Genomic DNA, 144,179 nt, shown 5'->3' on the forward strand with positions numbered 1-144,179 from the left:
GAGTGCAGAGAAGGGGGACAAGGCTGGAGGTGTTGGTCTTCTCCTGGGTAGCAAGTGATAGGATGAGAGGTAATGGCCTGAGCTTGTGCCAGAGAAGGTTCAGAATTGATATTAGGAAACATTTCTTCATGGAAAAGGTTGTGAAGCAGCGGAACAGGCTGCCCAGGGAGGTGGTTGAGTCACCATTCTTTGTTCCTTAGCATGGCTTCTAGGACGATCTGTTCCATGATCTTCCCAGGCACAGGTAAGAGGTTGACAGGTCGGTAGATTTCAGGGTCATTCTTTCTACAGCAGAGGAGAAGAACGCTGCCACACATCTCAGATTGGAAAGGAGAGACTGGACATGAGGAGGGAGAAATGTAATTTAAATGGTAGTGCTGTGGTACAAAAGCCATTCAGAAGGAGCATGAGATCACTCCATCTCCTTGTGTTTCGAGGAACAGAGCACGAGAGTGGAGACACATCAGTCAATGTATGGAAATACCAGGGTGAGAGCAAGGGGAGGAAGCGAGATGGGTGTCCACAGCCTGCAGGGAAACAGAAGCAGCTGTGGGACAGTGTAGGACAAGCTGTGGTGGAGATGGCAAAGGGCACTGGCAAGGTTGGATGTCACCAAGAGGACCCAAGTCTTTGTCCCCTTGGCTATGGCCATCGCCTCTGCCACCAAGGCCTGTGAGGAGACATGTTGTCCTGCGGCACTGGGGCACCTCATGGCCTCCTTGCACACCCCCAGGAAGGCTGGGAGCTGTCACACCATTGTCCTTCACTCAGCACCACACAGCCCACATCCCCCTGGCCCAGGAAGAGCCCTGAGCACTGTGTGAGGGACAGGATCTGCCTTCCCAGGGGCTGGGGGTCAGGCCTTGGCCTCTCTGCTTCACCCAACAAAACCAGGGTTTTCTCAGCACCTCAGCTGCCTGCACATTTCCCTTTGTTTATCTGCCACCATGGCCTCCAATTCTCTGCTCTAACGAGTCCCTGGGGAGGCTCTGCTGGTTCTTGCCCTCAGTGGAACTCATTAATACTTCAAGGTACTTAGTACTTTTTTCTTCTGGCTTTGACTTCTGGAAAGGTTTGTGCAATGTCCTCTCAGCACCTGAGTAATGTTCAAGGACTCAGCACCAAATGCACCATGGGGCTCATTACACAGTAGAGAGCTCTAACAAACCATGTCTCTTCTTGGAATCACCTTCTAGTATTGTACAGTGAATTCGAGAGTTTTCTTGGTGTAATTATGGAGAAAGATTTCAAAAAACCTTTCAATAAAAATGTCTTTGTATTGTAAAGGGTGTATTTTATTACTTTTCAGTGTGGAAAGGAGGTGATTGCAGCATTATCTGATGTTGATCCAGGGTCTCTCCTAAGGAGGTCTGGACTGGCTGGAGAAGCTGTCCCTTGAGCTCTCACACCGTGTGCACAACCTTGCTCCTCACCTCCCCAACCCCATTGTTTCTCTCATGGTCCCCTGGGCCTTGCATCCCTTTTCCTTACACCAGATTTCTCCACTGCAGACTGCAGCTGGATGTGCCAGCTCCTTTGCACCAGCTCCCACCTGCTCTCCTTGGAGACCTGGCTGCACACAGCAAAGAGGGACTTTGCTTTACCTTTGAACAAACAAAATACAACTGATGAGAGTCATGATTTAAAGAAAACACTCCTCAACTGTACGCCAAGGACAAACTGCCACCACTGAGGTTCACCTTTCACAAGGCATAACTACGCAAGAAATGGTTTAGAGAGAAAGGAGATTTAACAGTAAACATAAGTTGGCTAAAGACAGAATTAGACAGACTACTGAATGACAAGGAAGATTTAACTCCCTGAAGCTGAAAGCAGCAACTGGATTGTTGACAAGTGTCTGAGTGATCAAACCGTAAGAGGAAGGGAAACCCAGAGAGCAATTGCAAGTGCTTGTGTGCAGATCAGCTGCTGGAAATGGGACTTCAGACATGGTCAGTTTAGTTAGGACAGGAGGAAATACCTGGAGGATGAGGGAGATCAGATGCACAGATAACAGAGAGAGTGCTGAGAAGGCAAATGTTGTGGAAGATTAGAAGTTCTCCTCTTGCTCTTAATGCACATCCTGATATCTCTTATTTTGATGTCATGGGAAAACACTAGTATTGAAAGTATTCAAAACAAAGAAAGGGGAGTTACAACACTAAGAGCGTTTGATGCTACAAATTGCAATGAGACATTTCCTTCACTCTACATCTTTCATTTGGTTTCTTTTTCCTCCATTTATAAAAATTGTTCTCCAGATTTCTCTCCTACCAAAGCCTCCAGCATTAAGAAAGATAATCCTTGTGTCTTGCACAGAATCTAAGGCACCAAACAATCCACTGCCATGGACCGCCAGTGCCACTTTTACCCTTGGCACATAGTGAGTCCTGCTGGAAGCTGTTGGCCACTCTTGCCTGATGGAGGAAAGAAGGATAAAAAGGTTAATTGAACTGTTCTCTGTTTAGATGGCCATGTTGACAGTGATCTCAACAGATCCGTGTTATCTGTCTTTCTATGTGATCGTAAGGGAAAAGAAATATATATATATGTGTTGGCAAATATATAGGAAAATACATAATCGTGTCCATTTACTCAGCAAAATACATTTCCTAGCAGCACTCTCATAGGAAGAATCTTTCTTCTGAAAAATTTCTGCCTCCCAAGCCTCTGTGACTTGAGCCAGGAATGTGGAGAACAACCAGCAGTGGATGGGGATCAAGTCAGGGGTCACTGGAACTAACACAACCCTCTCCAGTCTATGGGACAGCAGGGGCAGCATCCCAGGAGCTGAGACAGCAGGATGATGTCACAGGGAGGCCACTCTGCACCATCTTGGAAAGCTCATGGAGACTGGGGGGACTCCCTGACCACTGGCAGCTCTCACACAGTGTGTGCACTTTTCAAAATGGCCAATGGGTGAGCAGGGGAACAAAGGGCTGTGCGCCAGAACATGTCCACTGGGACCCCATTTCTGGGTGTCTGGAAGAGAAGGTGACGGGGTTTACCCAGGGCAGGCTGTGCCTGTCCATCCTCTTTGTTTTCTGTGAGGAAAGGACAGGGTTTGGATGTGGGCAGAGCAGTGGTGGTCTGATACTTGGAAGTCAGCAAGGCATTCGGTGTCATCCCCCACAACATTACTGTGTTCAAGGTAGGATATTATGGTCTGTGTCAGTGTGTAAGTAGATGGTTAAAAAGCAATCTGGATGTTTGAGCTTAGAAAGGTGCTATAGAAAGTGAGAAACTTTCCAGTCCTGAGGACAGTCAAGCACTGGAAGCTGTTTCCCAGGAGTGCGCACTCACTCTGTCCCAGAAAGTGACCAAGATGTGTTCGGATCAAGCCCTGAGTAATCTGGTCTGACCCTGCTTTGAGCGGGAGGTTGGTCAAGACATTTCCTGTCATCACATTCAGCCTGAATGACGCTGTCCTTTCATCCCCTTCATGTTTTCAGTTTAGACAAAGCTCTCAGGTGCTTCCTGACCACAGGAATAATTCACATGAGGTGCAGGGCTGCTTTACAAGTGCCCTAAACAGCCCTGACCACAACTTCTGCATCGCTTTCCCTTTGCCCCAACCCAGGGTCTTTTTTGCTGTCCTAATTCCCTTGCAGAAAGAACTGCCCATATTGCTAACCCTTTCAGGGCAGGTTGTTCAAGAGGTGTCAACATCCACGTACAGAGTGTGCACATCAGCCAGGCAGCAAAGCCACAATTACAGAAATGGACACGAGGCTCTTGACCAGCTCCTTGAACCCAGATATCAGCGTGACGTGTCTGCCGAGATTCCCAGGAACACCTGAACTTTAAGTGCAGAGCATGTGAGTGCTGGTTGGGATCCTGGATTGTGTCCTGAGCCATGTGGTGCTTCAGGCTGTGAAGAGAATCAAAACCAACATTTCACTGGGTTAATTAATTTTACAGACTGTCACACAGGGAGTTGAAGAGAGCTCAGAACTCCAGTCTCTGTTGTACTATAATGCTTGATACCCCATCCACAGGTACATTTCTAAATGGTTCAGATAGAGGGTGATCTTGCAAAAGTCACCCTTTGTGTCCCCAGGTGCATGGACACTGCTCATGTGCCTCTGCAGAGAGTGGCAGAGGTTGGATCCCTTTCTCAGGAGAAACTCCTTGCTGAGCTACAGGGCTGGTTCAACAAGGTTTTATTGCATTTCACTCGGCATCAGATTTGACATATTTGGTGCTTTTCTGTGATCACTTCTTCTGCACAGATGATCACAGAAGGACAACCATTTCATAAGAGTTGGTTACAAAGGCCCTGTCATGAACAAGAAATCTCACCATGAGATCTGGAGGGAGTGAGGAAGATTATAACAAGCACTAGGAAGAGCCAAGAAGCTCAAGGTCTCTTCTGTAGAGCGCGAGGCCCTGAGCAGCAGTGACCGGCCATGTGTAGTGTGGGAGAGGGTCAGGGGATGTGGGGTAGAAAAGGGTGATGGCTGATGACTTCAGCAAATCCTTACAACCATGTCTGAGCCACAAGTGGAGTGTGGCTGAATATCTGGGGGTCAAAGAGGAATAGTAGAAAGATTGTTGTTGATTTTGGAAAGAAGGCAGGCTTTTTCGGTCTAATGCTATATGGCAGTGCCATTTGCATGCTGTGGGCTTGGCTATGCCTGGGAGATGGGGAATGGCTGCTGCTGGGGTGGCTGTGCTCAGTCACGGCCCATGAGCTGACCCTGCTCTGCTCCTCTCTTACACTGCCCACACTTGGATGGACCTCAGGAATCATCCAGGAACCTGGTGGATGCATGGACCTCCTGGAGTGATGGGTATGGATCCAAACAGAGGATTCAAGCAAGTTTGGGACTGGGACAGCTCAGGTGATTGGTGACCATTGCCAGGTGTATGAAAGAAGTTGAATGGGTTTGGGGGACCTCACAGGTTGCCAAGTCCTCAGAAAACCAGAGCCTTGTGGTTAAAGCAACAGCACTTGGCACCAAACCCACCCCCAAAACACAAAACACTCACAGTGACCACAGACAGAGCCTGAGAAACCTTTGACTGAAAGGGTCTCCTTTGTCAGGTCCTGGGGTCAGGGCTTGGCCATTCTGATGATGAACAAACGTCAAGGGCTGACATGGCACCAGAGCCACCTCCACATCGCCTTTACCACCTATGACCATTGTCTCCAGGTTTTTCCTTGAGCAGCCTCCAGGGACAGGGACTGCTTGTGTCAGCACTGGCCCTTCGTGGGGTCCCAAACACCCTCAGAAACTTGGGGTTTGTTTCTGCCCTTCAGTTCATGACAGGTTTGTTCATTCTTTCAGTACCTGCAGTTCAGGATCGTGGCAGCAGAGGGCTCAGTAACATCCAAAACGCCCTTAGAAGACAATGCTCTCTGCAGCACTTTCCTAAAGGCTTCAAGTCTGGTGTGGATGATTTCAGAGATTTCAGAATTGTAGCCAAACAGTGAGCATTTCCATAATAAAGAGTAATAAAACCAAATCTCTAATATTTCCGTCACCCTCCCAAAACCCTTATTTCCACAACAGCTGGTATCAACAATCTCCAATGAATATTGATCTAGAGAATCTCCTGAGAACGACTGAATGTGTCAGAGAAGTGGGTGCCTAAAGGATCACTTGACCGAGGAGACAGGCCAGGACACCTCAAGAGGAGTCACACTCCTCTGTACCAAGAGGTGGGTGTTCCTGGGAATCTCAGATGCCACAGCACAGCGATACTTGTGTTCAGGGAGCTGGTCAAGTGACCCATCTCCTGTTCTGTAATGGTGTCTGAGTTTGCTCAGGTCACCCCTGACTTGAGCCCCATCCACTGCTGGGTATTCTCCAGACTCCTGCCATCAGGAACAAAGTCCCAGGAGACCTTGCTGATGAAGATAGAGGCAAAGAAGCCATGAAGAACCTCAGTCCTGTCTGATTCTGCCCCTATAAAGTTCAGCAGCAAGCCCATGTTCTCCCTGTCTATTCCTGTTTTTTTTTTGTAAGGAAGCTGTATCAGCTCATCTTGCTGCCCTCAGGTATCAAGTCCAGGGCAACTTTGGAATCATCTCTGCATCCGTGGACAAGGTTTCTAAATTCCTCCTTTGCAGCTTCCCCTGCTTCCACCTCCTGTGTGCTGCCTTTGTGCTCTGCAGCTCCATCAGTTCAGAGGAGCAGCCTCACAAGATAAATGCTTCTTTTTATGGGTACTCGGAGGGATCGTTCTTGTGCTTGGAGCAGGCTGTCCTGTAAGGCTGATCAGATTTCCTGAGCTCCTTCACCCACAATGACTTAACCACATCACCACCTCTACCTGCCATCCCCTAGTATGTCAAAGTCTTCTCCTCTGGAGCCCACCAGCCTGTGCTCTGCTGCTGTCCTTCCTCCCTCCCCTCTGGTGCCTGGGACCCCACTGTGTCCTGGTCACAACAGCCAAGGTGGACACTCATGTTCACATCCCTCACCATCTCTTCCTTCTTCGTTGGTACCAGATCCAGGTGAGCATCACCCTTGATGGCCCATCAGGCAGCTCTCTTAAGCGTTTGGTCCAAGATTCTTTGGACTGTTGGCACCTGCAGATTTGCCTGGCCAGTGACTGTCACGGCAATTACAGTGCCCCACAGGAACCTGATCATTGACTGGAGACTTTCATGCGTTGCTGAAAGAAGATCTTTACAATTTCTTCTTCACAATCAATTATTTTGTAACATCCAACGCACTGTCACCCTGTGCTGGGTTTATGGCAAAGTCTTGGAACGGGGGGTGGGTGTGGTTGTGCTACAGTTGTCACCTCTCTGAGAAGACAACAGGAGTTTGACCAACGTCAGACAGAGCTGATTTCAGCTGCTCCAAAATGGACCCACTCCTTGCCAAATCTGAGCCACTCAGTGATGCTGGCAGCACCCCTGTGATATTGTATTTGAGAAAGGGTAAAAAACGCTGCACAACAGCAGGTGGGAGAGAGGAGGGAGGAAAAGTGAGAGAAAAGCACTGCAGACACCAAGGTCATATCCCATAGGAGCCAAGCAGGTCCCTCAGCAGGTCAAAGCTTGCTCTCCTGAAATCCTGCTCTTGGCCTTGTGATCATCTCCCAGGAGCCTCAGCTCCACTTTCCCATCCCTGACTGTTCCATCCTGACCAACTCTTTGTGGTTTGTAAGCGTGAAGTCCCACAGGGCACCTCACCTCACTGACTCCTCAGTCCCCCATGTCAGGAAGATGTTGTCAATGAGCTCCAACCCCTCCTGCATGGTTGGTATCTTGCAGATACTGGGATGTCTTAAGGTCTGTCATGAGGACAGGGCCCTGGAAACATGAGGCTTCTTTCATTTGTCTGAAGGAGGCCTCATCTCATTGCTCTTCCTCATCAGAGATCCTCCAGGTGATGTCCAGTCACCACAACACTGCCCATGTTGTTCTGCCCTCTCATGCTGACTCCTCAAGCTTCAGCTGACATTGTCTGTCCCCAGGCAGACCTCCACACATCTGGTATGTACCCATCAGATAACTCAATATTGAGAAGATGAAGTGACCAGTGCTGTATCAGGGTGGGACAATAACCCCATCCATCAGGACAGAGCAGGACCTGACACGCTGAGCAGTGACCCTGAGGAGAAGGGCCTGGGCACTACAGGGTGCCCACACAAGCCCGTGGTGTGTGCTCACCATGAACAAGGCAGCTGCACACGGGGCTGCATGAGGAGGAGTGTGGGGACCCAGACACCTGGAGTTCTCATCCCATTCGGTTCAGCACTGGTGTGACCCCACACACACGGGGGTGTGCCAGTGTGCGGCTTCCCAGTTTGGAGAAGCAGGGAGGAACTGGAGAGTGCAGGGCTCTGCCAAGGCAGGTTCAGCACCTTGTGCACATGGTGTGGGATGCTGAGGGACCTGGGCTGCTTTGGCCCAGCAGCGCTGGGGAGGCTGCAGCAGTGCAGGAGTAGCCTGAGAGTGCCTGAAGGGTGGTTTCAGAGGTGGTGGAGGTTTTCTGCATAGTGGGAAAGAGTTTGAGAAAGAAATAATGGCCCAAAGTGCAGCTGGGAAGGTCCAGGCTGGACATGAGCAGAAAGGAATGTGACTGGAAGGGCAGTGCTGTGGTGGAGCAGGTCAGCAGAGGGAGTCTGCATCAGCCCAAGGCTTTGTGCTTCAAGGAACAGCTGGGGAGGATGCAGAGATCTCAGCAAAGGAAGGAAGATGCTCAGACAAGAGCAAGGTGGGGCAGCAGGGGGGATGTCTGCAGCCTGCAGGGAAAGAGGTGCAGGGGATGCCACAGCACAGGAGAGGCTGTCATGGAGATGATCAAGGGATGTAAAGAGGCTGAAAGCCTCAACAGACATGAGCTCCTTCTCCCCTTGGCTATGGCTGTTGTCTGCACCTCTGATCCCTGTGAGGAGACACCTTGTCCTTCCAGCACAGGGGCCTTATGGCCTCCTTGTCCCCAGCCAGGAACCTGGGAGCTGTGGGACCGTAGTCCTGTCCTTGGCCTTGCACAGCCCCACATCACACTGTCCAGGAAGGGCCCGGGGCAATGTGGGAGGGACAGGATCTGACTTCCCATGGTACGAAGTCAGGGCTTGGCCCTTTGATTAATGAAACACATCCAGGTTTACTCAGCATCAGAGCCATCTTTACTTTGCTCTTCCTGATCTGTTATCACTGCCTCCAGTTTTCTTCTGTAACTGACCATGGGGATGCTTTCTCAGTTGTGTCCCTCAGTGGGACCCATTAATATTACAAGAAACTTTGAAGCTTAGATCTGAGTTTGACTTCTTGAGAGGTTTCATCATCTTCTTCCAGGGCCTGAGGTCCATGGACTCTGCACCAAAGCCACCAGAGGGGTCATTAAAGTGCCTTGGGCTGCTCCTGTGCTGCTGAGCTGGGCTGGGCTCCTGGGACAGAGGGAGCTCCTGGCAAGCGGCAGCGCTGCAGAGAGACAGCTCTGCCCAGGAGCAGCTCCTCTGCACAGTGCAGCAGGGCTGAGGGCTCTGCCTGGGGATCTCAGGGAGACGAGCAAGGCAGAGAGAGATTAAAGGTGGTCAGGACTGGGAGGATGACTGAGAGCTCACTGGAGGAGAAACCTTTGCAGCCCTTGCCATGGTAAGTCTCTGGGTGCAGGGCAATGCAGCTGTAGCTCCTGGAGGCATCTCCTAAAACTGGCACAGGCACAGCTGGTGGGATCTGTAAGGAGGGGGATCTTGTCAGGCAATGTTGAACAGCTGTGAAGCTGGGTGAGCACCCAGGGGTGCCCAGGGCTGTCCTGCAGAGCAGGGTCCCTGCACCCCAGGGCTGTGCCGGGACAGGGACTCTGCCGCCTGCCAGGGTCAGCGCTCTGCCTGCCCGGGGTGATCCCCTTGCTCTGCAGGGAGAAGCTCTGCATGAAAGAAACAACTCCAGCAATGCCGGGTCCTTCTGCTGTACAGAGGATGCTGCCTGGGTCAGAGCGTCTCACAGCTCCAGATCACTGCTGGATTTTCCCAGGGGACTTTTAAACAAGAACAGCAAGGCACTGGCTACCTGAAAGGGAATGACCCTGGTATTTTAGTCACTTACTATGGATTGACAGGGTGGGCACTGAGACATAGAAACTAATCTTCTGGTTCAGGATGAGGCACTGAAATTCCAGATCAATTTTCTTAAATTTGAATAAACCTGTGAGTATAAGAACTAAGCACATCCTGCCTTGCAGACAGCATCAGGATGACTTTTCCAGCCTCATCAAGGCTGGTCTGCTCTTCCCATCAGAGCCGCCCACACAGAGCTGCCCCTGGGCAGTGCCGGCTGCTGGGAGGGGTCTGCAGGGCAGAGCTGAGCACACAGCGGGTGGGATGGGGTCTGTGACACTGACAGGAGGAGACCTGGGGACACAGACACAGCTGCAGGCAGGGACAGCTCCAGGCAGCAGAGCAGGGGGTGCTCAGCAGCTGTTTTGGTCCTTCTCTGCAGATGGTGCTGGGTGTTGTCTGCTGGGCAATGATCTGACTGTCCCTTGAGCACATCCGATCTTCAGCAGCCCTGGCTCTGCTCTGCCTGTCCTGCTGGGCTCACAAGCTGCCCCCAGAAAGGCCGAGCTCTGCTGTAGGATCCCAGGAGTGCTGAGCCTTTCCTTGGGGTCCGCACTCTCCTCTCAGAGTCCTTTGCTTCTCTCGGTGAGGGGTCGTGTCCTGCTCTCCCCATCACATCTCCACCTCTGGGCTGGGGCAGAGAAGAGTTTGCAGATCTGCCCTTTCAAACAGGGCTCCCCTGCTCCAGTATGAGTCCGGTTTTGTTTATGAAATTTGTTTTCAAGGCAGCACAAGTGAAAGCACAGGGCAAATGGGTAAAAGCTGCTCTCCTAACTCTGCAGTGAGCCACAGAGAGATGAGCACTTTTGCCTCCCCTGTCTCAAGACTCTTCACATTTTCAGTCCTATCTTTGAGGAATTCAACCCCTACCAAAATCCACTCATGAGATGTGATGATGGAAATTTAAAAACAGACAAAATCATAATAATGACATGCTAAGCCTCTGCTCTGCAGCCCACGCTCTTATGTGTCATGAATACTGATACTGAACTTTTCCATTAATGGTGCATAAAATCTGACACTGCTTGTGAACACCAGAGCTGTCACAAACCAGCTCCCATGTCCCCACTGCAGAAGAGCAAAGTTGGATGCTTGGCCCCAGACGGGCAGAGGTCCTGCTGCTCACAGAACACTCAGCCAGCACAGACCAGAATATGGAAATGCATTTCAGTTGGGGTTATTTATCTGAAAACTGAAGTAGCTTTCTCAGAGGAGTGTGTGCTGACTTTAGGTTGTCATTTCCTTTTTAGAAAAGAGACCCCATGGCAAGAAACAATAAATGTCCAACAGCAGCTCCATCACCCAGTTCCTGCTCCTGGCATTCACAGACACACGGGAGCTGCAGCTCTTGCACTTCTGGCTCTTCCTGGGCATCTACCTGGCTGCCCTCCTGGGCAACGGCCTCATCATCACCACCGTAGCCTGGGACCAGCACCTCCACACCCCCTTATACTTCTTCCTGCTCAACCTCTCTCTCCTGGACCTGGGCTGCATCTCCACCATTGTCCCCAAACCCATGGCAAATTCCCTCTGGGACAACAGGGCCATTTCCTATGCAGGATGTGCTGCCCAGGTCTTCTTTGTCTTTTTTTTGTTTGGTGCAGAGTATTATCTTCTCACCATCATGTCCTACGACCGCTACGTTGCCATCTGCAAACCCCTGCACTACGGGACCCTCCTGGGCAGCAGAGCTTGTGTCCACATGGCAGCAGCTGCCTGGGCCACTGGGTTTCTCAGTGCTCTGCTGCACACAGCCGATACATTTTCACTGCCACTGTGCAAGGGCAATGCTGTGGACCAGTTCTTCTGTGAAATCCCCCAGATCCTCAAGCTCTCCTGCTCAGACACCTACTTCAGGGAAGCTGGGCTTGTTGTGGTTAGTGTCTGTTTAGGATTTGGGTGTGTTGTGTTTGTCATCGTGTCCTATGTGCAGATCTTCAGGGCCGTGCTGAGGATCCCCTCTGAGCAGGGACGGCACAAAGCCTTTTCCACCTGCCTCCCTCACCTGGCTGTGCTCTCCCTGTTTGTCAGCACTGCCATGTTTGCCTACCTGAAGCCCCCCTCCATCTCTTCCCCATCCCTGGATCTGGTGGTTTCTGTTTTGTACTCACTGGTGGCTCCAACTGTGAACCCCCTCATCTACAGCATGAGGATCAAGGAACTCAGGGAGTCTATAAGGAAACTGTTGATTTTTTGCTTTTCAAAAGCACTAATGAACTGACCTCCTTCTTCTGTATGTCACTTGCAATAATGTATTACTTGTTCAACCTGAGTTCTGTAGGTGGTTGGTTGGTTGTTTGGTTTTGTTTGTTTCTTTGTTTGTTTGTTATCTTTGGTGTTTGCTTTTCTTGGCTGTATTAATGCTATCCACAAGAAAAATTATTTGTCATCTTATGGCTGTGTCCATGTCTACCTGTCTAGTGTGTCCCGTCGTCTTTAGGAAATATGGACCCGTACTCTCTATGTGTATAAAATGAAATAAAGGACCCCACACTGACTTGTTTGCCCAGAATCCTCTCTCTGAGATCTCTGGAGGGGCAGAAGCCATGTCTGTGTGCTGAGGGGGAGTGAGTAGGAGCCACCCTGAGCTGGGTCTTCCTCCCATCCTGACCAACATGAATCTGCGGACTCACCCCATGGCCCTGGGCACCACAGCCCACTTGCTCTGCAGAGCAGCACTGTCAGGTTGGGGCTGTATGGAGCATGGAAAGAGGGTGCAGGAACAACCAGAAAAGTCAGCATAGCTCAGCTCTCTTGGGAAAGGGCTCTGTGGGGAGATGGGATGTTCCAGGAGAAGCGTGTGGCACGGAATGCGTGCAGAAAAGACGTGGAAAGAGAAACCCTTTGCTGCAGGTGGCAGCTTGGGGCAGGTGGCCCTGGTACTGTGGCAGCAGGACCTTCCTGAAGATCTCCGAGGCCAAATGTCTCATGCTGTCCTGGGTAGCAAGTCTGGACCTGGGTCTGCAAGCTGCCTGGGCTGGAGATCTGCTCAGCATGCCGACTGGATGAACATTCTCGGTGTCCTTCATTCTCACTGGACCCCACTGCTGTGGGACCAGTTCCAGCGTGGCTGCTCTGCTGGGCTCAACTGGCAAGAGGGCAGGGGGGGGCACAATTCAGGAGGGGGTGGGAGGGCTGAACTGGCAAATGCCCCAGAGAAGAAAATACCAGTGAACAACTGAAGTGTGTGAGTGTGCAGGGCTGGCACACAGCAGTGTCCTCTCCCAGCCAGGCTCCTGGGAGAGCCCTGAAGGACCAGCAGAGCAGGGTCTGGTGTGTGCCCATGTTCATGGGACAAACTGGGGAAGTTGCCCCAGGACAGTCATCACAGACCAGCCCCTCAAAACCACCATTTCCTTCACTGGCTCTTCTCCCCATCTGAGAGAGGTTGTTCACCTCTCAACACAAGGACACTGAATGAGTAGGTCAGAAGCCAATGTTTCCATTGTACGGATGAGATATGAGTGGCTGGGAAGTGGCTGGAGGAAAGGGATCTGCGGGTGTTGACTGACAGTTGCTGAACATAAGCCAGAATGTTCCCAGGTGGCCAAAAAGGCCACCAGCATCCTGGCTTGTAAAAGGAATAGGGTGGCCAGCAGGACTAGAGAAGTGATTGTGCCTCAGTGATTGTGTTCTGAGTGCTGGTGAGGCTGCAGCTTGAATCCTGTGTTCAGTTTTGGGCCCCTCATCATAAGAAGGACATCGAGGCACTAGAGAGAGTGCAGAGGAGGTGACGAAGCTGCTGAGGGGCTGGAGCACAAGTGTGATGAGGAGCAGTTGAGGGAGCTGGGGCTGTTCAGCCTGGAGAACAGGAGGCTGAGGGGAGACCTCCTCACTCTCTGCAACTTCCTGAAAGGAGGTTGGAGCATGGAGGGTGTTGGTCTCTTCTCCCAAGTAGCAAGTGATGGGACAAGAGGAAATGGCTGCAATTTGCACCAGGGGAGGTTTAGATTGGATACTAGGAAAAAAATCTTCCCGGACAGGGTTGTCTGGTGGTAGAACAGACTGCCCAGGGCAGTGGTGGAGTCACCCACCCTAGAGGGGTGTAAAAGACATTTAAACGAGGTTCTTAGGGACGTGGTTTAGTGTGACAGCTGGGTTATCGTTGGACTCAATGATCCCAAGGGTCTCTTCCAATCAAATTATTCTATTATTCCATGATTCTACCTCACGTGAGAGTCCACAAAGCCAACTCAGTTGTGCACGCTGACAGAACCCTGACATTTCTGTGTGTGATTCTGGGAACAAACCCCACTGACCCAGTGAGATTCATCTCAATTGCCCTGGACAGGCTCATTGCAAGTGCTCCTATCTATTACGTCACCCTTGCCTGTGATTCTGGATTGCGCTTTCAAAATGACAGTGCAACTGAGGAGGACCTGGCATCTGTCAAACCCATCTTCAAGAAAGGCAGGAAGGAGAATGGGAAGAATCACAGGCTGGTCAGCCTGCCTCTGTCCCTGGGAAGGTGATGGGACAAATCCTCCTGCAGCCATCTGCAGGCACTTGAAGGACAAGAAAGGGACTTGTGTACCAAAATGGGCAGGGGAAAGAAAGACATGTTATGTGTATGAAATCGTGCCAGGCCTTGGACATGGTCCCCCCTGGTGTCCTTAGAGCTGGATTGATGCTGTCTGGGCTGAAGAACTGGATGCTTGGTGGGAAGTTCACTGAAATATCAAGCCCAAATATAATCTGTGATGCAGTGTCCTCTGCGCAGTTACTTGTGTCATCCCTCAGTGACCAGCATTTGGGCCGAAACTGCTGAAAGTCTTTATTCTCCTTTCTGTGATGTGATGGAGATGACACAAAACTGAGTGGAGACCTTGAACAACATCACTTGGTCACCATGCTTTGAGAAAGAGAGTGAAACAAGAAGATGTTCAGGGATCTCTTCAAATCTGACCTACTCTATGATTCAATGAATCTTTCCCCTAGAAAAATTTTTGAAGATGAATGTTTCTCCACTCAAATAGTTAGAAGGAAATATATTTGTTTAATCCGGTCAGGTCCTGTGTTATGCCTGGGTTATGAGGAGGGTGATGGGTGGGTATGGTATGATGAGGTCACTTGTGTCTCAGGAACTCATAACTGAGTTGGAAGGGTACGGCTGTGAAGGGGACAGTAGGGTCAGTTCTGTGTCCGGAGGGGACAGGCCAGCAGCAGGGACATGGCTGGGAAAGAACCTCTGTCAACATGCCCACAGGTCCTACCCAGGAAGAGGGCTTGGAGCTGGGTTCTCAAGGCTGACAAGGCTGGAAGGCACTCAAAGAACCCAGGTGTCTGTCCACTTGGCCATGGCAGTTGTCTCTGTCACGGAGGCCTAGGAGAAGACATGTTGTCCTCATGGCACTGGGGCCTCTCTGCCTCCTTGCAGTCCCATGGGGAAGCTGGAAGATGTTGTACCAGTGTTGTCCTTCCCTCAGCCTTGCACTCCCAGGGTCCCAGGAAGAGCCCTGAGCCATGTGTGCTTATATCTCATCTGTACAATGAAAACACGGACTTTTGACCTAGTATTTCATAGAATCATAGAATGTCTTCAGTAGAAAGGGACCCCAGGATCATAGAGTCCAACTCCTGTCCCTGCACAGGACAACGACGACAGTTCACACCGTGTGTGTGAAGAGATTGTCCAGTCTCTTCTTCGCCGTGGCACCCCATCGACTCCTTGCACCCCCATGGAGTGTCACACCATTGCCCTGCACTGGGCATCGCACTCCCCACATCCCCAGGAAGAACCCTGAGACACATGTGAGGGACAGGATCTCCCTTCCTAGGGGCAGGGGCTCAAGGCTTGGCCATTGTCCTTCATCAAACAAACCAAGGGTTTTCTCAGCATCAGAGCTGCTGCACTTTGCCTTTACCTGATGCAATCACAGCCTCCAATTATCTGGTCTAACGAGTCCTTGGGGAGGCTTTGTCAGTAACAGCCCTCAGTGGGGCCCATTAATGCTTCAAGGTACTTTGGAGTTTGCTTCTGACTTGGACTTCTTGAGCAGATTCTTCACTCTGTGCTTGGTATCTGAGGTTCACATGGACTCAGCACTAAATATGCCATGGGGCTCATTAAAACTCAGAAAGCCCTAACGAGCGATGTTTCTTTTGGTAATTTCATTAAAATCCAAAAGACTTGTAGAACTAACTGGAGAGGTTTCAATGGGACACTTAGTGATGAAGATTTCAATAATTTCTTAAAGGAGGGTTTTTTCTTTCAAGGGTGTTTTCTGTCATTTTTCATTGTATAGAAGAAGTGACAGCAGCATTCTGCACTGGACATTGATCCCAAGGCTCTCCTGAAGACATCTGGACAGGCAGGAGAACAGTCCCTTGAGGCTGGACACTCTATGGACAACCTCGCTCCTCACCCCCCACCCCCAGTCTGCCGGTTCCCTCATTGGCCACCAGAGACTGCATCACTTTTCCTCACATCAGACTTCTCCACTGAGCTCTGCAGGAGATGCTGCAGTTCCTGTGCACCAGCTCCACCTGCTCTCCTGTGCAAACACTGCACAGTTTAATAAACAGTAAAACACTTTCCTCAGCTGTGTGTGTAAGCTGGATCTGATGAGGTCCACCATCCACAAGGGTCATCAACACAAGAAATGTTTCAGACAGAAAGATAGGAAAGGATAGATATAAATACAATTAATGTCTTGACTACCATGTTAATTAGACCACTGAGTTAAGTTTATAACTCCCTGAAGCTCAAAGCAGAAACCAGAAAGTTGAGAGGCCACTGAATGACCAAAGAGCAAGTGGAGGAGAAACCTGAGAGCACTGGGAAGGGCAAATGTCCTGACCGTCTGCTGGAATGTTGTCCTTTGACATGGACGTTGAATCAGGAGAGGGGGGAATTCCTGAATGACAAGGGAGATGAAATAATAGAATGTTGGTAATAGAAGTACAGGGGAAGACCAATATTTCTTCCCCTACCCTTAGTACACTTCTAGACAAACATCAGTCACCAGCTGTCTCACCATAAACAGCCAGTGCCATTTTAGGGGCCCCAGTGTACCTGAAGTGCTGGCCTGGGATCTCCATCTATCACACAGGACCTGGGGAGACCAGAGCACCTTTCAATGCAGGTGGAACCTGGGCAGGGGTTCCCAGGGCACCTACACTGGCACCAGGTGTTTGTGTCCCTGGAGGTCAAGACATTTGTGTCCTAAATCCATGCCCAGTTCTGGAAAACTCTTTCAAAGAAAAGTAACCCTCCTAGAAAGGCTCTTAAATGAATGAATGAATGAATGAATGAATGAATGAATGAATGAATGAATAAATAAATAAGAAGTATGTTGACACCTTCCTTTACTTTGGATCTTTGTCTTCAGTTCTTCTTATTTTAATTTTCATTGACATTAGCTGACATACAATGAGCTTACAAGCAAGAAGCCAAGATCATTTTGTGTCTTGCATAGCGCTCGATGCTCTCTGAACCTTCCCTGCCCAGGACTCCTCACACTTTGCCCAGAGTGAGTCACACTGAGGTGTTGGCTGGTTCACTGGCTGAGATGATGGTTTGATGGTCACCTACAGCACAGGTGGATCCTGCCCCATGATTGTGTCCTCTGCTCCAGTTAGAAACAAAGCCCAACATCACCATGGGATCATAAGAGAACTGAGGTTGAAGGGACCTCAGGAGTCTGCAGTCCAACCTGTCAGAAACTGGGTCACACCAAGGTGTTCAAGCCTTGATTCAATCTGAGCTTTAGCAGGACTAAAGAAGTGATCATCCCTTTGTGGGGTCAGTTTTAGGCCCCTCATGGCAAGGAAGACATTGAGGTGTTGGAGAGAGTTCAGAGGAGGGTGACAAGGCTGGTGAAGGGTCTGGAGCACCAGTCTTATGAGGAGCGGTTGAGGGAGCTGGGGCTGTTCAGCCTTGACAAAAGGAGGCTGAGGGGAGACCTTGTCACTCTCCACAACTACCTGAAAGGAGGTTTTATCATGGTGGGTGTTGGTCTCTTCTCCCAAGTAGCAAGTGATAGGACAAGAGGAAATGGCCTCAAGTTGCACATGGGGAGGTTTAGACTGGATATTAGGAAAAAAATTCTGGGGAGAAAGGGTTTAGAAGCAACGGAACAGACTGCTCAGTGAGGTTGCGAAGTCATCATCACTGAAGGTGTTTAAAAGACAGATAGATGATGCTCTTAGGGACATGTTTTAGTGCCAGATTTACGTTATGGTTGGAATGATGATCTTAAGGGTCTCTTCCAACCACAATTATTCTATGATTCTATGATAAGTCATTTTGGATATTTTCTTTCTCAGAGGACCATGCAACCTCCCTGAGAGCCAGGACTTTTCTGAGGTGTTGGAGAGATGTCTCACGGTCACACCAGCCAGTTCCACCAGCACCTGTCTGTCCCTTCCCAGACCAAACCTTTTCTCCATAACCCAAACTTCCAGGCGAGTTTCTGGGACACAGCAATTCTGTCCTGGTCTTCTGGACTTGTTCAGAAGAGAACAGCTGGGCAACATGTTGATGGGCTCTCTGTGCACCTCAAAGCTTTCCTGACCATTTTTGTCAATGCTCCACTTACACCCAACCTTTCTGGTCCTTAAGCCGTGGATGAGGGGATTGAGCAGGGATGTGGGGATGGTGTTGAAAAAAGGCTTTGTCAAACTGTCTTGGGAGGGCTGTTCTGGACATCCCACAGTCAAGGATGAAGGTGCTGTAGAAAACAGTGGCATGCTGAGAGGTTCAGGTGGAGAAGGCCTTGTGCTTGTCCACACTGGGGTAGAGAGCAGTGATGCATTCATGGGATGCCCATATGAACAGGAAGGGAACAAATGGCTCCAGGGGGACAAAATGCCTTCCAGCCAGTTCTTTACCTATCGCAGATGCACCATCCAGGCCATGAGTTGCAGCTTCTCCAGGAGATGCTGTGGGATACGGTGTCAAAGGCTTTACTGCAGTCTAAGGACACAACACCCACAGCCTGTGTGGCGGATTCACTCCCCACCACAGACTTTCCCTCATCTGCTCAGCCGGTCACCTTGTCATAGAAGGAGATCAGGCTGGTCAAGCAGGACCTGCCTTTCACAAAGCCATGCTGATTGGGCCCGATTGCTCGTCTCGTATGTGTGACCTCACAGTCCTTTCCCAGCCATGTTCCTGCTGTTGGTCTATCCCCTGCAGAGGCAGAAGTGACCTCACAGTGCCCTCCACAGCCATTGGCTTCTACTGGGCTATGAGCTCCTGAGACACAAGTGACCACATGGCATCGTACCCAGCCATCACCCTCCTTGTGGTCCAGTGTGTGAGCAGGTAAAACTGAGCTGCTTTCATCAAATGTATCCAATAGATTTCCTATCAAGGGTTTGAGTGGAGAAACGTTCCTCAGAGGAGCTACTGTATTTACTCTGGGGCATTTTATATCTCTGCTTCTGACTCTGTTTTTTTGTTCTTCTTCCTCTGTCTATTCTGCATTGTGAAAGAGCTCTCCAAGGAAAAGATTCATGGAATCCTAGAATAACGCAGGTTGGAAGAGACCCCTGAGCACCATCTCTGTCCCACTGACCTTTATGGCACCCCAAGGAATAGCTGATAGCATTTGTGCTCACTTGGGCTCATCTCACGACATGCACACAATGGACATCCACATGATGTGTATGGTTACAACTCATCTGCACAATGAAGCATGGACTTTTGACCTTGTATTTCATAGAATCATAGAATCTCTTGGGTTGGAAGGGGCGCACAAGGATCATCGACTCCAACTCCTGTCCCTGCACAGGACACCCCACAGGTCACACCGTGTGTCTGAGGACCTTGTCCAGTCTCTGCTTGATCACTGTCAGGTTGGGGCCGTGACTCCTCCCTGGGAGACTGTTCAGTGTCCAGCACCTCTGCAAACATGGAAGCATGGACTTCTGACCTATTCATTCAGTGTAATTACATGGAGGGACAAAGAACTCTGAGCTGGGGTGAGAGGCCAGTGCTGGAAATGGTGGTTGTGAGGGTCCAGCCCATGACGATTGCCCTGGGTGTCCAGTGCACAGGGGCACAGCCCAGCCCCTGCTCTGCTGGTCCTGCAGGTCTCTGGCAGGAGGCCTGGCTGTGAGAGGACACTGCTGTGTGCCCCAAACCTGCACACACACACTGTTCAGCTGTGCCCTGGGGTTTGCATCTGTGGCCACTTTTGTGGACATGTTTTTGAGAGAAGGTTTATAAGAAGACCTAAACCTTCAGGCCCTGCCACGAGGAGATCACCTTTCTATCTGGAAAGGCTGTTGTGAGCCCAGCTCTGTCAGAGCAGTGCCCATTGCCTGTACCTGCCTGCGCTCACAGCACTGACACACAGCAGGACGGGGACCAAGCTGCCAGAGCACTCAGGCCTTGCACCAACACAAGGGATGAGAAGGAGAGTGTGGGAGTGGAACCAGAACAGCTCTGGAAGAACAAGCACTGGTGCTCTGTGGCAGTGCTGGCATGCTGAACTCTTTTCCCTTCTACCCATGCACACAGGAACTGTCCCTGCAGCTCCAAAATAGCTTTGCAGGAGGGATACAGTGAAAAACAAGTCACTATAAGAACCTTTATTTTGTTTAAACAGAAGGCGAGCACGGCTCCTCATTTATACAGCCAGTGGTTATAAAAGAAAAGCAGACAGAGAATTGGAAAGGGGATGAAAACATTATAACCATACAAAACCAACACACCAAAACAGAAAATGCAGATGACAGGCTAAGCCTGTAATAAGTCACTTTAAAATGCCTATGCAGAAGCAGAGGGGCAGTTTATTGCTCCAGAAAACACTTATATATGAGTTTGCACAGGGCATCCTTGAGCTCCTGGTTCCTCATGCTGTAGATGAGGGGGTTGACTGCTGGAGGTAACACTGAGTACAGAACAGACACCACCAGATCCAGGGATGAGGAGGAGACAGAGGGGGGCTTCAGGTGAGCAAATATGCCAGTGCTGACAAACAAGGAGACCACGGCCAGGTGAGGGAGGCATGTGGAAAAGGCTTTGTGCCGTCCCTGCTCAGAGGGGATCCTCAGCACGGCCCTGAAGATCTGCACGTAGGACACCATGATGAAAATGAAACACATAAAAGCTAAGCAGCAACTGACCACAAGAATCCCAAGTTCCCTGAGGTAGGTGTCTGAGCAGGAGAGCTTGAGGATCTGGGGGATTTCACAGAAGAACTGGTCCAGGGCATTGCCCTTGCACAGGGGCAGTGAAAATGTATTGGCCGTGTGCAGCAGAGCATAGAGAAACCCAGTGGCCCAGGCAGCTGCTGCCATGTGGACACAAGCTCTGCTGCCCAGGAGGGTCCCGTAGTGCAGGGGTTTGCAGATGGCAACGTAGCGGTCGTAGGACATGATGGTGAGAAGAGAATACTCTGCTGTAGCACAGAAAAAGAAAAAAAAGATCTGGGCAGCACATCCTGTGTATGAGATGGCCCTGGTGTCCCACAGAGAGTTGGCCATGGACTTGGGGCCAATGGTGGAGATGAAGCCCAGGTCGAGGAGGGCGAGGTTGAGCAGGAAGAAGAACATGGGGGTGTGGAGGTGCTGATCCCAGGCTATGGTGGTGATGATGAGGCTGTTGCCCAGGAGGGCAGCCAGGTAGATGCCCAGGAAGAGCCAGAAGTGCAAGAGCTGCAGCTCCCGTGTGTCTGTGAACACCAGGAGCAGGAACTGGGTGATGGAGCTGCTGTTGGACATCTGCAGCCTCTGGGCATAGGACACTGACAAGTTAGGGGAGATTTCTCTGAGCAAAGTCAAAGCCATTTCTCACCCACCCTCCCCTGCTCCACACCCCCTTGTCCTTTTCCAGACCTTCCTTCAGCTCCGTGGCTGAGCCCTGGCTGGTGCTGGCTGGAGGTGCCGTGAGGAGCAGGGCCTGTGCCCACTGGCTGCCGAGGAGTCAGCCCTGCTCTGCATCAGGGGGTCATGGGAACGGGGGGCAGGAGACAGTCCTGGAGTTCAGCTTTGTCAGATGGAACCAAAACAGGTCTCATCCTTTCCTAAAAAGCATTTTCTCAGTTGCAGCCTCTCTGCACTTCTCCGAGGGGCTTTCAGATAACACACAGAGGCTATAGGACAGGTTTCCATCCTGGAGGGAAGCTCGCAGCTTGGAAGAAAACCTCAATGAGACAGACAAGGGTCCTGGGGGACACTCAGCTCACTCCCCAGCCCCACAGACTGCATTGCCCACACCCCACAGGTCAGAGCAAAGCTGGGACACGTGTTCCCATGGACACACCTCAGACAGCGTCACCCTTCCCCAGCTGTGTAGCCACCTCCCAGACACCAAAATTGCCGGGCAGCTGCTCTCAGCCCCTGTGCTCTGCAGAGGAACTGGAGCTCTGGCTGGGGTGGTGAAGGGATGTCATAAGTCTTCTGGCAGATGTACTGATCACTCAGAGTTGCAGTTCAGGAGTCTCAGTGACTTGTTTAAGCATGAGAGCTCATTTTCATTTTATCCTTTTTTGCACCCCCCACCCCTTGAGAGAGGAAACTCAAAAGACAGGCTCTGGAAATCTGTGTCGTAATCCTTGTGTGGACCTTCTCTTAAGACATCCTGCTCTGCAGGACAGCCCTGGGCACTCCTGGGTGCTCACCTGGCTTCACAGCTGTTCAATATTGCCTGACAAGATCCCCTCCTTACAGATCCCACCAGCTGTGCCTGTGCCAGTTTTAGGAGATGCCTCCAGGAGATACAGCTGCATTGCCCTGCACCCAGAGACTTACCATGGCAAGGGCTGCAAAGGTTTCTCCTCCAGTGAGCTCTCAGTCATCCTCCCAGTCCTGACCACCTTTAATCTCTCTCTGCCTTGCTCGTCTCCCTGAGATCCCCAGGTAGAGCCCTCAGCCCTGCTGCACTGTGCAGAGGAGCTGCTCCTGGGCAGAGCTGTCTCTCTGCAGCGCTGCCGCTTGCCATGAGCTCCCTCTGTCCCAGGAGCCCAGCCCAGCTCAGCAGCACAGGAGCAGCCCAAGGCACTTTAATGACTCCTGTGGTAGGTTTGGTGCTGTGTCCATGGTCCTCAGACCCTGAGGAAAAGGTGATGAAACCTTTCAAGAAGTCAGAGTCAGATTCAAACTTCCAAGGTTCTTGTAATGTTAATGGGTCTGACTGAGAGACACAACTGAGAAATTGTCCCCAGGTTTGTTCAGAGCAGAAAACTGAAGGCAGTGATGACTGGTCAGAAAAATCAAAGTAAATGTCTCTCTGATGCTGAGTAAACCTGGATGTGTTTCATTAATCAAAGGGCCAAGCCCTGAGCCCCAGCCCTGGGAAGTCAGATCCTGTCCCTCCCACGTTGCCCAGGGCCCTTCCTGGACAGTGTGATGTGGGGCTGTGCAAGGCCAAGGGCAGGACTATGTTCCCACACCTCCCAGGTTCCTGGCTGGGGACAAGGAGGTCATGAGGCCCCTGTGCTGGAAGGACAAGGTGTCTCCTCACAGGCATCAGAGGTGCAGACAACAGCCATAGCCAAGGGGAGAAGGAGCTCATGTCTGGTGGGGGCTTTCAGCCTCTTTACATCCCTTGATCATCTCTACCACAGCCTGTCCTGTGCTGTGTCATCCTCTGCACCTCTTTCCCTGCAGGCTGCAGACATCCCCCGTGCTGCCCCACCTTGCTCTTGTCTGAGCATCTTCCTTCCTTTGCTGAGATCTCTGCATCCTCCCCAGCTGTTCCTTGAAGCACAAAGCCTTGGGCTGATGCAGACTCCCTCTGCTGACCTGCTCCACCACAGCACTGCCCTTCCAGTCACATTCCTTGCTGCTCATGTCCAGCCTGGACCCCCCCAGCTGCACTTTGGTCCATTATTTCTTTCTCAAGCTCTTTCCCACTAGGAAGAAAACCTCCACCATCTCTGAAACCACCCTTCAAGCACTCTCAGGCGACTCCTGCACTGCTGCAACCTCCCCAGTGCTGCTGGGCCAAAGCAGCTCAGGTCCCTCAGCATCCCACACCATGTGCACAAGGTCCTGAACCTGCCTTGGCAGAGCTCTGTACTCTCCAGTTCGTCCCTGCTTCTCCAAATTTGGAAACCGCACACTGGCACACCCCCGTGTGTGTGGGGTCACACCAGTGCTGAACCGAATGGGATGAGAACTCCAGGAGTCTGGGTCCCCATGCTCCTCCTCATGCAGCCCTGTGTGCAGCTGCCTTGTTCATGGTGAGCATGCACCACGGGCTGGTGTGGGGACCTTGGAGTGCCCAGGCCCTTCTCCTCAGGGTCACTGATCAGCGTGTCAGGTCCTGCTCTGTCCTTATGGATGGGTTTGTTCTCCTGCCCCTGGATAGAACTGGTCACTTCCACTTATCAAACCCGAACCTGAGTGAACACCAGATTTTCTCAAAGTTGCTGCTCTCCCTGGACTGAAGCTCCATTTGCTCAGCTATTGATGTTTTCATGCAGATGGTTTAACCTGATTAGGGTGTCTCTCCCAAGACAACAGGATAAGGAGCTGCAGGGCACTACAAACACCATCTCCTAGAGAAAGTGTGGGCTATTGGGGGTCTGGTACTTATAATACCAGAGGTCTGGATTCAAAGGGGTAGTTTTTCTTCATGTGGAAAAGCAGCACGAATGTGTGGAGCTCTGCCTGGGGACAGACAATGTCAGCTGAAAGTTGAGGAGTCAGCAAGAGAGGGCAGAACAACATGGGCAATGTTGTGGTGACTGGACATCAGCTACAGACTCACTGATCAGGCAGAGCAATGAGATGAGGCCTCCTTCAGACAAATGAAAGAAGCCCCATGTTTCCAGGGCGGTGTCCTCGTGGCAGACCTGAGATATCCCAATATCTGCAAGGAACCAGCCATCCAGGAGGGGCTGGAGCTCATTGACAACATCTTCCTGACACGGGTGACTGAGAAGTCAGTGGGGTGAGCTGCCCTGTGGGACTTCACACTTACAAACCAGGAAGAGTTGGTCAGGATGGAACAGCCAGGGATGGGAAAGTGGAGCTGAGGCTCCTGGGAGGTGATCACAAGGCCAAGAGCAGGATTTCAGGAGAGCAAGCTTTGGGCTCCAGACTTTCACATACCGGGGGACAGCGGCCGATAGAGGTGGGGACATAGAAGTAGGTCTGAAGTGTGAAGGAGCTCAGGAAATCTGATCAGCTTTACAGTACAGCCTGCTCCAAGCACAAAAATGATCCCATGAAAAGAAGCATTTATCTCGTGAGGCTGCCCATTTGAACTGTTGGAGCTCCAGAGCAAAAAGGCAGCACACAGGAGGTGGAAGCAGGGGAAGCTGCAAAGGAGGAATTTAGAAACCTTGTCCATGGATGTGGGGATGATGCCAAAGCTGCCCTGGATTTGATACCTGCGGGGAGGCTGAGGGCAGCAAGATGACCTGATATAGCTTCATTTGCAGTTAAATAGAGAGGGCAATTGTGGGCCTGCTGCTGCACTTCTTAAGAGCAGAATCAGACAGGACTGAGGTTCTTCATGGCTTCTTTGCCTCCATCTTCACCAGCAAGGTCTCCTGGGACTTTGTTCCTGAAGGCAGGAGTCTGGAGAACACCCAGCAGTGGATGGGGCTCAAGTCAGGGGTGACCTGAGCAAACTCAGACACCATTACAGGAGATGGGTCACTTGACCAGCTCCATGAACACAAGTATCGCTCTGCTGTGGCACCTGAGGTTCCCAAGAACTTCCATGTATTGGTCCAGAGTTGTGTAATTCCTCACTCACATGTTGATTAAGGCACCCACGTTTCCAATACATTCAGTCTTATCCTGAGACGTTCCACATCAATATGAACAGGAGGCTGTCGATGCCACCTGTTCTGGAAAGGGAGGGAAGGGAGAGCAGGGAAGGAAATAGAAGAAATTTGGCGTTATTGCTGTTTCTTGTGGAAATGGTCTCTGCTTGCCTGTTCCTGAAATCTCCCTAATCATCCACACAAGACTTGAAGCCTATAGGAAAATGATGCACAGAGCCTTGCCTTGTAAGAGTATTTTCAATGTTAATGAGCCCTCTGCTGCCATGATCCTGAACTGCAGATACTGAGAGAATGAACGAACCTCTGATGAAGTGAAAGGCAGAAGCAAACCCCAGGTTTCTGAGGGTGTTTAGGACCCCATGAAGGGCCATCACTGACACAGCTGTGAAGGAAACAACCAGTGCAGGTCCCTGTCCCTGGAGGCTGGTGAAGGAAAGACTTGGAGACACTGGTTACAGGTGGTGAAGGAAATGTGGAGGTGGCTCTGATGCCATGTCAGCCCTTGATGCTTGTTTGTCACCAGAATGGTTGAGCCCTTCCCTAGTAATTTTTTCTCAAATGTTTTTCAAGGCTTTTCCTGTGGTCAGTGTGAGTGTTTTGTGTTTTCGGGTGAGTTTTATGTCAAGTGCTGTTGCTTTAACTGCAAGGCTCTGGTTTTCTGTGGAGTTGGAAATGCCTGTGAGTTCCTCACAACTCATCCACCTTCTTTCATACAGCTGGCAATGGTCACCAATCACCTCAAGGTCCCAGTCCCAAACTTGCTTGAATCCTCTATTTGGACCCATACCCATCACTCCAAGAGGTCCATGCATCCACCAGGCTCATGGATGATTCCTGAGGACCATCCAAGTGTGGGCAGTGTAAGAGAGGAGCAGAGCAGGGTCAGCTCATGGGCCATGACTGAGCACAAACACCCCAGCAGCAGCCATTCCCCATCTCCCAGGCACAGCCATGCCCACAGCATGCAAATGGCACTGCCATACATGAGTAGCCCAAGAGAGGCCTTTCTTCCTTCCATATTCCCAGGAAAATCTTCCTCCCATTCCTCCTCCACCTGCAGACATCAACTACTTTCCATTTCTGGGCTCAGACATGGCTGGAAGGGTTCACTGAAGCCATCAGCCATCTCACTGCTTCTCCCTGACAGGCCCTGACCCTCTCCCACACCAACACATGGCCAATCACGGCTGCTCAGGGCCTCCCGCTCTTCAGAAGAGGCCTTGAGCTTCTTGGTTCTTCCTGGTGCTTATTATAAACTTCCTCGCTGTCTCCAGAGTTCATGGTGAGCTTTCTTGTCCATAACAGCCCCTTATGGCCATGTCTTACTAAATGGTTGTCTCTTTATGATCATTTGTGCAGAAAGGGCAGTCACAGGACAGCACCCAATGTGTCAAAACTGATGCCAAGTGAAATGCCGTAAAGACCTGATGAGTTACCCCTGTGTCTGTGTCTCTCCTGGAAGGAGTCTGTCCCGAGAAGGGGATCCAGCTCCTGCCACTCTCTGCAGAGGCACATGAGCAGTGTCCGTGCACCTGGGGACACAAAGGGTGACGTTTGCCAGACCACCCTTCATCTGATCCACTTAGATGTGTGCTTGTGAATGGTTTATGAAGCCTTATAGTGCAAATAATTATTTAATTGTCATTGCCAGAGGGGTTACCACAGTACTATTTTACAGATATTTAAATATAGCTACGGATTCTGAGACAAATTTCACAAACACTTGAAGGATTATTCATGTTTTTTAACATGATTATCCACACAAGGCCCACCAGCTTTGCATCTCAGGAAATGGGATGCCAGAGTTCAAGGGCGGGATGGTTTGGGCTCTGTGCTGGGCTCTGGAAACTGAAACGTGCTCCCATCTCCCAACCCCCTGCCCTCCTCAGTGAGGGTGTGAGACATTCTGCCAGCGAGGGCTGAACTCACAGTCATGACCAGTATCTTATGTCCAACTGCAGCCAGTGGTGTCCTGCCAGCTCAGTGTTTGGGGTTCTATCCCTGGAGGTATTTAAAAGATGTGGAGATTTGGCACGTAGGGATCTGGTATAGTGATGGAGTTGACAGTGTTTGATTTACAGTTGGACTCCATGTTCTCAAGGGTCTCTTCCAACCTAAATGATTCCATGATGCTATGATTCTATGATTTGGGTTGAACCATTTCAATTCCATCACCTCCAGCTTCCCTCAGAGGCTGCTGTTGTGTGGCACAGCTGTCCTGGCTCTCCAGGCAGGTTGGGCACTGGTTTGGTATCTGCATTGGGAGTTTTCCCCTTCCTGGGATAAAAGGCTGTTGAGGAGAGACAGTTGTAGAGATTTGGGTCACAGGGGTTTGGAGCAATCCTTTCAAAATCTGAGCAGGCTGGGCTTTGATACAAAGGCACAAAGGACACCAGAATGTTTATGTGGTGTGCACTGACACACACTGTCACCTGCATTTCCAGTCTCTGCAGTCCCAGCGGTGCAGCAGAGTCTGGAGTTCTGAGCTCCCTTCATCTGCCCTGTGTGACACATGGAAAATGGAACTACCCCAGTCAAATGCCTGGTTTTGATTCTTCTCACAGTCTGAAGCACCACACGGGTCAGCAGACAAGCCAGGATACCCAAAAAATCCTCAAATACCCTTCTCTTACAGTTTGGGTGTTTGCTGCTTTCTCAGCAGACATGGCATTCAGATTCCTGTGTGCAAGGAGCTGGTCAAGTGCCTTTTCAACATTTCTGTAATGGTGGCTTTGCTGCCTGGCTGATGTGCAGACTCTGTACCTGGATGCTGACACCTCTTGAACAACCTGCTCTGAAAGGATGAACAAGGTGGGCATGAGGACAGCAAAAAAGAAGAACGTGGTTGGGCGTAAAGGAAAAGGGATGCACAAGCTGTGGTCAGGGCTGTTTGGGGGCACTTGTAAAGCAGCCCTGGACCTTCTCTGAATTATTCCTGTGGTCAGAGAGAACCTGAAAGCTGTCTCTAAATTGAAAACATGAAGGGGATGAAAGGACATTGACACTCAGGCTGGATGGGACCTCAGTAGGTTTCTCGACCAACCTCCTGCTCAAAGCAGGGTCAGACCAGATTACTCAGGGCTTTACCCAAACACATCTTGGTCATTTTCTGGGGTAGAGTGGATGCACACACCTGGGACACAGCTTCCAGTGCTTGACTGTCCTCAGGAATGGAAAGTTTCTCACTGTCTATATCAACTTTTCAAGCCCAAACTTCCAGATTGCTTTTTCCTGTCTTGGTACACACTAACACAGACCATAATATACTGCCTTGGGCACAAGAATATTGTGGGGGATGATGCTGAATGCCTTACTGACTTCCAGGTAACAGACCATCAATGTTCTGCCCACGTCCACAACCCTGTCCTTTCCTCACAGAAAGCAAAGAGGATGGACAGACACAACCTGCCCTGGGTAAACCCCATCACCTTCTCTTCCAGACACCCAGAAATGGGGTCCCAGTGGACATGCTCTGGGGCACAGCCCTTAGTTCCCCTGCTCACCCATTGGCCATTTTGAAAAGTGCACACACTGTGTGAGAGCTGCCAGTGGTCAGGGAGTCCCCCCAGTCTCCATGAGCTTTCCAAGATGGTGGAGAGTGGCCTCCCTGTGACATCATCCTGCTGTCTCAGCTCCTGGGATGCTGCCCCTGCTGTCCCATAGACTGGAAAGGATTGTGTTAGTTCCAGTGACCCCTGACTTGATCCCCATCCACTGCTGGTTGTTCTGTCTCCAGTCACAGAGACATGGGACACATTGCTGGTGAAGATGGAGGACAAGAGGACACAGGGATTCTCACCTCTTTCCCTTATTAAATTCATCAGTAGCCACACAGTGTCCCTGTTTCTTGTTATTTGTTCCTGCAGTAGTAACAGTTCATTATGGGGCCCTTGATTGCCTTAGAGTTCTGGACTGAGTTCTGGTCTGGACTGTTTCTGTGCTTGGAGGCTGCTGTCCTTGCAGACCAGATGAACTCACTTCTGCCACCCTGCCTGACAGTTCATTCCATCCGTGTCACAGTTCTGTCTGCAGCACTGACAGCTCCAGCTCCCCCAGTCAGGTTCCCATCTGAGGCCATTGCCTCACATCTGGGCTGAACCACCCCAGCTGTGGCACCAGCCCAGCTCTGACCTGCCACAAGAAACCTGGTACCAAGTGTCCAAGAGCCCATGTGTGCAAAGGCTTTGCCTTAGAGCACAGACATGACATGGCCAAAGATTGATGAATGTCCCTTTGCACCTAAGAGTATAAAAGCAGAACAAAATGCCTAAGTTCATTCAACTGAAGATATTTCTCCCCCAGTTTGCAGAAATTAGATAATTTGCTGTAACATTCCTGGTGTCCTGCCTAATGATGGGACAAGAAAACATGATTCTCATACTGATATATTTTTTAATACAGAGAAGAGAATGCTGGCAAGAAGTGTCTGTTTAGAAGAGAGGGAATCAACATCACTGATTACTTGAGGCTGTTTGAAAGGATGTGCCCTTGGAGCCCCAGGGACATGTGGAGGGAGCCCAGAGGGGACAGAGAAAGGGACATGAGGGGCTGCTCCTGTGCTGCTGAGCTGGGCTGGGCTCCTGGGACAGAGGGAGCTCCTGGCAAGCGGCAGCGCTGCAGAGAGACAGCTCTGCCCAGGAGCAGCTCCTCTGCACAGCGCAGCAGGGCTGAGGGCTCTGCCTGGAGATGCTGACAGCAGAGCAACCAGGCAGAGAGAGATTAAAGGCAATGTGGGGTGGTAGGTTGCTGAGGATTCAATGAGACAAATCTTCACAGTTCTAACATGGTAAGTCTCTGGCTGTAGGACAATGCAGCTCCATTTCCTGGAGGGAGACCCTAAGCTGGTACATCCCACAATTTACAGGATCTGTCAGGTGTCTCTCACAGTATCTCTGTTGTAGAGGAGAAGAACACACTCCAGAGCAGGGTTTCCCTGCTGCACTGTCAGAGAGAAAGGGAATGACGACAACTTCTTCTGAGAGTGAGTGCAGGGGGAGCACCCAGGGGTGCCCAGGGCTGTCCTGCAGAGCAGGGTCGCTGCACCCCAGGGCTGTGCCGGGGCAGGGACTCTGCCGCCTGCCAGGGTCAGTGCTCAGCCTGCCCGGGGAGATCCCCATGGTGCTCTGAGTAGAAGTGAGAGTGGAAGGAGTGACCCCCAAAATGCCAGGGTCCTTCTGCTGTGGAGAGGGTGCTGTGTGGGTCAGTGCTGCTCACAGCTCCTGATCACTCCCAGAATATTTACAACAAGAGGTTTCAAGAAGAAAATCAAGACAAGGAACTTTACTGAGTCTTTGTTTTCAGTCTCCCGCTCTTGGGGAATGGGTGGGAATAGATGCAGAACGAGTTCTACATTTTAAAAAAATATTTGCATACTGCAACTGTATAATCAGTAGGTCTTCAAGAGAATCCCGATACGCCTTCAGCCACAACTCTGCCTATGCAGCAACAGCATCACTTTTGCTGGACACATTACACTTAATCTAACCCGTCGTGTTTTCCAACCTGCAAACAGGAAGATGCCCCCAGGCAGTGCCCTGTGAACAGGCAGGATCTGTAGGGCCAGGGGGAGGGCACAGAGGCTGGGATGGGGTCTGTGAGCACTGACAGGGAAGAGACATGGACAGGGAAACACCTCCCAGGGGGAGAATCTCCGAGCAGCAGGGAAATGATCAGAAATGAGAGGAAACTAAACCCAGAATTGTTATGGGAGGGAGAACAGAGAAAAGTTCCTGTGATCCCCTGCAGTGCAGATCCCTCCTGTGAGCAGCCCCCTGGCCTCCTGTCTCACCCAGCAAAGCCTCTGCCCTCAGGGCCGGGGGCTCCAAGGCATGAAGCAGCTCCTGTGCAGCCAGAGCTCCAGTTCCTCTGCAGAGCACAGGGGCTGAGAGCAGCTGCCCGGCAATGTTGGTGTCTGGGAGGTGGCTGCACAGCTGGGGAAGGGTGACGCTGTCTGAGTGCCCGGCTGCCTCTGCCCTGGCCTCTCTCACACCCACCCTCACCGCATTGTCCTTCTTGCTCCCCTGCTCTGGGTCACTGCTGTTGGGATCTTGTTCTTGCTGTCAGGCTCTATGGGGATGGCAGTTTCAGCTGCAGAGTCACAGCCTGATCTTGTGGGTCCTTTCCTGCAGGTGTGTCCATGGGAACAGGTGTCCCAGCTTTGCTCTGACCTGTGGGGTGTGGGCAATGCAGTCTGTGGGGCAGGGTTTGAGCTGAGGCTCCCTGAATCAAATGCCTTCATTAGGACTATTGGCTGTCTGTTTGCGGTTTCGTTCCAAGCTGTGAGCTTCGCTCCAGGATGCAAACCTGTCCTACAGCATCTGTGTGTTCTCTGAAAGCATCATAATGAAGGCAGAGGTGCTGATCTCAGCAGTGTCTGCGGGCTTTTCAGGGTAACATGGGAGTGTGATCAGTCTCCATCTCAGAAAGGTGCCAGCCCAGGGCAGGTGGAGCAAGAGAGGGGGACAGACCAGCTGCCCGCACTCTGCACTGACCCACAGGCATCCTCTGGTCTCGCAGGACGAGCTCTGTTCTCCCTGAGTGCAGCAGAAATGCTGAGGGTTTCTGACACCCAAGAACACTCTCCAGGGTGGGAGGGCAGAAGGAGCTGTAGAAACCCCCAACCTCTCCAACTCAGTTTCTCAGGCCTGGGGATACAGATGCTGACAGTCCCTTCTGCACCAGGAGCAGTTCCAGCTGACAAAGATGAACCCCAGGACTAGCCGCTGCCCACCCAATCACACAGGGTTAGCCTGACTGCTCAAGAGCCCCTGGGCAGAGACCCTGTTCTTCATTGCACACTCATCAAGCACTGACGAGGGCTCCAGCCAGGACGTTCTCCTGGAAAAAGAAAAATGCCTCTTTGTGGGGGATGTCTGTGGGGAATGGCTTTGGTTTCCTCCAGAGAAGTCTCATCTAAACCATCAGTGTCCTTTCCTCCTTGCACAGGTCCTCATGCCCACAGGCAGCAAATGTCCAACAGCAGCTCCATCACCCAGTTCCTCCTCCTGCCGTTCACAGACACACGGGAGCTGCAACTCTTGCACTTCTGGCTCTTCCTGGGCATCTACCTGGCTGCCCTCCTGGGCAACGGCCTCATCATCACCACCATAGCCTGGGATCAGCACCTCCACACCCCCATGTACTTCTTCCTGCTCAACCTCGCCCTTCTCGATCTGGGCTCCATCTCCACCATTGTGCCCAAGTCCTTGGCCAGTTCTCTTTGGGAGACCAGGGCCATCTCATTTTTGGGATGTGCTGCACAAATCTTTATGTTTCTCTTCTTTTTGACATCAGAATATACACTTCTCACAGTCATGTCGTACGACCGCTACGTTGCCATCTGCATACCGCTGCACTACGGGACCCTCCTGGGCAGCAGAGCTTGTGTCCACATGGCAGCAGCTGCCTGGGCCACTGGGTTTCTCAGTGCTCTGCTGCACACGGCCAATACATTTTCACTGCCCCTGTGCAAGGGCAATGCCCTGGGCCAGTTCTTTTGTGAAATCCCCCAGATCCTCAAGCTCTCCTGCTCACACTCCTACCTCAGGGAAACTGGGCTTCTTGTGGTTGGTGTCTGTTTGGCATTTGGGTGTTTTGTGTTCATCGTGGTGTCCTATGTGCAGATCTTCAGGGCCATGCTGAGGATCCCCTCTGAGCAGGGACGGCACAAAGCCTTTTCCACGTGTCTCCCTCACCTGGCCGTGGTCTCCCTGTTTATCAGCACTGGCATGTTTGCCTACCTGAAGCCCCCCTCCATCTCCTCCCCATCCCTGGACCTGGTGGTGTCTGTTATGTACTCGGTGGTGCCTCCAGCACTGAACCCTCTCATCTACTGCATGAGGAACCAGGAGCTCAAGGATGCCCTGTGGAAACTCATATCTTATAGTTTCCTGAAGCAATAAATTGCCCATTTGCTTCTACATAGGAGTTTAAATGTAGCTAATTACAAGTCCAGCCTGTCAGCTGGATTTTCTGTTCTTATTTTTGGGTTTTTTTATTTCGTTAATGTCATCAGCCCCTTTTTAATTCACTGTCTGCTTTTGTTTTACAACCGCTGGCTGTGTGAGGAGCCGTGTTCTCCTTGTCTCTAAACAAAATAAATGGTCCTATAGTGACTTGTTTTTCACTTTATCCTTCCTGCAAGGCCTTTTTAGTGCTGCAGGGACAGTTCCTGTGCATGAGTGGAGGGGAAAAGAGTCCAGCCTGGCAGCCCTGCCAGGGAGCACCAGAGCTTGTTCTTCCAGAGCTGTTCTGGTTCCACTCCCACACTCTCCTTCTCATCCCTTGTGTTGGTGCAAGGCCTGAGTGCTCTGGCAGTTTGGTCCCCGTCCTGCTGTGTGTCAGTGCTGTGAGCACAGGCAGGGACAGGCAAAGGGCACTGCTGTCAAAGAGGTGGCCTCACAAGAGTCTTTCCAGGTAGAATGGTGATCTCCTATGGGTAGAGCATGATGGTTTAGGTCTTCTTCCAAAGATTCTCTAAAGAATATGCATATGAAAGTGGCCATGGATGCAAACCCCAGTGTACAGCTGAACAGTGTGTGTGTGCAGGGCTGGCACACAGCAGTGTCCTCTCACAGCCAGGCCTCCTGCCAGAGACCTGCAGGACCAGCAGAGCAGGGGCTGCGCTGTGCCCCTGTGCACTGGACACCCCTCAGAAGGAGCCACAGGGCATCATCATGGACTGGCCCCTCACAACCACCATTTCCAGCCCTGCGCTCTCACCGAAAGAGGCTATTCTTCCCTCCATGGATGGACACTCAATGAGTGTTTCAGCAGTCCATGTTTGCTTTGGACAGATGAGATGTGAGTATGCACATCATGTACGTGAGGTGACATGAACGTGGGTGAGCACAAACACCATCAACTACTCCTTTCCATTCTGTGAAGGCCTGTGGAACACATGAGGTCTTGAGCTCACTTCATATTGGGAGGAACAACCTATGGGAAATCACCTGAATGCAGCACTGGGTTGTGCTTCCTTTGACTGAGGTCCCCGTGTCCATTCCTCATGATGCGGGACATCTCAGATGAGTCCAGAGCAGGTGACACAGCACAGGGGTGAGGTGTCTCCTATCCTTTGGGAGTGGCAACAGGAAGCCAGAAGGACACTGTGACTCCTGCCTCTGTGTGTAAAAGGGACAGACTCTGTCTCTGAGCATCCCTGGGTGCATAAGGAGCCCCTGAAACCAGTGGACACCTGACAGACCCTGATATTTATGTCAAAAGTGCCATAGAAACCAGAATGGTTCTTGGGTCCTTAGAAAACACAGACCTCAAACCCATCTTCAAGAACAGCAGGAGTAGGAACTGGGAGAATAACAGGCTGGCCACCCTATCTCCCTCCCTGGGAAGGGGATGGGACACGTCCTTCTGCAGCCATTGCCAGGAATGTGAAGGACAAGGAAGGGACTGCTGAACCCAAATGGACAGGGGAAAGAAAGGCATGTTGTGTACAGGGCGTTTGCAAGGCTCAGCCATGGTCTCCTTCTGGCCAGAGTGGTGCTGATGGGGCTCAAGAAGTGGATACTGGGTGGGAAGTTGGGTGAACCGTCAAGCCCAAATATCATCAGTGGTGCAAAGTCCTCCATGCAGCCAGTTACTGGTGTCATCTCTCAGTGACCAGCACTTGGGGAACACTGTTGAACATCTTTATTCTCCCCTCCTATGATATAACGGAGTGAACTTTCAGTGCCTTTGAGGATGATGGAGTCCTTGAGCAACCTCACCTGGTTCACCCTGCCCTGAGCAGGACAGTGAGACAAAATGAGTGAGACAAGGGCTCTCTGCAAACCTGAGTTATTCTGTGATTTGACAGAATTTTTGCCTTGGAGAGGTTGCTGGAGAGGGAATAGGTAGAATAATAATAATAAAAATAAATAAATAAATGAAAAATAAGGCTGTAGAGGAGATATAGAAGGTGTTAACATAAAAACAGCAGTTCCAGTGAGGAGTGCTTTTCACTCACAGTGTTAGTGGGAAATATATTTGACAAATTTGAACAAGGTGAGGAAGCGAGATGGGTGTCTGCAGCCTGTGGGAAGGAGGGGCAGGTATAGGACTGAGTAGAACATGCTTCAGTGTTGGGAGGTCCTGGGTGCTAAGGAGGAGGATGGATGAGTGTGGTATTATGAGGTCAGTTGTGTCTCAGACACTCATAATCCAATCAGAATCCTGTGGCTGTGAAGGGGCAGTGAGGTCAGTTCTGTCTCTGGAGGTGACAGCCCAGCAGCAGGGACATGGCTGGGAAAGAACCTCTGCCTAGGTGCCCACTACCCTACCCAGGAGATGGGTAGGAGATGCCTTAGAGATGTGTCATCATGTCCATCCCACCTGAGAACATGACGGGACAGCAGCAGGAACATGGTCGTGTCTGTCAGAGAAGCTGAGCGGCCCGTAGCAGTCATGCGATTTAGAAAATCATGGTGAGGTCAGGTAAAAGACCACAAGAAGCCTAATGGGTTGGGTTCCCTGCATGAAGGGCAGTTTCTGAAGCGGCCGAGCTTTCCATGGTAGTTGGAAAAAGCAGAAGAGAGAAAAAAAAAATGCAAAGTGCAATTTGGAAGGTGAGGATTGGATATGAGGAGGAAGAAATGTCAGTGGAAGGGCAGTGCTGTGGTGCAAGAGGTCACCCAGAGGGAGCTGGGTCAGCCCATGGTTTGTGTTCCAAGAGCAGCCAGTGAGGGTGCAGACACAGCAGTGAAGGTGCAGAAATGCTGGGGTGAGAGCAAGTGGGGAAGCGAGATGGGTGTCTGCAGCCTGCAGGGAAAGAGGGGCAGGGGTAGGACCGTGTAGAACAGCCTGTGGTGGAGATGGCAAAGGGCGCTGGTGAGGCTGGAAGGGACCCACAGAACCCAGGTCTCTGTCCCCTTGGCCATGGCAGTTGTCTCTGCCACTGAGGCCCAGGAGAAGCCATGTTGTCCTCATGGCACTGGGGCCTCGGTGCCTCCTTGCAGCCCCATGGGGAAGCTGGAAGTTGTTGTCGCAGTGTTGTCCTTCCCTGGTCCTTGCACACCCACATCCCACGGTTCCAGGAAGAGCCCTGAGCTGTGTGTGAGGGACAGGATCCCCCTTCCCATTGCCTGCAGGTCATGGCTTCTCCTTTCTGCTTCAGAAAGCAAACCAAGGGGTTTCTCAACATCAGAGCTGAAGAAAAGACTAAAAGGAGACCTCATGGTGGCTACAGCTTCCTCACAAGGGGAGAAGGAAGGGAAGGTACTGATCTCTTCTCTGTGATGACCAAAGATAGAACCCAAGGGAATGGCAGAAGATGTGCCATGGGAGTTTTAGGTTGGACATGAGGAAAAGGTTCTTCACCCAGAGGTGCTGGACACTGAACAGGCTCCCAGGGAGGTGTCACAGCCCCAACCTGACAGTGTTCAAGAAGAGACTGGATAACGTCCTCAGACACACGGTGTGACCTTTGGGATGTCCTGTGCAGGGACAGGAGTTGGATTGAATGATCCTTGTGGGTCCCTTCCAACTCAGGACATTCTACAATTCTATGAAATACTAGGTCAAAAGTCCATATATTCATTGTACAGATGAGTTGTAACCATACACATCATGTGCATGTCCAATGTGTGCACATGGTGAGATGAACCCAAGGGAGCACAAACGAACCTTGGGGTGCCATAAAGGTCAGTGGGACAGAGATGGTGTTCAGGGGTCTCTTCCAACCTGCCTTATTGTAGGATTCCATTAATCTTTTCCTTGGAGAAATCTATCAAGAGAGATATATAATGCCCCAGAGTAAATACAGCAGGTCCTCTGAGGAACGTTTCTGCACTCAAATCCTTGATAGGAAATCTATTGGATACATTTGATGAAAGCAGCTCAGTTTGATCTGCTCACACACTGGACCACAAGCAGGGTGATGGCTGGGTACGGTGCCATGTGGTCACTTGTGTCTCAGGAGCTCATAGTCCAGCAGGAAGCCAATGGCTGTGGAGGGCACTGTGAGGTCACTTCTGCCTCTGCAGGGGACAGGCCAACAGCAGGAACATGGCTGGGAAAGGACTGTGAGGTCACACATACGAGACGAGCAATCGGGCCCAATCAGCATGGCTTTGTGAAAGGCAGGTCCTGCTTGTCCAGCCTGATCTCCTTCTATGACAAGGTGACCGGCTGAGCAGATGAGGGAAAGTCTGAATCCACCACACAGGCTGTGGGTGTTGTGTCCTTAGACTGCAGTAAAGCCTTTGACACCGTATCCCACAGCATCTCCTGGAGAAGCTGCAGCTCATGGCCTGGATGGTGTATCTGTAATGGGTAAAGAACTGGCTGGAAGGCCTTTTGTCCCCTGGAGCCATTTGTTCCCTTCCTGTTCACATGGGCATCCCATGAATGCATCACTGTTCTCCTCCAGTGTAGACAGGCACAAGGCCTTCTCCACCTGGGCCTCAAACCAATGCCACTGGTTTCTCCAGCACCCTCATCCTTAACTGCGGGATGTGCAGAACAGTCCTCCTGAGAGAGTTTGACAAAGCCTTTTTTCTGCACCATCCCCACATCCCTGCTCAATCCCCTCATCCACAGCTTAAGGACCAGAAAGTTTGGGTGTAAGTGGAGCATTGACAAAAATGGTCAGGAAAGCTTTGAAGTGCACAGGGAGCCCATCAACATGTTGGCCTGCTGCTCTCTTCTGAACAGGCCCAGAAGACCTGGACAGCATTTGCTGTGTCCCAGAAATTCGCCTGGAAGGTTGGGATATGGAGAAAAGGTTTGGTCTGTGAAGGGACAGACAGGTGCTGGTGGAGCTGGCTGGTGTGACCATGAGACATCTCTCAAACACCTCAGAAAAGTCCTGGCTCTCAGGGAGGTTGCATGGTCCTCTGAGAAAGAAAATATCCAAAATGACTTATCATAGAATCAGAGAATAATTGTGGTTGGAAGGGGCCCTTAAGATCATCAAGTCCAACCATAACCTAAATCTGGCACTAAAACATATCCCTAAGTGCATCATCTGTATGTCTTAAACACCTTCAGTGATGGTGACTCCACAACCTTGCTGGGCAGTCTGTTCTGTTGCTTCTAAACCCTTTCCCGAAAGAATTTTTTCCTAATATCTAATCTAAATCTCCCCATGTGCAGCTTGAGGCCATTTCCTCTTGTCCTATCACTTGCTACTTGGGAGAAGAGACCAACACCCACCATGACAGAACCTCCTTTCAGGCAGTTGTGGACAGTGACAAGGTCTCCCCTCAGCCTCCTTTTCTCAAGGCTGAACAGCCCCAGCTCCCTCAACCGCTCCTCATAAGACTGGTGCTCCAGACCCTTCACCAGCCTTGTCACCCTCCTCTGAACTCTCTCCAGCACCTCTATGTCTTCCTTGCCATGAGGGGCCTAAAACTGACCCCAGGATTCAAGGTGCAGCCTCACCAGTGCCCAGTACAAAAGGACGATCGCTTCTCTAGTCCTGCTAAAGCTCGGATTGGATCAAGGCTTGAACACCTTGGTGTGACCCAGTTGGTGACAGGTTGGACTGCAGACTCCTGAGGTCCCTTCAACCTCAGTTCTCTTATGATCCCATGGTGATGTTGGGTTCTGTTTCTAACTGGAGCAGAGCAGACGATGATGGGGCAGGATCCACCTGTGCTGTAGGTGACCATCTAAACCAACATCTCAGCCAGTGAACCAGCCAACACCTCACTGTGACTCGCTCTGGGCAAAGTGTGAGGAGTCCAGGGCAGGGAAGGTTTAGAGAGCATGGGGTGCTATGGAAGACACAAAATGATCTTGGTTTCTTGCCTGTAAGCTCATTGTATGTCAGCTAATGTCAATGAAAATTAAAATAAGAAGAACTGAAGACAAAGATCCAAAGCAAAGGAAGGTGTCAACATACTTCTTATTTGTTTATTTATTTATTTATTTATTTATTTATTTATTTATTTGCTATTTATTTATTTTTTTATTTGTTTGTTTGTTTGTTTGTCTTTCTAGGAGGGTTACTTTTCTTTGAAAGAGTTTTCCAGAACTGGGCATGGATTTAGGACACAGATTTCTTCACCTCCAGGGACACAAACACCTGGTGCCAGTGTAGATGCCCCAGGAACCCCTGCCCAGGTTCCACCTGCATTGCAAGGTGCTCTGGTCTCCCCAGGTCCTGTGTGATAGATGCCAATCCCAGGCAGGCACCTCAGGTACATTGGGGCCCCTAAAACAGCACTGGTTGTTTATGGTGGGACAACTGATGACTGATGTCTGCCTTGAAAGGTGCACGTCTTTGTTGTTCTTTTTTGGTTTTTGGTGGTTTTTTGGGGGTTTTGTTTGTTTGTGTGGGTTTGGTTTTTGTTTCTGTTGGTTTGTTTTTTTTTTTTTTTATGTTTTTTGTGTTGGCTTTTTGTGTGTGGTTTTTTGGTGTGATTTTTGGTTTTGGTTTTGGATTTTTTTACATATTAAAACAAACAAAGAAAAAAAAAGCCAAAAACTGAATTAATGGGAAGTGTACTAAGAGCAGAAGAGATATCGGTCTTCCCCTGTACTTCTATTACCAACACTCTATTATTTCACCTCCCTCGTCATTCAGGAGTTCCCACCTCTCCTGATTCGATGTCCCTGTCAAAGGACAACTTTCCAGCAGACGGTCTGGACATTTGCCCTTCCCAGTGCTCTCAGGTTTCTCCTCCACTTGCTCTTTGGTCATTCAGTTCCTCTCAACTTTCTGGTTTCTGCTTTGAGCTTCAGGGAGTTACAAACTTGCCCCATTCTTCAGAGCTCTAATTAACATGGCAGTCAACATGTTCATTGTGTTTATTTCTATCCTCTCCTCTCTGTCTAAACCAGTTCTTGTGTGGATGTCCCTTGTGGATGGCGGACCTCATCAGATCCAGCTTACACACACAGCTGAGGAAAGTGTTTTACTGTTTGTTAAACTGTGCAGTGTTTGCACAGGAGAGCAGGTGGAGCTGGTGCACAGGAGCTGCAGCATCTCCTGCAGAGCTCAGTGGAGAAGTCTGATGCGAGGAAAAGTGGTGCAAGTCTCTGGTGGCCAATGAGGGAACCGGCAGACTGGGGGTGGGGGTGAGGAGCGAGGTTGTCCATACAGTGTCCAGCCTCAAGGGACTGTTCTCCTGCCTGTGCAGATATCTTCAGGAGGCCCTCGGGATCAATGTCCATTGTAGAATGCTGCTGTCACTTCTTCTATACAATGAAAAATGACAGAAAACACCCTTGAAAGAAAAAACCCTCCTTCATGAAATCTTCTTTGAAATCTTCATCAGCAAGTGTCCCATTGAAACCTCTCCAGGTAATTCTACAAGTCTTAAAGATTTGAATGAGATTACAGAAAGAAACATTGCTCCTTAGGGTTTTCTGTGTTTTAATGAGCCCCATGGTGTATTTGGTGCTGAGTCCATGAACCTCAGATACCAAGCACAGACTGAAGAATCTGCTCAAGAAGTCCAAGTCAGAGAAAACTCCAAAGTACCTTGAAGCATTAATGGGTCCCACTGAGGGCTGTTACTGACAAAGCCTCCCCAGGGACTCGTTAGAGCAGATAATTGGAGGCAGTGATTTCATCAAGCAAAGGCAAAGTGCAGCAGCTCTGATGCTGAGAAAACCCTTGGTTTGTTTGATGAAGGACAATGGCCAAGCCTTGAGCCCATGTCCCTAGGAAGGGAGATCCTGTCCCTCACGTGTGGCTCAGGGCTCTTCCTGGGGATGTGGGGAGTGTGATGCCCAGTGCAGGACAATGGTGTGACACTCCCTGGGGGTGCAAGGAGGCAATGGGTGCCATGGCCATGACAACCATGTGTCTCCTCTTAGGCCTCGCTGTCAGGGACATCAGCCATAGCCAAGGGGACAAAGACCTTGGCTCTTTCAGGGACCTTCAGCCTTGCCAGTGTCCTTGGCCATGTCCACCACAGTTCATCCTACACTGTCCCAGGCCTGTGGCTGTTTCCCTACAGGCTGTAGACACCCCATGCGCTTCCCCACCTTGTTGTCACCCCAGTGTGTCCCCACCTGTGCTGCTATCTCTCCATCCTCACCAGCTGTTCCTGGAATCACAAAGTCATTGCTGATCCAGAGTCCTTCTGAATGACCACAGCACTGTACTCAGAATGACATTTCTTCATCCTGCTGTCCACTCTGGACATCCAGAGCTGCAGTTTCTGACGCTTTTCCTTTCTCATGCTGTTCCCTCTACCAACAAAAAAAAAAAAAAAAGAAATTGCCATCATCTTAGAAAGTGATTTTCAAGTTTTCTGAAGCTACTACTGCCCTTTCTTTTCATGATTTTACCACAACCACCAACTAAGACCATGACAGCTGCTCACATCCTGCTCGCAGTCCCCAGGTGGGACAAGGGAGAGAAGTGAAAGGGAAGGGAGAAACTTGTGGGTTTATAAAATAAAAAGAATAAGACAATAAAAATAATGCACTACTACTACTAATATACCAAAATATACATACTAAGCTATACATAAAGTAAAATATATGATATTCAGTACAATCCCCTACATAACTCCAGTTGTGCTGAACAGACAGCCCAAAAGAGAGCACCCTGGTCCTGAAGAGCTGATCCCAGCAACAGAAATTAGAAGTGCAAAAGGCAGGGAGGCCCAAGGCCAACTGAAAAACAGCAAAACATCAAAAAAATGAAATAACACTGGACTCCCAATAGAATGGAACTTCTGAACAGAGCCAACCAAAGTAGCCAGAAAACCAAAACTAACTGGCTGGAAAAGGCATCTCCAGCTTTATACCGAGAATGACGCTAATGGTAGAGAATAGCTTGTTGATTGACCTGGATGTCAGTCAGGGTGCTGTCCTATCTGTGCCCCCTCCTACCAATTTGATCCTGCAGCTGGACAGCAGAGAACCCCTTGGTTTCACTGACAATAGTCAAGGAAAATTAAATAGAAATAGATAAATTAAATTAAGAAAATATACTCAGTGCTATCCCCCGTGTAACTCCAGTCACACGGAACAGCCAGTCCTGCAGAAAGGAGCACCTTGGTCCTGAGCAGCCCATCCCAGCAAGAGAGAGCAAAAGGGCAACAGACAGAAAGGCCCAAAGGCCAACTGCAGAATGGCAGAACCGCAAAAGGCCGAACTGACATCGAACTCCTGACAGAATGAAACTTGTGAATGGAACAACCAAACCAGCTGGAAAACCCAGAGTAACGGATGTAACAAGACCTAAAAGCCAGCTTCAGCTTTAGACTGAGCATGACGCTAATCATAGATGATATTTAATCGTTAAGCCTGCATGTCAATCCAGGTGCTGTCCTGTCTGTGTCCCCTCCTGCCAATCTGCATCTGCAGCTGGATGGCCAAAGAAGTCCTTGGTTTCCCTGACAACAGCCAAGATCTCAGTGAGTTCTGACATTCCTTTCATAGCAAATGGCAAACACTGTGAAGCTACTAAAATGAAAAATGAACTCTATCCCAGGGAAGAAACAGCATTATCTCACTATTCTCATAGTAAATCTAAACAAAAGACTGTACTGGATGTGAAGGAAAATGCATGAATAATATTAACTCAGTTTCAGTAAAAACAGCACATTTCCTCAGCCTCCTCTTCACCAGGCTGAAGAAGTTTGGGTCTCTCAACATCTCCACACATGACCCAGACTTTCTCTGGCCACATGGCAGCTCCTCCCCGTTCCTCCAGAATGGGGAACCTCACACTGGGACACACCACTCCAGATGTGACCACACCAGTGCTGAGTCAAGATGGGCAATAACTGCCCTTGTCTGGGTGGCCACGCTCCTCCCAGTGCAGCCCAATGTGCTCATGGGCATATTCATATTTAGCACCACTGAGAACTGGCTGAACATCCAGGCTCAGAGGGTGGTGACCAGTGGCACGAAGCCCAGCAGGAGGTACCATGAGGAGCACTGAAGGACACCATATCCCTACCCAACATCTCCTCCTACAGGTGTGTCTTGAGTCCCTGGAACCACCTCAGTGCCAAGGGGGAGAGCACTGCCTGTATGGGTTGGAAGAGATGGGGTCTGGAATGAGGGTCCTGGGGCAGTTTCTCCTCGTTGTTCATGCAGCAACAAGTTGGACTAGATATTTGGAGAGAGGAACACTTCCTAAGGGCCTCCAATGGGCATGGGGATGTTCTACAGTTTCCTTCATGCTGCCTTTTCTGGTGGAGATCACAGAGGCTGCCAGCCCTTTGGAGGACCCAGGACAGGCCTTGTCCTTCCTCTGGTCACAGCTGAACCACAGTTCTCCAGCTCGGCCCCAGCTCAGGAGCCGTGTCTAGGGGTGGCTTTTGGGGTAATGTTGACAAGAGGGGTGCATAAGTTTGTCTTAAGGACATGTTATGAGCACCAGGACTGAAGTAACAGATGTGGGTTCTGGGTGAATACTTTCTGCAGTGCAAGTCCTGACACAGGGTCCCAGACTTGCTTTCCATGCCACCCTTCACGAGGAATGATGCACTAAGAGCTGGCAAGTGGGGGACACCAGTCCTTCTCCAGCTACTTCCCAGGCCTGGTGAAGCAGCAGGACAGCAAGGACTTCTGGCCCTGTACCCTCAACTCTGGGTGTTATCTTGGGGCAGCTGAACACCAGAATTTTTCTCTCCAGGGCAATTTCCAGCCCAGGTCAGCTCCTGTCTGACCTCCCCCATCCCTCCTCTGATCTGCTCTGGTGCTCCTGGCCCCTTCCCTGTGCCCCCCACAGGACCCCAACCTGGCACTGGTGCTCTGCAGAGCAGGTTGGCTGCAGAACCATGGGGTGACTGCACGCTGGTTGTGCTGCTCAGTGAGGGACACAGATGCAACTGGATGGGCTGCAATGTCACTGAGCTCATTCCCCGGGGTCTAAAGCTCTAGACTGGGCTCAGAGCATTTCTTGTGACTCCCTGGGGTTTCCACTCATTTTGGTTCAGCAATCCCTTCCTTGTCCTTCAGGTGCCTGGAGATCGGTACAGGAAGATGCAGACTATCCGCTTCCCAGGGATGGAGGTAGGCTGACCAGCCCGTAATTCTTCAGATTCTCCTTCCTGCCCTTCTTGAAGGTGAGTTTGACATCGTCCTTTCCCAAGGTCATCAGAACTTCTCTGATTCTGCAGTCATTTTTGAAAGCACAATCCAGAATCATGGACAAGGGTGATGTAGCAGACAGGAGCACTTGCAATGAGCCTGTCCCAGCAGCTGAGATGAATCTCACTGGGCCACTGGGGATTGTTCCTGGAGTCACACAGAGAAATGCCAGGGTTACATCAGAGCCAGTCTCAGGAATTCTTATGCACCCAGGGATGCTCAGAGACAGAGTATGTCCCTTTTACACACACAGGCAGGAGTCACAGTGTCCCTCTGGCCTCCTGTTGCCACTCCAAAGGGACGGGAGACACCTCAGCCCTGTGGTGTGTCACCCTGCTCTGCACTGAGCTGAGATGTCCCACGTCATGAGGAATGGACACGGGGACCTCAGTTCAAGGAAGAAGAGCCCAGTGGGCGGTTTCCCATGGGATGTTACTCCCAACATGAAGTGACCTCGACACACTGTCTGTCCCACAGGCCTTGATGGAACCCCCAGGAATAGCTGATGCTGTTTGTGCTCACTTAGGTTCATGTCACCTCTCGTACATGATGTGCATGCTCACGTCTCATCTGTACAATGCAACATGGATTTCTGACCTACTCATCTAATGTCTCTCCATGGAGGGACAAAGAACTTCTATGAACTGTTGTTTGAGGCCAGTGCTGAATATGGTGGTTGTGAGGGGTCAGTCCATGACGATGCCCTGGGGCAGCTTCTGTGGGGTGTCCAGTGCATAGGGGCACAGCCCAGCCCCTGCTCTGCTGGTCCTGCAGGTCTCTGGCAGGAGGCCTGGCTGTGAGAGGACACTGCTGTGTGCCAGCCCTGCACACACACACTGTTCAGCTGTACAACGGTGTTTTCATCTGTGGCCACTTTTGTAGGAATATGCTTGAGAAAAAAATTTGCAAGAAGATATAAAAGATTGTGCACTGCCCTGAGGAGAGCACCTTTCTATCTGGAAAGGCTGTTGTGAGTCAGCTCTGTCACAGCAGTGCCCATTGCCTATCCCTGCCTGCGCTCACAGCACTGACACACAGCAGGACAGGGACCAAGCTGCCAGAGCACTCAGGTCTTGCACCAAGACAATGGATGAGGAGACTGTGGGAGTGGAACCAGAACAGCTCTGGAAGACCAAGTGCTGGAGCTCCCCGGCAGTGCTGCCATATTGGACGCTTTTCCCCTCCTTCCATGAACACAGGAACCGTCCCTGCAGTTCTAAAAAGGGCTTGCAGGAAGGACATAGTGAAAAACAAGTCACTAAAGAGCACTTTATTTTGTTTAGAGATAAGGAGAGCATGACTCCTCATTTACACAGTCAACAGTTATAAAAGAAAAGCCAACAGTTATAAAAGAAAAGCCAACAGTGAATTAGAAAGGGGATGACAAGATTATCACAATAAGAAAACAACTAATAACAACAAAAAATCCAGATGACTGGCTGGACCTGTAGTTAGCTACATTAAAATGCCTATGTAGAACCAGATGGCCAGTTTCTTGCTTGAGAACACATTAGGATATGAGTTTGCACAGGGCATCCTTGAGCTCCTGGTTCCTCATGCTTTAGATGAGGGGGTTGACTGCTGGAGGCACCACTGAGTACAGAACAGACATCACCAGGTCCAGGGATGGGGAGGAGATGGAGGGGGTTTTCAGGTGGGCAAACACGCCAGTGCTGACAAACAGGGAGACCACGGCCAGGTGAGGGAGGCAGGTGGAAAAGGGTTTGTGCCGTCCCTGCTCAGAGGGGATCCTCAGCACGGTCCTGAAGATCTGCACATAGGACACCACAATGAACACAAAACACACAAAAACTAAGCAGACACTGACCACAAGAAGCCCAAGTTCCCTGAGGTAAGTGCCCGAGCAGGAGAACTTCAGGATCTGGGGGATTTCACAGAAGAACTGGCCCAGGGCATTGCCCTTGCACAGTGGCAGTGAAAATGTATTGGCCGTGTGCAGCAGAGCATGGAGAAACCCAGTGGCCCAGGCAGCTGCTGCCATGTGGACACAAGCTCTGCTGCCCAGGAGGGTCCCGTAGTGCAGGGGTTTGCAGATGGCAACGTAGCGGTCGTAGGACATGATGGTGAGAAGAAAATACTCTGCAGCAAACAAGAAACAAAAAAAGAAGACCTGTGCAGCACATCCTGCATAGGAAATGACCTTGGTATCCCGCAGAGAGTTGGCCATGGACTTGGGGACAGTGACGGAGATGGCGCCCAGGTCGAGGAGGGCGAGGTTGAGCAGGAAGAAGAACATGGGGGTGTGGAGGTGCTGGTCCCAGGCTATGGTGGTGATGATGAGGCCGTTGCCCAGGAGGGCAGCCAGGTAGATGCCCAGGAAGAGCCAGAAGTGCAAGAGCTGCAGCTCCCGTGTGTCTGTGAACACCAGGAGCAGGAACTGGGTGATGGAGCTGCTGTTGGACATTTGCTGCCTGTGGGCATGAGGACCTGTGCAAGGAGGAAAAGACAGTGACGAGTTAGAGGAGACTTCTCTGTGGAAAATGAACATGCTATTTCTCACGGTAAACCCCCTCCCTGATGGAGGGATGTTTTAGCTCATTCTCTCTTTCCACCAGCTGAGAAAAACAGTTCATCAAAGTTTAAAATGCAGCTTGGGAATGCAGTTTCCATGAACACAGCTCTGGGACAATATCCACTGAATAGGTGTCAGGACAAAAACTGACCCACACTCCCACCCCAACCTCAGAGAGCAAGAGCTCCAGGAACAGGTGGAGAAACAGGGAAGAACACTGCAGTGCTTCTGAGAAATAAAGCACGGACAGAAAGGCAGACGGGCATGCTGTGGAACCTTCTCCTTACCCGGCTGTGCTGCTGCCACTCACTTAATGACACTGTAGAGCAAGTACTTTTAGCACCTTTTTTGTGCACCATGTTCCAGGAACCCTTCCCCTGGAGGTCCAGCTGCTGAGGTGGAGACTCGTGACCTGGACCCCATGGCTTTGGGGCAGAGGCTCTGCTGGGGAGCAGAGGAGACCAGGGGTTGCACTGGGAAATGTGTCTGCACTGCAGGGGATGTGAGAGAAGTTCCTAAATTCCATCCCCAGCATTTCTGGTAGCAGTTAACTCTTCCTGCCCATGTCTGTGCTGCCTGCAGCTGTGTCTCTGTCCCTGGGTCTGCTCCCTATCAGTGTCACAGACCCCGTCCCACCCGCTGTGTGCTCAGCTCTGTCCTGCTCACACCTCCTGGCACTGCCCAGGGGCAGCTCTGTGTGTGCAGGGACTCAGGAGCAGCTCAGACAAGTCCTAACAACAACTGGGGTCTCAGTGTCTTCTCCAAAGAGAGAAATAAATCCCCATCTCCCACTGCACACCAGACAACCAAGAGTGGAAAACTGAAAGCACAGACTCCTTCCCTTGCAGCTGTTCCTGTCTTGATGTTGTTCAGAAGGACCCTCTGCGATGTCTGTGGGGTGCTCTGGAGCTCTGGCAGCCCTGACCCACACAGCACCCTTCAACCCCAAAAGCTCCCTGCCTGCCCTGCCGGGGGTCGCTCCTTCCACCCACAGCTGCTGCCATGGGATCTCCCTGGGCAGGCTGAGCGCTGACCCTGGCAGGCGGCAGAGTCCCTGCCCTGGCACAGCCCTGGGGAGCAGGGAACTTGCTCTGCAGGACAGCCCTGGGCACCCCTGGGGGCTCACCCGGCTTCACAGCTGTTCAAAATTGAGGTGCAAGATCCCCCACCTTACAGATCCCACAAGCTGTGCCTGTGCCAGTTTTAGAAGATGCCGTCAGGAGCTACAGCTGCATTACCCTGCACCCAGAGACTTACCATGGCAAGGGCTGCAAAGGTTTCTCCTCCAGTGAGCTCTCAGTCATCCTCCCAATCCTGACCACCTTTAATCTCTCTCTGCCTTGCTCGTCTCCCTGAGATCCCCAGGCAGAGCCCTCAGCCCTGCTGCGCTGTGCAGAGGAGCTGCTCCTGGGCAGAGCTGTCTCTCTGCAGCGCTGCCGCTTGCCAGGAGCTCCCTCTGTCCCAGGAGCCCAGCCCAGCTCAGCAGCACAGGAGCAGCCCAAGGTGCTTTAATGACCCCTCTGGTGGCTTTGGTGCTGAGTGCATGAACCTCCGACTCTGAGGGCAAGTTGAAGAAGTCAAACTCAGATCTAAACTTCAAAGTTTCTTGTAATATTAATGAATCCCACTGAAGGACACAACTGAGAAACCATCCCCAGGGGCAGTTGGGACAGAAAACTTGAAGCAGAACAAAGGGTAAGCAAGTGAAAGGTGGCTCTGATGCTGAGTAAACCTGAATGTGTTTCATTAACCAAAAGGCCAAGCCCTGACTCCCAGCCCTGGGAAGTCAGATCCTGTCCCTCCCACGTTGCCCAGGGCCCTTCCTGGACAGTGTGATGTGGGGCTGTGCAAGGCCAAGGACAGGACTACGGTCCCACAGCTCCCAGGGTCCTGGCTGGGGACAAGGAGGCCATGAGGCCCCTGTGCTGGAAGGACAAGGTGTCTCCTCAAAGACATCAGAGGTGCAGACAACAGCCATAGCCAAGGGGAGAAGGAGCTCATGTCTGGTGGGGGCTTCCAGCCTCTTTACATCCCTTGATCATCTCCACCACAGCCCGTCCTGTGCTATGGCATCCCCTGCACCTCTTTCCCTGCAGGCTGCAGACATCCCCCCTGCTGCCCCACCTTGCTCTTGTCTGAGCATCTTCCTTCCTTTGCTGAGATCTCTGCATCCTCCCCAGCTGTTCCTTGGAGCACAAAGCCTTGGGCTGATGCAGACTCCCTCTGCTGACCTGCTCCACCACAGCACTGCCCTTCCAGTCACATTCCTTGCTGCTCATGTCCAGCCTGGACCCCCCCAGCTGCTCTTTGTGCCATTATTTCTTTCTCATGCTCTTTCCCACTATGAAGAAACCTCCACCACCTCTGAAACCACCCTTCAAGCACTCTCAGGCTACTCCTGCACTGCTGCAGCCTCCCCAGCGCTGCTGGCCCAAAGCAGCCCAGGTCCCTCAGCATCCCACACCATGTGCACAAGGTCCTGAACCTGCCTTGGCAGAGCCCTGCACTCTGCAGTTCCTCCCTGCTTCTCCAAACTGGGAAGCCGCACACTGGCACACCCCCGTGTGTGTGGGGTCACACCAGTGCTGAACCGAATGGGATGAGAACTGCAGGTGTCTGGGTCCCCACGCTCCTCCTCATGCAGCCCCGTGTGCAGCTGCCTTGTACATGGTGAGCGTGCACCACGGGCTGGTGTGGGGACCTTGGAGTGCCCAGGCCCTTCTCCTCAGGGTCACTGCTCAGCGAGTCAGGTCCTCTGTCCTGATGGATGGGGTTATTGTCCCACCCTCATACATCACTGGTCACTTCTCTTTGTACAGCTTCAGAGCTTTCTGCTGGCCGAATACCAGATATTCACAAGGTCTGGACTCAACCTGGACTGAAGCTCCATTTGCTCAGCTGTTAATGTTTTCATGCAGATGGTTTATCCTGGTAAGGGTTTCTCTCCCAAGATAACAGGATAAGGAGTTACAGGACACTACGAATTCCATCTCCTGGAGAAACTGTGGGGTCTTGGGGGTCTGCTACTCATAATGTCAGAGGTTTGGACTCACAGGGGTAGATTCCCTTCTTGTGAGAGAACAGCAGGAATGCATGAAATTCAGCCTGGGGACAGACAATGTCAGCTGATCGTTGAGGAGTCAGCATGAGAGGGCAGAACAACATGGGCAATGTTGTGGTGACCGGACATCAGCTACAGACTCACTGATCAGGCAGAGGAATTAGATGAGGCCTCCTTCAGAGAAATGAAAGAAGCCTCATGTTTCCAGGGCAGTGTCCTCGTGGCTGACCTGAGATATCCCAATATCTGCAAGGTACCAGCCATCCAGGAGGGGCTGGAGCTCATTGACAACATCTTCCTGACACGGGTGACTGAGGAGTCAGTGAGGTGAGGTGCCCTGTGGGACTTCACACTTACAAACCAGGAAGAGTTGGTCAGGATGGAAGAGTCAGGGATGGGAAAGTGGAGCTGAGGCTCCTGGGAGATGATAACAAGGCCAAGAGCAGGATTTCAGGAGAGCAAGCTTTGGCCTGCTGAGGGACCTGCTTGGGTCCTATGGGATATGACCTTGGTGTCTGCAGTGCTTTTCTCTCACATTTCCTCCCTCCTCTCTCCCACCTGCTGTTGTGCAGCATTTTTCACCCTTTCTCAAATACATTATCCCAGAGGTGCTGCCAGCATCACTGAGTGGCTCAGATTTGGCAAGGAGTGGGTCCATCTTGGAGCCAGCTGAAATCAGCTCAGTCTGATGTCAGTCGAACACCTGTTGTCTTCTCAGAGAGGTGACAACTGTAGGAGAGCCACACTCACCCCCAGTTCCAAGACTTTACCATGTAAACCCAGTACAGGGTGACAGCGCGTTGAGTTTTGCAAACTGCTGGATCATGGAAAAGATCTTCCGTCAGCAACCTTTTGAAGTCTTCAGTCAATGAGCAGGTTCCTGTGGGGAACTGTAATTGACCTGACATTCACTGGCCAGGCATACCAGCATGTGCCAATAGTCCAAAGGATCCTGGGCCAACTGCTTAACATGTCTGCTGGTGGGCCAACAAGGGTGATGCTCACCTGGATCTGGTAAGAAAGAAAAGCTGGTGAGGGATGTGAACATCAGTGTCCAAATTGGCTGTTGTGACCAGGAAACAGTGGGGTCCCAGGCACCAGAGGGGAGGGAGGAAGGCCAGCAGCAGAGTTCAGGCTGGTGGGCTCCAGACTTTCACATACCGGGGGACAGCGGCTGATAGAGGTGGGGACATAGAAGTAGGTCTGAAGTGTGAAGGAGCTCAGGAAATCTGATCAGCCTTACAGGACAGCCTGCTCCAAGCACAAGAATGATCTCTCTGAGTTCCCATGAAAAGAAGCATTTATCTCGTGAGGCTGCCCATTTGAACTGTTGGAGCTCCAGAGCAAAAAGGCAGCACACAGGAGGTGGAAGCAGGGGAAGCTGCAAAGGAGGAATTTAGAAACCTTGTCCATGGATGTGGGGATGATGCCAAAGCTGCCCTGGACTTGATACCTGCGGGGAGGCTGAGGGCAGGAAGATGACCTGATATAGCTTCATTTGCAGTTAAATAGAGAGGGCGATTGTGGGCCTGCTGTTGCACTTCTTAAGAGTAGAATCAGACAGGACTGAGGTTCTTCATGGCTTCTTTGCCTCCATCTTCACCACCAAGGTCTCCTGGGACTTTGTTCCTGAAGGCAGGAGTCTGGAGAACACCCAGCAGTGGATGGGGCTCAAGTCAGGGGTGACCTGAGCAAACTCAGACAGCATTACAGAACAGGAGATGGGTCACTTGGCCAGCTCCATGAACACAAGTATCGCTCTGCTGTGGCACCTGAGATTCCCAATAACTTCCACGTATTGGTCCAGAGTTGTGTGATTCCCCTTGAGGTTTCCTGGCCTATCTCCTCACTCACATGGTGATTTAGACACCCACTTTTGCAATACATTCAGTCTTATCCTGAGACGCTCCACATCAATATGAACAGGAAGCTGTCGATGCCACCTGTTCTGGAAAGGGAGGGAAGGGAGAGCAGGGAAGGAAACAGAAGAAATTTGGCTTTATTGCTGTTTCTTGTGGAAATGCTCTCTGCTTGGCTGTTCCTGAAATCCCCCTAATCATCCACACCACACCCGAAGCCTTCAGGAAAATGCTGCGCAGAGCCTTGGCTTGTAAGAGGATTTTCAATGTTAATGAGCCCTCTGCTGCCATGACCCTGAACTGCAGCTACTGAAACAATGAACAAACCTCTGATGAAGTGAAAGGCAGAAGCAAACCCCAAGTTTCTGAGGGTGTTTAGGACCCCATGGAAGCCATCGCTGACACAGCTGTGAAGGAAACAACCAGTGCAGGTCCCTGTCCCTGGAGGCTGGTGAAGGAAAGACTTGGAGACACTGATTACAGGTGGTGAGGGCCATGTGGAGGTGGCTCTGATGCCATGTCAGCCCTTGATGATTTTATTACCGGAATGGCTGAGCTGGGGCCTGGTAAATTATTCTCAAATAGTTTTCAAGGCTTTTCCTGTGGTCAGTGTGAGTGTTTTGTGTTTTGAGGATGGGTTTTATGTAAAGTGCTCTTGCTTTAACGGCAAGGCTCTGGTTTTCTGTAGAGTTGGAAATGTCTGTGAGTTCTTCACAACTCATCCAGTTTCTTTCACGCACCTGGCAATGGTCACCAATCACCTCAATGTCCCAGTCCCAAACTTGCTTGAATCCTCTGTTTGGATCCGTATCCCATCACTCCAGGAGGTTCATGCATCCACCAGGCTCATGGATGATTCCTGAGGACCATCCAAGTGTGGGCAGTGTAAGAGAGGAGCAGAGCAGGGTCAGCTCATGGGCCATGACTGAGCACAAACACCCCAGCAGCAGCCATTCCCCATCTCCCAGGCACAGCCATGCCCACAGCATGCAAATGGCACTGCCATACATGAGTAGCCCAAGAGAGGCCTTTCTTCCTTTCATATTCCCAGGAAATTCTTCCTCCTGTTCCTCCTCCACCTGCAGACATCAACTGCTTTCCATTTCTGTGCTCAGACATAGCTGGAAGGGTTCACTGAAGCCAACAGCCATCTCATTGCTTCTCCCTGACATGCCCTGACCCTCTCCCACACCTACACATGGCCAATCATGGCTGCTCAGGGCCTCCTGCTCTTCAGAAGAGACCTTGAACTTCTTGGTTCTTCATGGTGCTTATTATAAACTTCCTCGCTCTCTTCTGAGTTCATGGTGAGCTTTCTTGTCCATAACAGCCCCTTTATTACCATGTCTTACTAAATGGTTGTCTCTTTATGATCATTTGTGCAGAAAGGGCAGTCACAGGACAGCACCCAATGTGTCAAAACTGATGCTGAGTGAAATGCCGTCAAGCTCTGATGAGTTCCCCCTGTGTCTGTGTCTCTCCTGGAAGGAGTCTGTCCCGAGAAGGGGATCCAGTGTCTGCCACTCTCTGCAGAGGCACATGGGCAGTGTCCATGCACCTGGGGACACAAAGGGTGACGTTTGCCAGACCACCCTTCATCTGAACCACTTAGATGTGTTCTTGTGGATTGCTTATGAAGCCTTATAGTGCAAATACTTATTTAATTGTCATTGCCAGAGGGGTTACCACAGATGCAGGGTACTATTTTACAGATATTTAAATATAACTACAGATTCCAAGACAAATTACACAAATACTTGAAGGATTACTCGTGCCTTTTGACATGATTATCCACATAAGGCCATCAGCTTTGCGTCTCAGGAAATGGGATGCCAGAGTTCAAGGGCAGGATGGTTTGGGCTCTGTGCTGGGATCTGGAAACTGAAACGTGCTCCCATTTCCCAACCCCCTGCCCTCCTCAGTGACGATGTGAGACATTCTGCCAGCGAGGGCTGAACTCACAGTCATGACCAGTATCTTATGTCCAACTGCAGCCAATGGTGTTCTGCCAGCTCAGGACTGGAGCTTCCATTGCTGGAGGTATTTAGAAGATGTGGAGATGTGGCGATTAGGGATTTGATTTACATTTGTACTCTATATTTTTAAGGGTCTTTTCCAAAATAAATGATTCTATGATGCCATGATTCTATGATTTGGGTTGGAACCATTTCAATTCCATCACCTCCAGCTTCCCTCAGAGGCTGCTGTTGTGTGGCACAACTGCCCTGGCTCTCCAGGCAGGTTGGGCATTGGTTTGGTGCCTGCATTGGCAGTTTCCCCTTCCTGGGGTAAAAGGCTGTTGAGGAGAGACAGTTGTAGAGATTTGGGTCACCAGGCTTTGGAGCAATCCTTTCAAAATCTGAGCAGGCTGGGCTTTGGTACAAAGGCACAAAGGACGCCAGAATCTTTATGTGGTGTGCACTGACACACACTGTCACCTGCATTTCCAGTCTCTGCAGTCCCAGCTGTGCAGCAGAGTCTGGAGTTCTGAGCTCCCTTCATCTGCCCTGTGTGGAAATCTCGGTAGACACGTCACGCTGATATCTGGGTTCAAGGAGCTGGTCAAGAGCCTTGTGTCCATTTCTGTAATGGTGGCTTTGCTGTCTGGCTGATGTGCAGACTCTGTACATGGATGCTGACACCTCTTGAACAACCTGCCCTGAAAGGGTTAGCAATATGGGCAGTTCTTTCTGCAAGGGAATTAGGACAGCAAAAAAGACCCTGGGTTGGGGCAAAGGAAAAGCGATGCAAATGTTGTGGTCAGGGCTCTATAGGGCACTTGTAAAGCAGCCCTGCACCTCATGTGAATTATTCCTGTGGTCAGGGAGCACCTGAGAGCTTTGTCTAAACTGAAAACATGAAGGGGATGAAAGGACAGCGTCATTCAGGCTCAATGTGATGACAGGAAATGTCTTGACCAACCTCCCGCTCAAAGCAGGGTCAGACCAGATTACTCAGGGCTTGATCCAAACACATCTTGGTCACTTTCTGGGACAGAGTGAGTGCGCACTCCTGGGAAACAGTTTCCAGTGCTTGACTGTCCTCAGGACTGGAAAGTTTCTCCCTTTCTACAGCACCTTTCCAAGCCCAACCATTCAGATTGCTTTTTACCCATCTACTTACACACTGACACAGACCGTAATATCCTACCTTGAACACAGTAATGTTGTGGGGGATGACACCGAATGCCGTGCTGACTTCCAAGTATCAGACCACCACTGCTCTGCCCACGTCCAAACCCTGTCCTTTCCTCACAGAAAGCAAAGAGGATGGACAGACACAACCTGCCCTGGGTAAACCCCGTCACCTTCTCTTCCAGACACCCAGAAATGGGGTCCCAGTTGACATGTTCTGGGGCACAGCCCTTAGTTCCCCTGCTCACCCTTTGGCCATTTTGAAAAGTGCACACACTGTGTGAGAGCTGCCAGTGGCCAGGGACTCCCCCCAGTGTCCATGAGCTTTCCAAGGTGGAGGAGAGTGGCCTCACTGTGACACCGTCCTGCTGTCTCAGCTCCTGGGATGCTGCCCCTGCTGTCCCATAGACTGGAAAGGATTGTGTTAGTTCCAGTGACCCCTGACTTGATCCCCATCCTCAGCTGATTGTTCTGCAGATTCCTGTCTCCAGTCACACAGTCCTGCGACACATTGCAGGTGAAGATGGAGGACAAGAGGACACAGGGATTCTCACCTCTTTCCCTTATTAAATTCATCAATGGCCACGCAGTGTCTTTGTTTCTCCTTTAACTGTTCCTGCACTAGTAACAGCTCATTATGGGCCCTTGAATTGCTTTACAGGTCTGGACTGAGTTCTGATCTGGGCTGTTCTGTGCTTGGAGGCTGCTGTCCTTGCAGAACAGATGAACTCACTTCTGCCACCCTGCCTGGCAGTTCATTCTATCCATGTCACAGCTCTGTCTGCAGCACTGACAGCTCCAGCTCCCCAGTCAGGTCCCTGGCTGAGGCCATTGCCTCACATCTGGGCTGGACCACCCCAGCTGTGGCACCAGCCCAGCTCTGACCTGCCACAAGAAATCTGGTACCAAGTGCCCAGGAGTCCATGTGTGCAAAGGCTTTGCTTCAGAGCACAGACATGAGATGGTCAAAGACTGATGAATGTCTCTCTAGACCTGGGAGTATAAAACCAGAACAAAATGCATACATTCCTTCAACTGAAGATATTCCTCCCTCAGCTTGGAGAAATCAAATCATTTGCTGTAACCTTCCTGGTGCCCTGTCTAATGATGGGAAAATAAAAGATGATTCTCATACCAATTTATTGTTTAATACAAAGAACACAATGCTGGAAAGAAATGTTGCTGCAGAGGAGACAGAATCAACATCACTTATTACTTGAGGTTGTTTCAAAGGATGTGTCCCTGGAGACCCAGGGGCACCTGGATGGAGCCCAGAGGGGACAGAGAAAGGGACATCATGGGCTGCTCCTGTGCTGCTGAGCTGGGCTGGGCTCCTGGGACAGAGGGAGCTCCTGGCAAGCGGCAGCGCTGCAGAGAGACAGCTCTGCCCAGGAGCAGCTCCTCTGCACAGCGCAGCAGGTCTGAGGGCTCTGCCTGCAGCACCGAGGGCACAGGAGCCAGGCAGAGAGAGGGAAACGCAGTCTGGGGTGGGAGGATGCTGAGAGATCACTGGAAATGAAATCTACTCAGACATGAAGCCTGTGGCTGCAGGACACTGTATCTGCAAATCTTGGTAGGATCTCAGAAAGCTGTCACATTGCAGACCCTGCAAGACACGTAAGTACAACTCTCAGAGATTCTCTGATGCGGAGGAGAGGATGAGCTGCAGAGCAGGGATTGCCTTCTGCACTGTCAGAGTGACAAGATGTGAATGCTGTGTTCTCCCAAGGGTGGCTGTGGGGTGTAAATGTAAATGTGCAGGCAGGGGTGCCCAGGGCTGTCCTGCAGAGCAGGGTCCCTGCAGCCCAGGGCTGTGCTGGGGCAGGGACTCTGCCGCCTGCCAGGGTCAGCGCTCAGCCTGCCCGGGGAGATCCCAAAAACACCAAGGAAAGAAGATCTGGTGGAAAAAGCAAGATCTGGCACGGCAGGGTCCTTCTGCCATTGAGAGGGAACTGCGTGGGTCAGGGACACTGAGGAAGTATTTATCTCATAGGGATGATTTTAAGTTTTGAGTTCTTTCCACTGTTGGTTGGTTGGGTGGGCAGTGGGAGATGGGAATTTATCTCTCTGCCCCGAAGAAGTTGCTAAGACCCCACTTCTCATTAGGACTTGTCTGAGCTGCTCCTGAGCCCCTGCACACACAGAGCTGCCCCTGGGCAGTGCCAGGAGGTGTGAGCAGGACAGAGCTGAGCACACAGCGGGAGGGACGGGGTCTGTGACACTGACAGGGAGCAGACCCAGGGACAGAGACACAGCTGCAGGCAGCACAGACATGGGCAGGGAGAGTTAACTGCTACCATAAATGCTGGGGATGGGATTTAGGAACCTCTCTCACATCCTCTCGATTGCAGACACATTTCCCAGTGCAACCCCTTGTCTGCTCTCTTCCCCAGAAGAGCCTCTACCCCAAAGCAATGGGGCCCAGGTCACGAGTCTCCACCTCAGCACCTGGACCTCCAGGTGAAGGGTTCCTGGAATGAGGTACACAAAAAAAAAGATGCTAAAAGCACTTGCCCTGCAGTGACATCATGTGAGCGGCAGTGAGCACAGCTGCGCAGGGAGAAGGCTTCCCAGCATCCCTGTCTACCTTTCTGTCCTTCCTTTATTTTCGGGAGCACTGCAGTGTTCTTCCCTGCTTGTCCACCTGTCCTTGGTTCTCTTACTGTCTAGTATTGGGGTGGGGAGGGGAAGGGGACCACTTTTTGTTCGAACACCAACACTGGGAGTCCTGTCCCAGAAGTATTCTCAGGGAAACCAGATGCTAAAGCTACGTTTTAAACTGTGATGAACGATATCATTCAGACGGTAGTCATGGAGAATGAGAGGAATCATTGCTCATTCAGAGACGGGATGTTCAAGGAAAAATGACATGTTGTTTTTCCTCAGAGAAGTCTCACCTAAACTGTCACTGTCTTTTCCTCTTTGGACAGGTCCCCAGCAGAGGCAGCAAATGTCCAACAGCAGCTCCATCACCCAGTTCCTCCTCCTGGCGTTCACAGACACACAGGAGCTGCAGCTCTTGCACTTCTGGCTCTTCCTGGGCATCTACCTGGCTGCCCTCCTGGGCAACGGCCTCATCATCACCACCATAGCCTGGGACCAGCACCTCCACACCCCCATGTACTTCTTCCTGCTCAACCTCGCCCTCCTTGACCTAGGCTCCATCTCCACCATTGTTCCCAAATCCATGGCCAATTCCCTCTGGAACACCAGGAACATCTCCTATGCAGGGTGTGCTGCCCAGCTTTTTTTTTCTTTTTCTGTGCTACAGCAGAGTATTTCCTTCTCACTGTCATGTCCTACGACCGCTACGTTGCCATCTGCAAACCCCTGTACTACGGGACCCTCCTGGGCAGCAGAGCTTGTGTCCACATGGCAGCAGCTGCCTGGGCCACTGGGTTTCTCAGTGCTCTGCTGCACACGGCCAATACATTTTCACTGCTCCTGTGCAAGGGCAATGGCCTGGACCAGTTCTTCTGTGAAATCCCCCAGATCCTCAAGCTCTCCTGCTCACACTCCTACCTCAGGGAAGTCTGGCTTATTGTGGTCAGCTCTTGTTTAGCATTTGTTTGTTTTATTTTCATTCTTTTCTCCTATGTTCAGATCTTCAGGGCTGTGCTGAGGATCCCCTCTGAGCAGGGACGGCACAAAGCCTTTTCCACCTGCCTCCCTCACCTGGCCGTGGTCTCCCTGTTCCTCAGCACTGGTGCATTTTCGTACCTGAAGCCCACCTCCATCTCCTCGCCTTCCGGGGACCTGCTGGTGGCAATTCTGTACTCGATGGTGCCTCCAGTTATTAATCCCCTCATCTACAGCATGAAGAACCAGGAGCTCAAGGATGCCCTGTGGAAACAGATATCTGGGTGTTTACCAAACCAATAAACTTATTCTATATAGCAGTTTTAATGTAACTAATTACAGGCCCAGCCTGTAATCTGTATTTTCTGTTGTTACCGGTGTTTTTTTCGGTTGTGAAAACATTGTCATCCCCTTTCTAATTCACTCTGTTCTTTTATAATCACTGGCTGGGCAAATGAGGAATCATGGTCTCTGTGTATTTAAACAAAATAAAAGGTTCTGTAGTGACTCTTCTTTCACTGTATCTTTCCTGAAAGGCCTGTTTGGAGCTGCAGGGACAGTTCCTGTGCATGGGTGGAGGGACAAGAGTCCAGCATGGCAGCACTGCCAGGCAGCACAAGCGCTTGGTCTTCCAGAGCTGTTCTGGTTCCACTCCCACACTCTCCTTCTCATCCCTTGTGTTGGTGCAAGGCCTGAGTGCTCTGGCAGCTTGGTCCCCGTCCTGCTGTGTGTCAGTGCTGTGAGCGCAGGCAGGGACAGGCAATGTGCACTTGTGTCACAGAGCTGGCCTCACAACAGCCTTTCCAGATAGAAAGGTGATCTCCTATGGGAAGGGCCAGAAAGTTTAGGTCTTCTTCTAAAGGTTATCTCAAGAACATGCCCACAAATGTGACCACAGATTCAAACACCATTGTACACATGAACAGTGTGTGTGTGCAGGGCTGGCACACAGCAGCGTCCTCTCAGAGCCAGCCCTCCTGCCAGAGACCTGCAGGACCAGCAGAGCAGGGGCTGGGCTGTGCCCCTGTGCACTGGACACCCCTCAGAAGCTGTCCCAGGGCATCGTCACGCCCCTCATAACCACCATTTCCAGCCTTGGCCTCTCTCCCCAGCTCACAGCTCTTCCCTCCATGGATGGACACTGAATGAGCAGGTCGGAAATCCATGTTTGCATTGTACAGATGAGATATGATCATGCACATCATGTATGTGAGGTGAGATGAACCCAAGTGACGACAAATGTCATCAGCTGTTCCTGGGGATTCCATGAAGGCCTGTGGCACAAACAAGCTCTTGAAGTCACTTCATACTGGAAGAAACATCCTTTGGGAAACCACCTGAATGCAGCACCGGGTTGTGCATCCTCCAGCTGTGATCCCCGTGTCCATTCCTCATGATGGGGGACATCTCAGATGAGTGCAGAGCAGCTGACACACCACAGGGCTGAGGTGCCTCCCATCCTTTGGGAGTGGCCACAGGAGGCCAGAGAGAAACTGAGACTACAGCCTCTATGTGTAAAAGGGACAGACACTGTCTCTGAGCACCCCTGGGTACAGAAGGAGTTCACGAGTCCAGGTCAGACATGGATGCTTGACAGAACCTGACATTTCTGTGTGTGACTCCAGGAACAAACCTCACTGCCCCAGTGAGATTCGTCTCAGCTGCCCTGGACAGGATCATTGCAAGTGCTCCAGTCTGCTCTGCCACCCTTGCCTGTGATTCTGGATTGTGCTCTCAAAAGTGACAAAACAGTCAGAAGGGTTCCGAGGCCCTCGGGAAAAGCATGAAGGAGAATTAATGGCTGGTCAGCCTGCCTCCATGCCTGGAATTTTGCAAGGTCACAGACATGGTGTTCCAAGGTGTCCTAGTAGCCAGATCAGTGATCTCTGGGCTGGAGAACGGGAAGCTGGGTGGGAGGTTGGCTGGACAATCGAGCCAAATGTCATCAGTGGTACAAAGCCCTCAGCGTAGCCGGTTACCAGTGCAATCCCTCAGGGACCAGCGCTTGGGCCAATACTGCTGAATGTCTTTATTCTCCCTCTGTATGATGTGACGAGTGCACTTTGAACTCTTGAACAACCTCACCTGGTCACCCTGCCTGGAGCAGGACAGTGAGACAAGTGAGACAAGGGCTCTCTTCAAACCTCAAGTTATTCTGCGATTCAATGAATCTTTCCCTTGAAGAGGATTTTGAAGACAGAATAGGCAGAGGAAAAACAAAAAGAATAAGAGACAGAAGAGGAGTTCTAAAGGTGTCAACATAAATACAGCAGTTCCTCAGAAGAGTGTTTTTCCACTCAAATTACTAGTAGAGAAGATATTTGATAAATTTGATGAAACAATCATACTGTTATCTGATAGGGTCCTGGACCAAACGGTGATGGATGGTTATGGTATTATGAGGTCAGTTGTGTCTCAGACACTCATAATCCAGACAGAAGCGTGTGGCTGTGAAGGGGCAGTGAGGTCAGTTCTGTCTCTGGAGGTGACAGCCCAGCAGCAGGGACATGGCTGGGAAAGAACCTCTGCCTAAGTGCCCACAGGCCCTACCCGGGAAGAGGCCTTGGAGATGGGTTGTCATGTCCATCCCACCTGAGAACATGACGGGACAGCAGCAGGAACATGGTCGTGTCTGTCAGAGAAGCTGGAAGACCAGCAGCAGTCCTGGGGTTTATAAGATCATGGTGAGGTTACTTGTCTTCTGTCAGGTAAAAGAGCACAAGAAGCCTAATGGGTTGGGTTCCCTGCATGAAGGGCAGTTTCTGAGGTGGCTGAGCTTTCCTTTGTAGTGGGAAAAAGCAGAAAAGGAAAAAAATAGCACAAAGTGCAGTTTGGAAAGTGAGGACTGATTATCAGAGGAAGAAACGTCTCTGAAAGGGCAGTGCTGTGGTGTAAGAGCTCACCCAGAGGGAGCTGGATCAGCCCATGGTTTGTGTTCCAAAGAGCAGCCAGTGAGGGTGCAGACACAGCAGTGAAGGTGCAGAAATGCTGGGGTGAGAGCAGGTGGGTAAGCGAGATGGGTGTCTGCAGCCTGCAGGGAAAGAGGGGCAGGGGTAGGACCGTGTAGAACAGCCTGTGGTGGAGATGGCAAAGGGCGCTGGCAAGGCTGGAAGGGACCCACAGAACCCAGGTCTCTGTCCCCTTGGCCATGCCAGTTGTCTCTGCCACTGAGGCCCAGGAGAAACCATGTTGTCCTCATGGCACTGGGGCCTCGTTGCCTCCTTGCAGCCCCATGGGGAAGCTGGAAGTTGTTGTCCCAGTGTTGTCCTTCCCTCGGCCTTGCACACCCACATCCCACGGTCCCAGGAAGAGCCCTGAGCCGTGTGTGAGGGACAGGATCCCCCTTCCCATTGCCTGAAGGTCATGGCTTCTCCTTTCTGCTTCAGAAATCAATCCAAGGGGTTTCTCAGCATCAGAACTGAAGAGAAGACTAAAAGCAGACCTCACGGTGGCTACAGCTTCCTCACGAGGGGAGAAGGAAGGGAAGGTACTGATCTCTTCTCTCTGGTGACCAATGACAGAACCCAAGGGAATGGCAGAAGATGTGCCAGGAGGTTCAGGTTGGACATGAGGAAAAGGTTCTTCACCCAGAGGTGCTGCACACTGAACAGGTTCCCAGGGAGGTGTCACAGCCCCAACCTGACAGTGTTCAAGAAGAGACTGGACAATGTCCTCAGACACACGGGGTGACCTGTGGGGTGTCCTGTGCAGGGACAGGAGTTGGACTCCATGATCCTCGTGTGCCCCTCCCAACCCTAAAATTCTATGATTCTATGAAACACTAGGTCAAAAGTCCATTCTTTCATTGTACAGATGAGATGTAAACACACACATCATGTGCATGTCCACTGTGTGCATGTGGTGAGATGAACCCAAGGGAGCACAAATGCTGTTGTTCGCAATCAGGACACATAACCACGGGTGTAGTTCTATGCGGTGCTTTATTTCAGCGCTGGGAAACCAGGAGTTTGCACCCAAAGCTTCGAACAGCTGATTCAGACCATACCTTGTTATACGAGTCAGTCACATACATATTCATTACAGCCCTGACAACCATTAGCATATCCCACACCTATTCTAACACAAACTTTCTATCTAAAAGATGCTATAATTATCAGTTATTTTCTACGGTACCAACTTTAAAAGAATATATCGTAAATCTATGTCCAGCCTTTTTCCTGCACCATCCCCGCATCCCTGCTCAATGCCCTCATGTATAGTTCAAGGACCAGAAAGTTTGGGTGTAAGTGGAGCATTGAGAAAACTGGTCAGGAAAGCTTTGAAATGCACAGGGAGCCCATCAACATGTTGGCCTGCTGCTCTCTTCTGAACAGGCCCAGAGGACCTGGACAGCATTTGCTGTGTCCCAGAAATTCGCCTGGAAGGTTGGGATATGGAGAAAAGGTTTGGTCTGTGAAGGGACAGACAGGTGTTGGTGGAACTGGCTGGTGTGACCGTGAGACATCTCTCCAACACCTCAGAAAAGTCCTGGCTCTCAGGGAGGTTGCGTGGTCCTCTGAGAAAGAAAAATATCATAAATGACTTATCATAGAATCAGAGAATAATTGTGGTTGGAAGAGACCCTTAAGATCATCATTCCAACCATAACCTAAATCTGGCACTAAACCATGTCCTTAAGAGCATCATCTATCTGTCTTTTAAACACTTTCAGTGATGGTGACTCCACAACCTCGCTGGGCAGTCTGTTCTGTTGCTTCTAAACCCTTTCCCTGAAGAATTTTTTTACCTAATATCCAATCTAAACTTCCCCGGGTGCAGCTTGAGGCCATTTCCTCTTGTCCTATCACTTGCTACTTGGGAGAAGAGACCAACACCCACCATGACAGAACCTCCTTTCAGGCAGTTGTGGACAGCGACAAGGTCTCCCCTCAGCCTCCTTTTCTCAAGCTGAACAGCCCCAGCTCCCTCAACCGCTCCTCATAAGACTGGTGCTCCAGACCCTTCACCAGCCTTGTCGCCCTCCTCTGAACTCTCTCCAGCACCTCAATGTCTTCCTTGCCATGAGGGGCCTAAAACTGACCCCAGGATTGAAGATGCAGCCTCACCAGTGCCGAGTACGAAGGGACGATTGCTCCTCTAGTCCTGCTAAAGCTCGGATTGGATCAAGGCTTGAACACCTTGGTGTAACCCAGTTGGTGACAGGTTGGACTGCAGACTCCTGAGGTCCCTTCAACCTCAGTTCTCTTATGATCCCATGGTGATGTTGGGCTTTGTTTCTAACTGGAGCAGAGCAGACGATGATGGCACAGAATCCACCTGTGCTGTAGGTGACCATCTAAACCAACATCTCAGCCAGGGAACCAGACAACACCTCAGTGTGACTCGCTCTGGGCAAAGTGTGAGGAGTCCAGGGCAGGGAAGGTTTAGAGGGCATGGGGCGCTATGCAAGACACAAAATGATCCTGGCTTAATGATTGTAGGCCCATCAGATGTCAGTTAATGTCAATGAAAATTAAAATAAGAAGAACTGAAGACAAAGATCCAAAGCAAAGGAAGGTGTCAACATACTTCTCTTTATTTTTCTTTACGGGGGCTTTCTTTTCTTTGAAAAGGAAAGAGTTTTCCAGAACTGGGCATGGATTTAAGACACAGATGTCTTCACCTCCAGGGACACAAACACCTGGTGCCAGTGTAGGTGCCCCGGGAACCCCTGCCCAGGCTCCACCTGCATTACAAGGTGCTCTGGTCTACCCAGGTCCTGTGTGATAGATGCCAATCCCAGGTAGGCACCTCAGGTACATTGGGGCCCCTAAAACAGCACTGGCTGTTTATGGTGGGACAACTGATGACTGATGTCTGCCTTGAAACGTGCACTTCTTTGTTGTCCTTTTTTGGTTTTCGATGTTTTTTTTGGGGGGTTTGTTTGTTTGTGTGGGTTCGGTTTTTGTTTCTGTTTTTTTTTTTTTATGTTTTTTGTGTTGGCTTTTTGTGTGTGTTTTTTTGGTGTGATTTTTGGATTTGGTTTTGGATTTCTTTACATATTAAAACAAACAATGAAAAAAAAAAGCCAAAAAGTGAATTAATGGGAAGTGTACTAAGAGCAGGAGAAGAGATATCGGTCTTCCCCTGTACTTCTATTACCAGCACTCTATTATTTCACCTCCCTCGTCATTCAGGAGTTCCCACCTCTCCTGATTCAATGTCCCTGTCAAAGGACAACTTTCCAGCAGACGGTCTGGACATTTGCCCTTCCCAGTGCTCTCAGGTTTCTCCTCCACTTGCTCTTTGGTCATTCAGTCCCTCTCAACTGTCTGGTTTCTGCTTTGAGCTTCAGGGAGTTACAAACTTGCCCCATTCTTCAGAGCTCTAATTAACATGGCAGTCAGCACGTTCATTGTGTTTATTTCTATCCTTTCCTGTCTCTCTGTCTAAACCAGTTCTTGTGTGGATGTCCCTTGTGGATGGTGGACCTCACCAGATCCAGCTTACACACACAGCTGAGGAAAGTGTTTTACTGTTTGTTAAACTGTGCAGTGTTTGCACAGGAGAGCAGGTGGAGCTGGTGCACAGGAGCTGCAGCATCTCCTGCAGAGCTCAGTGGAGAAGTCTGATGTGAGGAAAAGTGATGAAAGTCTCTGGTGGCCGATGAGGGAACCGGCAGACTGGGGGTGGGGGTGAGGAGCGAGGTTGTCCATACAGTGTCCAGCCCCAAGGGACTGTTCTGCCTGTCCAGATGTCTTCAGGAGACCCTTGGGATCAATGTCCAGTGTAGAATGCTGCTGTCACTTCTTCTATACACTGAAAAATGACGGAAAATACCCTTGAATGAAAAAACCTCCTTCATTAAATCTTCTTTGAAATCTTCATCAGCAAGTGTCCCATTGAAACCTCTCCAGTTAGTTCTACAAGTCTGGAACATTTGAAGAAAATTAGGGAAAGAAGCATTGCTCGTTAGGGCTTTCTGTGTTTTAATGAGCCCCATGGCGTATTTGGTGCTGAGTCCATGAACCTCAGATACCAAGCACAGACTGAAGAATCTGCTCAAGAAGTCCAAGTCAGAAGCAAACTCCAAAGTACCTTGAAGCATTAATGGGCCCCACTGAGGGCTGTTACTGACAAAGCCTCCCCAGGGACTCGTTAGAGCAGATAATTGGAGGCTGTGATTGCATCAGGTAAAGGCAAAGTGCAGCAGCTCTGATGCTGAGAAAACCCTTGGTTTGTTTGATGAAGGACAATGGCCAAGCCTTGAGCCCATGTCCCTAGGAAGGGAGATCCTGTTCCTTACGTGTGCCTCAGGCTCTTTCTGGGGATGTGGGGAGTGCGATGCCCAGTGCAGGACAATGGTGTGACACTCCCTGGGGGTGCAAGGAGGCAATGGGGTGCCATGGCCATGACAACCATGTGTCTCCTCTTAGGCCTTGGGACACAAGCCAAAGCCAAGAGGATGAAGACCTTGGCTCTTGCAGGGACATCCAACCTTGCCAGTGCCCTTGGCCATGTCCACCATGGTACTTCCTACACTGCCCCAGGCCTGTGGCTGTTTCCCCACAGGCTGCAGACACCCCATGCACTTCCCCACCTTGTTCTCACCCCAGTGTGTCCCCATCTGTGCTGCTGTCTCTCCATCCTCACCAGCTGTTCCTGGAAACACAACGTCATGGCTGATCCGGGGTCCTTCTGAATGACCACAGCACTGTGCTCAGAATGACATTTCTTTATCCTGAGCTCCAGTCTGGACCTCCAGAGCTGCAGTTTCTGACGGTTTTCCTTTCTCATGCAGTTTTCATCTACTAAAAAGAAAAAGTGCCATAATCTTGGAAAGTGATTTTCAACATTTCTGAAGCTACTACTGCCTTTTCTTGTCATGATTTTACCACAGCCACCAACTAAGACCATGAGAGCTGCTCACATCCTGCTCCCAGTCCTCAAGTGGGATAAGAGAGAGAAATGAAAGGGAAGAGAGAAACCTGTGAGTTTATAAAAAAAATATAATAAGACAATGAAAATAATACACTGCTACTTCTAATATGCTTATACTAAAATACACATAAAGTAAAATATATGATACTCTGTGCAATCCCCCACATAACTCCAGCTGTGCTGAACAGGCAGCCCCAAATAAGAGAGAACCCTGGTCCTGAACAGCTGATCCCAGCAAGAGAAAGTAAAAGTGCAAAAGGCAGAGAGGCCCAAGGGCCAAATGAAAATCGGGAAAACACCATAAAACTGAACTAACACTGAACTCCCAATAGAATGGAACCTCCAAACAGAGTCAACTAAAGTAGCTGGCAAACCAAAACGAACTGGCTGGAAAGGGCATCTCCAGCTTTATACCGAGCATGACACTAATGGTAGAGAACAGCTCGTTGATTGACCCGGATGTCAATCAAGGTGCTGTCCTGTCTGTGACCCCTCTTGCCAATTTGCATCTGCAGCTCGATAGCCAAAGAAGTCCTTGGTTTCCCTGACAACAGCCAAGATCTCAGTGAGTTCTGACATTCCTTTCATAGCAAATGGCAAACACTGTAAAGCTGCTGAAAGACAGAATTAACTCTATCCCAGGGAAGAAACGTCATTATCTCACTATTCTCATAGTAAATCTAAACAAAAGACTGTACTGGCTGTGAAGGACAGAGGTTCAAAATGCATGAAGGAAATTAACTCAATTTCAGTAAAACCAGCACGTTTCCTCAGCCTCCCCTTCACCAGGCTAAAGAAGTTTGGGTCTCTCAGCATCTCCACACATGACCCAGACTTTCTCTGGCCACACGACAGCTCCTCCCTGTTCCTCCAGAATGGGGAACCTCACACTGGAACACACCGCTCCAGATGTGACCACACCAGTGCTGAGTCACGATGGACAATAACTGCCCTTTTCTGGGTGGCCACAACCCTCCCAGTGCAGCCCAAAGAGCTCATGGGCATATTCCTGTTTAGCACCACTGAGAACTGGCTGAACATCCAGGTTCAGAGGGTTGTGAGCAGTGGCACAAAGCCCAGCAGGAGGTACAATGAGGAGCACTGAAGGACACCATATCCCTACCCAACATCTCCTCCCCACAGGTGTCTCTTGGGTCCCTGGAAACACCTCAGTGACAAGGGGGAGAGCACTGCCTGTAGGGGGTGGAGGAGATGGGGTCTGAAATGAGGGTCCCGGGGCAGTTTCTCCTGGTTGTTCATACAGCAAGAAGCTGGGCTGGATATTTGGAGACAGGAACTCTTCCTAACGGCCTCCAATGGGTATGGGGATGGTTTAGAAGCAATCAAAGACCTTTACGTCCTTGTTGTAACAATATGTGGGGCCCAGAACTGCACACAGCACTCAAGGTGAGGCTGCACCAATGCTGAATACAGCAGCATAGTCACCTCTTTTGACCGCATGGCCATGCTGTGCTTCATGCACCCCAGGATGTGTTTTACCGTCTTGGCTGCTGGGGGACAGTGTTGCCTCCTATTGATCCTGTGGCCAACCATCATGCCAGATCCCTTTCTGCAGGGCTGCTCTCCAGCCGCTCTCTCCCAATCTGCACTTGCGCTCAGTGTTACTCTATCCCAGGTGAACAATCCAACACTTGGACTTGTTCAATTTCATGCCAAGTGCTGGGTCCTGCACTTAGGTCACAACAACCCCGTGCAACACTACAGGCTCGGGAAGAGCGGCTGGAAATCTGCCAAATGGAAAAGGCCCTGGGGGTGTTGATGGACAGTGACTGAACATGAGCCAGCATGTGCCCAGGTAGCCTAGAAGGCCACCAGCATCTCTGCATGCATCAAGAATAGTGTGGCCAGCAGGACCAGGCAAGTGATCATCCCTCTGTTCCTGGCACTGGTGAGGATGCACCTCAAATCCTGTGTTCGGTTTTGAGCCCCTCACTACAAGAAAGACCTTGAGGTGCTGGAGTAAGTTCAGAGAAGGGCAACAAAGCTGGTGAGGGGTCTGGAGAACAAGTCAGATGCGGAGCAATTGAGGGAACTAGGGCTGTTTAGCCTGGAGAAAAGAAGGCTGAGGGGAGACCTTATTGCTATCTACAACTCCCTGAAAGGAGGCTGCAACATGGAAGTGTTGGTCTGTTCTCCCATGTGGCAAGTGGAAGAAGGAGAGGAAACAGCCTGAAGTGGCACCTGGGAAGGTTCAGTTTGGATATTAAGAAAAATTTCTTCTTGGAAGAGTTTGTGAGGCACTGGAACAGGTTGCCCAAGTAGTGGTTGAGTCACCATCCCTGGAGTTCTTTAAAATACATGTAGATGAGGTTCTTAGGAATATGGTTTAGTGCCAGAGTTGGGTTAATGGTTTTACACAGTGATCTTGAGGGTCTCCTTCAACCTAAATGATTCTATGATCTCATTGGGATGAGAAACATGGTGAGGCAGCTCACCCAGATGGAGTACTGATATGGATGGATGGATGGATGGATGGATGGATGGATGGATGGATGGACTGGGACAGAGAAGAGGATCATCCTCCCTATCAACCCAAGGGCCGGGGCCAGCCATGGCATGATGGAAGCAAGGCCAGTTCCCCTTTGTCCCCTGCTCTTGTTTTCAAGAGATCCTTTACCCCCATTGCTGGCAGCCCTCCTGTGTCAGCCCCTCTCACCAGCACAAGACTCCTGCCCAGGAGCTCTTCATGCTCCTCCTGCTACTGCAGTGACAGAGCAGCCTGCCCTGAGCTGGGAATGCAGAAATAGGTTTCTGTGGGTCATTTATTCCCCTGTTGAAGCACAGAGCACGGGGATCAGGCTGTGGTGCCTGAAAACCACAGCGAGACAGTCCAAGGCAGATCACTGAAGGTCCTTCACCATCTCCAGGAACACTGGGCACCCACAGATGGACAATCAAACCAGAACCGTGACATCGCATGTTGCCCCATGTCCTCCCCTGAGCCCATGAAAAACACAAGTACAGCAGCATGGCCTTGTGGGGGAAATTTATTCAGGATGACCAGAGCTTCAGAAGAGGAGCCCAAGCTCCAAATACTGAAACTGAGGAAATGTCCTTTTAAGGAGTGTTTCAAAAATCTGGTCCAAATTTCAGAGACAGAGTGATTTCAAAATGGGTCTGTCCTGTTGAAACACCCTGTATAAAAGAGATGTGACACAGGACACCAGCTGTACCAGGGTCCCAGAAACAGGTAGACAGGCCTCTGAGTTGTGGCTCTGGAGAAGTTTCATGGGCGAAGAACTTCCTTGACAAACATGGTTATCACAGATAAAATGCTCAATGCACAGAAGGTTCCTGAGATGAACTGGAAATCAGTTCTGAAGAGACACAGGTAACTTATTGTTGCTGACAGAAAAAAGAATGAATCGGCTTCTTCAGTGCTACTTTCAGCTCCTGATTCCTCATGCTGTAGATGAGGGGGTTCACTGCTGGAGGCACCACCGAGTACAGAACAGACACCACCAGATCCAGGGATGGGGAAGAGATGGAGGGGGGCTTCAGGTTGGCAAACACGCCAGTGCTGACAAACAGGGAGATCACGGCCAGGTGAGGGAGGCAGGTGGAAAAGGCTTTCTGCCGTCCCTGCTCAGAGGGGATCCTCAGCACGGCCCTCAAGATCTGCACATAGGACACCACAATGAAAACAAAACACCCAAATATTAAACAGACACTAACCACAATAAGCCCAGCTTCCCTGAGGTAGGAGTGTGAGCAGGAGAGCTTGAGGATCTGGGGAACTTCACAGAAGAACTGGTCCAGGGCATTGCCCTTGCACAGTGGCAGCGAAAATGTATTGGCTGTGTGCAGCAGAGCATTGAGAAACCCAGTGGCCCAGGCAGCTGCTGCCATGTGGACACAAGCTCTGCTGCCCAGGAGGGTCCCGTAGTGCAGGGGTTTGCAGATGGCAACGTAGCGGTCGTACAACATGACATTGAGAAGACAATACTCTCCTGAAACAAAAAAGACAAACAGAAAGACTTGGGTAACACATCCCAAGTATGAGATGTTCCTGGTGTCCCAGAGGGAATTGGCCATGGATCTGGGGACAGTGACGGAGATGGAGCCCAGGTCAAGGAGGGCGAGGTTGAGCAGGAAGAAGTACATGGGGGTGTGGAGGTGCTGGTCACAGGCTATGGTGGTGATGATGAGGCCGTTGCCCAGGAGGGCAGCCAGGTAGATGCCCAGGAAGAGCCAGAAGTGCAAGAGCTGCAGCTCCCGTGTGTCTGTGAACGGCAGGAGGAGGAACTGGGTGATGGAGCTGCTGTTGGACATTTGCTGCCTGTGAGCATGAGGACCTGTGCAAGGAGCAAAAGACAGTGATGGTTTAGATGAGACTTTTCTGGGAAAAAACAAAGCCATTTCCAAACACCCTCCCAGAAAGAGACACTTTTATTTTTCAGGAGAACGTCCTGGCTGGAGCCCTCGTTGGTGCTTGATGAGTGTGCAATGAAGAGCAGGGTCTCTGCCCAGGGGCTCTTGAGGAGTCAGACTGACCCTGTGTGATTGGGTGGGCAGGGGCCAGTCCTGGGGTTCAGCTGTGTCAGATGGAACCGCTCCTGGTGCAGAAGGGACTGTCAGCATCTGTACCCCCAGGCCTGAGAAACTGAGTTTGAGAGCTTTGGTGTTTCTCCTTCTGCCCTCCAACCCTGGGGAGCGTTCTTGGGTGTCATAAAGCCTCAGCATTTCTGGTGCACTCAGGGAGAACAGAGTGAGTCCTGCGAGACCAGAGGATGCCTGTGGGTCAGTGCAGAGTGAGGGCAGCTGCTCTGTCCGTCTGTCCTGCTCCAGCTGCCCTGGGCTGGCACCTTTCTGAGATGGAGACTGATCACACTCCCATGTTACCCTGAAAAGCCACCAGGCACTGCTGAGAACAGAGGGATCCACCTCAGACCATGACATGTCTCACCGTTTCCTAAGGTCTCAGCACCCCACATTTAGTCCAGGACACGCACGACTTCTTTTCACAAAGCAAACAGCATTTTCTCTGTTGCTTCATTTCTGTGCTTCTACATGGGGATTCAGATAACACACAAATTCTGTAGGACAGGTTGGCATGTGACTCTGCAGCTGTAACTGTCCTCCCCAGAGAGCCTGACAGCAAGAACAAGATCCCAACAGCAGTGACCCAGAGCAGGGGAGCAAGAAGGACAATGCGGTGAGGGTGGGTGTGAGAGAGGCCAGGGCAGAGGCAGCCGGGCACTCAGACTGCGTCACCCTTCCCCAGCTGTGCAGCCACCTCCCAGACACCAACATTGCCGGGCAGCTGCTCTCAGCCCCTGTGCTCTGCAGAGGAACTGGAACTCTGGCTGCACAGGAGCTGCTTCATGCCTTGGAGCCCCCGGCCCTGAGGGCAGAGGCTTTGCTGGGTGGGACAGGAGGCCAGGGGGCTGCTCACAGGAGGGATCTGCACTGCAGGGGATCACAGGGACTTTTTTCTGTTCTCCCTCCCATAACAATTCGAGGTTCAGTTTCCTCTCATTTCTGATCATTTCCCTGCTGCCTGGAGATTCTCCCCCTGGGAGGTGTTTCCCTGTCCATGTCTCTTCCCTGTCAGTGCTCACAGACCCCATCCCACCCTCTGTGCCCTCCCCCTGGCCCTACAGATCCTTCCTGTTCACAGGGCACTGCCTGGGGGCATCTTCCTGTTTGCAGATTGGAAAACAGGACAGGTCAGATTGAGGCTGAAGGGTCCAGCCAGGTGATGCAGGTGCTGTGCACAGGCAGAGGGGTGGTGAAGGGATGTTATGAGCCTTCTGGCAGATGTACTGATCACTCAGAATTGCAGTTCAGGAGTCTCAGTGACTTGTTTAAGCATGAGAGCTCATTTTCATTTTATCCTTTCCTGCACCCCTTGGGAGAGGAAACTGAAAAGACAGGCTCAGGAAAGCTCCTTATCTGTCTGGTAATCCTTGCACTGATCTTCTCCTTGAGGCATCCCCCTGGAAAAATCCTGGCGGTGATCTGGAGCTGTGAGCAGCCCTGACCCACACAGCACCCTCTCCACAGCAGAAGCATCTTTTCTGCCCTAATAGGGTTTTATCCTTCCACTCACATCTTCTCCCATCCTTGTTGTTGGGATCTCCCCGGGCAGGCTGAGCGCTGACCCTGGCACACGGCAGAGTCCCTGCCCCGGCACAGCCCTAGGGGCAGGGACCCTGCTCTGCAGGACAGCCTGGGCACCCCTGGGAGCTCCCCCTGCAGTCACCCTCTGGAGAAGCTGCCGTCATGCCCTTTCCCATTGATGGTGCAGCAGGGAAGCCCTGCTCTGGACAATTTTCTTCTCCTCTACGTGAGAAATACTGTGTGAGAGACCTGACAGATCCGGTAATACAGGATGTGCCACCTTTAGGAGATACCACCAGGAAATGCAGCTGCATTGTCCTACAGCCAAAGACTTACCGTGTTAGGACTGTGAAGATTTGTCTCTCAATGAGCCCTCAGCAACCTACAACCCTACATTGCTTTTTCCCTCTCTCTGCCTGGCTCCTGTGCCCTCGGTGCTGCAGGCAGAGCCCTCAGCCCTGCTGCGCTGTGCAGAGGAGCTGGTCCTGGGCAGAGCTGTCTCTCTGCAGTGCTGCCGCTTGCCAGGAGCTCCCTTGGTCCCAGCTTAGCAACAGAGGAGCATCCCATGATGTCCCTTTCTCTGTCCTCTCTGGGCTCCCTCCCGGTGCCCCTGGAGCTCTGGGGGAACCTGCTGTGAAACAGGCTCAAGTCAGCACTGATTTCCTTGTCTCAGCTAAGGAGAGACACTTTTTTTCCCGCAGAATCATTTCTCTCATTCGAAAAATTTTACGATCCAGGAATCAGCTTTTCACTGTCCCGTCTTTGGACATGACGACCAGACAGGGGCACAAAATGATCTAATTTGCCTTTTCTGAGGGAGGGGATTCTACCCCCATTCCATGTCTGCAGTCCTCAGCTACCCCCACACACAACACAAACCCACAGGAGATGGATTCCTCTGGCCTCAGTTCAGGTGCACACGCAATAGACACTGACTTGTGAGCTCCTTGTTTCAGCTCCCGTGCTAATGAATGGAGGCAGAGGTCAAGACTGATGTGCTGAGATGCAAAGACGAGGTGACATGTGAAGTGCCAGAGGTGATGCACAATACATGGAGCTGGCTGCAAGCTGAGTGGAGCAATGCGGAGAGGAGAGGCAGCATCTGGGGGCAACTTCTTGTAGGCCGGTGGGGAATCCCTTTGGCCAATAGAACTGACATCAGATACCCACTTTTAGGATGAGAGAATCTTTATTTCTTATGTTTGGGGCAGCCTATGCCGGCATTTATTTGATGAGTGGAGTCTGGAACCACAGACAGAGCTAAGTTTCTCTCTGTCTTTTCCATCAGCTGGGTTGACTCCAGCTCCTTTGACTGTAATGGCAGCGGTGTCATGAACATCCCTACGTTGTCTGATGATACTCAGGGAAGTTGTTCCTTCTATTGCCAATTACAGACCTGCAGTGTTACGTGAGGTGCCAAGGCTCTCGCACACCCCTCCTGCACTGGGCAGGGACAGCGATGGTCCTGTACGGGACAGCCATCCCCTTTCGCACTGATGTGTGACCGACACCCCGGACAGCACTGCAGACAGATTCGGTGTCTTTGTGAAACAAACTGGTTGCCACCACAGGAGTATGGCATGTCCATCATTTCTCTATCCAGTAGATGTAAGGCGGTCCATAAATAGGAAGCACACTGCACTGGAGTCTCCACGTATGTGTCTACACATTTGAACTTCTGCTTTTTCTCTCCACCAGCCTTCACTCACCCCCTTGATGATACAGCTGAGGAACGGACCAACACTTTTCACAGTGGGCCTCTCAGCAGCACCTTGTCAGTCATGGAGATCACCTTCATGTCCATCAAGGCCCTCCAGGGCAGCAGAGACACCACTGCCAGGTCTGCACTTCCCAGCCCTGTTTCCCTCTGACCTTGGGGACAGCAGGGTTTGCTCACTCGACATTCAGTTTCAGCTTTATGTTTTTCTCTACCAGTCACTCTTTCTGTACTATGAAGGAAACTTTTGCACACATGGGAACTTGGATTAGAAACACCGAATCACAGAATCATTCTGCATGGAAGAGACCCTCAAGATCTTCGAGTCCAACCATAACCCAACTCTAGCATTAAACCATGTCCCTGAGAACCTCATCTAAAAGTCTTTTAAACCCCTCCAGGGGTGGTGACTCCACCACTGCCCTGGGCAGACTGTTCCACTGCCTCACAACCCTTCCCATGAAGAAATGTTTCCTAATGTCCGACCTGAACCTTCCCCGGCACAACTTAAGGCCATTTTATCTCGTCATATCACTTGATAGATGGGCGAAGAAACCAAGAGCCTCTATGCTACAATTTGCTTTCAGAGAGCTGTGCAGAGTGAAAAGGTCTCCCCTCAGCCTTCTTTTGTCCACGCTAAACTGCTTCAGCTCCCTCCACTACTCCTCATCAGACTTGTGCCCCAGACCCTTCACCAGCTCTGATCCCTTCTCTGAACTCACTCCAGCACCTCATGGTCTTTCTCATAGTGAAGGGCCAAAAACTGAACCCAGGATTCAAGGTTCGGGCTCACCAGTGCCCAGTACAGGGGGCGATCACTTCCCTGGTCCTGCTGGTCACACTATTCCTGATACAAGCCAGGACGCTGGTGGCTTTTTTGGCCACCTGGGCACACACTGGCTCATGTTCAGCCACTGCCCATCAACAGCCCCAGATCTTTTCCACCAAGTAGCTTTCCATCCACTCTTCCATGATCCTGTAGCGTTCATGGGGTTGTTATGACGCAAGTGCAGAACCCAGCACTTGTTCTTGTTGAATCTCATGAAATTGACCTCAGCCCATTGATCCAGCCAGTCCAGATCCCTCTGTAGAGCCTTCCTACCTGCCAGCAAATCAACACTCCCACCCAATTTGGTGTCATCTGCAAACTTATTGAGGGTGCACTTGATCTCCTCATCCAGATTGTGAATAAAGAGACTGAATAGAACTGGCCTCAATACTGAGCCCTGGGGACACCACTCATGACCGGTCTCTAAATGGATTTGGTTCCGTCCACCACAGCTCCAGCCACTTCTTTACCCATCGTAGATACACCCGTCCACGCAATGAGCTGCAGATTCTCCAGGAGATGCTGTGGGATAGGGTGTCAAAGGCCTTGCTGAAGTCTAAGGACACAGCATCCACAGCCTTTCCCTTATCTACTTGATCACCTTGTCATAGAAGGGGATCAGGTTGGTCAAACAGGACCTGCCTTTCATAAACCTGTGTTGACTGGGCCCGATCATATGGTTCTCTTATATGAATCCTGTGATATCACTCAAGATCATCTACTCCACAACCTTGCCCAGCACCAAGGGCAGACTGACAGGTCTGTAGTTCACCAGGTCATCCTTCCAGCTCTTCTTGTAGATGGCTGTCATCATGGCCAACATCCAGTCAACCGGGACCTCCCCACTTAGCCAGGATTGCTGGTAGATAATGGAAAGTGGCTCAGTGATCACCTGTGCCAGCTCCCTCAGCACCCTTGGGTGTATCCCATCTGGCCTCATAGACTCATGGGTGTCCAAGTGGTGCAGCAGGTCTGTGTGCACATACGCAGGCACATCGCAAGAAGAGCCAGAGGCCACGGATGCATTTGCAAAGAGCAAGTTTTATTTTAGTTACCTCTCTACTGGGGGATCTCCGAAGCCACACCTAAGCTCCCAGGCAGAGGTGACACAAACGGGGACGCAGGCGCTGGTCAGTTCAGCCCTGCTGGAAGATCGCTGGGCCTGCTGAGCTCGCCTGTATTTCAAGGCTTCAGGCAGGCGCAGCCTCCTGCTCTTTCTCACAACAAAGCAGGAATCTCAGACATAGTGATAAGGTGCCCAGAGTTTCTCCCAGGCCTGTGTTATCTAACACAGAGCTTCTGCTCATCAAGCACACAAGGTCAGTAAGACAATTAGTGTGATGTGTGTGCTTTTTCTACAGACAGGTGCAAGTCACTTGAGCGTATTTACATTTAACTAACCTCCTCGCCAAATCTTCCGCTATATCCCCATACAAGGTCACCAACCATTTCTCTTTGGATGGTTTGGATTTCATTCTGCTCCCCATCCCTGTCTTCTGGCTCAGGGGGATGGGGACCTGGAGCACAACTGTTCTGACTGTTAAAGACAGAACAAAGACAAAGAAGGCATTTAGCATCTCAACCTTTCCCTCATTTTCTGTCACTATGTTTCCTTCTGTATTCACCAGGGGATGGAGATTCTCCTTGGCCTTCCTCTTGTTGCTGATATATTGATACAAATTGTGGGAGATTTGAGGGATTTCCTTGAAGTTAATGGACATTGTATGGAACTGAAGTGAATAGTCATCTGAGGCCTTTGCATCCAGCAAGAGAGCAAGAGTCGAGCAGCCTCCATGCCTTATGTGACTTTGTGCAGCCTTGAGCAAGTGAAGAAGAGTCAGCAAGTCAGCAATTTAGTAGATACTTTTTGCTTAGCACTAGAGCTCATGCAGATTTGTAAAATACAATTATTTGTTAGTTTGCGGTGTGTGAATAGTAACTATTGACCAATTACATGTGGACAGGTCAAAAAGATACTTAAGGAGAATTGTAATAATAAATGGCTTCACTTGAATTCACATTGGATTGTGCGGAGTCCGTGACTTTCGCCCTCCCATGTAATTAGTCCTGACACCGTACCCACAGCAGTGTGTGCATATTGCCACCCCCTAGATGCGTTAGGGGGCTGATAAAATCCACCTGACAGATATGCAAGGCCCACTGACCGCGTTTTATCTTTTCCCATGGCCTACATAATGCCCTTAAATGTACCCGAGTACAAGTAGCACAAAGATCTGTGCATGTTTTACAAGTCTAAAATAGCAAAGGGGTTTGATTGTGAGCCACGTTCCGTGCACGTGAAGTATAAGCTGATTGATGTCCACAATCTATATGCACGTTTAGACCTTGAGCATGCAGCTTGGCAGAGGCGATATTATTTACTTCCCTGTTGTTTTGTGACTTAAATGTACCAACTTTATTGTGCTCTTCTATTAACCCTTCACAAGGGGAATCCACCTCCACAGAAAAATAAAAGGGATGGAAGTTTTGCGATGCTCTAAAAATCCCCCAAAGGCATGCAATTGTGTTACTGTGGCTGGTACGGAAAACTGCTGGACTGTTTGGTATTTCTCTAAGCTGTCCATGCCAAACTATTCCTAAAAATAGTGCAGTAGCACTAGGGCCCTGTGTTTTCATTGGATTAGTTGCCCGGTCTTGGTCCTGTAAATGAAATTTCAGGATTTGCCAGCTACTTTAGTTTCTTATTGTGACACTGCCATGATCATCAATATAATGGCAAACAGAAATGGTACCTGACCAGAGTGCGACATTAGCTGCTATCATTTGGTGGCAAATGGAGGGACTGTGTTTGTCAGGCAACATGGAGGGACTGCAGAGATGCTGCTCACTATTGTAGGAGGAAATTCATGCTGCCAAAGCTCCATTAGAATTGAAGCTGTTCAATACTGTGAAGGGCAATCAAGAGAGCTTTTTAAATGTATGAATAAAAGCAAACTAGAAATAAACTAGAAATAACTTCGGCTCATTACTCAATGAGCATGGTCACCTTATTAACAGGAACATAGGCAAAGCTGAGATGTTTAGTGCTTTCTTCACCTCCTGTGCACCAGCTCCTCCTGCTCTCCTGTGTAAACACTGCACAGTTTAATAAACAGTAAAACACTTTCCTCAGCTGTGTGTGTAAGTTGGATCTGATGAGGTCCACCATCCACAAGGGACATCCACACAAGAACTGGTTTACACAGAGAGATAGGAGAGGATAGAAATAAGCACAATGAACTTGTTGTCTGCCATGTTAATTAGATCTCTGAAGAATGGGGCAAGTTCGTAACTCCCTGAAGCTCAAAGCGGAAACCAGAGAGTTGAGAGGAAATGAATGACCAAAGAGCAAGTGGAGGAGAAACCTGAGAGCACTGGGAAGGGCAAATGTCCAGACAGTGCTGGAAAGTTGTCCTTTGACAGGGACATTGAATCAGGAGAGGTGGGAACTCCTGAATGACGAGGGAGGTGAAATAATAGAGTGTTGGTAATAGAAGTACAGGGGAAGACCGATATCTCTTCTCCTGCTCTTAGTACACTTCCCATTAATTCACTTTTTGGCTTTTTTTCTCTTTGTTTGTTATAATATGTAAAAAAATCCAAAAACAAAACCAAAAATCTCACCAAAAAAACACACACAAAAAGCCAACACAAAAAACATTAAAAAAAAAAAAAAACAGAAACAAAAACCGAATCCACACAAACAAACAAACCCCCCAAAAAAACACCGACAACCAAAAAAGAACAACAAAGCAGTGCACCTTTCAAGGCAGACATCAGTCATCAGTTGTCCCCTCATAAACAGCCAGTGCTGTTTTAGGGGCCCCAATGTACCTGAGGTGCCTGCCTGGGACTGGCATCTATCACACAGGACCTGGGGAGACCAGAGCACCTTGCAGTGCAGGTGGAGCCTGGGCAGGGGGTCCCTCACTATAGGAAAGATCTTGGGGTGTTGGACTGAGTGCAGAAAAGGGGAACAAGGCTGTTGAGGGTCTGGAGCACAAGTCTGCTGAGGAGCAGCTGGGCGTTCTGAGGGTGTTTATCCTGGAGAAAAAGATGCTAAGAGGAGACCATTTTGCTCTCTACAGCTCTTTGAAAGGAGATTGTAGCATGGAGGGTGTTGGTCTTATCCTATGTAGCAAGTGACAGGATGAGAGGAAATGGCCTCAGATTGTGCCAGAGAAGGTTCAGAATTGATATTAGGAAACATTTCCTCATGGAAAAGTTAGTGAAGCAGTAAAACAGCCTGCCCGGGGACGTGGTCGAGTCACCATTCTTTGTTCCTTAGCACAGCTTCTAGGAGGATCTGTTCCATGATCTTCCCAGGCACAGGTAAGAGGCTGACAGGTCAGTAGTTTTCAGGATCCTCCTTTCTACAACAGAGAAACACTGCCACACAGCACAGCTTGGAACGTGGAGACTGGACATGAGCAGGAAGAAATGTCACCCAAAGGGCAGTGCTGTGGCACAAGAAATTATCCAGAAGGAGCATGAGATCAGTCCATGTCCTTGTGTTTCCAGGAGCAGAGCATGAGAGTGGAGACACACCAGTCAATGTATGGAAATACCAGGGTGAGAGCAAGGGGAGGAAGCGAGATGGGTGCCTACAGCCTGCAGGGAAACAGAGGCAGCTGTGGGACAGTGTAGGACAACCTGTGGTGGAGATGGCAAAGGGCACTGGCAAGGCTGGATGTCACCAAGAGAACCCAAGCCTTTGTCCCCTTGGCTATGGCCATGGCCTCTGCCACCAAGGCCTGTGAGGAGACATGTTGTCCTCAGGCACTGGGGCACCTCATGGCCTCCTTGCACACCCCCAGTAAGGCTGGGAGCTGCCACACCATTGTCCTTCACTCAGCATCACACAGCCCACATCCCCCTGGCCCAGGAAGAGCCCTGAGCAATGTGTGAGGGACAGGATCTGCCTTCCCAGGGGCTGGGGGTCAGGCCTTGGCCTCTGTGCTTCACCCAACTAAACCAGGCTTTTTTCAGCACCTCAGCTGCCTGCACATTTCCCTTTGTTTATCTGCCACCATGGCCTCCAATTCTCTGCTCTAACGAGTCCCTGGGGAGGTTCTGCTGGTACTTGTCCTCAGTGGAACTCATTAATACTTCAAGGTACTTAGTACTTTTTCTTCTGGCTTTGACTTCTGGAAAGGTTTGTGCAATCTCCTCTCAGCACCTGAGTAATGTTCAAGGACTCAGCACCAAATCACCATGGAGCTCATTACACTGAATAAACCTCTAACAAACCATGTCTCTTCTTGTAATTTACTTCTAGTCTTGTACTGCCAATTAGGGAAGTGTCCTAGTGTAGTTATGGAGAAAGATTTCAAAAATCTGCTAATAAAATGTATTTTTTGGTTAAAGGGTGTATTTTATTACTTTTCAGTGTGGAGAAGAGATGACTGCAGCATTATCTGATGTGGATCCAGGGTCTCTCCTAAGCAGGTCTGGACTGGCTGGAGAAGCTGTCCCTTGAGCTCTCACACCGTGTGCACAACCTTGCTCCTCACCTCCCCAACCCCATCGTTTCTCTCATGGCCCCCTGGGCCTTGCATCCCTTTTCCTTACACCAGATTTCTCCACTGCAGTCTGCAGCTGGATGTGCCAGCTCCTTTGCACCAGCTCCCACCTGCTCTCCTTGGAGACCTGGCTGCACACAGCAAACAGGGACTTTGCTTTACCTTTGAACAAACAAAATAACACTGATGAGAGTAATGGTTAAAAAAACCCACATTCCTCAACTGTACATCAAGGACAAACTGCCACCACTGAGGTTCACCTTCTCCAAGGCAGAAACATGCAAGAAATGTTGTAGACAGAAAGAAAATTATGAAATAAACACAATAAAAGAATTGGCTAAAGACAGAATTAGACAGACTACTGAATGACAAGGAAGCTTTTAACTCCTTGAAGGTGAAAGCAGCAACTGGATTGTTGACAAGTGTCTGAGTGATCAAACAGTAAGAGGAAGGGAAATCCAGAGAGCAATTGCAAGTGCTTGTGTGCAGATCAGCTGCTGGAAATGGGACTTCAGACATGGTCAGTTTAGTTAGGGCAGGAGGAAATACATGGAGGATGAGGGAGATCAGATGCACAGATAACAGAGAGAGTGCTGAGAAGGCAAATGTAGTGGAGGATCAAAAGTTCTCCTCTTGCTCTTAATGCACATCCTGAAAAGTCTCATTTTGATCTCATGGGAAAACACTTCTATTTAATGTATTCAAAACAAAGAGAGGAGAATTACAACACCAACAAATTTTGATGTTTAAAGTTACAAAACACATTTCCTTCATCTACATCTTTCAATTGGTTTCTTTTTCCCTTCATTTTTAAAAAAATGTTCTCTAGATTTCTCTCCTACCAAAGCCTCCAGCATAAAGAAAAATAATCCTTGTGTCTTGCACGGAGTCGAAGGCACCAAACAATCCACTGCCATGGACTGTCAGTGCCACTTTTTACCCTTGGCACACAGTGAGTTGTGCTGGAAGCTCTTGGCCACTCTTGCCTGATGGAGGAAAGAAGGATAAAAAGGTTAAATGAACTGTTCTCTGTTTAGATGACCATGTTGACAGTGATCTCAACAGAACTCTGTTATCTGTCTTTCTAAGTGATCATAAGGAAAAAGAAATATATATATGTGTTGGTAAATATATAGGAAAATACATAATTGTGTCCAGTTACTCAGCAAAATACATTCCCTAGCAGCACTCTCAAAGGAAGAAAATCTCTTCTGAGAAATTTCTGTCTCCCAGGCTTCTGTGGCTTGAGACAGGAATCTGGAGAACAACCAGCAGTGGATGGGGATCAAGTCAGAGGTCACTGGAACTAACACAATCCTTTCCAGTCTATGGGACAGCAGGGGCAGCATCCCAGGAGCTGAGACAGCAGGATGATGTCACAGGGAGGCCACTCTCCTCCACCTTGGAAAGCTCATGGAGACTGGGGGGACTCCCTGACCACTGGCAGCTCTCACACAGTGTGTGCACTTTTCAGAATGGCCAAAGGGTGAGCAGGGGAACTAAGGGCTGTGCCCCAGAACATGTCCACTGGGACCCCATTTCTGGGTGTCTGGAAGAGAAGGTGACGGGGTTTACCCAGGGCAGGCTGTGCCTGTCCATCCTCTTTGTTTTCTGTGAGGAAAGGACAGGGTTTGGATGTGGGCAGAGCAGTGGTGGTCTGATACTTGGAAGTCAGCAAGGCATTCGGTGTCATCCCCCACAACATTACTGTGTTCAAGGTAGGATATTATGGTCTGTGTCAGTGTGTAAGTAGATGGGTAAAACGCAATCTGGATGGTTGGGCTTAGAAAGGTGCTATAGAAAGTGAGAAACTTTCCAGTCCTGAGGACAGTCAAGCACTGGAAGTTGTTTCCCAGGAGTGCGCACTCACTCTGTCCCAGAAAGTGACCAAGATGTGTTTGGATCAAGCCCTGAGTAATCTGGTCTGACCCTGCTTTGAGCGGGAGGTTGGTCAAGACATTTCCTGTCATCACATTGAGCCTGAATGACGCTGTCCTTTCATCCCCTTCATGTTTTCAGTTTAGACAAAGCTCTCAGGTGCTTCCTGACCACAGGAATAATTCACATGAGGTGCAGGGCTGCTTTACAAGTTCCTTAAACAGCCCTGACCACAACTTTTGCATCACTTTTCCTTTGCCCCAACCCAGGGCCTTTTTTGCTGTCCTAATTCCCTTGCAGAAAGAACTGCCCATATTGCTAACCCTTTCAGAGCAGGTTGTTCAAGAGGTGTCAACATCCATGTACAGAGTGTGCACATCAGCCAGACAGCAAAGCCACCATTACAGAAATGGACACGAGGCTCTTGACCAGCTCCTTGAACCCAGATATCAGCGTGACATGTCTGCTGAGATTCCAGGGAACACCTGAACTGTAAGTGTACAGCATATGAGTCCTCGATGGGTGACTTGTCTCCTGACCCATGTGGTGCTTTAGGCTGTGAGGAGAATCAAAACCAGCCATTTGACTGGGGTAGTTCCATTTTACACGTGTCACACAGGGCAGATGAAGGGAGCTCAGAACTCCAGACTCTGCTGCACAGCTGGGACTGCAGAGACTGGAAATGCAGGTGACAGTGTGTGTCAGTGCACACCACATAAAGATTCTGGCGTCCTTTGTGCCTTTGTACCAAAGCCCAGCCTGCTCAGATTTTGAAAGGATTGCTCCAAAGCCTGGTGACCCAAATCTCTACAACTGTCTCTCCTCAACAGCCTTTTACCCCAGGAAGGGGAAACTGCCAATGCAGGCACCAAACCAATGCCCAACCTGCCTGGAGAGCCAGGGCAGTTGTGCCACACAACAGCAGCCTCTGAGGGAAGCTGGAGGTGATGGAATTGAAATGGTTCCAACCCAAATCATAGAATCATGCCATCATAGAATCATTTATTTTGGAAAAGACCCTTAACAATATAGAGTAGAAATGTAAATCAAATCACTAATCGCCACATCTCCACATCTTCTAAATACCTCCAGCAATGGAAGCTCCAGTCCTGAGCTGGCAGGACACCATTGGCTGCAGTTGGACATAAGATACTGGTCATGACTGTGAGTTCAGCCCTCGCTGGCAGAATGTCTCACATCGTCACTGAGGAGGGCAGGGGGTTGGGAGATGGGAGCACGTTTCAGTTTCCAGATCCCAGCACAGAGCCCAAACCACCCTGCCCTTGAACTCTGGCATCCCATTTCCTGAGACGCAAAGCTGATGGCCTTATGTGGATAATCATGTTAAAAGGCACGAATAATCCTTCAAGTGTTTGTGTAATTTGTCTCGGAATCTGTACTTATATTTAAATATCTGTAAAATAGTACCCTGCATCTGTGGTAGCCCCTGTGGCAATGACAATTAAATAAGTATTTGCACTATAAGGCTTCATAAGCCATCCACAAGCACACATCTAAGTGGTTCAGATGAAGGGTGGTCTGGCAAACGTCACCCTTTGTGTCCCCAGGTGCATGGACACTGCCCATGTGCCTCTGCAGAGAGTGGCAGGTGCTGGATCCCCTTCTCGGGACAGACTCCTTCCAGGAGAGACACAGACACAGGGGGAACTCATCAGAGCTTTACGGAATTTCACTCGGTATCAGTTTTGAAACATTGGATGCTGTCCTGTGACTGCCCTTTCTGCACAAATGATCATACAAAGACAACCATTTAGTAAGACACGGTCATAAAGGGGCTGTTATGGACAAGAAAGCTCACCATGAACTCAGAAGAGAGCGAGGAAGTTTATAATAAGCACCAGGAAGAACCAAGAAGCTCAAGGCCTCTTCTGAAGAGCAGGAGGCCCTGAGCAGCCGTGATTGGCCATGTGTAGGTGTGGGAGAGGGTCAGGGCATGTCAGGGAGAAGCAATGAGATGGATGATGGCTTCGGTGAACCCTTCCAGCCATGTCTGAGCCCAGAAATGGAAAGCATTTGATGTCTGCAGGTGGAGGAGGAACAGGAGGAAGATTTTCCTGGGAATGTGGAAGGAAGAAAGGCCTCTCTTGGGCTAATCATGTATGACAGTGACATTTCCATCCTGTGGGCATGGCTGTGCCTGGGAGATGGGGAATGGCTGCTGCTGGGGTGTTTGTGCTCAGTCATGGCCCATGAGCTGACCCTGCTCTGCTCCTCTCTTACACTGCCCACACTTGGATGGACCTCAGGACTCACCCATGAACCTGGAGGAAGCAGGAACCTCCTGGAGTGCTGGCCCTATACAGAACAAGAAGAGTGAAAGGTTTGTGAGACACATGGGAGTGCAGGAAGAGAGTGGTCTATGCGTAGCAGTATTTGTGTTAAACGCAAGAAGAGGACCTGAAGAACATGAGCCGGTCATGCTAACGTGGAATAGACTGATTTTTCTTTTTCATTTTAGAGCAGTAGAAGAAGGAACGTGTGCATTTCCGTGCTGGGGCGTGGATCTAAATTGAGGATTCGAGCAAGTTTGGGACTGGGACAGTTTAGGTGATTGGTGACCATTGTCAAGTGTTTGAAAGAAGATGAATGGGTTTTGAGGACCTCACAGGCATTGCCAAATCCTCAGAAAAACAGAGCCCTGTGGTTAAAGAAACAGCACTTGGCACCAAACCCACACCCAAACCACAAATACCCTCCCAGTGACCACAGGCAGAGCCTGAGAAACATAAGAGAGAAAGGGTCTCCTTTGCCTGGTCCTGGGGTCAGCCATCCTGATGATAAAGAGACATGAAGGGCTCACGTGGCATCAGAGCCATCCCCACATCACCTTTACCACCTGTAACCAGTGTCTCCAAGTCTTTTCTTCACCAGCCTCCAGGGACAGGGACCTGCACTGGTTGTTTCCTTCACAGCTGTGTCAGTGATGGCCCTTCATGGAGTCCCAAACACCCTCAAAAACTTGGGATTTGCTTCTGCTTTTCGCTTCATTGGACGTTTGTTCGTTGTTTCAGCAGCTGCAGTTCAGGATCATGGCAGCAGAGGGCTCATGAGCATGTAAAATGCTCTTACAAGCCAAGGCTCTGTGCATCATTTTCCCGAAGTCTTCAAGTCTGGTGTGGATGGTTACAGAGATTTCAGGAATAGCCAAACAGAGAGCATTTCCAGCATAAACAGCAACAAATCAGTATTTCTTCTATTTCCTTCCCTACTCGCCCTTCCCTCCCTTTCCAGAACAGTTGGTCTCAGCAGTGTCCTGTTCATATTGATCAGGAGCGTTTCCTGATAAATATTGAATATATCGGAAAAGTGGATGTCTAAATCATCATGTGAGTGGGGAGACAGGCCAGGACACCTCAAGAGGAGTCACACTCCTCTGGACCAAGATGTGGGTGTCTCTGGGAATCTCAGGTGCCACAGTACAGTGATACTTGTGTTCAGGGAGCTGGTCAAATGACCCATCTCCTGTTCTGTAATGGTGTCTGAGTTTGCTCAGGTCAGCCCTGACTTGAGCCCCATCCACTGCTGGGTGTTCTCCAGACTCCTGTCTTCAGGAACAAAGTCCCAGGAGACCTTGCTGGTGAAGATGGAGGCAAAGAAGCCATGAAGAACCTCAGTCCTGTCTGATTCTACTCTTACAAAGTTCAGCAGCAGGCCCACGATCACCCTGTTTGTTTCTTACAGTAAGGAAGCTGTATCAGCTCATCTTGCTGCCCTCAGCCTCCCCTGCAGGTATCAAGTCCAACGGAGCTTTGGCATCATCCCCACATCCATGGACAAGGTTTCTAAATTCCTCCTTTGCAGCTTCCCCTGCTTCCACCTCCTGTGTGCTGCGTTTTTGCCCTGGAGCTCCATCAGTTCAGAAGAGCAGCCTCACAAGATAAATGCTTCTTTTCATGGGTACTCACAGAGATCACTCTTTTGCTTGGAGCAGGCTGTCCTGTAAGGCTGATCAAATTTCCCGACCTCCTTCACACCCACTTCCATGTCACCACTTGTATTGTCCACCACCCCCCAGTATGTCAAAGTCTTCTCCTCTGGAGCCCACCAGCCTGTGCTCTGCTGCTGGCCTTCCTCTCTCCCCTCTGGTGCCTGGGACCCCACTCTTTCCTGGTCACAATAGCCAAGGTGGACACTGATGTTCACATCCCTCACCAGCTCTTCCTTCTTCATCAGTACCAGATCCATGCGAGCATCACCCTCATTGGCCCACCAGGCAGACATGTTAAGAAGCTGGCCCAAGAACATCTGGACTGCTGGCACCTGCCACTTTGACTGGCCATTTACTGCCAGGGCCATTACATTTCCCCATAGGAATCTGCTCATTGACTGGAGACGTCCTAAGGTTGTTGACAGAAGATCTTTTACATTTCTTCTCCATGATCAAGTAGTTTGTAACATCTGACTGAATTTACATGGCGATGTCTTGGAATTGGGAGTGGGTGTGGGTGTGCTACAGTTGTCACATCTCTGAGAAGACAACAGGAGTTTGAACAACGTCAGACAGAACCGATTTCAGCTGCTCCAAGATGGACACATTCCTTGCCAAATCTGAGCCACTCAGTGATGCTGGCAGCACCTCTGTGATTCTTTTACTTGAGAAAGGGTAAAAAACAACTGTGCTTTTTGCCTTGTTATCATCTTCCAAGAGCCTCAGCTCCATTTTCCCATTCCTGACTGTTCCATCCTGACCAACTCTTTCTGGTTTGTAAGTGTGAAGTCCCACAGGGCACCTCACCTCACTGACTCCTCAGTCACCCGTGTCAGGAAGATGTTGTCAATGAGCTCCAACCCCTCCTGGATGGCTGGTACCTTGCAGATATTGGGATATCTCAGGTCTGCCAGGAGGACACCGTCCTGGAAACATGAGGCTTCTTTCATTTGTCTGAAGGAGGCCTCATCTAATTCCTCTTCCTCATCACTGAGTCAGTAGCTGATGTCCAGTGACCACAACACTGCCCATGTTGTTCTCCCCTCTCGTGTTGACTCCTCATTGTTCAGCTGACATTGTCTGTCCCCAGGCAGAGCTCCATGCATTCCTGCTGCTCTCTGACATAAAGGACAACTTCCCCTTGGAGTCCAGACATGGCGTTATGAGCACCAAACCCACAAGACCCCACAGTTTCTCCAGGAGGTGATATCTGTAGTGTCCTGTAACTCCTCATGCTGTTCTCTTGTGAGAGACACCCTCATCAGGATAAACCATCTGCATACAAACATCAACAGCTGAGCTTCAATCAAAGGAGAGTCCAGACCTTGAGAAGCATTGGAGTTCCACCATCAGGAATCTCATAAATTTTAAAAGAAGTGACCAGTTCTGTATTGGGGCAGGAGAACAACCCCATTCATGAGGACAGAGCAGGACCTGACATACTGAGCAGTGACCCTGAGGAGAAGGGCCTGGGCACTCCAAGGTCCCCACACAAGCCCGTGGTGCACGCTCACCATGAACAAGGCAGCTGCACATGGGATTGCATGAGGAGGAGCGTGGGGACCCAGACACCTGGAGTTCTCATCCCATTCGGTTCAGCACTGGTGTGACCCCACACACACGGGGGTGTGCCAGTGTGCGGCTTCCCAGTTTGGAGAAGCAGGGAGGAACTGCAGAGTGCAGGGCTCTGCCAAGGCAGGTTCAGGACCTTGTGCACATGGTGTGGGATGCTGAGGGACCTGGGCTGCTTTGGGCCAGCAGCGCTGGGGAGGCTGCAGCAGTGCAGGAGTAGCCTGAGAGTGCTTGAAGGGTGGTTTCAGAGGTGGTGGAGGTTTCTTCATAGTGGGAAAGAGCATGAGAAAGAAATAATGGCACAAAGAGCAGCTGGGGGGGTCCAGGCTGGACATGAGCAGCAAGGAATGTGACTGGAAGGGCAGTGCTGTGGTGGAGCAGGTCAGCAGAGGGAGTCTGCATCAGCCCAAGGCTTTGTGCTCCAAGGAACAGCTGGGGAGGATGCAGAGATCTCAGCAAAGGAAGGAAGATGCTCAGACAAGAGCAAGGTGGGGCAGCAGGGGGGATGTCTGCAGCCTGCAGGGAAAGAGGTGCAGGGGATGCCACAGCACAGGACAGGCTGTGGTGGAGATGATCAAGGGATGTAAAGAGGCTGAAAGCCCCACCAGACATGAGCTCCTTCTCCCCTTGGCTATGGCTGTTGTCTGCACCTCTGATGCCTGTGAGGAGACACCTTGTCCTTCCAGCACAGGGGCCTCATGGCCTCCTTGTCCCCAGTCAGGAGCCTGGGAGCTGTGGGACCATAGTCCTGCCCTTGGCCTTGCACAGCCCCACATCACACTGTCCAGGAAGGGCCCTGGGCAACGTGGGAGGGACAGGATCTGACTTCCCAGGGCTGGGGGTCTGGGCTTGACCCTTTAGTTAATGAAACACATCCAGGTTTACTCAGGATCAGAGCCACCATTACTTTACTTTTCCTGACCTGTCTTCACTGCCTCCAATTTTCTACTCTAACTGACCCTGGATATTGTTTCTCAGTAGGTTCCCTCACTGGGACCCATTAACATTACAAAAAACTTTGGAGTTTGAATCTGACTTTGACTTCTTGAGAGGTTTCCTCACCTTCCCCTCAGGGTCTGATGTCCATGGACTCAGCAACAAACCCACGAGAGGGGTCATTAAAGGGCCTTGGGCTGCTCCTGTGCTGCTGAGCTGGGCTGGGCTCCTGGGACAGAGGGAGCTCCTGGCAAGCTGCAGCGCTGCGGAGAGACAGCTCTGCCCAGGAGCAGCTCCTCTGCACAGCGCAGCAGGGCTGAGGGCTCTGCCTGGGGATCTCAGGGAGACGAGCAAGGCAGAGAGAGATTAAAGGTGGTCAGGACTGGGAGGATGACTGAGAGCTTACTGGAGGAGGAACCTTTGCAGCCCTTGCCATGGTAAGTCTCTGGGTGCAGGGCAATGCAGCTGTAGCTCCTGGAGGCATCTCCTAAAACTGGCACAGGCACAGCTGGTGGGATCTGTAAGGAGGGGATCTTGTCAGGCAATGTTGAACAGCTGTGAAGCTGGGTGAGCACCCAGGGGTGCCCAGGGCTGTCCTGCAGAGCAGGGTCCCTGCAGCCCAGGGCTGTGCCGGGGCAGGGACTCTGCCACCTGCCAGGGTCAGCGCTCAGCCTGCCCGGGGAGATCCCATGGCAGCAGCTGTGGGTGCAAGGAGTGACCCCCGGCAGGGCAGGCAGGGAGCTTGTGGGGTTGAAGGGTGCTGTGTGGGTCAGGGCTGCTCAGAGCTCCAGATCAACCCCACAGACATGGCAGAGGGTTCTTCTGAACAAGGACATCAAGACAGCAACAGCTGCAAGGGAAGGAGTCTGTGCTTTCAGTTTCCACTCTTGGTTGTCTGGGTGTGCAGTGGGAGATGGGGATTTATTTCTCTCTTTGGAGAGGACACTGAGACCCCAGTTCTCGTTAGGACTTGTCTGAGCTGCTCCTGAGTCCCTGCACACACAGAGCTGCCCCTGGGCAGTGCCAGGAGGTGTGAGCAGGACAGAGCTGAGCACACAGCGGGTGGGACGGGGTCTGTGACACTGACAGGGAGCAGACCCAGGGACAGAGACACAGCTGCAGGCAGCACAGGCATGGACAGGGAAAGGGAGATGGACCAGAAATGCTGGGGAGGCGAGATTCAGTACCCCCCGTGCCATCCCCTGCAGTGCAGAGACGTTGCCCAGTGCAACCCCTGGTGTCCTCTCCTCCTCAGCAGAGCCTCTGCCCCAAAGCCATGGGGTCCAGGTCATGAGTCTCCACCTCAGCAGCTGGACCTCCAGGTGAAGGGTTCCTGGAACGTGGTACACAAAAAAGGTGCTAAAAGTACTTGCTCTACAGTGTCATTATGTGAGTGTCAGCAGCACAGTCGGGTAAGGAGGAGGTTCCACAGCATGCCCGTCTGCCTTTCTGCTATTGCTTTAATTTTTAGGAACACTTCAGTGTCCTTCCCTGTTTCTCCACCTCTCCCTGGTGCTCTTGCTGTATGGGATTGGCGTGGGAGTGTGGTTCCATTCTTGTTCTGACACCAACACTGGGGGTCTTGCCCCAGAGATGATTCATGGAAACCAGGTGCCTAAGCTGTATTTTAAGTTGTGATGAAATATGTTTCTCATTTTGTAAAAACAAAATAAACTGACATATCCCTCTTTCAGGGAGGAGGTTTTAATGAGAAACAGTATGTTTATTTTGCTCAGAGAAGTCTCCCCTAACTTGTCACTATCTTTTCCTCCTATGGCAGGTCCCCATGTTCACAGACATCAAATGTCCAACAGCAGCTCCATCACCCAGTTCCTCCTCCTGGCGTTCGCAGACACATGGGAGCTGCAGCTCTTGCACTTCTGGCTCTTCCTGGGCATCTACCTGGCTGCCCTCCTGGGCAACGGCCTCATCATCACCACCATAGCCTGGGACCAGCACCTCCACACCCCCATGTACTTCTTCCTGCTCAATCTCGCCCTCCTCGACCTGGGCTCCATCTCCACCACTGTCCCGAAGTCCATGGCCAACTCTCTGTGGGATACCAGGGTCATTTCCTATGCAGGGTGTGCTGCACAACTCTTTCTGTTTGTTTTTTTAGCTTCAGCAGAATTTTTTCTCCTGACCATCATGTCCTACGACCGCTATGTTGCCATCTGCAAACCCCTGCACTACGGGACCCTCCTGGGCAGCAGAGCTTGTGTCCACATGGCAGCAGCTGCCTGGGCCACTGGGTTTCTCTATTCTCTGTTGCACACGGCCAATACATTTTCACTGCCCCTGTGCAAGGGCAATGCCCTGGACCAGTTCTTCTGTGAAATCCCCCAGATCCTCAAGCTCTCCTGCTCACACTCCTACCTCAGGGAATTTGGGCTTCTTGCAGTTTGTATATTAGGCGTATTTGGGTGTTTTGTGTTAATCGTGGTGTCCTATGTGCAGATCTTCAGGGCCGTGCTGAGGATCCCCTCTGAGCAGGGACGGCACAAAGCCTTTTCCACCTGCCTCCCTCACCTGGCCGTGGTCTCTCTGTTTATCAGCACTGTCATGTTTTCCTACCTGAAGCCCCCCTCCATCTCTTCCCCATCCCTGGATCTGGTGGTGTCTGTTCTGTACTCAGTGGTGCCTGAAGCAGTGAACCCCCTCATCTACAGCATGAGGAACCAGGAGCTCAAGGATGCCCTTAGGAAACTCATTTCCTAGAGTTTTCTGAAGCAATAAACTGGCCATCATCTTCTATATAGGAGTTTTAATGTAGCTAATTACAGGCCCAGCCTGTCAACTGGATTGTCTGGTGGTGTTGGTTGTTTTCTTATTGTGATAATGTTGTCATTCCCTTTCTAATTCCATGTTGGCTTTTCTTTTATAACTGTTGGCTTTTTAAATGAGCAGCAGTGCTCTTCTTGTCTCTAAGCAGAATAAAGGGCTGTTTAGTGACTTGTTTTTCACTATATCTATCCTGCAAGGGCTTTTTAGAGCTGCAGAGATAGTTCCTGTGGGTGGGTGGAGGGGAAAAGAGCTCTCGCATGGGAGCACTGCCAGGGAGCACCAGTGCTTGGTCTTCCAGAGCTGTTCTGGTCCCACTCCCACACTCTCCTTCTCATCCCTTGTGTTGGTGCAAGGCCTGAGTGCTCTTGCAGCTTGGTCCATGTCCTGCTTTGTGTCACTCCTGTCAGCACAGGCAGGGACAGGCAATGGGCACTTGTATCACAGAACTGGCCTCAGTAACAGTACTTCCACAAGGAAAAGTGAATCTTCTTTGGGCAGTTCATGATGGTTTCTATCTTCTTGCAATGTTTCTCTCAAGCTTATTCCTACAAAAGTGTCCCACAGATGAAACTCCATTGTACATCTGAACAGTGTGTGTGTGCAGGGCTGGCACACAGCAGTGTCCTCTCACAGCCAGGCCTCCTGCTAGAGACCTGCAGGACCAGCAGAGCAGGGGCTGGACTGTGCCCCTGTGCACTGGACACCCCTCAGAAGGTGCCTCTGGTCAATCACCATCGACTGACCCTTCACAACCACCATTTCAAGCACTGACCTCTCACCCCAGCTCAGGTTCCCTCAGTGGGACCCATTAACATTACAAGAAACTTTGGAGTTTGAATCTGACTTTGACTTCTTGTGAAGTTTCTTCAGCTTCCCCTCAGGGTCTGAGGTTCATGGTCTCAGCATCAAAGCCACCAGAGGGGTCATTAAAGCACCTTTTGTGCTGCTGAGCTGGGCTGGACTCCCGGGACAGAGGGAGCTCCTGGCAAGCGGCAGCGCTGCAGAGAGACAGCTCTGCCCAGGAGCAGCTCCTCTACACAGCGCAGCAGGGCTGAGGGCTCTGCCTGCAGCACGGAGGGCACAGGAGCCAGGCGGAGGGAGGGGAAAGGCAGTGTAGGTTGTTGGTCGCTGAGGGCTCACTGAGAGACAAATCTTCACAGCAGTAACACGGTAAGTGTCTGGCTGTAGGACAATACAGCTACATTTCCTGGAGGGATCTCCTAAAGCTGGCACATGACACAGTTTTCAGGATCTGCCAGGTCTCCACAGCATCTCTGTTGTAGAGAAGAACACTCTCCAGAGCAGGGCTTCCCTGCTGCACTGTCAGTGGGGAAGGGCATGATGGCAAATTCTGCTGAGGGTGACTGCAGGGGAAGCACCCAGGGGTGCCCAGGGCTGTCCTGCAGAGCAGGGTCCCTGCAGCCCAGGGCTGTGCCGGGGCAGGGACTCTGCCGCCTGCCAGGGTCAGCGCTCAGCCTGCCTGGGGAGACGCCAACGACAAGGAGGGGAGAAGCTGTCGCATGAAGGAGCAAACCCTCTTGCACAGGAAAGGTGTTTCTGCTGTGGAGAGGGTGCTGTGTGGGTCAGCGCTGCTCACAGCTCCAGATCACATGCAGGACTTTTCCAAGGGGATACCTCAAGGACAAGATCAATGCAAGGATTAGCAGACAGGTAACGAGCTTTCCAGTCTTTTCAGTTTCCTATCCCAAGTGGTGAGGGGTGCAGGAAAGGATAAAGTGAAAATGAGCTTAAACAAGTCACTGAGACTCCTGAACTGCAACTCTGAGTGATCAGTACATCTGCCAGAAGGCTCATAACATCCCTTCACCACCCCCTGCCTGTGCACAGCACCTGCATCACCTTGGCTGGACCCCTCAGCCTAGTCTGACCTGTCCTGTTTTCCAACCTGCAAACAGGAAGATGCCCCCAGGCAGTGCCCTGTGAACAGGCAGGATCTGTAGGGCCAGGGGGAGGGCACAGAGGGTGGGATGGGGTCTGTGAGCACTGACAGGGAAGAGACATGGACAGGGAAACACCTCCCAGGGGGAGAATCTCCAGGCACCAGGGAAATGATCACAAGTGAGAGGAAAATAAACCCGGAATTGTTATGGGAGGGAGAGCAGAGGAAAGTCCCTGTGATCCCCTGCATTGCAGATCCCTCCTGTGAGCAGCCCCCTGGCCTCCTGTCCCACCCAGCAAAGCCTCTGCCCTCAGGGCCGGGGGCTCCAAGGCATGAAGCAGCTCCTGTGCAGCCAGAGCTCCAGTTCCTCTGCAGAGCACAGGGGCTGAGAGCAGCTGCCCGGCAATGTTGGTGTCTGGGAGGTGGCTGCACAGCTGGGGAAGGGTGACGCTGTCTGAGTGCCCGGCTGCCTCTGCCCTGGCCTCTCTCACACCCACCCTCACCGCATTGTCCTTCTTGCTCCCCTGCTCTGGGTCACTGCTGTTGGGATCTTGTTCTTGCTGTCAGGCTCTCTGGGGATGGCAGTTTCAGCTGCAGAGTCACAGCCTGATCTTGTGGGTCCTTTCCTGCAGGTGTGTCCATGGGAACACGTGTCCCAGCTTTGCTCTGCCCTGTGGGGCTATGGGCAATGCAGTCTGTGGGGCTGGGGTGTGAGCTGAGGCTCCCTGAATCAAATGCCATCTTGTCTGTCCCACTGAGGTTTTTTCCAAGCTGTGAGCTTCTCTTCACGATGCAAACCTGTCCCACAGCATCTGTGTATGTATGAAAGCACCATAGAAAAGCACAGAGGTGCTGCTCTCAGCAGTGTCTGCTGGCTTTTCAGGGCAACATGGGAGTGTGATCAGACTCCATCTCAGAAAGGTGCCAGCCCAGGGCAGCTGGAGCAAGACAGAGGGACAGAGCAGCTGCCCTCACTCTGCACTGACCCACAGGCATCCTCTGGTCTCACAGGACTCGCTCTGTTCTCCCTGAGTGCACCAGAAATGCTGAGGGTTTCTGACACCCAAGAACACTGCCCAGGGTGGGAGGGCAGAAGGAGCTGTAGGAACCCCAAACCTCTCCAACTCAGTTTCTCCGGCCTGGGGGTACAGATGCTGACAGTCCCTTCTGCACCAGGAGCGGTTCCAGCTGACACAGCTGAACCCCAGGACTGGCCCCTACCCACCCAATCACACAGGGTCAGGCTGACTGCTCAAGAGCCCCTGGGCAGAGACCCTGCTCTTCATTGCACACTCATCAAACACCGGCGAGGGTTCCAGCCAGGACGTTCTCCTGGAAAAAGAAAAATGCCTCTTTGTGGGGGGGTCTGTGGGGCATTGCTTTGGTTTCCTCCAGAGAAGTCTCATCTAAACCATTAGTGTCCTTTCCTCCTATGACAGGTCCTCATGCCCACAGGCAGCAAATGTCCAACAGCAGCTCCATCACCCAGTTCCTCCTCCTGCCGTTCTCAGACACACGGGAGCTGCAGCTCTTGCATTTCTGGCTCTTCCTGGGCATCTACCTGGCTGCCCTCCTGGGCAACGGCCTCATCATCACCACCATAGCCTGGGACCAGCACCTCCACACCCCCATGTACTTCTTCCTGCTCAACCTCGCCCTCCTCGACCTGGGCTCCATCTCCACCATTGTCCCCAAGTCCATGGGCAATTCCGTCTGGGACACCAGGGCCATCTCCTACACAGGATGTGCTGCCCAGCTCTTTCTCTTTGTCTTTTTCATTTCAGCAGAATATTTTCTTCTCACTGTCATGTCCTACGACCGCTACGTTGCCATATGCAAACCCCTGCACTATGGGACCCTCCTGGGCAACAGAGCTTGTGTCCGCATGGCAGCAGCTGCCTGGGCCACTGGGTTTCTCTATTCTCTGCTGCATACAGCCAATACATTTTCACTGCCACTGTGCAAGGGCAATGCCCTGGACCAGTTCTTCTGTGAAATCCCCCAGATCCTCAAGCTCTCCTGCTCACACTCCTATCTAAGGGAACTTGGGCTTCTTGTGGTTGGTGTATTAGTAGCATTTGGATGTTTTGTGTTCATTGTGCTGTCCTATGTTCAGATCTTCAGGGCTGTGCTGAGGATCCCCTCTGAGCAGGGACGGCACAAAGCGTTTTCCACCTGCCTCCCTCACCTGGCCGTGGTCTCTATCTTTGCCAGCACCTCCTGTTTCGCCCACCTGAAGCCCCCCTCCATCTCCTCCCCATCCCTGGACCTGGTGGTGTCTGTTCTGTACTCGGTGGTGCCTCCAGCAGTGAACCCCCTCATCTACAGCATGAGGAACCAGGAGCTCAAGGATGCCCTGAGGAAACTGATGACAGGATTATTTCCTTATAGCTATTAACTGTCCATCATCTTCTGCATAACAGTTATAGTGTAAATTGTTGTAGGCCCAACCTGTCTTCTGTATTTTTTGTTGCTGCTTGTGCTTTTTCACATGCGGTAATATTGTCATCCCCTTTCCAATTCTCTGTCTTCTTTGCTTACTGAGGGGCTGTGTGAATGAGAAACTGTGCTCTATGTGTGTTTCAACAAATTAAAAGGCCTTGCATCATCTATTTTTTTCTGAGATCCTTTACTCAAGACCTGCTTGGAGCTGCAGGGACAGTTCCTGCGGTCGGTGGAGGGGAAAAGAGTCCATCATGGCAGCACAGCAAGGGAGCAGCAGCGCTTGTTCTTCCAGAGCTGTTCTGGTTCCACTCCCACACTCTCCTTCTCATCCCTTGTGTTGGTGCAAGGCCTGAGTGCTCTGGCAGCTTGGTCCCCGTCCTGCTGTGTGTCAGTGCTGTGAGCGCAGGCAGGGACAGGCAAGCTCTGCTGTGACAGAGCTGGACTCACAACAGCCTTTCCGGATAGAAAGGTGATCTCCTATAGGCAGGGCCAGAAGGTTTATGTCTTCTTACTAAGCTTATCTCAAGAACATTCCCACAAAAGTGGCCACAGATGCAAACACCATTGTAAAGTTGAATATTGTGTGTGTGCAGGGCTGGCACACAGCAGTGTCCTCTCACAGCCAGGCCTCCTGCCAGAGACCTGCAGGACCAGCTGAGCAGGGGCTGGGCTGTGCTTGTGGGTGCTGGACACTTCATGGAATCTGCCCCAATCAGCATGGACTAATCCCTCACAACCTTCATTTCCAGCCCAGACCTCTTGCCCCAGTTCAGAGAGGTTCTTTGTCCCTCCTTGGAAAGACCCTAAATGGGTAGGTCAGAAGTCCATGTGTGCATTGTACAGATGAGATGTGAGCGTGAACATCATGTACATGAGGTGAGATGAACCCAAGTGAGCACCAAAGCTGTCAGATATTCTGGGGTGCCATTTTGTACCTGGGACATGTCAACCCTGTCTGTACATACAGACTGGGGGTCAAGATGCTGGAGAGCAGCTCTGCAGAGAGGGATTTGGGAGTTCTGGTCAACAGGAAATTGAACAAGAGCCACCAGTGTCCCTGGAGCCAAGAGGGACCCATGTCCTGGTGCATCCAGCACAGCACGGCCAGCCGGGCAGGGAGGGGATTGTCCCGCTCTGCTCTGCGCTGGGGCGGCCTCACCTGCAACATTCACGGTGTGCAGGGCTGGGGACACAAGAGAAAAGGAGATAAAGCTACTGGAGAGCGTCCAGAAGAGGCTACAAATTTGGTGAAGGTTTGGAGGGTAAGCCGTATGAGGAGCTGCTGAAGTCCCTGGGTTTGTTCAGCTGGAGCAGAGCAGACTGAGGGCAGAGCTCATGGGGCTGCAGGTTCCTCAGCAGGAGCAGGAGGGCAGGGCTGAGCTCTTCTCTGTGACAGTGACAGAGCCCAGGGAATGGCAGAAGATGTGCCAGGGACGGTCAGTGGGACATGAGGAAAAGGTTCTTCACCCAGAGGTGCTGGACACTGAACAGGCTCCCAGGGAGGTGTCACGGCCCCAAGCCTGGGCCCCTGAATGATGTGACAGAGGGAATGTTCAGCAAACCCCCACAGTGCTCCCAGTAACCATGTAGTGTTCCCATTAACCCCCCACTAACCATCCTACTGTTTCCAGTAATCCTCCCATTAAAAGTCCCAGTGCTCCCACCAGCCCCCCCAGTGCTCGCAGTGAACCCCAGCAACCCCTCATTGCTCCCAGTAATTCCCCGCTAGCCCTCCCACTGATCCCAGTAACCACCTACTGCTTTCATGTCAGCCCTCAGCAACTCCGACTGTTCCCAGTAACCAGTCCCAGTGCTCCCAGTAACCCCCCAAAAAACCCTCCAGTGCTCCCAGCAACCCCCATTGTTCCCACTAATCCTTCAATAACTCCCAGCAACCCCCCAGTGCTCCCAATATCTTTCCCAGTAATCCTCCAATAACTGCCAATGAACCCAAATGCTCCCAGTAACCCACCCAGTGCTCCCATCAAGCCCCCACAGTGCTCCCAGTAACAACCTAGTGCTCTCAGTAAGGCCCCACCAACTGCCTATGTTCCCAGTAACTCACCCCGTGCTCCCAGAAACCCCCATTGTTCCCAGTAATCCTGCAAGAACTCCCAGTAAACCCCCAGTGCTCCCAGTAACCCTCCCACTGTTCCCAGAAACCACCCTCTAGTTCTCCTGGTGTTCCCAGTAACCCTCCCTGTAACCTTACCAGTGCTCCCAGTAACCACCTAGTGCTCCCAGTAACTCCCCAGCAAACCCCAGTGTTCCCAGTAACCCTCCCAGTGCCCCCAGCAAACCCCTCAGTGTTCCCAGCAAGGCCACACAGGGCTCCTAGTAACCCTCACAGTGTTTCAAGTGACCCCCCACTAATACTTTGAGTGTTCCCAGTACCCCTCCCGGTCATCCCAATAACCCTGCACTAATCCTCCTAGTGTTCCCAGTAACCCTCCCAGTGCTGCCAGTAACCACCCAACAACCCCCATTGCTCCCAGTAGCCCTCTCAGTGATCCCAATAAACTCCTACTAATCCCTCTAGTGTTCCCATAACATTCCCAATAACTCTACCAGTGCTCCCAGCAAACCCCCCTAGTGCTCCCAGTAACCACCTAGTGCTCCCACTATACTCCCAGCAACCCCCAATGTTCCCAGTAACCCTCCCAGTGCTCCCAGGAACCCCTCACTAACCTCTCCAGTGATCCCAGCAACCCCCATTGTTCCCAGTAAGCCTGCAAGAAAACCCACAGTGTTCCCAGAAAACCTCCCAGTGCTCCCAGTAAACCTCCCAGTGTTCCCAATACAAATCCTCTACAAATCCTCTTAGTGTTGCCAGTAACCATCCCAGCAACCCCCCAGTGATTCCAGCAACCCCACCAGTGTTCCCAGTAACCCCTCACTAATCCCAGAATCCCAGAATGTAAGGGGTTGGAAGGGCCCTGGAAAGCTCATCCAGTGCAATCCCCCCATGGAGCAGGAACACCCAGCTGAGGTTCCACAGGAAGGTGTCCAGGCGGGTTTGAATGTCTGCAGAGAAGGAGACTCCACAACCTCCCTGAGCAGCCTGGGCCAGGCTCTGCCACCCTCACCAGGAACAAGTTTCTTCTCCTTTCTCAGTGGAACTTCCTGTGTTCCAGTTTGCGTTTGCACCCATTGCCCATTGTCCTGTCACTGGTTGTCACCCAGAAGAGCCTGGCTCCATCCTCCTGACACTGCCCCTTTCCATATTGATCCCCAGGAATGAGTCCCCCCTCAGTCTCCTCTTCTCCAGCTCCAGAGCCCCAGCTCCCTCAGCCTTTCCTCACATGGGAGATGCTCCACTCCCTTCAGCATCTTGGTGGCTGCACTGGACTCTCTCCAGCAGTTCCCTGTCCTTCTGGAGCTGAGGAGCCACAACTGGACACAATATTCCAGCTGTGGTCTCCCCAGGGCAGAGAGGAGAACAAGGGAGTGACCCCCAAACTGACTCAAAATAGTGGTGCCAGAATCACCTCAGGGCTCAAAATGGCACCAGAATCACCTCCTCACATGGGACATGCTCCACTCCCTTCATCATCTTTGTGCCCTGCAACTCTCCCTGACTTTCTGAGGGGGGATCCCCTTCACAGCATCCCCATCCTGGGGGCCCTGGGCAGCATTCTCTGGGCACTGTGGGGCAGGGGCAGGGTTGGTTGTACAGAAGTGGGTCAGCTCTCCACTCGGGCGTGGAGAGCTGCTGGGTGAAGCTGCCAACTTGGCTCACGCAAGCCAGACAAGACCTTTTCCAGCAATCAAGCATTGATACATCCAGTCTTTCCTGTCACTGAATCCTAGAATCACAAAATAGTTTGAGTTGGAAGTGACATTCACAGCCCATCTGGTCCAACTCCCTTCGGTGATCAGGGACATCTTCACCAGCTCAGGTTGCTCAGAGCCCCGTCCAACCTGGCCTGGGATGTCTCCAGGGATGGTTCATCCACCACCTCTCTGGGAAACCTGTCCCAGTGTTTTACCACCCTCAGTGTAAAACATCTCTTCTCATTTCATTCCCTGACTCTCCCCTCTTCTAGTTTAAACCATCGCCCTTTGTCCTATCGCAACAGGCCCTGCTCAAAAGTCTGTCCCCATCGTTCTTATCGACCCCTTTTCAGTCCAGAAAGGCTGCAATAAGGTCTCCCAGGAGCCTCTCTTCTCCAGCTGAACACCCCAACTCTCAAACCGGCAAACTCAAGACATTTTAATTTTTCAACACACTACTGTCACAAAAACATGAGCACATCCTTTTATATGGCGTTTTATATAGCATCTGTAGTCCCCCATAGAATCCAAATGTCACCAGTGGTACAAAGTGCCCCCTGCAGCCAGTTACCAGTGGAATCCCTCAGGGACCAGCACTTGGGCCAACACTGTTGAAAATCTTTATTCTCCCCTGTATGATGTGACGCAGTGAACCTTCAGCTCCTTTGTGGATGGTGCAAAGCTGGGCAGAGGCCTTGGACAAACTCACCTGGTTCACCCTGCCTTGAGCAGCACACTGAGACAAGATGATGTTCAACCTGAGTTACTCTGTGATTCAAGGAATCTTTCCCTTGGAAAGGTTTTGGGAGAAGGAATAGGTGGAGGAACAAGAAAAAAAAAATATAGGCAGAGGAGGAGACCTAAAAGGTGTCAAATAAACAGAGCAGGTCCTGAGAAGAATGTTTCTGTACTCAAACTGTTAGCAGAAAATCTATAATCAGCTCCCCAAACTGCCTGTTCTGCTCATTGGCCCCTGGGATTTACAGCACATTTCTTTACATCGGATTCTGCACTGAAGTTTGCACTGATTGTTACAGCTTCTTTGCAGGAATCACTTCATGTTTCCTTAGAGAACTGGATATAAACAGGCACCAGGTAATTTTTAATTAGAGGAAACAAAAAAAGCAGAGAAAAAACCAAAAAAACTTCCAGAATTGAACTGAATGATGTTTCTCAGTTCTATGGTTAAATTAAGCAGTTTCCAGCGAGGTCCGTTGCCATAATTGAAGAGTTGACTGTAGGGAGTACAAGAGCAACTGCTGAAAGACTTTACCTGCCTGAAGCTCAAAGCAGAGTGAGAGCTGAGAGGTTCTGAATGAGCAAAGAGTGAGAGGGGAAGAACCTCTGGGGAGCGATGGAAAGTGCAAATGTCCAGACAGGCTTCTGAAGAGATGAGTTCAGACATGGTGAGCTGGATAAGGACAGGCAGAAACTCCTGGATGTTCAGGGGATTAAATACACATTGTGATGGACAGAATTCTGGCAATGCAAGCACAGGGAAAGGTCAATGTTTCATCTCCCACAGTTCATACACATACTGAAAATTCATAGTTTGACAGAACAGAACTTCCATGGATATTTTAATGGAAATATTGAATTATTTAATCTAATGAAAAAAAGAGTGTGGGGCTTTTTGTTCTTTTTGTTGTTGGTGGTTTTGTTTTTCAGTTTTGAGGGGAGTTCTCAGGTTTTCGGGCTGAGCTCCATGGTCTCACTATAAGCACCCCATGCAAACCTTGAGAGGCCCCTGTGTACCTGAGGTGTTTGCCTGGGACTGGCAGGGATCAGACCAGACTGATAGAGCCATGGTGCTTTCATCATTTACATCTGCTATTCAAGATTGTGTGCTTATTTAGAGAAGTTTCAGGACTGTAGGTAAAGAGGCAGGTGTGTGAAGAGCACTTTGAAGAAGAGATAGAAGAATTTTCCAGTTGGTAACAGAGAATCATAGCACTATTTCAGTTCAAAGAGACTCTCAGTATAATTGAGTCCAACCATAAAATAAATCTAGCACTAAACCATGTCCCTAAGAACCTCATCTAAACACCTTTTAAACCCTTCCAGGTATGGCAACTCCACCACTGCCCTGGGCAGACTGTTCCAATGCCTGACAACCCTTTCCAGGAAGAATTTTTTCCTAATATCCAATCTAAACCTCCCCTGGCACAATTTGAGGCCATTTCCTCTTGTCCGGTCACTTGCTACTTCATACAAGAGACCAACACCCTCCGTATTCCAACCTCCCTTCAGGCAGTTGTGGACAGCGAGGTCTCCCCTTAGTGATACAAGGCAGGATGCTGGTGGCCTTTTTGGCCACCTGGGCACATGCAGGTTCATGTTCAGCCGCTGTCGATCAACACACCCAGATCCCTTTCCATCAGGCAGTTTTCCAGCCTCTCTTCCCCAAGCCTGTAGCGCTGCCTGGGGTTGTTGTGACCCTATCCAGGACCCAGTGCCCTCAGGCAATTGGCCTCAGCACAACAATCCAGCTGGTCCAGATCTCTCTGTGTGGCCTTCCCACCCACCAGCAGATCAACACTCCCACCCAACCTGGTGTCATTTTCAAACTTACTGAGGCTGCACTCCATCCCCTCATCAAGATTATTGATAAAGGTTAAATAGAACTGAGCCAAATACTGAGCCCTGGGGACACCACTTGGGACCGGAGGCCAAGTGGATTTAGCTCCGTTCACCATAACTCTTTGGGCCCGGCCCTCCAGCCAGTTCTTTACCAATCACAGATACACCATCCAGGCCATGAGCTGCAGCTTCTCCAGGAGATGCTGTGGGATACGGTGTCAAAGGCTTTACTGCAGTCTAAGGACACAACACCCACAGCCTGTGTGGCGGATTCACTCCCCGCGACAGACTTTCCCTCATCTGCTCAGCTGGTCACCTTGTCATAGAAGGAGATCAGGCTGGTCTAGCAGGACCTGCCTTTCACAAAGCCATGCTGACTGGGCCCAATTGCTCGTCTGGTATGTGTGACCTCACAGTCCTTTCCCAGCCATGTTCCTGCTGTTGGCCTATCCCCTGCAGAGGCAGAAGTGACCTCACAGTGCCCTCCACAGCCATTGGCTTCCTACTGGACTATGAGTTCCTGAGACACAAGTGACCACATGGCATCGTACCCAGCCATCACCCTCCTTGTGGTCCAGTGTGTGAGCAGATCAAACTCAGCTGCTTTCATCAAATGTATCCAATAGATTTCCTATCAAAGTTTTGAGTGGAGAAACGTTCTTCAGAGGAGCTGCTGTATTTACTCTGGGGCATTTTATATCTCTCCTTCTGCCTCATTTTTTTTCTCCTTCCTCTCTCTATTCTGATGTGAAAGAGCTCTCCAAGGAAAAGATTTGTGGAATCCTACAATACCACAGTTTGGAAGAGACCCCTGAACGCCATCTCTGTCCCTCTGACCTTTATGGCACCCCAGGGAATATCTGATGGCATTTGTGCTCCCTTGGGTTCATCTCACCACATGCACACAGTGGACATGCACATGATGTGTATGGTTACATCTCAACTGTACAATGATAACATGGACTTGTGACCTAGTATTTCATAGACTGTCCTCAGTTGGAAGGGACCCATGAGGATAATCAAGTCCAACTCCTGTCCTTGTGCAGGACATCCCACGGGTCACATCGTGTGTCTGAAGACATTGTCCAGTCTCTTCTTGAACACTGTCAGGCTGGGGACGTAACACCTCCTTGGGAGCCTGTTCAGTGTCCAGCACCTCTGGGTGAAGAACCTTTTCCTCATGTCCAACCTGAACCTCCCATGGCACATCTTCTGCCATTCACTCGGGTTCTGTCACTTACCACCAGAGTACCTACCCTTCCTTCTCCCCTTGTGAGGAAGCTGTAACCACCACGAGGTCTCATTTTAGTCTTCTCTTCAGCTCTGATGCTCAGAAACCCCTTGGTTTGATTTCTGAAGCAGAAAGGAGAAGCCATGACCTGCAGGCAATGGGAAGGGGGATCCTGTCCCTCACACACGGCTCAGGGCTCTTCCTGGACTGTGGGATGTGGGTGTGCAAGGCCCAGGGAAGGACAACACTGGAACAACAACTTCCAGCTTCCCCATGGGGCTGCAAGGAGGCAACGAGGCCCCAGTGCCATGAGGACAACATGGCTTCTCCTGGACCTCAGTGGCAGAGACAACTGGCATGGCCAAGGGGACAGAGATCTGGGTTCTGTGGGTCCCTTCCAGCCTTGCCAGCGCCCTTTGCCATCTCCACCACAGGCTGTTCTACACGGTCCTACCCCTGCCCCTCTTTCCCTGCAGGCTGCAGACACCCATCTCGCTTCCCCACCTGCTCTCAGCCCAGCATTTCTGCACCTTCACTGCTGTGTCTGCACCCTCACTGGCTGCTCTTGGAACACAAACCATGGGCTGATCCAGCTCCCTCTGGGTGACCTCTTGCACCACAGCACTGCCCTTCCAGTCACATTTCTTACTCCTGGTATCCAGTCCTCACCTTCCAAATTCCCCTTTGTGACATTTTTTTTCTCTTTCCTGCTTATTTCCACTACTAAGGAAAACTCGAACCTCTCAGAAACTGCCCTTCATGCAGGGAACCCAACCCATTAGCCTTCTTGTGGTCTTGCACTTGACCAGAGAGAAGTAACTACTCCATGATCTCCTCAATCCCATGAGTGCTGCTGGCCTTTCAGCTTCTCTGACAGACACGACCATGTCCCTGCTGCTGTCCTGTCATGTTCTCAGGTGGGATGGACATGACAACCCGTCTCCAAGGTCTCTTCCTGGGTAGGGCAAGTGGGTACTTAGGCAGAGGTTCTTTCCCAACCATGTCCCTGCTGCTGAGCTGTCACCTCCAGAGACAAAACTGACCTCACTGTCCCTTCACAGCCACACGATTGTGACTGGATTATGAGTGTCTGAGACCTCATAATACCACACCCATCCATCCCCTCCTGAGGACCCAGGACCTGACCAAGATTGAATCGTGCTCTACATCATCCTACACCTGCTCCTCTTTCCCTGCAGGCTGCAGACACCCATCTCACTCCCTCACCTTTGTCAAATTTGTCAAATATTTTTCCTACGAGCAATGTGAATGAAAAGCCTCCGTCATCCTCAAAGGCACTGAAAATGCACAGTGTTACATCCTGGAAGGGGAGAATAAAGATGTTCAACAGTGTTACCCAAGTGCTGGTCACTGAGAGATGACACCAGTAACTGGCTGCACGGAGGACTTTGTACCACTGATGATATTTGGGCTTGACGGTTCAGCCAGCATCCCACCCAGCATCCACTTCTTGAGCCCCATCAGCACCACTCTGGCCAGAAGGAGACCATGGCTGAGGCCTTGCAAACGCCCTGTACACAACATGCCTTTCTTTCCCCTGTCCATTTGGGTTCAGCAGTCCCTTCCTTGTCCTTTACATTCCTGGAAACGGCTGCAGGAGGACGCGTCCCATCCCCTTCCCAGGGAGGGAGGTAGGGTGGCCAGCCTGTTATTCTCCCCATTCCTATTCCTGCTCCTCTTGAAGATGGGTTTGAGATCTGCATTTCCTTAGGACCCCAGAACCATTCTGGTTTCTATGTCACTTATGAAAGCACAATGTGGAATCACAGGCAAGGGTGATGTAGCAGATTGGAGAACGATCCTGCAATGATCCTGTCCAGTACAGCTGAGATGAATCTCACTGATCCAGTGGGATCTGTTCCTGGAGTCACACAGAGAAATATCAGGGTTCTGTCTGGCATCCATATCTGAGTTGATCTCAGGACTCCTTATGCACCCAGGGATGCTCACAGACAGAGTCTGTCCCTTTTACACACAGAGGCAGGAGTCACAGTGTCCTTCTGGCTTCCTGTTTCCACTCCCAAAGGATGAGAGATACCTCAGCCCTGTGCTGTGTCACCTGCTCTGCACTCATCTGAGATGTCCCACGTCATGGGGAATGGACACGGGGACCTCAGTCAAAGGAAGCACAACCCAGTGCTGCATTCAGGTGATTTCCCATAGGTTGTTCCTCCCAATATGAAGTGAGCTCAAGACCTCGTGTGTTCCACAGACCTTCACAGAATGGAAAGGAGTAGTTGATGGTGTTTGTGCTCACTCGGGTTCATGTCACCTCACGTACATGATGTGCATACTCACATGTCATCTGTCCAAAGCAAACATGGACTGCTGAAACACTCATTGAGTGTCCATCCATGGAGGGAAGAACAGCCTCTTTCGGTGAGAGCGCAGGGCTGGAAATGGTGGTTGTGAGGGCCCAGTCCATGATGATGCCCTGTGGCTCCTTCTGAGGGGTGTCCAGTGCACAGGGGCACAGCCCAGCCCCTGCTCTGCTGGTCCTGCAGGTCTCTGGCAGGAGGCCTGGCTGTGAGAGGACACTGCTGTGTGCCAGCCCTGCACACACACACTGTTCAGCTGTACACTGGGGTTTGCATCCATGGCCACTTTCATATGCATATTCTTTAGAGAATCTTTGGAAGAAGACCTAAACCATCATGCTGTACCCATAGGAGATCACCTTTCTATCTGGAAAGGCTGTTGTGAGGCCAGCTCTGTCACAGCAGTGCCCATTGCCTGTCCCTGCCTGCACTCACAGCACTGACACACAGCAGGACGGGGACCAAGCTGCCAGAGCACTCAGGCCTTGCACCAACACAAGGGATGAGAAGGAGAGTGTGGGAGTGGAACCAGAACAGCTCTGTAAGAACAAGCGCTGGTGCTCCCTGGCTCTGCTGCCAGGCTGGACTCATTTCCCCTCCTCCCATGCACAGGAACTGTCCCTGCAGCTCCAAACAGGTCTTGGAGAAAGGATCCCATGAAAAAGAGTCACTACAGGGCTCTTTAATTTGTTTAAATACACAAAGGGAACAGTCAGTGGTTATAAAAGAACAGCAGACAGAGAATTTGAAAGGGGATGACATTATCACAATAGAAACACCACCAACAACAAAAAATAGAGATGATAGGCCAGGCCTGAAATTAGTTACATTAAAACTGCTATGCAGAAGGAGATGGGCAGTTTGCTGCTTCAGGAATTAATCCAGTCATCAGTTTCCACAGGGCATCCTTGAGCTCCTGGTTCCTCATGCTGTAAATGAGGGGGTTCACTGCTGGAGGCACCACCGAGTACAGAACAGACACCACCAGATCCAGGGAAGGAGAGGGGATGGAGGGGGGCTTCAGGTAGGCAAACATGGCAGTGCTGACAAACAGGGAGACCACGGCCAGGTGAGGGAGGCAGGTGGAAAAGGCTTTGTGCCGTCCCTGCTCAGAGGGGATCCTCAGCACGGCCCTGAAGATCTGCACATAGGACAACACAATGAACACAAAACACCCAAATGCTACTAAAAGACTAACCACAAGAAGCCCAAGTTCCCTGACGTAGGAGTGTGAGCAGGAGAGCTTGAGGATCTGGGGGATTTCACAGAAGAAATGGCCCAGGGCATTGCCCTTGCACAGTGGCAGTGAAAATGTATTGGCCGTGTGCAGCAGAGCATTGAGAAACCCAGTGGCCCAGGCAGCTGCTGCCATGTGGACACAAGCTCTGCTGCCCAGGAGGGTCCCGTAGTGCAGGGGTTTGCAGATGGCAACGTAGCGGTCGTAGGACATGATGGTGAGCATGGAATACTCTGCTGTGATCAAGATGGCAAATGAAAAGAGCTGTGCAGCACATCCTGAGTATGAGATGGCCCTGGTGTCCCAGAGGGAGTTTGCCATGGACTTGGGGACAATGGTGGAGATGGATCCCATGTCGAGGAGGGCGAGGTTGAGCAGGAAGAAGTACATGGGGCTGTGGAGGTGCTGGTCCCAGGCTATGGTGGTGATGATGAGGCCGTTGCCCAGGAGGGCAGCCAGGTCGATGCCCAGGAAGAGCCAGAAGTGCAAGAGCTGCAGCTCCCGTGTGTCTGAGAACACCAGGAGGAGGAACTGGGTGATGGAGCTGCTGTTGGACATCTGCTGCCTGTGGGTATGAGGACCTGTGCAAGGAGGAAAAGACAGTGACAAGTTAGGGGAGACTTCTCTGAAGAAAATGAACAGGCGGTTTCTCATGGAAAAACCCCTCCCTGATGGAGGGATGTTTCTGCTCATTCTCTCTTTTTACCAGCTGAGAAAAACAGTTCATCACAGTTTAAAATGCAGCTTGGACATCTCGTTTCCATGAACACAGCTCTGGGGCAAAACCGCCTGAGTTGGTGTCAGAACAAAAACTCCCACCCCAACTCCAGAGAGCAAGAGCACCAGGGACAGGTGTAGAAACAGGGAAGAACACTGTAGTGCTACCAGAAAATAAAGCAAGGACAGAAAGGCAGACGGGCATGCTGTGGAACCTTCTCCTTACCCGGCTGTGCTGCTGCCACTCACTTAATGACACTGTAGAGCAAGTACTTTTAGCACCTTTTTTGTGTACCACGTTCGAGGAACCCTTCACCTGGAGGTGCAGCTGCTGAGGTGGAGACTCATGACCTGGACCCCATGGCTTTGGGGCAGAGGCTCTGCTGGGGAGAAGACAATGGGGTTGCACTGGGAAATGTGTCTGCAGTCGAGAGGATGTGAAAGAGGTTCCTAAATCCCATCTCCAGCATTTCTGGTAGCAGTTAACTCTTCCTGCTCATACCTGTGCTGCCTGCAGCTGTGACTCTGTCCCTGGGTCTGCTCCCTGTCAGTGTCACAGACCCCGTCCCACCCGCTGTGTGCTCAGCTCTGTCCTGCTCACACCTCCTGGCACTGCCCAGGGGCAGCTCTGTGTGTGCAGGGGCTCAGGAGCAGCTCAGACAAGTCCTAACGAGAACTGGGGTCTCAGTGTCTTCTCCAAAGAGAGAAATAAATCCCCATCTACCACTGCACACCCAGACAACCAAGAGTGGAAAACTGAAAGCACAGACTCCTTCCCTTGCAGCTGTTGCTGTTTTGATGTCCTTGTTCAGAAGGACCCTCTGCCATGTCTGTGGGGTTGATCTGGAGCTCTGAGCAGCCCTGACACACACCACCCTTCAACCCCACAAGCTCCCTGCCTGCCCTACCGGGGGTCGCTCCTTGCACCCACAGCTGCTGCCATGGGATCTCCCCGGGCAGGCTGAGCGCTGACCCTGGCAGGTGGCAGAGTCCCTGCCCCGGCACAGCCCTGGGGTGCAGGGACCCTGCTCTGCAGGACAGCCCTGGGCACCCCTGGGTGCACAACTTGCTTCTCAGATTTTCTAAGCTGCTGATAAAGATCCCTGCTCTGACAGATCCCACAAGCTGTGCCTGTGCCAGTTTGAGGAGATGCCTCCAGGAGCTACAGCTGCATTGCCCTGCACCCAGAGACTTACCATGGCAAGGGCTGCAAAGGTTTCTCCTCCAGTGAGCTCTCAGTCATCCTCCCAATCCTGACCACCTTTAATCTCTTTTTGCCTTGCTCGTCTCCCTGAGATCCCCAGGCAGAGCCCTCAGCCCTGCTGCGTGTGCAGAGGAGCTGCTCCTGGGCAGAGCTGTCTCTCTGCAGCGCTGCCGCTTGCCAGGAGCTCCCTCTGTCCCAGGAGCCCAGCCCAGCTCAGCAGCACAGGAGCAGCCCAAGGTGCTTTAATGACCCCTCTGGTGGCTTTGGTGCTGAGTGCATGAACCTCCGACTCTGAGGGCAAGTTGAAGAAGTCAAACTCAGATCTAAACATCAAAGTTTCTTGTAATATTAATGAATCCCACTGAAGGACACAACTGAGAAACCATCCCCAGGGGCAGTTGGGACAGAAAACTTGAAGCAGAACAAAGGGTAAGCAAGTGAAAGGTGGCTCTGATGCTGAGTAAACCTGAATGTGTTTCATTAACCAAAAGGCCAAGCCCTGACTCCCAGCCCTGGGAAGGCAGATCGTGTCCCTCCAACGTTGCCCATGGCCCTTCCTGGACGGTGTGATGTGGGGCTGTGCAAGCCCAAGGCCAGGACTACGGTCCCACAGCTCCCAGGTTCCTGTCTGGGGACAAGGAGGCCATGAGGCCCCTGTGCTGGAAGGACAAGGTGTCTCCTCACAGGCATCAGAGGTGCAGACAACAGCCATAGCCAAGGGGAGAAGGAGCTCATGTCTGCTGGGGCTTCCAGCCTCTTTATGTCCCGTGATCATATCCATCACAGCCCGTCCTGTGCTGTGGCATCCCCTGCACCTCTTTCCCTGCAGGCTGGAGACATCCCCCCTGCTGCCCCACCTTGCTCTTGTCTGAGCATCTTCCTTCCTTTGCTGAGATCTCTGCATCCTCCCCAGCTGTTCCTTGAAGCACAAAGCCTTGGGCTGATGCAGACTCTCTCTGCTGACCTGCTCCACCACAGCACTGCCCTTCCAGTCACATTCCTTCCTGCTCATGTCCAACCTGGACCTCCCCAGCTGCACTTTGGGCCATTATTGCTTTCTCATGCTCTTTCCCACTATGCAGAAAACCTCCACCACCTCTGAAACCACCCTTCAAGCACTCTCAGGCTACTCCTGCAGTGCTGCAGCCTCCCCAGCGCTGCTGGCCCAAAGCAGCCCAGGTCCCTCAGCATCCCACACCATGTGCACAAGGTGCTGAACCTGCCTTGGCAGAGCCCTGCACTCTCCAGTTCCTCCCTGCTTCTCCAAACTGGGAAGCCGCACACTGGCACACCCCCGTGTGTGTGGGGTCACACCAGTGCTGAACCGAATGGGATGAGAACTCCAGGTGTCTGGGTCCCCACACTCCTCCTCATGCAGCCCCTTGTGCAGCTGCCTTGTTCATTGTGAACGTGCACCACGGGCTGGTGTGGGGACCTTGGAGTGCCCAGGCCCTTCTCCTCAGGGTCACTGCTCAGCGTGTCAGGTCCTGCTCTGTCCTGATGCATGACGTTGTTTTCCTGCCCTGATAAAAAAATGGACACTTCATCTTGAGAGACGTCAGAGATCTATGATGGTGGAAACCCAAAGTTTCTCAAGGACTGGCTCTCCTTTGTCTACTGCAGCTGCAGCTCCTCCACTTGTGACAAGGGCAGAGACAACTCGCCTTGGGAGTCCCTCGTACCACAAAATATAAGGGGCCCCAACCTCCAGGTCTCTCAGAGCTTTCTGAGGGGTGACCGCAAACGTTTTTCCAAGTCTGGACTCTCCCTTGACTGAAGCTCCATTTGATCATCTGTTAATGTTTGCATGTAGATGGCTTATCCTGATAAGGCTGTTTCTCCCAACATAACAGCATGAGGAGTTAGGGGACAGTATAAATACCATCTTCCGGAGAAACTGTGGGGTCTTGGGGATCTGATAATCATAGTGCCTGAGGTCTGGAGTTTCTGAAGTTTCCCTTTGTGCAGTATGAATGGGTGGAGTTCTGTCTGGGGACAGACAATATCAGCTTAAGGTTGAGTCAGCATGAGAGGGCAGAACAACATGGGCAATGTTGTGGTGACTGGACATCACTGGCTCACTGGTCAGGCAGAGGAACTAGATGAGGCCTCCTTCAGACAAATGAAAGAAGCCTCATGTTTCCAGGCCGTGTCCTTGTGTCAGACCTAAAATCTCCCAATATCTTCAAGGTACCAACCATCCAGGAGGGGTTGGAGCTCATTGACAACATCTTCCTGCCACGGGTGACTGAGGAGTCAGTGGGTGAGGTGCCCTGTGGGACTTCACACTTACAAACCACAAAGCGTTGGTCAGGATGGAACAGTCAGGGATGGGAAAGTGGAGCTGAGGCTCCTGGGAGATGACAACAAGGCAAAGAGCAGGATTTCAGGAGAGCAAGCTTTGGCCTGCTGAGGGACCTGCTTCGGTCCTATGGGATATGACCTTGGTGTCTGCAGTGCTTTTCTCTCACATCTCCTCCCTCCTCTCCCCCACCTGCTGTTGTGCAGCGTTTTTTACCCTTTCTCAAACACAATATCCCAGAGGTGCTGCCAGCATCACTGAGTGGCTCAGATTTGGCAGGAGTGGGTCCATCTTGGAACAGCTGAAATCAGCTCGGTCTGACGTTGGTCAAACTCCTGTTGGCTTCTCAGAGAGGTGACAACTGTAACACAGCCACACTCACCCCCAGTTCCAAGACTTTGCCATGTAAATCCAGTTAGATGTTACAAACTACTTGATCATGGAGAAGAAATGGAAAAGATGTTCTGTCAGCAACCTTAGGATGTCTCCAGTAAATTAGCAGGTTCCTATGGGGCACTGTAATTGCCCTGACTTTACCTGGCCAGGCAAAGCTGCAGGTGCAAGCAGTCCAAACGATCTTGGGCCAACTTCTTAACATATCTGCCTGGTGGGCCAATGAGGGTGATGCTCAACTGGATCTGGTGCTGATGAAGAAGGAAGAGCTGGTGAGGGATGTGAACATGAGTGTCCACCTTGGCTGTTGTGACCAGGAAACAGTGGGGTCCCAGACCCCGGAGGGGAGGGAGAAAGGCCAGCAGCAGAGCACAGCCTGGTGGGCTCCAGAGGAGAAGACTTGGACATACTGGGGGATGGTGAGCAAAGTAGGAAGTAGGTCTGAAGGGTGAAGGAGCTCAGGAAATCTGATCAGCCTTACAGGGCAGCCCGCTCCAAGCAAAGAATTTTCTCTCCAAGCACCCATGAACAGAAGCATTTATCTCATTGAGGGTGCTTCTCTGAACTGATGGAGCTCCAGGGCAAAAAGGCAGCACACAGGAGGTGGAAGCAGGGGAAGCTGCAAAAGAAGACATTTATACCATGGATGTAGGGATGATGGCAAAGATGCCCTGGGCTTGATCCTTGAATGGGAGTCTGAGGGCAGCAAGACGAGCTGACATTGCTTCATTTGCAGTAAAAGAACAGACACCCTGTCTAGATCATGGTTCTGCTGCTGAACTTCGTAAGAGTAGAATCAGACAGGACTGAGGTTCTTCATGGCTTCTTTGCCTCCATCTTTCCCAGCAAGGTTTCCTGGGACTTTAATCCTAAAGGAGAACACCCAGGAGTGGATGGGGCTCAAGTCAGGGGTGACCTGAGCAAACTCAGATACCATTACAGAACAGGAGATGTGTCGTATGACCAGGTCCTTGAACACAAGTATCACTGTGCACTGTTGCCTGAGATTCCCAGGAACACCTTCTGGTCCAGAGGAGTGTGACTCCTCTTGAGGTGTCCTGGCCTGTCTCCTCACTCACATGGTGATTTAGGCACCCACTTTTCCATTATATTCAGTCTTTATCAGGAGACACTCCAGAACAATTTGAAAACAAAACTGCTGAGATGAACAGCTCTGGAAAGGAAGGGAAGGGTGAGCAGGGAAGGAAACAGAAGAAATACTGATTTCTTGCTGTTTATTATGGAAATGCTTTCTGTTTGGCTATTCCTGAAATCTCTCTAATCATCCACACCAGACTTGAAACTTTTAGGAAAATGCTGCACAGAGCCTTGTCTTGTAAGAGCATTTTCGATGTTAATGAGCCCTCTGCTGCCATGATCCTGAACTGCAGCTGCTGAAACAACGAACAAACCTCTCATGAAGTGAAAGGCAGAAGGAAACCCCAAGTTTCTGAGGGTGTTTAAGGTCCCACGAAGGGCCATCGCTGACACAGCTGTGAAGGAAACAACCAGTGCAGGTCCCTGTCCCTGGAGGCTGGTGAAGGAAAGACTTGGAGACACTGGTTACAAGTGGTGAGGGCCATGTGGAGATGGCCCTGATGCCATGTCAGCCCTTGACGCTTGTTCATCTCCAGAATGGCTGAGCCCTGACCCCTGGGACCTGGCAGATTTTTCTCAAATGTTTTTCAAGGCTTTTCCTGTGGTCACTGTGAGTGTTTTGTGTTTTGGGGTGGGTTTTACGTGAATTGCTGTTGGTTTAACTGCAAGGCTCTGCTTTCTGTGGAGTTGAAAATGCCTGTGAGTTCCTCACCACTCATCTAGCTTCTTTCATACACCTGGCAATGGTCACCAATCACCTCAATGTCCCCGTCCCAAACTTGCTTGAATCCTCTATTTGGATCCACACCCCATCACTCCAGGAGGTTCATGCATCCACCAGGCTCATGGATGATTCCTGAGGTCCATCCAAGTGTGGGCAGTGTAAGAGAGGAGCAGAGCAGGGTCAGCTCATGGACCATGGCTGAGCACAACCACCCCAGCAGCAGCCATTCCCCATCTCCCAGGCACAGCCATGCACACAAAATGGAAATGTCACTGCCATACATGAGTAGCCCAAGAGAGGCCTTTCTTCCTTCCTTCCATTTTCCCAGGAAATGCTTCCTCCTGTTCCTCCTCCACCTGCAGACATCAACTGCTTTCCATTTCTGGGCTCAGACATGGCTGGAAGGGTTCACTGAAGCCATCAGCCATCTCATTGCTTCTCCCTGACATGCCCTGACCCTCTCCCACACCTACACATGGCCAATCATGGCTGCTTAGGGCCTCCCACTTTTCAAAAGAGGCCTTGAACTTCCTGGTTCTTCCTGGTGCTTATTATAAACTTCCTCGGTCTCTCCAGAGTTCGTGGTGAGCTTTCTTGTCCATAACAGCCCCTTTATGACCATGTCTTACTGAATGGTTGTCTTTGTATGATCATTTGTGCAGAAAGGGCAGTCACAGGACAGCACCCAATATGTCAAAACTGATGCCGAGTGAAATGCCATAAAGCTCTGATGAGTTCCCCCTGTGTCTGTGTCTCTCCTGGAAGGAATCTGTCCCGAGAAGGGGATCCAGCTCCTGCCACTCTCTGCAGAGGCACATGAGCAGTGTCCATGCGCCTGGGGACACAAAGGGTGACTTTTCCTAGACCACCCTTTTCCAAACTAAATGATTCTATGATGTTATGATTCCATGATTTGGTTTGAAACCATTTCAATTCCCACTACCGGCAGCTTTCTTCAAGAGCGGTTGTTGTGTGGCATAGCTGTCCTGGCTCTCCAGGCAGGTTGGGCACTGGTTTGGTGCCTGCATTGGCAGTTTTCCCCTTCCTGGGGTAAAAGGCTGTTGAGGAGAGACAGTTGTAAAGATTTGGGTCACAAGGGTTTGAAGCAATCCTTTCAAACTCTGAGCAGGCTGAGCTTTGGAGCCAAGGGAAAAGTGATATGCTCTGAAGGATGTTTTTGAACAGTGCTACTGTCACTAATAACGGTAACAGGGAACTCCTTATTCTTGGTTATGCTAATGAACTAAAGCTCTTTAATGTCCCTCCAAGCAGTCATTCTCACTTCTCATAACAGATACTATGACTCAGTAGTTAGCCTCTTGTATGAAGTTTTTAGAACAGTGTTTTCTCTCATTTCTACCTTTTTTATCAATGAAAGAGTACAACTCTTGGTCAGAATTGCTCCCAAATTATCACTCTTCCATATATTTTCTCCTTTCTTTTTCTGGTGTGAGAGGCACGTTACATAGGGGAGTTCTTTCCTTTTTAGCCATAGAAAACCAAGGAACAGATCCCAGGTCAGTGCAGAGGCACAAAGGAAGCCACAAACTTAATGTGGTGTGCACTGACACAACATCGTTCCCTGCATTTCCAGTCTCTGAAGTCCCAACTGTGCAGCAGAGTCTGGAGATCTGACCTCCCTTCATTTGCCCTGTTTGGCAGCATGTAAAACGGAACTAGCCCAGTCAAGAAGTTGGTTTTGATTCTCTTCACAACCTGGAGCACCACGTGGGTCAGGAGATGAACTGGGATGCTCAGCGAGGACTCACACTTCTCGGTTCTTAAAGTTCAGGTGTTCACTGCAATTTCAGCAGACACGTCACGCTGATATCTGGGTTCAAGGAGCTGGTCAAGAGCCTCGTCTGCATTTCTGTAACAGTGGCTTTGCTGCCTGGCTGGTGTCCAGACTCTGTACATGGATGCTGACACCTCTTGAACAACCTGCTCTGAAAGGGTAAACAACATGGGCTGTTCTTTTTCAAAGGGTATTAGGACAGCAAAAAAGACCCTGGATTAGGGCAAATGAAAAGGGATGCAAAAGTTGTGTTCAGACCTGTTTAGTGTTACTTGAAAAGCAGCCCTGCACATGATGCGAGTTATTCCTGTGGTCAGAGAGAACCTGAGAGCTGTCCCTAAATGGAAAACATGAAGGCGATGAAAGGACAGCGTCATTCAGGCTGGATGGGACCTCAGCAGGTGTCTTGACCAACCTCCCGCTCAAAGCAGGGTCAGACCAGATTACTCAGGGCTTTATCCAAACATATCTTGGTCACTTTCTGGGACAGAGTGAGTGCGCAGTCCTGGGAAACAGCTTCCAGTGCTTGACTGTCCTCAGGACTGGAAAGTTTCTCCCTTTCTACAGCACCTTTCCAAGCCCAAACATCTAGATGGCTTTTTACTCATCTACTTACACACTGACACAGACCATAATATACTGCCTTGGGCACAAGAATATTGTGGGGGATGATGCTGAATGCCTTGCTGACATCCAGGTAACAGATCACCAGTGTTCTCCCCACATCCACAGCCCTGTCCTTTCCTCACAGAAAGCAAAGAGGATGGACAGGCACAACCTGCCCTGGGTAAACCCCATCACCTTCTCTTCCAGACACCCAGAAATGGGGTCCCAGTGGACATGTTCTGGGGCACAGCCCTTAGTTCCCCTGCTCACCCATTGGCCATTTTGAAAAGTGCACACACTGTGTGAGAGCTGCCAGTGGTCAGGGAGTCCCCCCAGTCTCCATGAGCTTTCCAAGATGGTGGAGAGTGGCCTCCCTGTGACATTGTCCTGCTGTCTCAGCTCCTGGGATGCTGCCCCTGCTGTCCCATAGACTGGAGAGGGTTGTGTTAGTTCCAGTTACCCTGACTTGATCCCCATCCACTGCTGGTTGTTCTCCAGATTCCTGTCTCCAGTCACAGAGGCTTGGGAGGCAGCAGTTTCTCGGAAGAGAGATTCTTCCTTTGAGAGTGCTGGTAGGAAATGTATTTTGCTGAGTAAATGGACACAATTATGTATTTTCCTATATATTTACCAACACATATATATATTTATTTTTCCTTATGATCACATAGAAAGACAGGTAACAAAGATCTGTTGAGATCACTGTCAATATGGCCATCTAAAAAGAGAACACTCCAATTAACCTTTTTCTCCTTCTTTCCTCCATCAGACCAGAGTGGTCCACAGCTTCCAGCATGACTCACTGTGTGCCAAGGGTAAAAAGTGGCACTGACAGTCCATGGCAGTGGGTTGTTTGGTGCCTTCGACTCTGTACAAGACACAGGGATTGTCTTTCTTAATGCTGGAGGCTTTGGTAGGAGAGAAATCTAGAGAACATTAAAAAAAAATGAGAGAAAAACCAAATGGAAGATGTAGAGTGAAGGGAATGTATTCTTGTAACATGAGGTATGAAACGTTGTTGGTGTTTTAATTCTCCTTTCTTTGTTTTGAATACTTTAAATACCAGTGTTTTCAAAAGAGAGAAAACAGAGACTTTTCAGGATGTGCATTAAGAACAAGAGGAGAACTTCTGATCTTCGACAACATTTCCCTTCTCTGCACTCTCTCTGTTATCGGCACACAAGCACTTGCGATTGCTCTCTGGGTTTTCCTTCCTCTTACTGTTTGATCACTCAGACACTTGTCAAGAACCCAGTTGCTGCTTTCAGCTTCAAGGAGTTAAAAGCTTCCTTGTCTTTCAGTAGTCTGTCTAATTCTGTCTTTAGCCAACTCTTTTATTGTGTTTATTTTATAATTTCCTTCCTGTCTACAACATTTCTTTCATGGTTCTGCCTTGGAGAAGGTGAACCTCAGTGGTGGCAGTTTGTCCTTGGCGTACAGTTGAGGAGTGTTTTCTTTAAATCATGACTCTCATCAGTGTTATTTTGTTTGTTCAAAGGTAAAGCAAAGTCCCTGTTTGCTGTGTGCAGCCAGGTCTCCAAGGAGAGCAGGTGGGAGCTGGTGCAAAGGAGCTGGCACATCCAGCTGCAGACTGCAGTGGAGAAGTCTGGTGTAAGGAAAAGGGATGCAAGGCCCAGGGGGCCATGAGAGAAACGAGGGGGTTGGGGAGGTGAGGAGCAAGGTTGTGCACACGGTGTGAGAGCTCAAGGGACAGCTTCTCCAGCCAGTCCAGACCTCCTTAGGAGAGACCCTGGATCAACATCAGATAATGCTGCAGTCAGGTCTTCTGCAAACTGAAGAGTAATAAAATACACCCTTTACAATAAAAAAGATATTTTTTATTAGAAGCTCTTTAAATCTTTCGCCATGATTACAAAAAGAAAGCTTTCTAAATCACAGTACAAGACTGGAAGGAAATTACAAGAAGATACATGGTTTGTTAGAGCTTTCTTCTCTGTAATGAGCCCCATGGTGCATTTGGTGCTCAGTCCTTGAAGGTTACTCAGGTGCTGAGAGGAGATTGCACAAACCTTTCCAGAAGTCAAAACCAGAAGAAAAAAGTACTAAGTACCTTGAAGTATTCATGAGTTCCACTGAGGGCAAGAACCAGCAGAGCCTCCCCAGGGACTCGTTAGAGCAGAGACTTGGAGGCCATGATGGCAGATAAACAAAGGGAAATGTGCAGGCAGCTGAGGTGCTGAGAAAAACCTGGTTTTGTTGGATGAAGCAGAGAGGCCAAGGCCTGACCCCCAGCCCCTGGGAAGGCAGATCCTGTCCCTCACACATTGCTCAGGGCTCTTCCTGGGCCAGGGGGATGTGGGCTGTGTGATGCTGAGTGAAGGACAATGCTGTGACAGCTCCCAGCCTTACTGGGGTGTGCAAGGAGGCCATGAGGTGCCCCAGTACCTGAGGACAACATGTCTCCTCACAGGCCTTGGTGGCAGAGGCAATGGCCATAGCCAAGGGGACAAAGACTTGGGTTCTCTTGGTGACATCCAGCCTTGCCAGTGCCCTTTGCCATCTCCACCACAGGTTGTCCTACACTGTCCCACTGCAGGCTGTAGTCACCCATCTCACTTCCTCCCCTTGCTCTCACCCTGGTATTTCCATACATTGACTGATGTGTCTCCACTCTCATGCTCTGTTCCTTGAAACAAAAGGAGATGGACTGATCTCCTGCTCCTTCTGGGTGATTTCTTGTGCTCTGTGTTGTGTCACAGAAGATGAGAATTAAGATGTTCAACAGTGTGGTCCAAGTGCTGGTCACTGAGAGATGACACCAGTAACTGACTGCACAAAGGACTTTGTACCACTGATGATATTTGGGCTTGATGGTTCAGCCAACTTCCCACCCAGCATCCACTTCTTGAGCCCCATCAGCACCACTCTGGCCAGAAGGAGACCATGGTTGAGCTTTGCAAACACCCTGTGCACAACATGCCTTTCTTTCCCCTGTCCATTTGGGTTCAGCAATCCCTTCCTTGTCCTTCACATTTCTGGAAATGGCTTCAGGACCACATGTCCCATCCCCTTCCCAGGGAGGGAGGTAGGGTGGCCAGCCTGTAATTCTCCCAGTTCCTATTCCTGCTCTTCTTGAAGATGGGTTTGAGGTCTGCATTTTCTAAAGACCCCAGAACCATTCTGGTTTCTATGACACATTTGAGAGCACAATCCGGAATCATGGCTAAGGGTGACGTAGCAGACTGGACCACTTGCAATGATCCTGTCCAAGGCAGCTGAGATGAATCTCATTGATCCAACGGGGTTTGTTCCTCGAGTCACAAACAGAAATATCAGTGTTCCATCAAGCATCCGCATCTGAGCTGCCCTCCTGGACTCCTTATGCACCCAGGGATGTTCAGAGACTGAGTCTGTCCCTTTTTCACACAGAGGCAGGAGTCACAGTGTCCCTCTGGCCTCCTGGTATGACACTCAAACGATGGGAAGTATCTCATCCCTTTGGTGTGTCACCTGCTCTGTACTCATCTCAGATTTCCCACATCATGAGGAATGGACACATGGACCTTGGTTCAAGTAAGAAGATCCCAGTTCAATGAAGCAGGCCTTCATGGTACCCTCACGGAACAGCTGATGGCGTTTGTGCTCACTTGGGTTCATCTCACCTCACATACATGATGTGCATGTTTACAACTCACCTGTACAGTGCAACACGGACTTCAGACCTATTCATTCAATGTATCTTCATGGAAAGAAGAACAACCTCTCTGAGCTAAGGTGGGAGGCCAGGGTTAGAAATGGTAGTCCTGAGGGGCCAGTGCATGATGATTGACCTGAGGCTCCTTCCAAAGGGGTGTCCAGTGCACACGGGCACCAGTCGTACCCTGCTCTGTTGGTCCTGCAGGTCTCTGGCAGGAGGCCTGGCTGTGAGAGGACACTGCTGTGTGCCAGCCCTGCACACACACACTGTTCAGCTGTACAATGGGGTTTGCATCTGTGGGCAAATTTCTTGGGCTTGTTCTTGAGAGAAACTCTGTAAAAACACATAAACATACAGGCACTGCCCTGAGGAGATCACCCTTCATTATGCATGCCAGCTCTGTCACAGCAGTGCCCATTGCCTGTCCTTCCCTGCGGTTACAGGTCTCACACACAGCAGGATGGTGACCAAGCTGCCAGAGCACTCAAGCCTTGAACCAACACAAGGGGTGGGAAGGAAACTGTGGAAGTGGAAAAAAAGCAGCCCCCGAAGATCCAGAGATGGTGCTCCCCAGTGACACTGACATACCTGGACTTCATTTCCTTCCATACAAACACACAAACTGTCCCTGCAGCTCCAAAAATACCTTGGAGTAAGGATTTCAGGAAATATTCCCAAATATTTGTGGTGGCCTTTGTTATGGTTAAACACATAAAAACAACACTTTATTTAAAAATCCACTCAGACAGAAAGGCACATAAGAGAGTGAATTACAAAGGGGATGACAATATTCTAGTGACTAAAAATAAACCACCATCACAAAAAAAAAAAAAAGCAAAATTAAAGAAGAAAAACAAACCACAAACAAACAAACAAACAAACCACACAAAAAGAGAAGATGTAATACAGTGAATTGTTCTATAACTGCTATGCAGAAGCTGACGAGAAGACTTACTTCAGGAAAATATCAGTCATCAGTTTGCACAGGGCATCCTTGATCTCCTGGTTCCTCATGCTGTAGATGAGGGGGTTCACTGCTGGAGGCACCACCGAGTACAGAACAGACACCACCAGATCCAGGGATGAGGAAGAGATGGAGGGGGGTTTCACGTAGGCAAACATGACAGTGCTGACCAACAGGGAGACCACGGCCAGGTGAGGGAGGCAGGTGGAAAAGGCTTTGTACCGTCCCTGCTCAGAGGGGATCCTCAGCACGGCCATGAAGATCTGCACATAGGAGAAAAGAATGAAAACAAAACATGAAAATGCTAAACAGGCACTGACCACAAGAAGCCCAAGTTCTCTGAGGTAGGAGTGTGAGCAGGAGAGCTTGAGGATGTGGGGGATTTCACAGAAGAACTGGCCCAGGGCATTGCCCTTGCACAGGGGCAGTGAAAATGTATTGGCCGTGTGCAGTAGAGCATTGAGAAACCCAGTGGCCCAGGCAGCTGCTGCCATGTGGACACAAGCTCTGCTGCCCAGGAGGGTCCCGTAGTGCAGGGGTTTACAGATGGCAACGTAGCGGTCGTAGGAAATGATGGTGAGAAGAAAAAATTCTGCTAAAATGAAAAAGAAAAACAAAAAGAGTTGGGCAGCACATCCTCTGTAGGAAATCACCCTGGTGTTCCAAAGGGAATTTGCCATGGATTTAGGGACAATGGTGGAGATGGAGCCCAGGTCGAGGAGGGAGAGGTTGAGCAGGAAGAAGTACATAGGGGTGTGGAGGTGCTGGTCACAGGCTATGGTGGTGATGATGAGGCCGTTGCCCAGGAGGGCAGCCAGGTAGATGCCCAGGAAGAGCCAGAAATGCAAGAGCTGCAGCTCCCGTGTGTCTGTGAACGCCAGGAGGAGGAACTGGGTGATGGAGCTGCTGTTGGACATTTGCTGCCTGTGGGCATGAGGACCTGTGCAAGGAGGAAAAGATTGTGACAAGTTAGAGGAGACTTCTCTGAGAAAAACCAAAGCCATTTCCTATAGACCCCCCTACCCCATCACATACAGAGACACTTTTCTTTTCCAGGAGAACGTCCTGACTGGAGCCCTCGTCGGTGCTTGATGAGTGTGCAATGAAGAGCAGGGTCTCTGCCCAGGGGCTCTTGAGGAGTCAGACTGACCCTGTGTGATTGAGTGGGGCAGGGGCCAGTCCTGGGGTTCAGCTTTGTCAGCTGGAACCGCTCCTGGTGCAGAAGGGACTGTCAGCATCTGTACCCCCAGGCCGGAGAAACTGAGTTGGAGAGGTTTGGTGTTTCTACAGCTCCTTCTCCCCTCCCACCCTGGGGAGTGTTTTTGGGTGTCAGAAACCCTCAGCATTTCTGGTGCACTCAGGGAGAACAGAGCGAGTCCTGTGAGACCAGAGGATGCCTGTGGGTCAGTGCAGAGTGAGGGCAGCTGCTCTGTCCCTCTGTCTTGCTCCAGCTGCCCTGGGCTGGCACCTTTCTGAGATGGAGCCTGATCACACTCCCATGTTACCCTGAAAAGCCACCAGGCACTGCTGAGAGCAGAGGGAGCCAACTCAGACCATGACATGGCTCACCCTTTCCCAACGTCTCGGCACTCCACATTTAGCCCTGGACACACGGCTCATTTCACAAACTCAGCAACATTTTTGCTGTTGTAGCATCTCTGTGCATTTCCATGGGGCTTTCAGATAACACAAGGATGCTGTAGGACAGGTTTGCATTCTAGGAGGAAACCTCACAGCTAGGAAGGAAATCTCAACGAGAGAGTCAAGAATTCTAAGGATGGCATTTGAATCAGGGAGACTCACCTCATTCCTCAGCCCCACAGACTGCATTGCCCACACCCCACAGGTCAGAGCAAAGCTGGGACACGTGTTCCCATGGACACACCTGCAGGAAAGGACCCACAAGATCAGGCTGTGACTCTGCAGCTGAAACTGCCATCCCCAGAGAGCCTGACAGCAAGAACAAGATCCCAACAGCAGTGACCCAGAGCAGGGGAGCAAGAAGGACGATGCGGTGAGGGTGGGTGTGAGAGAGGCCAGGGCAGAGGCAGCCGGGCACTCAGACTGCGTCACCCTTCCCCAGCTGTGCAGCCACCTCCCAGACACCAACATTGCCGGGCAGCTGCTCTCAGCCCCTGTGCTCTGCAGAGGAACTGGAGCTCTGGCTGCACAGGAGCTGCTCCATGCCTTGGAGCCCCCGGCCCTGAGGGCAGAGGTTTTGCTGGGTGGGACAGGAGGCCAGGGGGCTGCTCACAGGAGGGATCTGCACTGCAGGGGATCACAGGGACTTTTCTCTGTTCTCCCTCCCATAACAATTCCGGGTTTAGTTTCCTCCCATTTCTGATCATTTCCCTGGTGCCTGGAGATTCTACCCCTGGGAGGTGTTTCCCTGTCCATGTCTCTTCCCTGTCAGTGCTCACAGACCCCATCCCACCCTCTGTGCCCTCCCCCTGGCCCTACAGATCCTGCCTGTTCACAGGGCACTGCCTGGGGGCATCTTCCTGTTTGCAGGTTGGAAAACACGACGGGTTAGATTAAGTGTAATGTGTCCAGCAAAAGTGATGCTGTTGCTGCATAGCCAGAGGTGTGGCTGAAGGCGTATCGGGATTCTCTTGAAGACCTACTGATCACACAGTTGTAGTATGCAAATATTTTTTTAAAATGTAGAACTCGTTTTACATCTATTCCCACCCATTCCCCAAGAGCGGGAGACTGAAAACAAAGACTCAGGAAAGTTCCTTGTCTTGATTTTCATCTTGAAACCTCTTGTAAATATTCTGGGAGTGATCAGGAGCTGTGAGCAGCCCTGACCCACACAGCACCCTCTCCACAGCAGAAGGACCCTGGCATTTTGGGGGTCACTCCTTCCACTCTTACTTCTACTCAGAGCACCATGGGGATCTCCGCGGGCAGGCTGAGCACTGACCCTGGCAGGCGGCAGAGTCCCTGCCCCGGCACAGCCCTGGGCTGCCGGGACCCTGCTCTGCAGGACAGCCCTGGGCATCCCTGGGTGCTCCCCCTGCACTCACTCTCAGAAGAAGTTGTCGTCATTCCCTTTCTCTCTGACAGTGCAGCAGGGAAGCCCTGCTCTGGAGTGTGTTCTTCTCCTCTACAACAGGGATACTGTGAGAGACACCTGACAGATTCTGTAAATTGTGGGATGTACCAGCTTAGGGTCTCCCTCCAGGAAATGGAGCTGCATTGTCCTACAGCCAGAGACTTACCATGTTAGAACTGTGAAGATTTGTCTCATTGAATCCTCAGCAACCTACCACCCCACATTGCCTTTAATCTCTCTCTGCCTGGTTGCTCTGCTGTCAGCATCTCCAGGCAGAGCCCTCAGCCCTGCTGCGCTGTGCAGAGGAGCTGCTCCTGGGCAGAGCTGTCTCTCTGCAGCGCTGCCGCTTGCCAGGAGCTCCCTCTGTCCCAGGAGCCCAGCCCAGCTCAGCAGCACAGGAGCAGCCCCTCATGTCCCTTTCTCTGTCCCCTCTGGGCTCCCTCCACATGTCCCTGGGGCTCTAGGGGCACAACTTCAAAGTTGAAGTAATCAGTGATGTTGATTCTCTCTCCTCTTCAGAAACACTTATTTCTAGCACTGTATATTCAGTTTTTTTTAAAAAAAAATCACTATGAGAATCATATTTTCTTGTTCCATCATTATACAGGACACCAGGAATCTCACAGCAAAGTATCTAATTCCTCAAAGCTAGAGGAGGAATATCTTCAGTTGAATGAGTTAAGACATTTTGTTCTGGTTTTATATCCTAGGTCTAGAGAGACATTCAGCAATATTTGCCCATGTCATGTCCGTGCTCTGAGGCAAAGCCTTTGCACACATGGGCTCTTGGACACTTGGTACCAGGTTTCTTGTGGCAGGTCAGAGCTGGGCTGGTGCCACAGCTGGGGTGGTTCAGCCCAGATGTGAGGCAATGGCCTCAGCCAGGGACCTGACTGGGGAGCTGGAGCTGTCAGTGCTGCAGACAGAACTGTGACACGGATGGAATGAACTGCCAGGCAGGGTGGCAGAAGTGAGCTCATCTGGTCTGCAAGGACAGCAGCCTCCAAGCACAGAACAGCCCAGATCAGAACTCAGTCTGGACCTGTAAGGCAATTCAAGGGCCCATAATGAGCTGTTACTACTGCAAGAACAGTTAAAGGAGAAACAAAGACACTGCGTGGCCATTGATGAATTTAATAAGGGAAAGAGGGGAGAATCCCTGTGTCCTCTTGTCCTCCATCTTCACCAGCATTGTGTCCCAGGACTGTGTGACTGGAGACAGGAATGTGGAGAACAACCAGCAGTGGATGGGGATCAAGTCAGGGGTCACTGGAACTAACACAACCCTTTCCAGTCTATGGGACAGCAGGGGCAGCATCCCAGGAGCTGAGACAGCAGGACGATGTCACAGGGAGGCCACTCTCCACCATCTTGGAAAGCTCATGGAGACTGGGGGGACTCCCTGACCACTGGCAGCTCTCACACAGTGTGTGCACTTTTCAAAATGGCCAATGGGTGAGCAGGGAAACTAAGGGCTGTGCCCCAGAACATGTCCACTGGGACCCCATTTCTGGGTGTCTGGAAGAGAAGGTGACGGGGTTTACCCAGGGCAGGTTGTGCCTGTCCATCCTCTGTTTTCTGTGAGGAAAGGACAGGGCTGTGGACGTGGGGAGAACACTGGTGATCTGTTACCTGGAAGTCAGCAAGGCATTCAGCATCATCCCCCTCAATATTCTTGTGCCCAAGGCAGTATATTATGGTCTGTGTCAGTGTGTAAGTAGATGAGTAAAAAGCCATCTAGATGTTTGGGCTTGGAAAGGTGCTGTAGAAAGGGAGAAACTTTCCAGTCCTGAGGACAGCCAAGCACTGGAAGCTGTTTCCCAGGAGTGCGCACTCACTCTGTCCCAGAAAGTGACCAAGATGTGTTTGCATCAAGCCCTGAGTAATCTGGTCTGACCCTGCTTTGAGCAGGAGGTTGGTCAAGACATTTCCTGTCATCACATTCAGCCTGAATGATGCTGTCCTTTCATCCCCTTCATGTTTTCAGTTTAGACAAAGCTCTCAGGTGCTCCCTGACCACAAGAATAATTCACATGAGGTGCAGGGCTGCTTTACAAGTGCCCTATAGAGCCCTGACCACAACTTTTGCATCGCTTTTCCTTTGCCCCAACCCAGGGTCTTTTTTGCTGTCCTAATTCCCTTGCAGAAAGAACTGCCCATATTGCTAACCCTTTCAGGGCAGGTTGTTCAAGAGGTGTCAGCATCCATGTACAGAGTCTGCACATCAGCCAGACAGCAAAGCCACCATTACAGAAATGGACACGAGGCTCTTGACCAGCTCCTTGAACCCAGATATCAGCGTGACATGTCTGCCGAGATTCCAGGGAACACCTGAACTTTAAGGGCAGAGCATATGAGTCCTCAATGGGTGACTTGTCTCCTGACCCACGTGGTGCTTTAGGCTGTGAGGAGAATCAAAACCAGCCATTTGACTGGGGTAGTTCCATTTTCCACGTGTCACACAGGGCAGATGAAGGGAGCTCAGAACTCCAGACTCTGCTGCACAGTTGGGACTGCAGAGACTGGAAATGCAGGTGACAGTGTGTGTCAGTGCACACCACATAAAGATTCTGGCTTCCTTTGTGCCTTTGTACCAAAGCTCAGCCTGCTCAGATTTTGAAAGGATAGCTCAAAACCCCTGTGTCCCAAATCTCTACAACTGTCTCTCCTCAACAGCCTTTTACTCCAGGAAGGGGAAAACTGCCAATGCAGGCACCAAACCAGTGCCCAACCTGCCTGGAGAGCCAGGGCAGTTGTGCCACACAACAGCAGCCTCTGAGGGAAGCTGGAGGTGATGGAATTGAAATGGTTTCAACCCAAATCATAGAACTGTAGAATCATTTAGGCTGGAAAAGACCCTTAAGAACATGGAGTCCAACCATAAATCAAATACTGTCAAGCTCACCACTAAACCATATCCAAAAGTGCCACATCTCCACATGTTTTAAATACCTCCAGCAATGGAAGCTCTAGTCCTGAGCTGGCAGGACACCATTGGCTGCAGTTGGGCATAAGATACTGGCCATGACTGTGAGTTCAGCCCTCGCTGGCAGAATGTCTCACACCCTCACTGAGGAGGGCAGGGGGTTGGGAGATGGGAGCACGTTTCAGTTTCCAGATCCCAGCACAGAGCCCAAACCATCCTGCCCTTGAACTCTGGCATCCCATTTCCTGAGATGCAAAGCTGGTGGCCTTCTGAGGATAATCAGGTTAAAAGGCATGAGAAGTCCTTCAAATGTTTGCGTAACTTATCTAGACACAGGGGTAACTCACCAGGTCTTTACAGCATTTCACTCGGCATCAGTTTTGACATAATGGGTGCTGTCCTGTGACTGCCCTTTCTGCACAAATGATCATAAAAACACAACCATTAAGTAAGACATGGCCATAGGGGGCTGTTATGGACAAGAACTCTGCAGAGAGCAAAGAAGTTTATTATTATCACCATGAAGAACCAAGAAGCTCAAGGCCTCTTCTGAAGAGTGGGAGGCCCTGAGCAGCCGTGATTGGCCATGTGTAGGTGTGGGAGAGGGTCAGGGCATGTCAGGGAGAAGCAATGAGATGGCTGATGGCTTCAGTGAACCCTTCCAGCCATGTCTGAGCCCAGAAATGGAAAGCAGTTGATGTCTGCAGGTGGAGGAGGAATGGGAGGAAGATTTTCCCGGGAATATGGAAGGAAGAAAGGCCTCTCTTGGGCTACTCATGTATGGCAGTGCCATTTGCATGCTGTGGGCATGGCTGTGCCTGGGAGATGGGGAATGGCTGCTGCTGGGGTGTTTGTGCTCAGTCATGGCCCATGAGCTGACCCTGCTCTGCTCCTCTCTTATACTGCCCACACTTGGATGGACGCATGAACCTCCTGGAGTGATGGGTATGGATCCAAATAGAGGATTCAAGCAAGTTTGGGACTGGGACAGCTCAGGTGATTGGTGACCATTGCCAGGTGTATGAAAGAGGCTGGATGAGTTTTGAGGAACTCACAGGCATTTGCAGCTCCACAGAAAACCACAGCCTTGCAGTTAAAGCAACAGCAGTTCACATAAAACCAACTCCCAAAACACAAAACACACTGTCCACAGGAAAAACCTTGATAAATATTTGAGAAGGATCTACCAGGTTCCAGGGGTCAGGTCTCAGCCATTCTGGAGATGAACAAGCATCAAGGGCTGACATGGCATCAGAGCCACCTCCACATGGCCCTCACCACCTCTAACCAGTGTCTCCAAGTCTTTCCTTGACCAGCCTCCAGGGACAGGGACCTACACTGGTTGTTTCCTTCACAGCTGTGTCAGTGATGGCCCTTCATGGGGTTCCAAACACCCTCAGAAACTTGCCGTTTGCTTCTGCCTTTCACTTCAGGAGAGGTTTGTTCGTTGTTTCAGCAGCTGCAGTTCAGGATCATGGCAGCTCATTAACATTGAAAATGCTCTTACAAGCCAAGGCTCTGTGCAGCATTTTCCTAAATGTTTCAAGTCTGGTGTGGATGATTAGAGAGATTTCAGGAATAGCCAAACAGAAAGCATTTCCATAATAAACAGCAAGAAATCAGTATTTCTTCTGTTTCCTTCCCTGCTCACCCTTCCCTTCCTTTCCAGAGCAGTTCATCTCAACAGTTTCGTTTTCATATTGTTCTGGAGCGTGTCCTGATAAAGACTGAATATAATGGAAAAGTGGGTGCCTAAATCACCATGTGAGTGAGGAGACAGGCCAGGACACCTCAAGAGGAGTCACACTCCTCTGGACCAGAAGGTGTTCCTGGGAATTTCAGGCAACAGAACACAGTGATACTTGTGTTCAAGGACCTGGTCAAATGACCCATCTCCTTTTCTGTAATGGTATCTGAGTTTGCTCAGGTCACCCCTGACTTGAGCCCCACCCACTCCTGGGTGTTCTCCTTTAGGATTAAAGTCCCAGGAAACCTTGCTGGGAAAGATGGAGGCAAAGAAGCCATGAAGAACCTCAGACCTGTCTGATTCTACTCTTACGAAGTTCAGCAGCAGACCCATGATCTAGACAGGGTGTCTGTTCTTTTACTGCAAATAAAGCAATGCCAGCTCGTCTTGCTGTCCTCAGACTCCCATTCAAAGATCAAGCCCAGGGCATCTTTGCCATCATCCCTACATCGATGTTATAAATTTCTTCTTTTGCAGCTTCCCCTGCTTCCACCTCCTGTGTGCTGCCTTTTTGCCCTGGAGCTCCATCAGTTCAGACAAGCACCCTCAATGAGATAAATGCTTCTGTTCATGGGTGCTTGGAGAGAAAATTCTTTGCTTGGAGCGGGCTGCCCTGTAAGGCTGATCAGATTTCCTGAGCTCCTTCATCCTTCAGACCTACTTCCTACTTCCAGACCTACTTCCTACTTTGCTCACCATCCCCCAGTATGTCAAAGTCTTCTCCTCTGGAGCCCACCAGGCTGTGCTCTGCTGCTGGCCTTCCTCCCTCCCCTCCAGGGTCTGGGACCCCACTGTTTCCTGGTCACAACAGCCAAGGTGGACACTCATGTTCACATCCCTCACCAGCTCTTCCTTCTTCATTAGTACCAGATCCAGGTGAGCATCACCCTCATTGGCCCACCAGGCAGATATGTTAAGAAGTTGGCCCAAGATCCTTTGAACTGTTGGCACCTGCAGCTTTGCCTGGCCAGGTAATGTCAGAGCAATTACAGTTCCCCATAGGAACCTGATCATTGACTGGAGACATCGTAAGGTTCCTGACAGAACATCTTTTCCATTTCTTCTGCATGATCAAGTAGTTTGTAACATCTAACTGGATTTACATGGCAAAGTCTTGGAACTGGGGGTGAGTGTGGCTGTGCTACAGTTGTCACCTCTCTGAGAAGACAACAAGAGTTTGACCAACATCAGACAGAGCCGATTTCAGCTGCTCCAAGATGGACACACTCCTGCCAAATCTGAGCCACTCAGTGATGCTGGCAGCACCTCTGTGATATTGTGTTTGAGAAAGGGTAAAAAACGCTGCACAACAGCAGGTGGGGGAGAGGAGGGAGGAAAGGTGAGAGAAAATCACTGCAGACACCAAGGTCATATCCCATAGCACCCAAGCAGATCCCTCAGCAGGCCAGAGCTTGCTCTCCTGAAATCCTGATCTTTGCCTTGTTATCATCTCCCAGGAGCGTCAGCTTCACTGTCCCATCCCTGACTGTTCCATCCTGACCAACTCTTTCTGGTTTGTAAGTGTGAAGTCCCACAGGGCACCTCACCTCACTGACTCCTCAGTCACCCGTGTCAGGAAGATGTTGTCAATGAGCTCCAACCCCTCCTGGATGGCTGGTACATTGCAGATATTGGGATATCTCAGGTCGGACACAAGGACACTGCCCTGGAAACATGAGGCTTCTTTCATTTGTCTGAAGGAGGCCTCATCTAATTCCTCTTCCTGATCAGGGATCCTGTAGCTGATGTCCAGTGACCACAACACTGCCCATGTTGTTCTGCCCTGTCATTCAGACTCCTCAAACTTCAGCTGGCATTGTCTGCCCCCAGGCAGAACTTCAGGCATCTGGTATTTACCCATCAGAAAACTCTGAATTTTGACAAGATGAAATGACCAGTGCTGTATCGGGGCAGGAGAATAAACCCATCCATGAGGACAGAGCAGGACCTGACACACTGAGCAGTGACCCTGAGGAGAAGGGCCTGGGCACTCCAAGGTCCCCACACCAGCCCGTGGTGCACGCTCACCAGGAACAAGGCAGCTGCACACGGGGCTGCATGAGGAGGAGCGCGGGGACCCAGACACCTGGAGTTCTCATCCCATTCGGTTCAGCACTGGTGTGACTCCACACACACGGGGGTGTGCCAGTGTGCGGCTTCCCAGTTTGGAGAAGCAGGGAGGAACTGGAGAGTGCAGGGCTCTGCCAAAGCAGGTTCAGCACCTTGTGTACATGGTGTGGGATGCTGAGGGACCTGGGCTGCTTGGGCCCAGCAGCGCTGGGGAGGCTGCAGCAGTGCAGGAGTAGCCTGAGAGTGCTTGAAGGGTGGTTTCAGAGGTGGTGGAGGTTTTTTCATAGTGGGAAAGAGCATGAGAAAGAAATAATGGCCCAAAGTACAGCTGGGGAGGTCCAGGCTGGACATGAGCAGCAAGGAATGTGACTGGAAGGGCAGTGCTGTGGTGGAGCAGGTCAGCAGAGAGAGTCTGCATCAGCCCAAGGCTTTGTGCTTCAAGGAACAGCTGGGGAGGATGCAGAGATCTCAGCAAAGGAAGGAAGATGCTCAGACAAGAGCAAGGTGGGGCAGCAGGGGGGATGTCTGCAGCCTGCAGGGAAAGAGGTGCAGGGGATGCCACAGCACAGGACAGGCTGTGGTGGAGATGATCAAGCAATGTAGACGCCAAAAACCCCACCAGACATGAGCTCCTTCTCCCCTTAGCGATGGTTGTTGTGTCCACCTCTGATGCCTGTGAGGAGACACCTTGTCCTTCCAGCACAGGGGCCTCATGGCCTCCTTGTCCCCAGCCAGGAACCTAGGAGGTGTAGGACCATAGTGCTGCCCTTGGCCTTGCACAGCCCCACATCACACCGTCCAGGAAGAGCCCAGGGTTGGGGTCAGGGCTTGGCCCTTTGGTTAAAGAAACACATCCAGGTTTAATCAGTATCAAAGAGACCTTTACTTTGCTTTTGCCGACCTGTCATCACTGCCTCCAATTTTATGCTCTACCCAGATCCTGGATATTGTTTCTCAGTAGGTTCCCTCAGTGGGACTCATTAACATTACAAGAAACTTTGGAGTTTGAATCTGACTTTGACTTCTTGAGAAGTTTCTTCATCTTCCTCCAGGGTCTGAGGTCCATGGACTCAGCGCCAACGCCACCAGAGGGATCATTAAAGCTCCTTGGGCTGCTCCTGTGCTGCTGAGCTGGGCTGGGCTCCTGGGACAGAGGGAGCTCATGGCAAGCGGCAGCGCTGCAGAGAGACAGCTCTGCCCAGGAGCAGCTCCTCTGCACAGCGCAGCAGGGCTGAGGGCTCTGCCTGGGGATCTCAGGGAGAGGAGCAAGGCAGAGAGAGATTAAAGGTGGTCAGGATTGGGAGGATGACTGAGAGCTCACTGGAGGAGAAACCTTTGCAGTCCTTGCCATGGTAAGTCTCTGGGTGCAGGGCAATGCAACTGTAGCTCCTGGAGGCATCTCCTAAAACTGGCACAGGCACAGCTGGTGGGATCTGTAAGGAGGGGGCACTTGTCAGGCAATGTTGAACAGCTGTGAAGCCGGGTGAGCACCCAGGGGTGCCCAGGGCTGTCCTGCAGAGCAGGGTCCCTGCACCCCAGGGCTGTGCCGGGGCAGGGACTCTGCCACCTGCCAGGGTCAGCGCTCAGCCTGCCCGGGGAGATCCCATGGCAGCAGCTGTGGGTGCAAGGAGCGACCCCCGGCAGGGCAGGCAGGGAGCTTGTGGGGTTGAAGGGTGCTGTGTGGGTCAGGGCTGCTCTGAGCTCCAGATCAACCCTACAGACATGGCAGAGGATCCTTCTGAACAACAACATCAAGACAGCAACAGCTGCAAGGGAAGGAGTCTGTGCTTTCAGTTTTCCACTCTTGGTTGTCTGGGTGTGCAGTGGGAGATGGGGATTTATTTCTCTCTTTGGAGAAGACACTGAGACCCCAGTTCTCATTAGGAGTTGTCTGAGCTGCTCCTGAGCCCCTGCACACACAGAGCTGCCCCTGGGCAGTGCCAGGAGGTGTGAGCAGGACAGAGCTGAGCACACAGCGGGTGGGACGGGGTCTGTGACACTGACAGGGAGCAGAGCCAGGGACAGAGACACAGCTGCAGGCAGCACAGGCATGGGCAGGGAGAGGGAGATGGACCAGAAATGCTGGGGAGGGGATTCAGGAACCCCCTGCAGTGCAGACACATTTCCCAGTGCAACCCTTGGTCTCCTCTCCTCCCCAGCAGAGCCTCTGCCCCAAAGCCATGGGGTCCAGGTCACAAATCTCCACCTCAGCAGCTGCTCCTCCAGGTGAAGGGTTCCTGGAGCGTGGTACACAAAACATTCTGAAAGTACTTGCTCTACAGTGTCATTATGTGAGTGGCAGCAGCACAGCCGGGTAAGGAGAAGGTTCCACAGCCTGCCCGTCTGCCTTTCTGTTATTGCTTTAATTTTCAGGAACACTTCAGTGTCCTTCCCTGTTGCTCCACCTCTCCCTGGTGCTCTTACTGTATGGGATTGGCGTGGGAGTGTGGTTCCATTCTTGTTCTGACACCAACACTGGGGGTCTTGCCCCAGAGATGATTCATGGAAACCAGGTGCCTAAGCTGTATTTTAAGTTGTGATGAAAGATGTTTCTCATTTTGTAGAAACAAAATAAACTGACATATCCCTCTTTCAGGGAGGAGGTTTTAATGAGAAACAGCATGTTTATTTTGCTCAGAGAAGTCTCCCCTAATTTGTCACTGTCTTTTTCTCCTATGGCAGGTCCCCATGTTCACAGACAGCAAATGTCCAACAGCAGCTCAGTCACCCAGTTCCTCCTCCTGGCGTTCACAGACACACGGGAGCTGCAGCTCGTGCACTTCTGGCTCTTCCTGGGCATCTACCTGGCTGCCCTCCTGGGCAACGGCCTCATCATCACCACCATAGCCTGGGACCAGCACCTCCACACCCCCATGTACTTCTTCCTGCTCAACCTCTCCCTCCTTGACCTGGGCTCCATCTCCACCACTGTCCCCAAATCCATGGCCAACTCTCTGTGGGATACCAGGGTCATTTCCTATGCAGGGTGTGCTACACAACTCTTTCTGTTTGTCTTTTTAGCTTCAGCAGAATTTTGTCTTCTGACTATCATGTCCTACGACCGCTACCTTGCCATCTGCAAACCCCTGCACTACGGGACCCTCCTGGGCAGCAGAGCTTGTGTTCACATGGCAGCAGCTGCCTGGGCCACTGGGTTTCTCTATTCCCTGGTGCACATGGCCAATACGTTTTCACTGCCACTGTGCAAGGGCAATGCCCTGGGCCAGTTCTTCTGTGAGATCCCCCAGATCCTCAAGCTCTCCTGCTCACACTCCTACCTCAGGGAATTTGGGCTTCTTGCGGTTTGTATATTAGTAATATTGGGGTGTTTTGTGTTCATTGTGGTGTCCTATGTGCAGATCTTCAGAGCTGTGCTGAGGATCCCCTCTGAGCAGGGACGGCACAAAGCCTCTTCCACCTGCCTCCCTCACCTGGCCGTGGTCTCCCTGTTTGTCAGCACTCGCATGTTCGCCTACCTGAAGCCCCCCTCCATCTCCTCCCCATTCCTGGATCTGGTGGTGTCTGTTCTGTACTCGGTGGTGCCTCCAGCAGTGAACCCCCTCATCTACAGCATGAGGAACCAGGAGCTCAAGGATGCCCTATGGAAACTGATGATGGGATTAATTCCTGAAGCAGCAAACTGCCCATCTCTTTCTGCATAGCAGTTTTAATGTAACTAATTTCAGGCCTGGCCTGTCATCTCTATTTGTTGTTGTTGTTGGTGTTTCTATTGTGATCATGTTGTCATCCCCTTTCAAATTCACTGTCTGCTGTTCTTCTATAACCACTGACTGTGCCCTTTGTGTATTTAAACAAATTAAAGAGCCCTGTAGTGACTCTTTTTCATGGGATCCTTTCTCCAAGACCTGTTTGGAGCTGCAGGGACAGTTCCTGTGCATGGCAGGAGGGGAAATGAGTCCAGCCTGGCAGCCCTGCCAGGGAGCACCAGTGCTTGTTCTTCCAGAGCTGTTCTGGTTCCACTCCCACACTCTACTTCTCGTCCCTTGTGTTGGTGCAAGGCCTGAGTGCTCTGGCAGCTTGGTCCCCGTCCTGCTGTGTGTCAGTGCTGTGAGTGCAGGCAGGGACAGGCAATGGGCACTGCTGTGACAGAGCTGGCCTCACAACAGCCTTTCCAGATAGAAAGGTGATCTCCTATGGGAAGGGCCAGAAGGTTTAGGTCTTCTTCTAAAGGTTATCTCAAGAACATGGCCACAAATGTGGCCACAGATTCAAACACCATTGTACACATGAACAGTGTGTGTGTGCAGGGCTGGCACACAGCAGCGTCCTCTCAGAGCCAGCCCTCCTGCCAGAGACCTGCAGGACCAGCAGAGCAGGGGCTGGGCTGTGCCCCTGTGCACTGGACACCCCTCAGAAGCTGTCCCAGGGCATCGTCACGCCCCTCATAACCACCATTTCCAGCCTTGGCCTCTCTCCCCAGCTCACAGCTCTTCCCTCCATGGATGGACACTGAATGAGCAGGTCGGAAATCCATGTTTGCATTGTACAGATGAGATGTGAGCACGCACATCACGTATGTGAGGTGAGATGAACCCAAGTGACGACAAATGTCATCAGCTGTTCCTGGGGATTCCATGAAGGCCTGTGGCACAAACAAGCTCTTGAGGTCACTTCATACTGGAAGAAACATCCTTTGGGAAACCACCTGAATGCAGCACCGGGTTGTGCATCCTCCAGCTGTGATCCCCGTGTCCATTCCTCATGATGGGGGACATCTCAGATGAGTGCCAAGCAGCTGACACACCACAGGGCTGAGGTGCCTCCCATCCTTTGGGAGTGGCCACAGGAGGCCAGAGAGAAACTGAGACTACAGCCTCTATGTGTAAAAGGGACAGACACTGTCTCTGAGCACCCCTGGGTACAGAAGGAGTTCACGAGTCCAGGTCAGACATGGATGCTTGACAGAACCTGACATTTCTGTGTGTGACTCCAGGAACAAACCTCACTGCCCCAGTGAGATTCGTCTCAGCTGCCCTGGACAGGATCATTGCAAGTGCTCCAGTCTGCTCTGCCACCCTTGCCTGTGATTCTGGATTGTGCTCTCAAAAGTGACAAAACAGTCAGAAGGGTTCCGAGGCCCTCGGGAAAAGCATGAAGGAGAATTAATGGCTGGTCAGCCTGCCTCCATGCCTGGAATTTTGCAAGGTCACAGACATGGTGTTCCAAGGTGTCCTAGTAGCCAGATCAGTGATCTCTGGGCTGGAGAACTGGAAGCTGGGTGGGAGGTTGGCTGGACAATCGAGCCAAATGTCATCAGTGGTACAAAGCCCTCAGCGTAGCCGGTTACCAGTGCAATCCCTCAGGGACCAGCGCTTGGGCCAACACTGCTGAATGTCCTTATTCTCCCTCTGTATGATGTGACGAGCGCACTTTGAACCCTTGAACAACCTCACCTGGTTCACCCTGCCTGGAGCAGGACAGTGAGACAAGTGAGACAAGGGCTCTCTTCAAACCTCAAGTTATTCTGCGATTCAATGAATCTTTCCCTTGAAGAGGATTTTGAAGACAGAATAGGCAGAGGAAAAACAAAAAGAATAAGAGACAGAAAAGGAGTTCTAAAGGTGTCAACATAAATACAACAGTTCCTCAGAAGATTATTTTTACCCTCAAATTACTAGTAGAGAATATATTTGATAAATTTGATGAAACAATCATACTGTTATCTGATAGGGTCCTGGACCAAACGGTGATGGATGGTTATGGTATTATGAGGTCAGTTGTGTCTCAGACACTCATAATCCAGACAGAAGCGTGTGGCTGTGAAGGGGCAGTGAGGTCAGTTCTGTCTCTGGAGGTGACAGCCCAGCAGCAGGGACATGGCTGGGAAAGAACCTCTGCCTAAGTGCTCACAGGCCCTACCCAGGAAGAGGCCTTGGAGATGGGTTGTCATGTCCATCCCACCTGAGAACATGACGGGACAGCAGCAGGAACATGGTCGTGTCTGTCAGAGAAGCTGAAAGAACAGCAGCAGTCCTGGGATTTATAAGATCATGGTGAGGTTACTTGTCTTCTGTCAGGTAAAAGAGCACAAGAAGCCTAATGGGTTGGGTTCCCTGCATGAAGGGCAGTTCCTGAGGTGGCTGAGTATTCCTTTGTAGTGGGAAAAAGCAGAAGAGGGAAAAAAATATCACATAGTGCAGTTTGGAAAATGAGGACTGATTATCAGAGGAAGAGATGTCAGTGGAAGGGCAGTGCTGTGGTGTAAGAGCTCACCCAGAGGGAGCTGGATCAGCCCATGGTTTGTGTACCAAAGAGCAGCCAGCGAGGGTGCAGACACAGCAGTGCAGGTGCAGAAATGTTGGGGTGAGAGCAGGTGGGGAAGCGAGATGGGTGTCTGTAGCCTGCAGGGAAAGAGGGGCAGGGGTAGGACCGTGTAGAACAGCCTGTGGTGGAGATGGCAAAGGGCGCTGACAAGGCTTCAAGGGACCCACAGAACCCAGGTCTCTGTCCCCTTGGCCATGGCAGTTGTCTCTGCCACTGAGGCCCAGGAGAAGCCATGTTGTCCTCATGGCACTGGGGCCTCTCTGCCTCCTTGCAGCCCCATGGGGAAGCTGGAAGTTGTTGTACCAGTGTTGTCCTTCCCTTGGCCTTGCACACCCACATCCCACGTCCCAGGAAGAGCCCTGAGCCGTATGTGAGGGACAGGATCCCCCTTCCCATTGCCTGCAGGTCATGGCCTCTCCTTTCTGCTTCAGAAATCAATCCAAGGGGTTTCTCAGCCTCAGAGCTGAAGAAAAGACCAAAAGGAGACCTCATGGTGGCTACAGCTTCCTCACAAGGGAAGAAGGAAGGGAAGGTACTGATCTCTTCTCTCTGGTGACCAATGACAGAACCCAAGGGAATGGCAGAAGATGTTCCAGGAGGTTCAGGTTGGACATGAGGAAAAGGTTCTTCACCCAGAGGTGCTGGACACTGAACAGGCTCCCAGGGAGGAGTCACGGCCCGAACCTGACAGTGTTCAAGAAGAGACTGGACAATGTCCTCAGACACACAGTGTGACCTGTGGGGTGTCCTGTGCAGGGACAGGAGTTGGACTCCATGATCCTCGTGCACCCCTCCCAACCCGAAAGATTTTATGATTCTATGAAATACTGGGTCAAAAGTCCATGTTGTCACTGTACGACTGAGTTGCAAACATACACATCATGTGCATGTCCACTGTGTGCATGTGGTGAGATGAACCCAAGGGAACACAAATGCTATCAGCTGTTCCTTGGAGTGCCATAAAGGTCAGTGGGACAGAGATGGTGTTCAGGGGTCTCTTCCAACCTGTGCTATTGTAGGATTCCATGAATCTTTTCCTTGGAGAGCTCTTTCACATCAGAATAAACAGAGGAAGAAGAGAAAAAAAATAAGAGTCAGAAGCAGAGATATAAAATGCCCCAGAGTAAATACAGCAGCTCCTCTGAGGAACGTTTCTCCACTCAAACTCTTGATAGGAAATCTATTGGATAAAGTTGATGAAAGCAGCTCAGTTTGATCTGCTCACACACTGGACCACAAGGAGGGTGATGGCTGGGTACGATGACATGTGGTCACTTGTGTCTCAGGAACTCATAGTCCAGTAGGAAGCCAATGGCTGTGGAGGGCACTGTGAGGTCACTTCTGCCTCTGCAGGGGATAGGCCAACAGCAGGAACATGGCTGGGAAAGGACTGTGAGGTCACACATACCAGACGAGCAATCGGGCCCAATCAGCATGGCTTTGTGAAAGGCAGGTCCTGCTTGACCAGCCTGATCTCCTTCTATGACAAGGTGACCGGCTGAGCAGATGAGGGAAAGTCTGTGGTGGGGAGTGAATCCGCCACACAGGCTGTGGGTGTTGTGTCCTTAGACTGCAGTAAAGCCTTTGACACCGTATCCCACAGCGTCTCCTGGAGAAGCTGCAGCTCATGACCTGGATGGTGTATCTGTAATGGGTAAAGAACTGGCTGGAAGGCCTTTTGTCCCCTGGAGCCATTTGTTTCCTTCCTGTTCACATGGGCATCCCATGAATGCATCACTGTTCTCCTCCAGTGTAGACAGGCACAAGGCCTTCTCCACCTGGGCCTCAAACCAATGCCACTGGTTTCTCCAGCACCCTCGTCCTTAACTGCGGGATGTCCAGAACAGTCCTCCTGAGAGAGTTTGACAAAGCCTTTTTTCTTCACCATCCCCACATCCCTGCTCAATCCCCTCATCCACAGCTTAAGGACCAGAAAGGTTGGGTGTAAGTGGAGCATTGAGAGAAATGGTCAGGAAAGCTTTGAAGTGCACAGGGAGCCCATCAACATGTTGGCCTGCTGCTCTCTTCTGAACAGGCCCAGAAGACCTGGACAGCATTTGCTGTGTCCCAGAAATTCGCCTGGAAGGTTGGGATATGGAGAAAAGATTTGGTCTGGGAAGGGACAGACAGGAGTTGGTGGAACTGGATGGTGTGACCGTGAGACATCTCTCCAACACCTCAGAAAAGTCCTGGCTCTCAGGGAGGTTGCATGGTCCTCTGAGAAAGAAAATATCAAAAATGACTTATCATAGAATCATAGAATAATTGTGGTTGGAAGAGACGCTTAAGATCATCGAGTCCAACCATAACCTAAATCTGGCACTAAAACATGTCCCTAAGAGACTCATGTATCTGTCTTTAAAACACCTTCAGTGATGATGACTTTGCAACCTCACTGGGCAGTCCGTTCCGTTGCTTCTAAACCCTTTCCCCTCAGAATTTTTTCCTAATATCCAATCTAAACCTCCCCACGTGCAACTTGAGGTCATTTCCTCTTGTCCTATCACTTGCTACTTGGGAGAAGAGACCAACACCCACCATGACAGAACCTCCTTTCAGGCAGTTGTAGACAGTGACAAGGTCTCCCCTCAGCCTCCTTTTCTCAAGGCTGAACAGCCCCAGCTCCCTCAACCGCTCCTCACAAGACTGGTGCTCCAGACCCTTCACCAGCCTTGTCACCCTCCTCTGAACTCTCTCCAGCACCTCAGTGTCTTCCTTGCTATGAGCGGCCTAAAACTGACCCCAGGAGTGAAGGTGCAGCCTCACCAGTGCCAAGTACAAAGGGATGATCACTTCTCTAGTCCTGCTAAAGCTCGGATTGGATCAAGGCTTGAACACCTTGGTGTGACCCAGTTTGTGACAGGTTGGACTGCAGACTCCTGAGGTCCCTTCAACCTCAGTTCTCCTATGATCCCATGGTGATGTTGGGCTCTGTTTCTAAGTAGAGCAGAGCAGACGATGATGGGGCAGGATCCACCTGTGCTGTAGGTGACCATCTAAACCAACATCTCAGCCAGTGTACCAGCCAACACCTCAGTGTGACTCGCTCTGGGCAAAGTGTGAGGAGTCCTGGGCAGGGAAGGTTCAGAGAGCATGGGGTGCTATGGAAGACACAAAATGATCTTGGCTTCTTGCTTGTAAGCTCATTGTATGTCTGCTAATGTCAATGAAAATTAAAAGAAGAAGAACTGAAGGCAAAGATCCAAAGTAAAGGAAGGTGTCAACATACTTGTTATTTATCTGTCTATCTATCTATCTATCTATCTATCTGTCATCTATCTATTTATCTATCTATCTATCTATCTATCTATCTATCTATCTATCTCTTTAAAAACCTTTCTAGGAGGGTTACTTTTCTTTGAAAGAGTTTTCCAGAACTGGGCATGGATTTAGGACACAAATGTCTTCATCTCCAGGGATACAAACATCTGGTGCCAGTGTAGGTGCCCTGGGAACCCCTGCCCAGGCTCCACCTGCATTGAAAGGTGCTCTGGTCTCCCCAGGTCCTGTGTGATAGATGGAGATCCCAGGCCAGCACCTCAGGTACACTGGGGCCCCTAAAATGGCACTGGCTGTTTATGGTGAGACAGCTGATGACTGATGTTTGTCTGGAAGTGTACTAAGGGTAGGAGAAGAAATATTGGTCTTCCCCTATACTTCTATTACCAACACTGTATTATTTCATCTCCCTCGTCATTCAGGAGTTCCCCTCTCTCTGATTCAATGTCCCTGTCAAAGGACAACTTTCCAGCAGACGGTCTGGACATTTGCCCTTCCCAGTGCTCTCAGGTTTCTCCTCCACTTGCTCTTTGGTCATTCAGTGGCCTCTCAACTCTCTGGTTTCTGCTTTGAGCTTCAGGGAGTTATAAACTTAACTCAGTGGTCTAATTAGCATGGTAGTCAAGACATTAATTGTATTTATATCTATCCTTTCCTATGTTTCTGTCTGAAACATTTCTTGTGTTGATGACCCTAGTGGATGATGGACCTCAACAGATCCAGCTGACACACACAGCTGAGGAAAGTGTTTTACTGTTTATTAAACTGTGCAGTGTTTGCACAGGAGAGCAGGTGGAGCTGGTGCACAGGAGCTGCAGCATCTCCTGCAGAGCTCAGTGGAGAAGTCTGATGTGAGGAAAAGTGGTGCAAGTCTCTGGTGGCCAATGACGGAACGGCAGACTGGGGGTGGGGGGTGAGGAGCGAGGTTGTCCATAGAGTGTCCAGCCTCAAGGGACTGTTCTCCTGCCTGTCCAGATGTCTTCAGGAGACCCTCTGGATCAATGTCCAGTGTAGAATGCTGCTGTCACTTCTTCTATACAATGAAAAATGACAGAAAACACCCTTGAAAGAAAAAACCCTCCTTTAAGAAATTATTGAAATCTTCATCAGCAAGTGTCCCATTGAAACCTCTCCAGTTAGTTCTACAAGTGTTGAAGATTTGAATGAAATTACCGAAAGAAACATCACTCGTTAGGGCTTTCTGAGTTTTAATGAGCCCCATGGTGTATTTGGTGCTGAGTCCGTGTGAACCCCAGATACCAAGCACAGACTGAAGAATCTGCTCAAGAAGTCCAAGTCAGAGAAAACTCCAAAGTACCTTGAAGCATTAATGGGCCCCACTGAGGGCTGTTACTGACAAAGCCTCCCCAGGGACTTGTTAGAGCAGATAATTGGAGGCAGTGATTGCATCAGGCAAAGACAAAGTGCAGCCGCTCTGATGCTGAGAAAACCCTTGGTTTGTTTGATGAAGGACAATGGCCAAGCCTTGAGCCCCTGCCCCTAGGAAGGGAGATCCTGTCCCCCACGTGTGGCTCAGGGCTCTTCTTGGGGTGTGGGGAGTGTGATGCCCAGTGAAGGACGATGGTGTGACACTCCCTGGGGGTGCAAGGAGGCAATGGGTGCCATGACCATGACAACCATGTGTCTCCTTTTAGACCTCAGTGGCAGGAACATCAGCCATAGCCAAGGGGACAAAGACCTTGACTCTTGCAGGGACATCCAACCTTGCCAGTGCCCTTGGCCATGTCCGCTACAGTCCATCCTACACTGTCCCAGGCCTGTGGCTGTTTCCCCACAGGCTGCAGACACCCCATGTGATTCCCCACCTTGTTCTCACCCCAGTGTGTCTCCACCTGTGCTGCTGTCTCTCCATCCTCACCAGCTGTTCCTGGAAGCACAAAGCCATGGCTGATCCAGAGTCCTTCTGAATGACCACAGCACTGTGCTCAGAATGACATTTCTTTATCCCGAGCTCCACTCTGGACCTCCAGAACTGCAATTTCTGATGGTTTTCCTTTCTCATGCTGTTTTCCTCTACCATCTTCTAAAGAGATTTTCAAGATTTCTGAAGCTACTACTATCCTTTCTTCTCATGGTTTTACCACAGCCACCAACCAAGACCATGAGAGCTGCTCACATCCTGCTCCCAGTGCCCAAGTGGGATAAGGGAGAGAAATGAAAGGGAAGGGAGAAACTTGTGGGTTTAGGAAAAAAAAAAAAAAAAAAAAGAAAGAAAACAGTGAAAATTATACACTACTACTAATAATATACTAAAATATACATAAAGTAAAATATATGATTCTCAGTACAATCCCCCACATAACTCCAGTTGTGCTGAACAGGCAGCCCAAAAGAAAAGAGTTCTGAACAGCTGATCCCAGCAAGAGAAAGTACAAGTGCAAAAGGCAGAGAGACACAAGGGCCAACTGAAAACCAGAAAAACATCATAAACTGAACTAACCCTGAACTCCCAATAGAATGGAACTTCCAAACAGAGCCAACCAAAACTAACTGGCTGGAAAAGGCATCCCCAGCTTTATAGTGAGCATGATGCCAATGGTAAAGAATAGCTCATTGATTGACCTGGATGTCAGTCCAGGTGTTGTCCTGACTGTGCCTCCTCCTGCCAATTTGCACCTGCAGCTGGACTCCAGAGAAGTCCTTGGTTTCCCTGACAATAGTCCAGGTAAATTAAATAGAAATAGATAAATTAAATTAAGAAAATATACTCAGTGCTATCCCCTGTGTAACTTCGGTCACACAGAACAGCCAGTCCTGCAGAAGGCAGCACCTTGGTCCTGAGCAGCCCATCCCAGCAAGAGAGAGCAAAAGGGCAACAGGCAGAAAGGCCCAAAGGCCAACTGCAGAATGGCAGAACGGCAAAAGGCCGAACTGACATCGAACTCCTGACAGAATGAAACTTGTGAATGGAACAACCAAACCAGCTGGAAAACCCAGAGTAACGGATGTAACAAGACCTAAAAGCTGGTTCCAGCTTTAGACTGAGCATGACGCTAACCATAGGGAATATTTCATTGATCAGCCTGCATGTCAATCCAGGTGCTGTCCTGTCTGTGTCCTCCCCTGCCAATCTGCATCTGCAGCTGGATGGCCAAAGAAGTCCTTGGTTTCCCTGACAACAGCCAAGATCTCAGTGAGTTCTGACATTCCTTTCATAGCAAATGGCAAACACTGTGAAGCTGCTAAAAGAAAAAAATGAACTCTATCCCAGGGAAGAAACAGCATTATCTCACTATTCTCATAGTAAATCTAAACAAAAGACTGTACTGAATGTGATGGAGAGAGGTTCAAAATGCATGAAGAATATTAACTCAATTTCAGTAAAAACAGCACATTCCCTCAGCCTCCCCTTCACGAGGATGAAGAAGTTTGGGTGCCTAACCACAGAATATCATTTTACCTTTTGGAAAATCTCATCCTCCTGATGTGGTCTCATCAGTGTGACTCTTTCTTCACATGAGGGATCCAAAAATCTGCTTGCTTGACCCTCAGTGTCATTTCAGTGACTTAGATCAGGGTGGGCAGGCATCTGAACGCATCTGGAAGGATCAAGAGGCAGATGAGGAGGCACCATACGGATGAAGTGGAGGAGATGGGAAGATTTAATGGAAAGGGCTCAAGCTGGAGTTAATGGGTGTGAGCACACATTTTTGGGAAAGGCAACATGTGCTCATGGGCATATTCCTGTTTAGCACCACTGAGAACTGGCTGAACATCCAGGCTCAGAGGGTTGTGAGCAGTGGCACAAAGCCCAGCAGGAGCTACCATGAGGACTGAAGGACACCATATCCCTACCCAACATCTCCTCCCCTCTTGGGTGCCCTGGAACCATCGCAGTGATAATGGGAAGAGCACTGCCTGTATGGGGTGGAGGAGATGGGATCTGGAATGAGGGTCCTGGGGCAGTTTCTCCAGGTTGTTCATGCAGCAACAAGTTGGGCTGGATATTTGGAGAGAGGAACTCTTACTAAGGGCCTCCAAAGGGCATGGGGATGGTCTACGGTTTCCTGAATCCCTCCTTTTCTGGTGGAGATCACAGAGACTGCCAGCCTTTTAGAGGACCCAGGACAGGCCTTGTCCTTCCTCTGGTCACAGCTGGACCCCAGTTCTCCAGCTCAGCCCCAGCTCAGGAGCCTTGTCTAGGGGTGACTTTTGGGGTAAGGTTGACAAGAGGGGTGCATAAGTTTGTCTTGAGGACATGTGATGAGCATCAACACTGAAGTACCAGAGCAAAATGATGTGGTTCCTGGGTGAATACTTTCTTCATTGCAAGTCCTGACACAGGGTCC

The sequence above is a fragment of the Patagioenas fasciata genome, chromosome 6, assembly GCF_037038585.1.
Source record: "Patagioenas fasciata isolate bPatFas1 chromosome 6, bPatFas1.hap1, whole genome shotgun sequence".
Classification (NCBI taxonomy): Eukaryota; Metazoa; Chordata; class Aves; order Columbiformes; family Columbidae; genus Patagioenas; species Patagioenas fasciata.